The 123,463-nt window shown below is 40.7% G+C and overlaps 10 protein-coding genes and 2 long non-coding RNA genes across 16 annotated transcripts; 4 read left to right on the forward strand and 8 right to left on the reverse strand.

Annotated features, from left to right (window-relative positions):
* Positions 1–275: 275 nt before the first annotated feature.
* On the forward strand, positions 276–15,945 carry LOC117755939 (TOG array regulator of axonemal microtubules protein 1). The gene is made up of 23 exons (XM_034576126.1): positions 276–728; positions 2,657–3,818; positions 5,468–5,534; positions 6,890–7,018; positions 7,172–7,435; positions 7,555–7,835; positions 7,968–8,173; positions 8,479–8,573; positions 8,651–8,809; positions 8,896–8,961; positions 9,218–9,351; positions 9,479–9,650; positions 10,405–10,635; positions 11,061–11,187; positions 11,447–11,552; positions 11,756–11,991; positions 12,122–12,280; positions 12,816–12,942; positions 13,033–13,148; positions 13,882–14,065; positions 14,179–14,398; positions 14,502–14,588; positions 14,684–15,945. Exons 2-23 carry the CDS (start codon positions 2,787–2,789, stop codon positions 14,929–14,931), a joined length of 4,446 nt encoding a protein of 1,481 aa, XP_034432017.1. The 5' UTR covers positions 276–728; positions 2,657–2,786; the 3' UTR covers positions 14,932–15,945.
* A 475-nt stretch (positions 15,946–16,420) lies between these two features.
* On the reverse strand, positions 16,421–17,831 carry LOC117755942. The gene is made up of 2 exons (XR_004612701.1): positions 17,702–17,831; positions 16,421–17,534 (listed from the first exon to the last, which is right to left on the reverse strand). It is a non-coding gene; the product is annotated as an uncharacterized LOC117755942 (long non-coding RNA).
* Positions 17,832–17,899: 68 nt separating this feature from the next.
* Positions 17,900–23,585, reverse strand: ccdc28b (coiled-coil domain containing 28B). 3 transcript variants are annotated; one of them, XM_034576128.1, is made up of 6 exons: positions 23,376–23,581; positions 21,900–22,317; positions 21,109–21,278; positions 20,739–20,893; positions 18,617–18,639; positions 17,900–18,483 (listed from the first exon to the last, which is right to left on the reverse strand). In XM_034576128.1, the coding sequence occupies exons 2-6, from the start codon at positions 22,133–22,135 to the stop codon at positions 18,429–18,431; spliced, it is 639 nt and encodes a 212-aa protein (XP_034432019.1). In that variant the 5' UTR covers positions 22,136–22,317; positions 23,376–23,581; the 3' UTR covers positions 17,900–18,428. The 3 variants fall into 3 exon arrangements, 2 of the variants coding, with proteins under 2 accessions (XP_034432019.1, XP_034432018.1); XM_034576127.1 differs by having other exon boundaries at positions 17,900–18,639; positions 23,376–23,585; XR_004612700.1 differs by lacking the exons at positions 17,900–18,483; positions 18,617–18,639 and adding an exon at positions 20,142–20,369 and having other exon boundaries at positions 20,599–20,893; positions 23,376–23,584.
* A 1,203-nt stretch (positions 23,586–24,788) lies between these two features.
* tmem39b (transmembrane protein 39B) lies at positions 24,789–29,812 on the reverse strand. The gene is made up of 9 exons (XM_034576880.1): positions 29,632–29,812; positions 27,997–28,218; positions 27,661–27,880; positions 27,346–27,429; positions 26,969–27,123; positions 26,153–26,477; positions 25,880–26,067; positions 25,663–25,783; positions 24,789–25,164 (listed from the first exon to the last, which is right to left on the reverse strand). The coding sequence occupies exons 2-9, from the start codon at positions 28,125–28,127 to the stop codon at positions 24,931–24,933; spliced, it is 1,458 nt and encodes a 485-aa protein (XP_034432771.1). The 5' UTR covers positions 28,128–28,218; positions 29,632–29,812; the 3' UTR covers positions 24,789–24,930.
* A 1,529-nt stretch (positions 29,813–31,341) lies between these two features.
* Positions 31,342–36,601, reverse strand: khdrbs1a (KH domain containing, RNA binding, signal transduction associated 1a). Of its 2 annotated transcripts, XR_004612648.1 has the most exons (11): positions 36,190–36,601; positions 35,476–35,603; positions 34,882–34,998; positions 34,629–34,775; positions 34,399–34,523; positions 33,972–34,239; positions 33,799–33,875; positions 33,636–33,697; positions 33,343–33,518; positions 31,508–31,570; positions 31,342–31,427 (listed from the first exon to the last, which is right to left on the reverse strand). XR_004612648.1 is itself a non-coding variant. In XM_034575719.1 (9 exons), the coding sequence occupies exons 1-9, from the start codon at positions 36,353–36,355 to the stop codon at positions 33,409–33,411; spliced, it is 1,200 nt and encodes a 399-aa protein (XP_034431610.1). In that variant the 5' UTR covers positions 36,356–36,583; the 3' UTR covers positions 32,260–33,408. The 2 variants fall into 2 exon arrangements, 1 of the variants encoding a protein (XP_034431610.1); XM_034575719.1 differs by lacking the exons at positions 31,342–31,427; positions 31,508–31,570 and having other exon boundaries at positions 32,260–33,518; positions 36,190–36,583.
* Positions 36,602–36,860: 259 nt separating this feature from the next.
* LOC117755707 lies at positions 36,861–38,697 on the forward strand. Its single transcript, XR_004612649.1, has 2 exons — positions 36,861–37,194; positions 38,338–38,697. It is a non-coding gene; the product is annotated as an uncharacterized LOC117755707 (long non-coding RNA).
* Positions 38,386–41,542, reverse strand: zbtb8os (zinc finger and BTB domain containing 8 opposite strand). The gene is made up of 7 exons (XM_034575720.1): positions 41,357–41,542; positions 41,053–41,077; positions 40,829–40,950; positions 40,637–40,719; positions 39,951–40,003; positions 39,022–39,058; positions 38,386–38,910 (listed from the first exon to the last, which is right to left on the reverse strand). The coding sequence occupies exons 1-7, from the start codon at positions 41,436–41,438 to the stop codon at positions 38,824–38,826; spliced, it is 489 nt and encodes a 162-aa protein (XP_034431611.1). The 5' UTR covers positions 41,439–41,542; the 3' UTR covers positions 38,386–38,823.
* A 13-nt stretch (positions 41,543–41,555) lies between these two features.
* LOC117755704 (histone-binding protein RBBP4) lies at positions 41,556–46,419 on the forward strand. 2 transcript variants are annotated; one of them, XM_034575716.1, is made up of 12 exons: positions 41,556–41,713; positions 42,569–42,716; positions 42,818–42,963; positions 43,092–43,100; positions 43,247–43,420; positions 43,509–43,624; positions 43,715–43,875; positions 43,994–44,120; positions 44,223–44,300; positions 45,441–45,575; positions 45,676–45,786; positions 46,296–46,419. In XM_034575716.1, exons 1-12 carry the CDS (start codon positions 41,698–41,700, stop codon positions 46,356–46,358), a joined length of 1,284 nt encoding a protein of 427 aa, XP_034431607.1. In that variant the 5' UTR covers positions 41,556–41,697; the 3' UTR covers positions 46,359–46,419. The 2 variants fall into 2 exon arrangements, with proteins under 2 accessions (XP_034431607.1, XP_034431608.1); XM_034575717.1 differs by lacking the exon at positions 43,092–43,100 and having other exon boundaries at positions 41,566–41,713.
* Positions 46,420–47,207: 788 nt separating this feature from the next.
* Positions 47,208–51,727, reverse strand: LOC117756000 (syncoilin-like). Its single transcript, XM_034576268.1, has 6 exons — positions 51,592–51,727; positions 49,619–49,693; positions 48,850–49,341; positions 47,809–48,219; positions 47,614–47,738; positions 47,208–47,529 (listed from the first exon to the last, which is right to left on the reverse strand). The coding sequence occupies exons 3-6, from the start codon at positions 49,321–49,323 to the stop codon at positions 47,484–47,486; spliced, it is 1,056 nt and encodes a 351-aa protein (XP_034432159.1). The 5' UTR covers positions 49,324–49,341; positions 49,619–49,693; positions 51,592–51,727; the 3' UTR covers positions 47,208–47,483.
* LOC117755999 (uncharacterized protein KIAA1522 homolog) lies at positions 51,672–82,626 on the forward strand. Its single transcript, XM_034576267.1, has 8 exons — positions 51,672–51,954; positions 60,811–61,131; positions 75,783–75,926; positions 76,112–76,155; positions 76,238–76,373; positions 76,544–76,651; positions 77,057–81,325; positions 81,626–82,626. The coding sequence occupies exons 2-8, from the start codon at positions 60,837–60,839 to the stop codon at positions 81,688–81,690; spliced, it is 5,061 nt and encodes a 1,686-aa protein (XP_034432158.1). The 5' UTR covers positions 51,672–51,954; positions 60,811–60,836; the 3' UTR covers positions 81,691–82,626.
* Positions 82,627–82,995: 369 nt separating this feature from the next.
* On the reverse strand, positions 82,996–86,266 carry si:ch211-67f13.7 (uncharacterized protein LOC565426 homolog). The gene is made up of 9 exons (XM_034576099.1): positions 85,485–86,266; positions 85,290–85,402; positions 85,094–85,200; positions 84,446–84,620; positions 84,238–84,352; positions 84,083–84,162; positions 83,914–84,002; positions 83,271–83,769; positions 82,996–83,240 (listed from the first exon to the last, which is right to left on the reverse strand). Exons 1-9 carry the CDS (start codon positions 85,947–85,949, stop codon positions 83,081–83,083), a joined length of 1,803 nt encoding a protein of 600 aa, XP_034431990.1. The 5' UTR covers positions 85,950–86,266; the 3' UTR covers positions 82,996–83,080.
* Positions 86,267–88,017: 1,751 nt separating this feature from the next.
* LOC117756384 (sodium-dependent lysophosphatidylcholine symporter 1-B-like) lies at positions 88,018–100,828 on the reverse strand. Its single transcript, XM_034576861.1, has 14 exons — positions 100,625–100,828; positions 98,948–99,076; positions 98,169–98,293; positions 94,970–95,093; positions 94,809–94,887; positions 94,570–94,721; positions 94,376–94,466; positions 93,201–93,319; positions 92,841–92,924; positions 91,389–91,472; positions 91,182–91,294; positions 90,464–90,607; positions 89,193–89,369; positions 88,018–88,428 (listed from the first exon to the last, which is right to left on the reverse strand). The coding sequence occupies exons 1-14, from the start codon at positions 100,706–100,708 to the stop codon at positions 88,374–88,376; spliced, it is 1,560 nt and encodes a 519-aa protein (XP_034432752.1). The 5' UTR covers positions 100,709–100,828; the 3' UTR covers positions 88,018–88,373.
* Positions 100,829–123,463: the final 22,635 nt, after the last annotated feature.

Here is a 123,463-nt window from a genome sequence, read left to right on the forward strand (position 1 = left end):
AATGACATTAACTATACAATACATTATATATTTCTTATCTGCAAAACATCCGATGAAAGGGAAGATGACATCCTTTGAGGCAAAAGTAGGACAACACTGTGGAATGCCTCCAAAAGATAAGGGGGGTTCTGAGGCTGGACTGGTACCGGTACCGGCTGGGTTGGGCTCAGAGAAGAGTGCGGGGTCAATTGTACGTCATACTCGCCCGGAAGTATGAAAGGAGCCGTTTCAATTACATATGTCTTGGAATGGACTAAGTGAAAAAGTCCGTGGGCTGACTGTTTTCGTACTTTGAGGGGACCTGCTGACCCCCTTCAAGGAAGTCGCACAAGCCCAGAAAAATGTATTTCACACAACATGGGGCCTTTAATTATTTCACTCTTCTCCCGTAGCTGTGTGGCGGTGATGCCGCCTGGAGGAGCCTGGAGCTCGCGTCACCATGGAAGCGCTCAGTTTGCGACGTGCATTCGCCATTTTGCTGCCTCGGTGTGTGCCTGTGTGTCTATGCGTGTACATGTGTGTGTGTTGTTTGTGTGGGCTCCTCTCGACTTGAAAACCCCCGCAGCTCCCAAACACCCCTCAGTCCGTTCACCAGCTCCAGCAACCGGAGGGGAAACATGTCTGCACCCGGAGAAGAGCCGTAGCTGCCGCAGTACGACATGGGCATTCGGACGACGTAGCGTTTAGTCTCGTCGAGCGTCGCCGGAGAGGACCGAGAGAAATGCGGGGTCTGTGTTCTCTCTGTTTTTCTAACTTTGCTAGCTCAGTCAGTCATCAACACACACTACAACGCAATTAGCGGAGTTAGCTTAGCACCGCTTCAGCGCTGTTGTACTTAGCAAATGTTTCTCGTTGCTAGCTAACTAATGAGGCTGCTTAGCGGTAACGTGTTGTAAAGAAGCTAATTGAAGACATTGTTAGGTGTCGTATATCTGACGACACTCTTTATATTAACTACAACAGCAGGGAGTCATGTAACGTACAGCAGTGATGGTGATCTCCATCGGTGTGCTGATAACTGCCGACAGCCACAAGTGGTTGTGTCCATTCACTGCTGTGGGGGATCGATCAGGATGTCGTGGTGGAGCAACTTCACAATCCCACTTAAAATGGTTAGAATATGCAGTTCCGTGTCTCAGTGCTTATAAGCATTAGTACCTTTGCTGCCCCTCCTGTCTGAGGGCAACTACCGCTGTTTGTGACTCCGTCCCTGAGATTTATACCTAGTTTATGAATGTTTATCAGCGTGTTACTGTTCTGAGCACCACGAATAATTGATCTGTATTTCTCCACTTGTATTGGGAAACATGCTCGTTTATGTGGCTGATTTCTTTGTCATGTTTTTTTTTTTTACCGATTCTGCTTAAATGCTGTTGATGCTTCGCCTGTGTTTTGTGTCATTGAACTGAAGCTTGGAATCACACTGCTGCCAGGCTGCATTAGGGCACCTGCCGCGGCAGCTCCCACCTTTTGTTTGGAGGCAGCTGCCTTTGCTGCCACACTGTCTGAGAGCAACCACCGCTGTTTGTGACTTACTCGGGCAGATTTGGACTAGTTCGTGAACGTTTACTTACTTGTTATTGTTCCGGGGAATGGATGGTTGAGTCGCTGCGTAAAGTTATGTATCATCCCTTCACATCTGTTTTATTCTTTTCTACTTTCTGTGCTCATATGTTCTATATTTTAATACGGCCGAATTCCAAAATAAATATTTCCTCTATATAAATATCCAGATAAATATCCAGATATATTGGATTTCATCTGAAAAAAAATATTTAGGCGTTTAGTTAAACTTTAACAATATTTATTGTGCATTTTATGGGTCCATGCCATGTTAATTCTTGTATTTTTCTAATTTATAAGATGTGCCTGTGCCACACTCCAGACTCTTAACAGTGACATAGAACAAATAACATCATAATATTTTAGCCAATGCCAAAGAAATCCAGTCTCCATGGAAAAAGCAGTTGACTAGTCAGTACATAATGTAGATGAGAGCTTTGGCTCAAATTTAGTGTGGGTAGCCACACTAGGTTTCCCTAAAGATCAAGCAGAACAAGGTAAAGATGTTCTTTTTTTCTCTTGTGTCCTCATTGATTGGTAATTTTTTTTTCAACTGCATTTAAAAATAGTGATATTACTGTTGGATACGTGTAGGGTATATTACATGTTCTGCTGTCAAACAACTTTTGAGGACATTGTCATTACTTTGTCCTTTATCCAGGCATCATTTTTAGATGTTGATAGAGAGTTGAGCTGTTGTTAAAACGATGTACAACAATCTGCTACACACGAATGTGGTAGGACTTGGCAGTGATGTCAATGGAACATGATGCTTAATGCCTGTAACTGGAACACTGCTTTCTTTTCAATGAAATACATAAAAAGACTCAAATTTGCTCTGACTTTACTCCTCTGTCTGAAATGATGATGGTGAGAAGCTGTTATTAATGTATCATTAGCCAATTCATGTTCGTACATTAGGCTCTTCAGACGACTTTGTTGTCAAACTGTTTGGCATCTGCCTCTAAACAGTGTGACAACAATGGCATCTGCCTCTAAACAGTGTGGCAACAAAGGCAGCTGCCTCCAAACAGTATGGCAGTATACCGTTGCCATGATTTCAGCTTTTCCTTACTGTGTTTTACATCCACAGCTTGACAAACAGCAGAGTGGTTTTCCATCACCAACCACTCCGACTAAAGAGGAGGAATATTATTGTCCTCGCAGAGTTGTCTTTCATCTTAGGATTCTCAGTTTTGACCACATCCATCACACCATCAATAATGATCCCTGGATTGATCTCCCAGGAGTTACACAAGCAGCTTCTGGACCCAAAGAATTACCTAAACCGCACAGATGGCGTGGAAGAACTTAAACGCATCCTCACAGAGGTGGACATCAAGTCAGTCCCCTCTGCGAGTGTTGAGGACTTCATCAATTTTCTCCCTCGACTCCTGGATGACAGTAATTTCAAAGTGCTGTATGGCACCTTACAGGTTTTAAACATTCTCATTCAGAAGCTAGGCACGAGTGTAGAGAAATATTTCAAACTGTTACTCTTGGTGGCCTTCAAGGCCCTCGGGGATGCTTGCACTATCACCAGGAGTGAATACATGAATGTGTTTCAAAGGCTGATGAAAACTGTTGCGCCGCAACAAGTGTTAGATCTTCTTGTCAGCAACTTGAAGCACAAGAATTCAAGGGTTAGGGAAGATGTCCTTAACATCATTATGGCAGCTATGCTTACTCATCCTAGGAGAGATTTCAACATCCCTAAGCTTTGTTATGAGGTTGCACCATATCTGGCAGACAGCAAAAAGAAAGTCCGCCATGCTGCCCTAGAGCTGTTTGCTGTTTTTGACTACTGCCTTGACACCGGGAAAAAGCAGCCTCTGATGAAAGCTGTGGACATGGTTGAGCTGAACGAGGATGCAGAGGGTTTAATGGCAGCTGTACAGGCAAGACGAGCAAGGCGTGTCCTCCCTAAACTCTCCTCAGACGGAATAGTGGAGTATGGCTTAGTTGTGCCCAAACCAGGACAGAGGTGCTCACTGCAGTACGTTTCTGGAGCTGATCTGGACTGGGTGATGAACAGAGGGCGCATCAGCAGTGCCAGGAGCCACAGAACCGAACCAGACTGTAACCGATTGTATGGCTACGGCAGCTTAGGCTCCCTCACTGATGACCTTCCATTCCAAAGGAGGATTGTCAGCGCGGGCAAAGGGAAAAACAAACTTCCCTGGGAGATGTCGAGCTTCTCATCCACTGAGAATGACCAGCAATGCAATACACCAGATCGAAAGTGCTCAGAACAGGTGGGGTCCTTCATCCTGTCAACATCCCATATTCTTACTTATCTGTTGTGATAATTAATCCATCTGGGAACCATCCCTGGTTTAGCATATGCTTCTACTAATTTCGTGCTTAGTGTTTGATATTAATGAATCAGCTATTGACACAGGAAGCAGTGTTCACCTCTTTTATTGAATTGACTTCTAAAAATACTCCTTGACATCCAAAGCATTTAGGGTGTAACCTCAGGCATCTCAGTGGCCAGGTAGTTATGTTGATTTGCCCCTGATCTTGTGCAGGGGATGCAGACATTGCAAGGAGCATAGGAGTAGGTATAAGTGGTGCACTAGATTTCTCTGCTTCCATTTTAGAAATTATTCACCGTAAAAAATTTGTTATCCTTCTAATTTCTCCCATGATTTAAGAATGTTGTTTTTCTGCCTTTTACCTTGTTGTTCAAACAAGCTGAGTCACACCCAAAGGCACCGGTCCAAAGAGACTAAAAATATCATAGATGTGGCTGAGAGGGACACAGTTATATCTTACATATCTATGTATACCGTATTGTTTCAACCATCTCTCACTGTATATAACATAATATTATTAAATACACATTTCCATAGGAACATATTCTCCATTATGCTCAATGCTTGGCTTCTTTTCATGTGTTGGCAGGGTCACAGTAGGCTAAACTGTATCACTGAATATCCATTTATTAGCTGTCGCAGGGGGGCTAGAGCCAATCCCAGCCAATGCTGAGCGAGAGATGGGGTATACCTTCAACAGGTGTCGCTGAATATGTGTTTCTTAATTCTTTATAAGCAGAGATGTATACAGAGAGAGGTATAGATAGGTGAACTCAGGGAACACTGATGTTATTTGCAGAAGAAATGCAGTAGGTGACTCAATTCCCTGCACAATGACACTGTCCCTGCAAAGATGAGCATTGTCTTGAAAAATAAGCTAGAGTCAGCCTCCCACTTTGTAGAGTTACTGCGGAACGCATACTGCATCACATGTTATTAGCTTACAAATGCAAATGATTTGTTTATTCTAATAATACACAATCGAGTGGCTTTGTTAGAAGAGCTGTTAATTGACCATATTGGTTCTGGAAGCTATCATCCTGCTCAGAGCCTCCATTTGAAAGACCTTCTGTTTACTGCAGCGTCTCGTTTCCCAGCAACCTCATAATCACACAGTGCAGTTACTGAAAGGAACGTCAAACATAATTGGCAACACCACAGCCTTATGCTTGTAAAACATGCCTTACTTACTGCTCTGGTGTTGATTGCAATCACACCAAGTGGTCTGCAGTGAGTGTTTGTGATTGTAGAGGGAGGGGGCTGGCCTCAGCAGCAACACTCTCTCTCTCAAAAGGCTGTAAAATCTATTATGACCCTCTCTCTGTTTCTGTGTTTCATTAATTTATCTCTGACCACTGTACGATGATAGAAAAACTTAAATGAGAACAGTAAACATAATGTACATTAAGTTAAGATCCACTCAAAGGCCAGTGTCTCATGTCTGAGCTGGCTAAATATCTGTCCCATCCCTTTGTTCAGGCCAGTGGATGGAATTACACTGAAGCTCTTGTTATGGTTAATAGTTGTTGTCTTTATCCTCTATTGTTGCTATTAAAATAAAAAAATGTCTGCCCATGCACGTTCAGGTGGCCAGCAAGGATTTCCTTCCCCTGTCCAGGAGGCTGAGTCCAGAGACCTACATACCCAGTTTTAGTAAGTGCCAACGTTTACAGTTGAATGGATGTCACGGCCAACTTCAGCTGGACTCGAATTAGAGCGGCTGTAAATTGGATTGGCATGCTGAGTCATTGGAGTCACCACGCCACATGTCACCAGATGCCCTGCGTTGAGCACATTTGTAGAGCAGATAAGTGTCACAGCAGTCTCACAAGAAGCCAAGACACTGTTGTGTCAGTGGTTTAGTCATTTAATTATCACTTTGTATGTGTTAAATGAGCAATAGTTTCCACTGTTTAGATGCTTAAATGGATGTTTTTCTAGGATATGAATGTTGTAAAATCCTTTTACTATTAACCAACATTTAATGAGTGTGACAATCTTTTATCATGATTATATTGACCAAATTACCTCGGTTATCAGTATTATTGCAATATTGTTCAAATGTGTTGAAAATGTTCAAAAAGTGCTTTATAGGCAAACTGAAGTAATATTAAGATTTAATATCAATATAAATAATATAGCACCATATAACACCATTTCAAATGTGCAACATTAACATTTAAGAAGAAAGGCTTTAGCTTCCTGAAGAAACTTTTTGTTTTACAATAAGTAAATCAAATGTGCATATAAAAGCATCCATTATGAATAATGTATCAGCGTGTAAGAACAATACAACCATATGTAAATGCATTTGATTTGAGATGTTGACGACATAAAGAAGTACATAAAACAAGAGGAGCTGGAGTAGAGCAGAGAAGATTGACAACTTGTTATGATTAGTGCAGACTTGAACCCTAAATGCCTTAGAGTCAGTGCAAAATATCAGCGTTTGTTAAACGTACATAATTTGGTGACAGTGGATGCTAACAGTTGCTAGCCATAGCCAGAGCACTAGCTCATGCTGTTACAGTATCAAACACGGTAATTGTAGATTGAAGCGGTTCAACATATCGTCAAGAATTTTACCACGATATACTCGGAAACTGATGTCAACTACATGACGACAAAGGGATAAGACTCACTCCCACTGCTCCTACTATATCTTGTGTAATCTGGACACATGCTAGTGCTAATCCTAAAAAGGAGACTACCATTGTAGTATTTGTTTCTAGAATATTTCACTGTAGTGTTGTTTTCTGTACCCTGCGTGTCTGTGCTCACAGGCACAACTGGGCTTAAAACTTATTGAGCTTCTTTGGCTGCAAAGTGTGCCAGAAGTAGTTACCACTACAGTTTAATGCAGTTCAATGTAATAATTAATCTAAACTTATTTACTGTGTCTATAACATCTTACAAAGGACTTTGTTGCTGCCATGTTCATCATGATATAGTATTTTATAAGACTCTTATGTTTGTAATCAAAATGGAAAAATGTACTTTCCATCTAGGTTCTGCAGATCCACAGAAGCAACAATGCTCCAGAAGTATGGGGCCTCCTGCTCGCCTCAGAAGAAGTGGAAGCCTCAACCTGGACCCTGACATCTTTAAAACCACCAACTTCTGTGACCCAGATGTTGGTAAGAAGTTTAAGTTGCACTAAGAGCTACAGTCACAATAAAAAGTTTGAAGGTTTTAAATCTTCAGCCAAGCATCAACCATATCTCTACCATACTGCCCTCCAATACACCCAGTTTTTCATGGTTCCTGATGTGTGTTCACCTGTCTCATAGTGGCACCCAAAGGGCACATGCTCCAGAGGAACCCCAGTGTTGAGCGCACATTTTCCCTTCCCTCTAACCCCACCACATCTGGCTCATTCCTACTGCCCTCCTACCCACTGGCTACACTCCCAGGAGGCATGCTTACCCCAACACTGTCCCGTCGCCATGGAGATCCCTCCCTGTCTATGTCCAACACCTGGCCCAACAAGAGGGAGAGCAGCCCTCACCAGCGAGACACCAGCCCCTGGAGAGACACAGCAGGCACAGCAAAGGGTAAATTAGTAGAAAAGACTTAACTTGATAAGTATTTGATTTTTCTGCTAAATGTGAAAATGTTGTGACCTCTTTCTCGTATAATCTTTTTGTCTTTCTTCCCTGTCCTTCCCCTCCAGGAGACCTCTCCAGCAGATGCTCTCCCAGGCCTCTCCGTGCCACCCTAATGAGTTCCTCTTCCACTTCATCTTTCCGCCGGGCTCTGAGCAGCACCAGGGCAACCCTCTCTATCTCACCAGTAGTCCCTCCAGGAGAGCAGGCCCAGTCTCATAACGGCCAGAGGTACAATGCTCCAGGCAGCCCTCAGAACCAACAGCTAGAAAAGAGCCTTCAACTGGACCCCGATGATTTCAGTCCAGTGCAGGATCCTCAAGAAGATGATCCTCTGGACAAGCAGGAGGTCAGCAAAATGTCTGTTTATGGACCCTTATTCCAGTACGTGAGGACACTTTGCTTGTTCAGGGGTTGAAGCTTGGCTCCAACCATTTTTCCTTTCCATGCTCATATGTGCTGATTTGTGTGTTCCTCACAGATGCGGAACTCTCTGCGCTCATTGCACAATAGTGCGGCCAAGAAGAGGGCCAAAGTGAGCCTTAGCAGTCCAGATCCAGGCAGCCCTGACTCTGCTGTGAGATTAGATCTGGATTCATTATCACACACCTCTCCAAAGCTTACCAGCTCAGCCAGTGAAAGTGGTCTCTCCACTCTGAGCTCAGTGGCTAATGGCTTCAAAACCAGGTAAAAGACCTGCATTTGATGCATTTTGTTAATGTTGGGATCAAGGTCTTGGATAATATATAATCATTTTTAGCTTTGAGTAAGCTCATACTTGACATAGAATAACTTAAGATCATGATACTACTGTAGGTTTCTCCAATAGACTAAATAATTTATTCGATCTTTGTGCACTTTTTGCAGCATTTGAAACACTTTAAACCTCTCACAAGCCTGTTGAATGTTGAAAACACTGATGTAATAAACTGGTACTTATCTGTTGTTGTGTGATGGCAGCATAATTTATCACTTGTCACATCTGTCAACAGTCCTGGAAATTCTACAGGAATTAAACCTCGCTTCGCAAGAGTGCCTTCTGCAAAACTGAAGACCTCTGTGTCCATGGACTTCAGCAGCCTTCAAGGTATAAAAGGGATGAAGAAGTGTTTTCCCCACTCTGTTAAATTGGGTTGAAACAACTTTGTCTTTTGCTTTTTCAAGGATTAAGAAATGAACTGCCATCTGAGGTGGGTGTTGTTGGGCAGAGAGTGACTTATTCCAATGGGAAAATCAAACCTGAGATGGAGACAACAGGAACCTCCCCTCCTTTGGTCAAACCTGACTTTCGTGAAGCAGTTAGGGGTCTGAAGCCTACAAAAGGTCAGCCATCGTTGACAATGGATTTACATGCTAATGTTTAGTGTGCTTGCATAATTAATTCAAAAATGCTCTGCATTAATCTTTAGGGTCACAGAACCATAGCAGCAGGAACTCACCAGGCACAGACATGCCTGAAGGAGTCGTTGGAAAAGGTCAGTGTGTAAAAGCCATAAATCATTGTTCATCTGTCCAGTATTCTGCTTTCTTAATGATTTGGTGTTGTACATTAGTGCTGTTTTACAACAGACTCAAAGGGATGATGTCCAGTTTTTATGGTCCCAATTTTATGACCCAAAAAATATTGTCGATCTTATTACTGATGATTTTATTTAGCATTTAAGTCATGTACATTATTCCGGTCATATATTTCAATTACCTGCACTTATCTCTTATCTGCCTGCCGCCCAGGAGTCGTCTTGTCACTTGAGCAGGGTGAATCTATGGCCAAACCCCCCACTTATCCCTCAGCTGGTGTCTACAACCACACTCTGTATGACAATCAGAGAGATAGTGATGACAGCCTACTTCCTGATGAATTTAAGGTTAGTTATACTTTTGTCCAGTGGTAAATTATAGTACACCATGTAAAGTTTCCTGTTACCAAAGTAGCACCTTGTGTGTGTGTGTATGTGTGATTTATTTTTTATTTTTTAATGGATGTATGTTCAGGAGAGGGTGAAGAACGCAAGGTTCAGCCGGGACAAGATGCAGCTGCAGCGTCTTAATCAGCAGGAGTGGCAGTGTGGTCAGGGGGACAGCACACAAGAGAAGATTCGCCACCGTGTCAGACAGATGTTGTCTGACTCACCAACTGAGGAGAACAGACCATTAATCATCAAAGGTGATAGAAACACTGAAAACATTACCAACAATATGCAATTTGTCAGAAATTGGATTATTGGATAAATTGTGAAACGAAAAAAGGACACAAACAACTGACCCCGCCCCCACTCACTCACACACTGACACACGGACAGTGAAGCAGAGATGAGAGAAGAGGCGGTGAACAAGGCGGTAAATGTTAAACCGTGGGGACAAAAAGTGTGAATACAGTGTTTCCACCATGGACTGCTAACAGGAAATGATTAGCGCAGCTGACTCAGGATCAAAAATGAAAAGATTTGGCGCAACCAATGTAAAAAGTTAGTCTGGTGCCCTGTGGTTCACTTGCCTTCATCACGGTAACTAATCCAGTAGTGAAGATTGAACAAGACACATAAAGGCCTGAGAGGTATCAGGAAATTACATTGTAGGTCATTATCATAATAAATGGTGCAGGTGATTCAAGTGCCTTTCTATATTTGATCAATTGATTTCTGAGTTCCAAAAACGAGTTTAGATTTTCTGATTGGTTGGGTAAAAAGAAGCTTTTCAAAGTAATTTTTAGCTCCTCACATAAGTAATCATTTCTTGGTTGCTTTAAAATGCATGTAAATTTACTTTTATTCACTTTTTAGCTTTTTGTCGGTCTATATATTAAATTGTCAGATAATAGTGTAAACATCTAAATTGTCTTTATTCACATAACACAACCGAGAATATGGTTTTAGTTGTTTGCAGCCAAAAACATGAAATTTTGATCTTCTGTGTTGTAGATCTGCATTTAAACGGCAGCACGCTGTCTTCCTCCAAAGCAGACAACCTCTCTACCCCTCTTAGCCCCAGCAGCCCCGTCAGCCCACTGGGACCCCAAAGCCCCCTCAAGGGCTTCACACTGCCCCTCCAGCCGAGCCCCCCCACAGTGCCCCCCAACCCTAAAAACCTCTCGCGTCTCCGGAGGGCTCCCAGCCTCAGCAGGACACGACCTTCACTGTCACATAGCACAGGTTGGTGGATTTCTAAACCCAACATCTCAGCTTCATGCTGTCTCTAATGTCGAGTTCATCTGCTTTAATAAACCAACTAATGTCCTTGTGTATTTTTGTTTATTATGTAGCTGTGTGTAATCTGTTGGTTATACATGCAATTTAGCTGTACTCCACTGCTTTATAAATAGTTCAGCCAGAGCTTTAACAGGTCTTTGTTTGTAGAAAAAAGCTGGTACATGAATTAATTAAACTGTCAGAGCCATCAGAGCATGGTTGAATAAGATGTTTGCTTTGGTTAATGTGCCACAATGCTTTGTTTTGACAACCTACCGTTAATGCACTGCCACCCACCCACACACAGCATGTTTTCAGACAGATAGAGCTGTAAAATGAAACCTAATCTGTGGCTCTCTGTGTTGTGTGGTGTCTGATGTGCCATTTAGATGAGCTTGATTCCCTTGGCACCACGGACCACAGGAAAAATAGGTCTGAGCCACCGGAGCTGTGTCCGTTTTCCAAACCCAACCTGGCGCTGACCGAAAGCTTTGACCTGCTGAATTCTGTGGAATGGTGAGAAACACTCCGTCCATCATAAGCATAACTCAAAACTAGGGATCTTTCATATGTTCAAGATATGAAGAATAGTTAAAAAATCTGAAACTATGCCACTTTAAATCACCATCATCACAAGTATGTTGATATTTGTTATGCAACAAAATCTTAAAGCTATAGATTTATCTCTCTATATACAGTATCTACATCAAGTTCAACAACAACCAATATCTGTGAATTATGTTGCCAACTTGTGTCCTTTTTTTTTTAAATATAGGGAGAAGAAGATTAAGGGTCTGATGTCCCTGCGCTCGCTTGCCCACTACCACTCAGACACACTCCAGGCCAGGCTTCATGATGTCTGCATTTCTCTCATTCAAGAGGTAGCATAACCTGTTGGATAACACTCCCACATGATTTTTACATGCTTTCATTGTGCTGCTGTAATCACTCCATCTGAACTAGAACAGCCTCTCACCTAATTTGAATGTCAATATAATATTTTGCCCATCAACAGCATCTAATTAATTAAACAGCATATATTCTGTGCTTTGACTGCCTGTATCTTGATGTCCATCATCCTCAGGTGAAGAACTTGCGGTCATGCGTGTCCAGGGTTGCAGTGTGCACACTGGGTAATCTGTACACCAACCTGCAGAAGGGGATGGACCAGGAGCTGGAGGGGACAGTTACAGCTTTACTGCAGAAAGCTGCGGAGTCCAACGCCTTCATCAGGCAAGATATTGATGTAGCCCTGGATTGCATGGTGCAGCACTGCAGCCCCTCTCGTGGCATCCACGCTCTACTCACTGGAGGACTCAGGTTTGCATATTTACACACAGTGCAGACACACTAAATTGTTGTTTCACCAAATGTAACATCCCTGTGGGTACATTAAGTCTACTTCACAATTTCACATATTTGATTGCATTAATTTTACCTCCACCGATAGTCACGTCAATGCAGTGGTGAGAAAATTCACTGCTCAGCATCTGGCCAATCTGGTAGAGAAGGTTGGTGCTGCCCGTCTCCTCTCTGGGAGTAAAGATGTCACTGAGAGGATTTTACCTGCTGTCACAAAACTCACACAAGACACCTCACAGGAAGTCAGGTAAAGTTACAATTTTATTACTCTTTGAAATTTATACACAGAGATGTGATCTTGCATTGCTCAGATTAAGAACTTATTTTGTTTTTAACATTACTACTATAGAAAATACATCAGAGATGACAGTGGGAAAAACACAATATGAATATTTCCACCAGAATTAAACCAGAATAATAGAAACCCCTGCATAATACAATGCTGAACCACTCTCAGTCCACTCTCAGTTTTAGACAGAGCCGACTCAGCTCTGTGAATTTTCATGTCATAGTTTATGGTGGTGGTACTGTATTGTTCTGGTGCTGGGTATATATATATATATATATATATATATATATATATATATATATATATCTCACAACACTGCACTGTGATTGCTCAGGTTGCATGACTTTGGAAAAAGTAGTTAGATCCCAAGTAGGTTTCATGCTTTCTTTTACTGCTTCTTTTTTGCACTGCTGAGGAGCCAGAAGTCATAACTACAGTCTCTTAACATTGGCCGTCAGTGTCCGAGTTGTGATCACACTGGTTCAACACACAGGTACTTTGGGCGTCGAATGTTGCTGTCCCTGTCATCCCATCCTGACTTTGACAATATCCTGAAGAAATGCATCCCCACCAATGACCTGCCAACTGTTAGAGATACCGTCTTCAGTCTCAAGACAAAGGTGCTCCATTTGTTCCTCTGTGTTTATAAGATTGATGTTATTGCTGAAGGCCACGCTGTCATCTTACCTAGAGATTGTGGGTTATTTTAGGGTTGTGGCGAGATGCCCCAAGAAACCCAGTCAGCAAGGTGCAGACGCTCGATCCAAGGCAGTGGCACATTGAGATCCTCGTCTCTCACCAGGAAGCCTCTCAACCAGACCAACAGGTGAGTGTGACTATCAAGCAGTACAGCGGATGTGCCTGTAAACACTGATTTTGCCTTTTAAGCAGAGCTGTAGCTTTCACAATTTGTTTGATTCATATGGAAAATAATTGTTTCTAATTTGATGTTCATTATTACCGTTAACTGACAGATTGATACTATCAGCTAATCTCCTTTGACATTGGCACCATCCAAGCAGGTAGTCTCCTCTGTGGGTCTCACAGTTCACAGACTGACCCCACAGCATGTGGACATGTTGCTATTTCTGAACTGTAGAAAAGTTGTTTGTGGAGGACTGAGTAGGCTTTGCCTGTTATTGAGAGGTGATAATCATGATTGCCCACAAAGAACGCACGCACTCTCATGCGCATCAAAGTGACTGCATGCCCATTGTGGCTGAGGGAACAGTGCACAGCTTGATGCGTGCGTGCGTTTGTGTGAGAGAGAGAAAGCACAACAAGCGCTATAGGTGTGTGATAATGAATGAAACCTTATTTACTCCTGCTTATGCTGATGTTAACAATTAACTCCTTGTAAAACAAACATGTTGCCATTTTTCCAATGTGTCAGACACTCATCCCTTATATACAATTTTAATCCTGTCAGTAAATTGTTAATCGATTAAAGAGTCCCACTTATCATTACAAAGAAAATTCAAAAGGTATGTCCCTTATTTATAATTGACTCACAGGTTTATAAAGGAAAATGTATTTGATGTATTTTGCTTCTTCTACAGGGAGTCTAATAGACATTATAGCTGTAGATCTCAGCCTCAGAGTATTGCAGACAAGACTGAATACATCAAGCAGATCTCAGGTCTGCTGGGTTCAAAAGACTTCAGAGAGAGGATAAAGGGAATCAACCAGCTTGTGGACGACTGCCAGCACAACCCCAACATGGTCATCAATAGTATATTCCCGGTTAGTACAAGCCTTTGTCAAAGATTCCAGTTACTATCATACTATTTTGTTTCATAACATAACTGTGTCTCTTTCACCTTCTTGTTGTTCATCCTTCATTTCCCTACCGTCAGCTGTTTGATGCCTTCAAGGCCCGGCTGCTGGAGTCCAACAGTAAGGTCAACCTGCATGCCCTCGAGTCACTGCAGAAAATCATCCTCATGATGAAGGACAACCTGTCCCAAGTGGTCAACATCCTGGTCCCTGCAATCGTGGACAATCACCTCAACTCCAAAAGCAATGCCATCTACTCTGCTGCTGTTGGAGCCATTGATGCACTTATCTTAAATCTCGGTACACACTTCAAGCCTTCAGATTATTTTATTAAGGGTGAATTTTCATGTTTGATTTAGAGAATTTTTATTTCATATTGTGATTTTCTTTGTTTCCGTGACAGATAATATACTTCTCCTTCAGCCTCTCTGCACCAAGGCTAAATTTTTAAATGGCAAAGCAAAGGTGGATCTTATTGAAAAGGTCGCAGGTATGTCTGTTGTAATCATTCTGTTCACTGTAGTACATTCTGACCTCCACTCTCTTATTGGTTTGTATGTCTTACTTCTTCTTTTTCATTTCTAGACATTGTGACAGAGCTCTATCCTCGCAAACCCCAGATGGTGGAGCAGAAAGTGCTGCCTTTGCTGTGGCACCTCCTGGGCACCCCCACCCACAGCGGCACCATCCGTGGCCGCAGCGTGCGGGCAGCTACCGCCAACCTGTGCCAAGCCCTCTACGCCCAGATGGGGACCAGCCTGAGCGAGTGTGCCGCCTCCCAGCCTGCCAACATTCACATGGATTTAAACGAGTTCCTGAGGGGCTTTTCGTAAAAAGGCCGAATCCAAACACAACGAAATGTTGGAAGAGAAGAACATTGACACTGACCTTACTTGAAGACAGAGATGTTCCGCATTTCTCACAGTGCCTGCACTTTTGTATCGCAACAGGAAAAGTCCTTAAAGAATTCTTATCTCATTGAGATTTCCTCTGGTACAGAAACATGAACAATTGAAACACACACTCAACCTGCTCTCTTTGCACTTTGAAAAGGTAGCTCATCATCATGATAAACGTAGCTCATCATCATGATAAACGTCAATTCATTATTGTCATTGCTTCTTTTTTCCCATAATCTAAACCTGTACTGTAGACAAATCAGAGACACTATCGTAGAATGTACGAATGAAATGCACAAAAAGACGAGGAGAAGACAGGGAATTGAAAGGTGTATATTTTTGCTGTTTCGCCAGATGTGATGTTAATACTTTTTAAATGTCTCATGTAGTTGTTTTAAACGTTTGTGAATTCCGAATAACAACAATAGTACAAAATATTTTTGTACAGCTCTAAAGTGTATTTGCACAGTATTAATCGTTTGCTGTTTGATGGTACAGTTTATAATTTATCTATCATGTAATGGTTTCAAAGTCATAATAATAATGTGATGAGTTGATTGTCTTTTTTTTTTTTTTTTTTGCATGACCAAATCTTACTGGCAAGATCAAATAGTTTCTATTTTTGTTAAGTAGATATATCTCTATATATATCTATATATATATATGTGTGTGTGTGTGTGTGTGTGTGTGTGTGTGTGTACACTGATGCCTAGATCTCACTTGGGTTCTGACTCATGCTTCTGGATGGGGATGGCGTGAAAGGATAAAGGAGTGCAGTGTTACTCCTGCACTTGCCTGAGAAACAGTGATGCCCCCGATCTGATTGTCTCAGAATTGTGCCAGTCTTCATGTAGCCTTTTCATTCATTTATTGTTAAATTATATCAAACTTGTTTGTGAACAAGAGCAAAGATGGACTGATAAATAAATAGTGTTTTATTTATGTACATTTAAACTGCAGGTGTCTCATTCAAATTTTTAAGGGAAAAGACCACAGTTACATTTGAGTTTTTATGCCATTGCAATGGCGTAAGCCAGAAGCTGGAAACACTATGCTTTTGGGTTATCCGTATGTCACTTTTGCGAACATAATATTTCAAGAGCGCCCTGAGGGAATTACTTAAAATGCGGTACAAATTTTCAGTTGGACTCAAGAATGAACTGTTTAGATTTTTGTGGTCAAAGGTCAAGGTCCTCACAAAACACATCTTCTGCCTTGTGAACACATCTCAGGAACACCTTGAGAAAATCCTTTCAAATTTGGTACGAACATTCACTCGGACTCACAAATGAATTGAGAGTTGAAGGTCAAAGGCCACTGTGACCTTAGAAAATCTGTTATTGGCCTTATATGAGTCTGGGGGGAAATTCTAGCCTCAAGAAGAACTTAGAATTTTGCCCTGTCAAAGAAACACACGTCATTCTGTCTTTAACCTGATTCGCCTTTATTCATGGATACAGTTGGTGACACACATGAGAATACACAAGTTTTTGGGTTGTTTTAACTGTGTCCAATTCATATGGCATGATGTGTAAAGCTAAGGGTGAATAAACCCTCTTAAAATGTGAAATAACAGAAAACAGCTCACTTAAAGATCTTTGATGTACAAACCCAACGAGAGGTTTCACATATTCTATGGCCTTGTAAAAGAGGTAGGCTTAGCAAGCAGTGCAAAAGACTTAGATTATGATTTAATTAACAAATGTGCCAATACTTTGACATGCTTTAATGTTTCAGATTAAACACTAAAATCACGCTTCAGCTGTCTTGTCAAGGATTATATATTACGACCAAGGTACGTTGCTGCCAGGTTTGGAATTTAATGAATCTAAGCCCCTAAATCTTAAAACTATGAAAGTAGCTGCCATTTTGAAATAGTACTGCTCAAAGGCTTATGCCAGCTGCATTACTCTGTGGATGTGTTATCCAACACAGTGTCAAACTGCAGATTCTCTTTGTGATCTACAGGTTGCAAGAAGTGGGTTTTACAGCCTCTCAGTAGCAGTGGGGACTAGTTTGTGCTTGCAGGGACGCTGCTACTGGCCGTCATTCACAATAAATAAAACCTAAAGGCAATCCTGAAGAAGCACTGACAAAATCGCCCTACTTCAATTATTTCAAACCGTCAGTGTAAGCAAATACAGTAGCTGAACTGCACATTGGTGAAACATTATCAACTATATTACATACATTTACATATAAGTTAATCAAACATACAGTTTCTACACAGGTCTCCTCACACTGTCCCTTTTAAAATGCACCTTTTTTCAAGAAAGGATCGTCCAGATATTGTTGAAATCCAGTCGGTATTAAACTTTTTAGCAAATATATAAAATGAGAGAGTGCATTCAGAATAATAGCAAAAGGTGAAAACTTCCTGTAACCTTTAGAGTTAACCACAGTGGTTTTGTCAAAAAACGGCCAAATACATTTTCTACTCGATACGAAAGGATGGTTCATATTTCACACCTTTACTGGCAGACATGTTCCATCAAAGGCCCTGTTCAGACCTGGTGTTCACCTCCGTCCTGAGGGATCTGATCGTAGGTGGTGTGACCGTACCCAGATGTGTCCTCAAGACCCCATTCTGAGGCGGTCTGAGCCACTTTCTTTTTGTTGTGTGAATGCAAATCTACATATGATACGAAGGACCACCTACTCAGCTGACGTCTCTGACCCACTACACTCTCACAATAAATCAAACAACTTTTTAGTCTATTCACTGACCATAACTTGATTTGTCTGTGGCCACAATATCAACACTGATTACCCCATCATGATTTCTATGTTTCTCACTCACATATGCAAAGAGACATAGAGCGGGGGAGTGAGATCTGATCACAAGGGGTCACAGGAGACACACTTTAATACCAGGTGTGATCAGACCAACTTGACGCTGTCCACTTGTGATCGGATCTCTCAGGACGGATGTGAATACCAGGTCTGAACCGGCTCTAAAATTGAGCAAAACTCCAGGCATATGATGAAATAAAGAAACACAGTATAAAGTCTTCAACTCTCATAAAATGTGCTTTTTGTAAAGGAAAATAGAGGCAACAACTTCACTCGCTTGGATTCAGTTGTTACCATATGATGTAACTGCTAACTGAAACTAGTTGAAAAATGTTCAAAACTGTACCACAGCATGTTTCGTTCTTCTTCGACTGTGAAGTCCACCCTCTGATCATTTAGCGATTCATGAAGGAGGGGATGATGTTTTGGTTTATTTAATGCTCTGCTGCTTTAAGCTACTGTATCGTTCCCTTGGTTTCACTGACCAAATGGGGCGGGAAATGGCTCCTCCTCCTCCTCCTGTGGGTCTTTCCATTCTGTTACTAAGGCAGCTGGATCAACGCCATGGCAACCTGGCCATGGTTAGATGTTGGGAGACGATGGGTGTGCGGTCGCCGCCCTCCACACCTCTGCTCTTGTCAGGGGCCAGATGTCTTGGGCAGGTCCTGGTTCTCGGCCAAGTGGAGCTTTTGTCTGAACACGGACACGTTAAGGATTCGCAAGGAGGGACTGAAGTGAAAACAGATTATCTAAATCAAGTGTTTGCTCACCTTGGAGTGCTGGCTGACTCCCATAAATAAACACACATTCAATTAGGAAAGGATACATGGAGGTGCTGAGCTCCTCCAGCTGCGGAAACAAATGGAACAAAATGACATGAGAGAAAATATGAACAGCCACAAATAGCAGCGGATGTGACACTACAGGGCACTAATCACTAAACATGATCATATGACATAACAGCCTGTTGGTGGCGCTTCGATATGAATTAACTTCCCATCACCACCACGGTGTTAACGAAGGGTTAAAATGATCAGATTTCCTCATCTACACAGAGAAAAGTCACTTCACAGCCCGTCTGCTCTGAGGCACAGTTATCCACCTGCTGCAAGTTATTCCTGGCAAGTGAAGTCTTATTCTCACCTCCCTCACACACAGCACCGCAGCTTCCCCACAGAGAGCAGAGCAGCCCCAGGCGTGAGTAACCAGGAGCCACACAACGCGCTAACAATAGAAACCCTTTGCACATCAGTGTTTGTGCTGGATACTATTTAACACCGGGACACTCTGGCAGTGCAGTAAAGCATATAACAGTGTTCATTTATGTACTCTAGTGCTCCTCATAACATTAACTATGAGTCAAACAAATTCATTTCACTATACCTGTGATTTTCCTACAGTCACATGTCAAGTGTACACACCTGTTATTAGCATGTGATTTTTGTGATCCGATCTCAAGTGGACAGCTCTAAGTGAACGCACTCAGATCGGATTTTTTCTCTTGATTTGATTATGACCACGGCCACAATATCAACACTGATCACCACAGAATGATTAATACGGTCAAATATTTTTATTCAGACTCTCCTGACTCCCTTCTCTACCTCTCTTGCGCTCGCTTGTGCCGACACACACGCACACACGCACACACACACACACACACACACACACACACACACACACACACACACACACACACACACACACACACACACACACACACACACACACACACACACACACACCATCGGACACAGGACACACTTGTGTGCTCAGACTGGGTAAAAATAGCATAACTCGGTCTCCATGAACAGAAATGACGAACGTGTTTGTTTGTTTAGAGCAGAGAGGTGAGATCCGTTCACAAGATGCATGTGGGGCCACATTTAAATGCCTGATGTGCACTTATGATCGTATTGACTTTTCACTTAGGTTCACAGGTAACAGGGAAAGAAATAAAAAAGAGAATTTATGTGCATTTTATATATTATAAGTTATAGGTTTAACTCATTAACACTGCGTACACACTGTGTAATCAAATACTATTTGTCTCATGATCATTGAAGTACTTGGTGAGTATTGCAGTCTTTCAGCACTGACCTAATCATCACTTACCTGACATAACTGTCCCTCTTTATTCCCTCTTGATTTTAGACTATATTCTTCCAAAGGGGGGAAATAAGTACTTTGGTTTTGAGCAAAGCTGAGGATAAAACCACAAAATGATGAGTAGTAAAAATTGACCTGTGGCTGCATTAAAATATCCCTCCAGATATACTGCTGTACTGTGTCTAACAATGTGATGATAAATATATATATATATAAATATTGTTATTGATATTTAAATCTGTAGTCCAGGTTTCTATTGTGTTACAGTTGAAGCATCAGGGCCCATGTTATCCACATTTTTTGTCAAATTCCAAAATCAATTGCTCTTAAATTTCCCATAATGCAACTTCAAGCTAAGGTAATTTGTTTATGTCCACAACTTCTAAATAGTTATGGAATCCTCCACACCTTCAGTTTTGTAACTAACATATTTAAGTCATACCTGATGACATAATCCTGATGACCTCATCAATCTTATCTTTCCAAACATTTTGTACTCTTCCAGGGCCACAAGTACGAGAACTATTCCTCATAATGGGTAAACTGAACCTCATGTGTAGTGCCCCTTTCAAATGTTTCCCCAGTGTTTGAATGAAGTATATTTTTCATAATAGTCTTTACAGTCAGTAAATCCTACAGTGAAACCTGGCTTGTTCTGTTTTCACATGATGCTGTTTCCGTGGCTTGGAAGACACCGACTTATTTCTTGAAGTGCAGAAAGTTGTTTTTTAGGAGTTTACAGGCACTGTATATTCAGACGTTCATATAGCTTCATGACCAGCTATAAACAGAGATTGTGTACTATAGAGATGAGTCACTGCTGCTGTGGTTGCACTCACGTTACTGAGCAGGTGTTCCAGGTTGTGATCGGAGGCACACTTCCTCTGGTCCTCTGAAAGCTCCTCCACGTGGCTGTCGAGGCTGAAGTGCAATCGCGCCAGCTTCTCCTGCATCTCACGCACATGCTCCAGCTGCTCAAAAGAGCAAACCTTACCTACCAAACAGAGGAGTGAGACCAGACAGGTGGGACCTTGTTATAGCACTTCTACAGCAAAGTCAAAAGTATTACCAGCAGTATTACCATGGCAGCAGATAAAAATAGCACAGGCACTGTTTGACTTCAGTAACAAAGCCACTTTTCAACTGGCTTTGCTTTCAGCCTGTAACAGAATATTCCCTCAGTGGCCAGTCTAATCAAGCTTAGCTTACCGAACGCCTGCAGTTTGCCTGAGTGGAAGTCGTTGAGGAGATTGAGGAGGCCTCCCTCCATCTCTCTGACGTCTGAGACGTCTGTGAGGAAGGAGTGCTGCAAGGGGGAAGACTGGACTACTTTACTGGGCCCTGCTGGCTGTGGGGCCCTGGGCTTCTCTTTGTGGGGCCTGAGGAGAAACAGACAGAAAACATCAATGGCAACCAGCCTCCTGTTTCTGCTATTGTTAAATTTACCAGGGCTTGTGACGACTTTGTAACTTTGGTAGAGCTCATGCACACTGTATGATTTCACATTATTACCTCCACCGAAGGACGTTATGTTTTCATCTGCGTTTGTTAGTTTGTAGGATTAAGCTAAAACTGCTCCAATGATTTACATGACCCAAGGACAAACCTATTAAATTTAGATGTGGAGCCAATCATTTTTTTTACCCTCTCTTTTAACATTAAGATATGTAGTTACTCAACATTTTCTTAAATTTCTCAGACAATAATTCACCGATCTTGATGAAAAAATAGAGGCATGTTCAGGGGACTGATATCTATTAGTGTGTGCAATTGGTGGTGCAGATCCCAAAAAATTCTGGATCTAGTGAATTTGAATGTGGTTTAATAAGGGGACTGTTGGGCCTTGGCTGAGGCATGAACTTAACTGACTGCCATTCCATATTACTCTTTGTGGAGGAAAAAGGATGCTAGGACTGAAAAGCAAAAAAGAGAATTTGCAGCAGATGTTTATAAATGCAGGTGTTTTCTGGAGGATGTCCTTGGTACTCATAGAAACACACCTGGTGGTCTTTGGTGGAGCTACGACGGCTGCGAACACCTCTCTAGGCTGGCCGGGCGCACCTATGGACCTCTTGTACTTGCCTCTGTTCTTGGGGGAGGGAGGCTGCGGCAGGCCGAGGGAGAAGGTGGCACTTTTGCTGGCGGGCAAGACGGACAGTTTGCGGGGGTTGATGGGGGGAGGAGGGGGCTGCGGGAGGGACACCTTTGGGCTGCGCTTCTTGCGTTTGTCTTCCATTATTGTTTATTGTTCCGAGAGAAGTTGAAGTATCACTCACTCACTGGCTGGCAGGTGCACAGGATGCAGTAAAAACAACAAAAGGGTTAGGAAGCTCAAAACCAGCAGCCTGCCCCTCTGTGAGAGAAGGGCTGTGTGGAGGACTGCGCCAGATTTAGTGCTGCAGCTCAGGATTCTCCACACTGCAAAAAGAGAAAAGGTATAGGTGATGCTTTCACTAGCTCATCACCATCCCTGTTTAAGTACAACACTGTATCTGGTATAGAAACATCCAAATCAGAGAGCAGAGGAGAATACTACTCATCTTCCCACCTAAATCTGATTGCATTTGGAGGAAAGTTTAAAATGGAAGCAATTTCCTGCTCTTGTCTCCCTGGTGTGAAAAAGTGGGAGTGACACAGCAGGAGAGAAAAATATTTTTAGAGCAGCCTCGAAGTGGAGCAGCCTTAGAGGATATGTGTGAAGGGAAGGAGGGTGTGATTAGTGAAGGTGAACTCAAACCGAGGAGCTGCAGTCAGCTTCGATGACGAATGACTGAATTACACAAACAGGACCTCTGACATGAGCCCGTACAGTTACACTAATGGGTTTCATGTGCATCACTTACAGATAAATGGCTGAATGATAAAAATCAATATACTATATATATATACTATCTATTTACACTAAGTGACTTGGAAAAATGGGAAATGGAAGCACGTTTATAATGCATATTAATCCAATAAAACTTTCAATATATAGTAATACAAGACTTGCATTGCATTGCACTGGAACAGTTGTGGATCACTTTATTTTGATGGGTGATTGATGCAGGGATTTTAGTGTCATATAACTATCCCAGCAGCAGTTTGGTGGTTTGTTATTATAAAGTTATAATAATATATAAATTATAAAGTGACTACATTCTTTCTGTTATAGTGTCGGTATTGAGCCTAAATAACGCTTTGCACCTAATATCTAATAGAATCCCTGTTTCAGCATCTCATCTGATCGACACTGCACCAGCCTCAGTTCAAAGTAGAAACCAAAGATGGCCACTACAGTCATACACAAAGCCAACTTTACACGCATGTATCCCTCTTTACGTGGATTGTATCACTGCTGTAGCGTGTGTGGTTCAAGGATAGGACGTGGATAAACAGTTTGTTACAATATCCAGTTAAATGTAACAAGGAAACACGTAAAGCACATTTATCGTCTACGAATGTCACAAATAAGAATGACCGGATCAATTACGCACCACAGAGCAAACCGGCTGCGTCCAGCGTCTCATTTCTCCATCCGGGATTTAAAATGTCCACCGACACTTAATGTACATGAACATTTACTGGAAAAGGCGGTAAACAATGGAGAATTGTCGCAGCAGCTGTAGATAGTGAAATATAAAGCGATGCCTCCGCTCGTGCGGAGCTGTCGGCTTTATCCGTCTTAAAGGGACAGTGTCCCTCTGAGAGGAAGCAGAGAGTGCAGTGAACATGATGCTGTGTATAACTGATCACTGATCAGCTTCTGGTAACATGTGTACAGTGAACATGATGCTGTGTATAACTGATCACTTATCAGCTGCTGGTGACTGTGTACAATGAACCTGATGCTGTGTATAACTGATCACTGATCAGCTTCTGGTAACATGTGTACAGTGAACATGATGCTGTGTATCTCTGATCAGTGATCAGCTGCTAGTGACTGTGTACAGTGAACATGATGCTGTGTATAACTGATCAGTGATCAGCTGCTAGTGACTGTGTACACTGAACCTGATGCTGTGTATAACTGATCACTGATCAGCTGCTGGTGACTGTGTACAGTGAACCTGATACTGTGTATAACTGATCACTGATCAGCTGCTGGTGACTGTGTACAGTACAAAAAACATTTATCTGAATTCAGGTGGCTTTATTTTTTCTCTTTGGATTTTTCTGGAGTAACTTCAAGTTTTGCAGTTTAAAAATCTGACTTGGAAAGCTGAAGACTTGCCTCCTCACTTTAGCATTTCATTAGCTCAGAATGACATGGTACAGGGAGTGCTGCATTTTATTTCCATGTTGTATTTGACTGTTTATGTATCATGTTTAACTTAATTTTATTGCCAATTAATTACATTTATTCACTGGTCTTATTGCTTTTGTGTTATCTCATGTTTTACTTACTGAGTTTTGCTTCAAACCTTTATTCCATCAATCAATTTTCAGTTTTTATGTTAATTCAATGTATTTAATGTAAATGTATAGTTATAAAGTACTTTGAGTTGTATTTGATATATATGAAAGGTGCATATAAATAACAAGATGTATTAGTAGTAATAATGATATCAAATTTTAAAAAATTTAAAATTATGTCTCATTTTGGGCTCCAACCAGTCGATATAAATAAAAAAAATTAAAATAAAGAATTTAAACCAAATTCATAACCTGAATTCAGCTGAACGTGTTTAGTATAATACGTAAATACTATAAATTCTGTTAATATTATCAATATTTGAATTTCAACATTTAATACTTCAAAACCAAATCAGCAATAAAAGACATTTGGTGTCAATTGTCACCTGAAACTTGCACCTATTTACCATTTTAAGTTTCTTTTTTGAAAAACAGAGGCATCTTGTGGTGACAATGGAAACAGGTTTAAAACTCAAATAAAACTCAAACAAAGCTTTAAAGTAATACAAAAATATTTCTTTTTATTATGGCAGAACAGAACAATAACGTGACACAAAATGCAGTTTATAAAATACAGAGCTCCGAGGCATGTCTGTCTTGTTCCAAAGCGAATGTGACCAACAATAACTTAAGCGTCTAACTGACTTTCTGGTCTGATGAGCTGTTTGAGTACGAGTAAGCCTTTCCCAGAACTATTCTGTCTCGCAGAAGCTTGAAGAAGGCATAGTAGTTGCTGAAGAGGATCAGAGCCAGCGATATCGTCTGATGCCATTTCTCTGAGCATATCAGCGAGTAGAGCTGGTAGAATATCATAGCCCCTTCCAGGATGATGAGTATGTTGAGTATTCGTAAAGGCTTGTTGAAGAAGAACTAGGGGATGAAAGAAAACAGGATGCAGTCAGTAATATCTACCTCTTTAAAACAGCATAAATATTTTACAAATGGGCTACGTGAATACAGGTACTATAAAATCTCTGGAACTGCTTTCAGACATGCACAGAACTCTGCACTTTTTCCTGAAATTTTCTGGAGGTGGTTATATGTGAAAATGTAAATGTCCTCGTCAGTTTCTGGAGCCTATCCTTCCAGTCCTTGGTAAAATGTCCTGAAAATTTCACAGTGAGCCTGTGTCAATTGTCAAAATGTCAATTTGGAAAGACGACAAAATTTAAGGGTTTTTGATGAGACGGTGGTGTCGATGTTCTTCAAACTAAAAACGCGCATTTTCTGTACCAGAATTATATATGTCAAGTCCAATTTCCGGCTGCGTTCTTCCTACATGAAAGGCAAACTGTAAATGTCCGGACTAAATTTTCCAGAATTCATGTCTGAAAACGGCTTTGGTGCTGTTCAAGTAGGAATACTCACATAGAAGCGATAATGGGACACATCTGATGGAACTGCAACATTGTAGTGGCCCATGGCCTTGTACACATTCTTATTATGTTTGACCAGAACTCCCTGTGGCCACATGTACTCCTCTGTCCAGCTGTATGAAATGAAGAAGAGGAGTGAGATTCAAATTTGACAAAAATTCAACCCAGATAAACCTTTAGTCCAGTAATAACTAACAAGCAGTACGTACATGTGCTGAAGGACGTTGGAGCAGAGTGAGGGATCTACTTTCTGCCAGCAGCCCAGGTGAGCTGCAGCTTTGTGAAGCAGGTCACAGTATCGAGGGGGCAGCAAGTGCCTCATGAGGATTACTGAGGTGCTGACTGACACCAGGATGAACATTTCACAAGACCAGCGCTTGTCCACGTACTGTGTGCTCTGAAGGAAAATATACAGGAAGATGTTAACACTTTGTTGCGCACAACTCAGGCATAGTCAATGATAACGTCGTACAGGTTCTCACCTTGACAAACCAGACGGGTACGAAGGCCACATAGTAAGCGCTGAGCATTGAGCTGACCAGCACCTCCTTCATCCTCCAGTTGAAGTCCATCTTCAGGTACTCCACCTCCTTTCGGATGAGGTCCGGGGAGAGGCAGCAGGCATGTGTCGGCATGGCCTGGACGCCATACAGCTGGCTGGTGTGCTGCTTCCACGTCTCCTTCAGCACGGTCAGGTAGTCCCTTCCCCGGCCCACCTCCTTGGAGCCAATGCTTGCAATGGGCGAGAGCGGCCCTGCTCTCCGGAAATCACAGTTCAGCCGGAAGAACGGAATATACATACCAAATCTGTGGGAAACAATGGCCCAGAAGAACGTTTACTGGACCTGTCACTGTGACACCACAACCACCAGAGTAGTGCTGCCAAAATATAGGTTGACAGTGTACATGGCATAAGAAAATGTGAGCTGAGTCTTTTAGTCTTATCAGTACAGAAATATTACACTTTCATAATAATACTGAATATATCTTAATCATATCATCAAAATGTTGATGCTAGGTGATTTACTGCAGGCCCCCTTTCGGAAACTGTTTACATACCAGCATCCGAACAGCATACACTCCCATGCCATCCAGGAAGTGCATGGCACATCATCCCAGCTCAATTTAAAGCTACTTAATCCATTAATATTTCATAACCCAAATTTCCCAAGGCAGTGTTTCAACTGAAGGCTGCACTCAAATGTTCAAACACCAAACATAACACATAACATCGAAATGATTTTCTTCCATCGTGCAGCTGGTATAAGCTTCTTTGTTTCGTTCCTGAAGTTACTCACGGGTAGCAGAGGAAGAGCAGGCTGAGCACAGAATAGGTTCTGAACAGGTAAATGAGGGAGCGGCACAAGCTCCAGCCCGTCAGCGTTAGCACAGCAAACCGAGCCATCACTAAAAAGATTGAGTGGGGGAAGGAGAGTTTGCCACTCTGTGATGCCTAGAGGAGAGAAGCAGAAGAAGGAAACGTTAGGAGTTACACGTATTACACCGTAATGAATCATACAGAAGAAAACTCTTTCAAAACAAAGGGTACATGTGTTGTGAGAATTTCCATTATTAAAATGTTATTTCCATATGCTAATAACAGAGGTTGAGCTAATATCAGGCTTCAAGAACAAAACTGTGAGGAGTGAAAAATAGCCAAAAATGGAATTCTTACTTCTTTAACAATTGCTGCAATTAACCTCCTTGCCAGGATGATGATTGTGAACACCAGCATGTTATAGTCAATGAGGTGAAAATTCTGTAAATAACAAGAATGATTTAGGATTATTGCTTTCACTGTCCACAATAATTCAAACAGCACTCTCATATGTGGCACTTTACATCATCAACATTGATAATTACTGGCCTGTAACATAACATACAGCAAAACAAACACAGAGATTCTCTGGTAGGCCATATAAAGACTAAAACCACAGATTAATCATAGCTATGATGACTGTCAGTCGACACCTGACCACCGAGCACTCACCAGTGATGTGTGTGAGGGAGGGTGAGAGGGGGGGTACCACCACACAGTCTTGTAGATGTTGACATAGTGGACAAACAGGCCAACGAGGTGGCAGAAGAAAAGATGGAGCTCGAACAGCACGTTACAATCCACAGACAACTCTGGGATCTTGCTGTGCTTCAGAGGAACCACCGTCTGAGCGGCCAGGGGCGGGCTGGACATGCACGTTCCCGACCCATTCCTGCAGACGGGGCGGAGGGCATAGAAAGTCCTGATGAATGCCATTATGAAGTATTATTCTCATGATGCAGCCCAGATGAGTGTGATCAGGGGCAGAGTGTCGGGGGCCTGACTTACCTCGTACGTGATCGCACCCCAGTTACCGGGGAACTGGTGGAGTGGTTCCCGTTGCTGACCGAGCCTGGTTCACCGCTCAGCGGAGGTCTGCAGTACGTGGTGCGGTTTGCCCCTCGCCTTCCACCTGCCATCGCAGACACACCCACGGCTGTCTTCTTTCGGCTGCGTGTCTGAGTTAAGGGATTTCTCTTCTCTTTTCTCTCTCCTCTGATGTCCTCTCCACTAGTTTAGAAGAAGGAAGCAGATCAGACACAAAAAAGGCAGAAAGGAATATATAATATTAAGAAGAGATAGTCCTTTATCAGTCCCACTATGGAGAAATTTAACATATTAAAGCGGCAAAAAGGAAACAGTGAAATTAACCTTCAGTCAAGGTAATAAATACATTTCAGAAATACAATACAAACAAAAGGAACTATAAAAGATGGAAATTTGTACAATGCAAACAAATATAAACAGTATTGCACATATGTGATATTGAAAATGCACAAAGGAAAATTATAATTGCAGTCAAATTAGTTGAAAACCTGGGTGACACATATATATATATATATATATATATATATATATATAAAGTTGCAAGTCTCCTGAGAGCAGCGCTGGTTGTACAGTTTGACAGCAGCAGGAAGTAATGTCCTGCACTACCTCTGCTTCTGACCCTTAGGGTGGATCAGTCTGTCACTGCAGGAGCTGCCCAGTTTGCTGTGATGTTGGGACTGGTTTTCCCATGGAGAAGACAGCTTAGCTCTCATTTCTCCTCTGTCCCAACAACTCCAGTGGGTCAAGGGGGTGTCCCAGGACCGAGCTGGCCCGGCTAATGGGTCAATCCAGTCCTGTCAGGAGCTGAAATGCTGCTGCCCCGGCAAACTGAAGAAGATGGCTGATGCCACCGCAGTCATAACCTCATTCTCCTCAGCATATACAATTTCCTCTGACCATTCTTGTAATGATCAGTCAAGTTTATTGTTCAGGAGAACATCCAGGTACTTGTAAAAAAACTCACTATCACTGAAAACACTAACCATATAATAACTAAAGAGGGATGGGTATGCATGACTTTATTCATCTTGTGGCATGCATCTTGTAAGATAGATGTGATTTGACACAGCATCAGTGCTGAAATGATCATTTGAGCCAGTGGCTGGACTAGACACAGATCCAAGGAGTGGTGCTCAGAGCCAAAACAAACAAGCAGGCAAATGCTTCCTGGAAATCTCAGCCTCCAACAGAAACAAACATCAGCATCACTCGCACAAATCTGCAACACACCCATGTTGCGCCAAATAACTTTGCACCGACTGCGTTGCAACCCCAAAATATGGTGCAAGCTTTGCGGAAGCTGACATTTACAAAGCTAGCTTTCGTGCTACACCATTAGCTCGCTTCCCCGGTGCAAATGTGTCTTTAGGCCGTTTAGCATCCGAGACATGAGGCAGCAGAGGGAGACAGCGTGGGCCTGTCCAATGACTGACGGACCCCAGTGTGTCCGCAGAGACCACGCTCCGATACATACAGAGCACTGAGGCCTAGGCTAACAGCGGGCTAGCAGCATCTCCAGCTAGCTCGTTAGCACTGCAGCTAGCTAGCGTCCAACACAACCGACCAAACAAGCTAGACGAGAATAGGCGAGCTTACCGGTGTCTGTGCTCAGTTAGCTGCTGCTCTGTCGCACAGGTGAGCGTTTAAAGGCGATCAATTTCCGCCATGTTCGTTGAAATAGGAGCGTGTTTTTCAGTGGAATTAGCGAGGACACCCATTGTTGATGTGAAAGTGGCTGCTGCTGCTGCTGCTGGAGGGGGCGCGGGTATGTTCGCAACCTGTGGGAGGAGAGAGTCATTTAAAGGAACAACCCGCCATAACAAGGAGGGGAACAAAGTACGTGTTTATGGTGGGAAATGTATTTACACGTGTTTGTGTTTGGTTTGAATGCAGCTGCGGGATCGTAAAGGTTTATACACACCAGGACTGTTGCACCTCGACATATTGCGTGTGTGCGCACGTGTCTGCTTGTTGTGTGTGGAACCTGCCTGTTGCAACCTGAGCACTGGTTGTCGTTAAAGCCCCATAAAGAAACGTGGAGGGAGGCGCCTCCTGTTTCACTGTTGCACAAGGTTTATCCTGAAGGATCCATTCAGCTGCACATAGTGTAACGGGATCTTTGGACTGAGCTTATCCCAAACATGTCTCATATGCAATATTTTCATACACTGTTGATCCTGTGATGTAGAAAAACACAGTGAAACTAAATCATTTATTGATCCATGGTTGGGAGAAACTTGATGACTATACATAATTTGAATGAATGGGTTAATTCTTTGACAGGCCTGCTGGTGTCAGTACCTGAACCCTGCAGTGTTACAGGATCTCTGGACTGTGCTTATGCCAAAGTCAAATACAATATATGCAATAGACTATATATCTATATCTATATATAATTTGAATTTACGGGTTAATACCTTCACAGACCGGGTGTTAGTACTTACAACAGTCCAAAGATCTTGTAACGCAGCAGGGTTCAGGTACTGACACCAAGCATGTCAAAGTATTAACCCACTCATTGAAATTATATACAATATATATTACTGCCTATCATAAATTATTAAATTGAAATTAATTAACTGTAATGTATAGTATGCAGAATTTTATATTTTTGTGATTTTATTTAAGTTCGGACTAGCATCTCGGGTGTTTTTTCAGCCTGTCATTGTCAAACACACCGACACTGAAGCCCAGGGTTGGGTATGGTATTATATTGTTCTACTGGGAATCAATAGCTACTCTTAATCTGCAATCTCCTGACAAAGTGTATAGAACATAGTGTAAAGATCTATAACTGTAATTAACATAAATGGCCATGTCCTGGATCTTTAAGGAATATTAGTCAAAACACCCCATCTATAGTTTCTTTTGGTGAATCTCACTCCATTACCAAGTGCTGCACATGAAAGGTGATAGAAAAAAATACAATAAAAGACAAAGTCCCAGACAGGACTGAAATCCCATAGGTAGTTATCTTATCCTTTATCCTGAAGAAAACCCATTGCCTGATATTAAGGATCTAAACTTCCTGCTTATCTCTACTTTTGATCTAATCATATGTACAAGTAAATAAAAATGCAATTTTCCATTGAAAAACGTTTATTTTTTCCTCAGACAAAATATTAGATCACCAATTGTCTTCAGTATAAAAATATTGTAAATCTGGAAACCTTCAATAAAAAAAGGGGTAAAATTGCACACCATCATTGTTCATATAAAAAAAAGCATGTTCTTTATTTCAATGCTTAAGAAATTAAAAAAAGCAGAGTATTTTCTCAGTAAAGGAGAAATCTCTCTGCAGACACACCCCTCATGGGATCAGTATTGATAAGCTGTGATCAGCCTCAGAGACGCTTCCAGGCCTCTGCTCTTTCCAGGGAATTTCAATGAACCTGTTGAAAACACAAGATATGAATCAGCTCAAAGGCAAAATCCAGTACTAAAATTCATCTGTAATTTCTTCCCTACTCACCTGAAAGACCTTGGTTAGCTGGAGTCTTTTGTGTCAACTGCACCTACACAGTTAAGTGACAACCTAAGAGGAGAAACAGAAATGAGATCTTGGACCAACCACTGCCGACATGCAGACAATGGACAACACACATGCAAGACTAATTTTATGCTACACAAGTATCATGCAACTCAAGCTGAAGGGTCGATTTTGTCCACCAATGGGATGTTTTTAAATCGCTTTAAGTGCAACTACTAATTTTCATTAATCTACATTCTACAGAAATAATCAAGATGGAAATCATTAAGTATTGAGTGAAATGAAAGGACCATTATTGGTTTTATTAGAGCAAGAGTTGCATCACAACCATTTCTGATTGTTTTTTTACGGCTTATTTTGCTCGGAATAACTACTAATAGCATAATTTTGTAATTCAATGGTTTTGATGTTTTGAATGACTTGCATTACTTGGATGTTTTGCACAGAAAACAATACAAAAATCTAACAAATGAGTGTTGGGGTTAGTTTTACCTTCTTGTGGCGATCTTTAGGCTTTTAGAATCCTCTCCACTGCGATTTTTTTCTTTTTTAAAAACCAGCCAGCATGACTTTGCATCAAAGTCAAGTAAGATCCCTGCAAGCTTGATTTGAAATACTGTTGAAATTCAGTTATTTCAAGTAGCTGAAGATGCACTGCTCTTGAGAGCTTGAAGAGATATACTAACTAAAGGTTAATGACAATACATATTAAAGCACTATATCATTGTCAAGGCAAACATGTATTTGGCAGCACATTACCTCAATGAATGATGAGCTCCAATTTTATTTCTGACATTACAAGTGCCATTTAAGGTATAAGTTTTGAAAAACAGACGAAGAGGATACGTTCATTAGCAAAACACTGCTTTTTTGTTTGTTGTTTTTTTTAAATCAGGCTGACGTGTATACAAACAGCTTATTCAGTTGTTGAGAAACCACTGAAGACCACTTTCACAAACTGAAGGCATTCCTTTGGTACAACAAAGGCAAAATACCATATTTAGATTGATTAAAAAGAAACTAGAAACTTTATTGAAACACGCACTGCAGAAAAACATTTTGGGATATATTTAGGATCCTATTTAGCCAAAGGGTACACAAGCATTATGCATTTTGGAGACGGAACGGCTTAAAGCATACACAGTTGTCTTTAGATTATGTACATAATATTGAGCTGGCTGAAGACTTCCTTACACACAGTAAGGATTGCTAATCCTTCAAGCTTTACAAGAACTTTTGTAACATCAGTGATCATTTTGCAAGTAAAAGCCCGACAGATGTTAATATACCAATTGTAAGAAATGGCAAAAAATCAGAGGCATTTCTCTTGTCAAATGGATTTCAACAGGATAGTTTATAACTTCACACAATAATAGATTTGTATTGTCGTATAAACACCTGTTAAGACTTTTGTTTTTATTCAAAGTGGCTCAGGGCTGTGTTTGAGTTTGCAAATAAATCGTGTCTAGTTAATGTTAAGTTACATTGAGGCATTGTGATCCATTTTTGTCCTGTCATGAAGGACTTTTAACATGCAGCCTATGTGAAAAAGTTTATCGCCACAATCACGGAAACTGAAAATTAACCATCAAATATCACTAAAACGTCACTTCTTCCTTTAAGGTTTATGTCACTAGGACCTTAACTGGCAACTACGCAACTGAAACAAACATTAAATGGAAGCAGATAAACAATGAAAATAACTTGCATTCGTGTTTCTCCCCTGACACTATGTTACAACCACCAAACATCTGAGTTTAAAAACAAAAAACTAAAATAAAGCATAAAAAAGAGGGAACAAACGGGAGGGAAATTACTTTTGAAAAGTTAAGCGATTTACAAATCGGAGACAGCTGCCTTAGCAACTCTCTACCAGTAGGCGTTCAGTATCTTCCATATGGGTGCTCTCTATATGATCCCTTCGACTGCCTGGATTGGGGGACTTTGCCTCCAGCCCCGGAATTGGACCATGAGTTGTCCCAATCTTCTTGAGCTGTGAAGACAAGAAAAAAAAAAATAGAGCAAAAAATGAGTGTGGGGCAGACAAGTATAATAATACCCATGGGAATTTCTTGCAGTGTTTTATTTGATGGCAATTTTAAAATCTTACCATAGGGCTCGTAGGATGATTCCTGGGCCTCCCCGTGTCCATAGTCAAAATATTCAGTGTCGCTGATCACAGATTGCAAAGAAGTGTTAGTACAATACAATTTCAATTAAATATCATTAGAATAAAATGAGGAGTTAGACATTTAAGATCTATTTTGACTTACGCAGGAGCAGACTGTTGATTGTAATAATTATCATATCCTTCATAGGATGGCTCTGCGTAGGAGTCGTCATACTGAGGCTACAAGGGAAAAAAAGGCTATGTTAACCAGACTGCACATTTATTGAGCAACAATTTGAACTAAAAACCACAAAACAGCAGAATGAAGAAACTTACATAGTCCTCATAGCCGTCAGCTTTAGGTTGTGCTCCCGAAGAGGGAACTTGGTGTTGCTGGTGGGACATGCCAGCTGATGGGAGCATTCTTTGTGCCCCAGCTGCAGGTGGCCTAGAGCGGGGAGCTGAGCCTCCTCTGTTAGGAGCAGAAGGTGGACCACCCCTACCAGAAGGTGCACCCCTAGGAGCGTTGCCCCGTCCCAGTCCTCCCCGTGGAGCTCCGCCACGCATTGCTCCTCGAGGGCCCCCACGTGGCATTCCACGGCCCCTGTGAAATGTTTGCCAGGTGTTATGTGGTCAACAGATAACTGAATGGATCAGGTAAGAGCTTCTAAAGCTTCACTCAATTTAACAGACTTATTCAATCTCTATCCATATGTTACGACAACACGCTGTGGCAGATTGTCGTAATGAATCTGGATCCTACCTGGGTCCAGCACCAGGGGGTCCACCTCTGCCCCTTCCAGGATGACCACCTCGTCCCCTGCCTGACCCATCCTGGGATCCATTTAGGAAGTGAGGATCCATATACGGATCATGCTCACCAGGTTCCTACAGAAAAGACAGTCATTTACTCCTGAAATCCCCTGGACAAGTCATAAACGAAACACCTTGTACATCTGGAAAGGAAATAAATAGGTTGTAATGGACACTTACAGGAATAAGGAACTTCTTGACCTCCTCCATGGCATGAGCCATGCGCATATAGGCCTCTGGGATGGGTGCCATCACCTCAATGAACACATGCAGCTCCATGCTAAGGTGGGCATATTTAGCCTCACCGCCCTTCCTCAGCTCCTCCTCCTGACAAACACATTAAATGCAATTTAGAATGAATACACAAAACATCAGTCACAGGATACATATGTGCAAACAGTCCGCACAGTTGTGTAGGGAGTAAAACACATACCTTATTCTTGTCCCTCATGGAGCCTTTACCCAGAACTGATATCTTTGCACCAGTATCCTCCTGGAGTCTCTTGATTGTGCTACCCTGAGGTCCCAAAAGCTTACCAACGAAGTTCACCTGTAGGGGGGAAAACATTTATTAGATGAGATATACCATTACAGGGAGAGGACCAACACTAAATCTATGGGCAGGCTTAGGTACCATCCTTCCCACCAAGAGAGTATGCATTAAACTGGACTACTGCAAAAATATTACAAAAATGTAACTCATGTGGTGCTTTAAATTTGCCCACAACCCCCTCCGAAGTATACTGTTTGTGTAGCCGTACATCAAGTTAAACCTAGAATACTCCCAGGAAGCACTATTTTGGTTGTGTCAACGCAGGTTTTGTTGGAGTACCTGGCTTATGTCACAACAGGAACTGTTGACAGAAAAGCTAATGGCTGAGAGAGCTCATCATACATGTGTAACAAATTAATGTCCGACCAGCTCCAAAAATATACCTGGTCAAAGTTTAATCAGGTGGTGGCATCTGAAAAGCCCCCCTGGCATGACACGAAGAAGACAGACCAATCTAAAAAGGTAAATGCTCACCCTGGGGTACTGCTTGGTGGGAATGAGTACTCGCTCCTTTAGTTTGAGATTCTTGGTTGCAAACAGGTCCAGGTAAGTTTCCTTCTCTGGCTCCTTCTTGGTTTCACCCTTCTGGATCCTCTCAATTTCTGCAGATGAGGAATGGTTTCAATAAGACGTGTGATGTAAAAGTAAAATCAGTTCCTAAACAAAGAAATTGTATCCCCTGTGTTAGACGAAAACAGATGTCAGCAGCAGCTTGCAAATCACCGAATGAAGCCTATTTAAATTGTGTGCATTATAAAACAAATATCGCGCCAAAAGACCAGACACATAGTACCTGTCTTTTGCGCATTTATTGCTTACGGTATATTTACGTAGTAAATGTGCGATTATAAATATCTGAGTCTGAATCACTGAAGCGAACTGAATTCAATAAGCCATTGTGTTAATGTTATGCAGGGGCATTACACAACAAAAGAGACGGTAGCACACGTAAAAACACGTTTAAAAATGTTCTCCAATAAGTCAAAACCCCAGTGAGTAAAACTAGGCATCTTTTAAACGAGAACTGTTGGGCCCACATCACTGATATCCACGTGTTTGAGCGCCATTGTTCAGGCCGTTGTCTGATGCAGGGCCCCGGCTAGCAAGAAGAAACTAGGCCACGAGACGTGCTATCACTAGCTAGCCCGAGTTAGCCCGACTGGAAATGAGCTTTTACAATTACTTTACCTGCAGAAATGAGCTTCATGGCGTGAGTGAACGAGGAATCCAGGCTGTCCTTCTCAGCCAGGAGCTCCGGCAGATACTTGGTGTCTTCCATTTTGGCTTTCTTCGGCGCTGGGTTGGACTCTATGGCGGACTCTGTGTTGCAGTTGTTAGCATCCGCAGGGTTCATAATGCAATGGCGCGGAAAGATCGCGCGAACGAAGCCTAACTATGTGCTTTAGTTCGGAGCTGCAGTCCGGCAGATAACGGAAATGTCGGCGATGAAGGGTCTCGTCGCACAAACCTCCGGTCGCCTCCCGGTCACAAGACGCTCAGCTCCGGTGAATGGACAAAGAAGAGATGGCGCAGCTGCATATGAGCGTGAGGAGAGGAAGTACTGCTGGTGAGGACAGTGACGTCACCGCCGGAGAGCTACACGGCGCCGATACGATCCTTATTTGATTTTATCTTATCTTATTTTATTTGTATTTACCTGATTTCTGTGCATATATGTTTTTCAACAACAACAAAAAAACATGACCCCTGCTTCTAGAACTTCCTTTATTTTATTTTATTTTCCATGCATATATATTTCTGTTTTTGAGGTTTCTATTTATATGTACATTGACCATGAGTTACATGTGCTCTCAACGTTATACCTGATTAAATTGTTTGTTTTTTTTAATAATTTTTTTTATTTATATTCACCTTTATTTTATTATGATTTAGACAAAACCGAGAGAAGATTTCATTAATCTGTTTACTTACTTAGCAATGGGTTACTTTAGTCAACCTAGTGATTGCAGTGAGCGCAAATAGTTCAATACTGATACTGAATAAGAATTAATACAACTCAATCTGCCTCAGTCAGTCAGTGAGGCAAACAGCTGACCTGGAAAAAAAAGAGTAAATAAATATATTGAATAATTGGATTTTATTTCATTCATTCAGAATCATTCAACCTAAACACTTGCTTTTACAGTTGATCAAATGTCACTGGAGTTACCACCGTTTGGTCATTTTGCTGCTGTCTTCGATTAGATATATCCCCCCCCCCCCCCTCAGATCACACTAGATATGTGTACAGTAGCTCCAAAACAAATTCCTATTAAACTTGAGAATGACATGAATAAACTACAAGATATCACTTAAAGCTAAATTGTACTTTCAAAAAGTATAATTTAGGATTTTTCCGATGAATCTTTAACAGAATGTTGCTGTTTTCCCCAGTTGTGAGAAACACATTTGTCTTCAGGTTTATCCCATATCTCTCATTCATTAAGAATACCATTTTTATCTCCTGTCACATCAGCATGGAGCAGTTTTTCTAAGACACAACCTGATAAATGAACCTTCATTAGCAAAGGTATACTCCAGATATCACAAAACTGTGTCATGTTAAAAAAACGAGAGTAAACATATGAAGATGTTCGTCTTCTTTCTTCACGGTAATTCTTGTTGTGCAGGACGTGGGGAATGTATTTCTTCAGTGACAATAAGGATTAGTTAAAAAGATTTCAAAGGGATATTTGTCATCCAGAGCATTGCTTCAGATCACCTTTGGCTTTTTGGTTGATGAGGTTTGATGGGAGACTTGAGGGTAGAACAGCATGTTTACCCAGAGCCAGTCCATGATTCCCACAATGTGGCTGCAAAAAGTAAGACTTCAGAAAGACAAAGCTCTCCGGCTCTGAGATTTACATGTAGTGATGGACTCACATATTATAAAGTCACACACTGACTGACCATGCATCTCTCAACACCATTTATGCACCTCTACAAACCAACCTGTTCGACTTGGATAATAACATATTTCAAAGATGGCTAACGACCATTTGTTGCACTCCAGCGTTCACACTGAGTACAATAAAACCTACTGTCATCTTGACTCAACAGAAACTAAAGTAATTTTTTTCCCCAAAATTCCAAGCCTTTGAACAGATACACTATATTGTGTGCTCTTTTAAGTAAAACCTCACATATTGGCGGTCATGACTGAACAACTTATGTAAACCTTACTATTATTTAAAAAAACATGATATTCTCATTCTTATATTAGATTTTATGCACAGCAGTTGTGCAGGTCCAAATAATTCAAAAGGAATGTGTGAGTTTCCAATGTGTTTTTCAATTATAATATAATTTTTTCCAAACTAGTAACATATATTATAGGTTCTCTTTACGTCTTTGTCCGCAAAATGACTCCACATCCACAAAATGTTAAAAGTGAGATTTTATTTTAAAGCCCCAGCGACCACGTTATCAATCCCACAGGAATAATAAACATTTTATTTATCTACGATGATCAATAAGGCACCCACACAATTTCCAGCATTTCAGAAATTTGAATTTGCAAAAACACGGCAAGTGGGTGGACAAAAAATAAATCTGTTTTTCTTTGGAATAATGACTTCCATTATTCCTCTTTCTTATTTAAAGTTATGTGATAATTAAATAACATATCATATGAGATACATCAGTGTCATATAATTAATCTGTAACCTGTCAGATAAAGTTAATAAGCAGTCCACCCCAGATGTAGAAAAACATTTACAAGTGAATTTAATCAGTGCCTTAGATAAAAAAGCGACTTAAATTGGCGGTGTAGATCTTCCAGTAAAATTAACCAGAAGTGGGATATTTCCTCAGAAGTTCTTCTCAGATATCAATAATGACAAATATCTCTGATTTTTCTTTATCATGGATCTGCATTGCGGAGTATGTGATGGCTTTCACCTCTGTTCCCTGGAATGAAAACATAGGACATAACACATCGATGCACTGAACTTATGGACCTTTCATAAAGTTCACAGAATTCTTTTTTTAAAGAATCATGTGACTGTTTCACTGGCTTACCTGTGGATGCTTTTCCAGAGAGAATTCTTCGCCCCATCTTTCAACAAAAGATAAATCAGGTTGTAAGAGAACAGTTCCACAGGGGAAATTAAAAGTAGATGCATTGTATAAATGTTAGGACTTCCTTCTATACTAATAAATTACTTCTTATTCTATATAGAAATTCATTGAGTTCAGTGAGTCCTGTGTTTGAAACATTAGTGAGTTTTTAAATTTTTTATCAAAGAGACAAGATTTAGCACACGTACGCTTTTATGAACACTAAAAACATTATGGACATGCAGTGTGTATGTGTTTAACTGTTACAATTAAAAACTCTACAAGTCATACATTAAAAGGTTCAGTGTGTAGAATTCAGGGACATCTAGTGGTGAAGTTGCATGTTGCAGCTGAATACCCCTCACCCTCCCCTTCCAAACATGAAAGAGAACCTGTGGTAGCCTTCAGTTGTCATAACAACTTAAAAGGTATTAAGTTTGTCCAGTCTGGGCTACTGTAAAGAAAACATTGGCGGCCTCCATAGAGAGGACCAGCTTCCGATGTAAATAGAAGGTATTCAAATATAAAGGGCCCATTGTAAGGTAAAGAAAACAACAATTCATACAATATAGACACTAGTGTTTATATTATATTTCTGCCAATAGATCCCTTACACCTGAATCTTACACACTGGACCATTAGAAACAAAACTACAGATGATAAACAAAATGGTTTAAACACAAATGTGGTTTCATATCTTAAGATCTTCAGTCACACTTATAAACACTGTTACTTGGCCATATTAAGACTGAATGAAAGTGAATAGCAAATGTGAGCTGTAAAAATCTGACAACCATAAATCTGATGTGCATTTTTTCAAAGTAACATTAGACAACTAACCAATCTCTTAACAGCCTGTATGTTATTTAGGAACCAGAACCCAGACTTACCCAATGGAGCGCATCTTGAAGTTCATTCTGTCTATGTGCAATACTTTGACCTCCTGTTGAGAGAATAACAAGAGATATGAAATGATTACTACAAAATTAAGACATAAATAATGTTTTTTTTTCTAGAGACTGATATGGATTGGGGGGTAATGCTGACACCAGTATGAGGGAATGAAAATATCTGATATAACGGCCAATATATATATTTAAAAAAAACATGTTGTTGTGATCGAACCCTTATGACAAAGAAATGTAATCGAGGTTGTTGTTTTACAGTTGAACCATAAAGTTTTAATGCCAGCTTGTATTGACAAAAATAAACATCTGTGAAAGGCTCATATCAGGAGACACTATCGATATAATTGATATCGGTCGGGCTCAATTTTCACAGTTTATTAATTGACAAACAACCAATTACATGTTTTCAGAAAATTATGCTCTGTAGTGTATAATAACTGGATGCTTGGTTGTATTTTGCACTAGCACAGGTGGCCAGTAGCAAAAGCACACTAAGACAGTCTTTCGCCAGTGTGGGTTAACATTCTCTAATCTGTTTGACATTATACTGTAGGACACACAAGTGAATGCAGGAAGTACACACAAACTCCCCATAGAAAAGACCAGTACACCAAGTTACTAAACTGTTAGTTCTGGTGACCATATGACATGTGGGCCAACATACTCACCCTGGGAACAAAGAAGAGATCGGCACTAAACTTGTATAACCAGTCATCTAGGAAATGGAAGAGAAGAGACTCCATATCTTCACCTTTAGAGTAGAAACAATAAGAGAGAGAGGGGTAAACATACACTTTAATGACAGCAGCACTGATAGAAAACAGTATGACTGAGGCTTGAATCAAACAGAAGACTCTCACCCTCTGACTCCACATCGACTGTATCAATCGGTGCCACCGTCTCTGTGTCTGTCATGTAGCCGAACATGCCCATGGCACACTGCTCGAAGGCTTCTTCCAGAGTGTTTCCCCAGGAGTGAATTCTGGGAAGAGAAAATGTATGTCACGACAACACGGACCACCACAGAAGAACAACGTGAAAGGAAATATGAATATATGATAAAAGAAATCAGAAGCACACTCACTGTACATCTGCTGTATGATCCAAATCTGTGGAATCATACACATGATCACACATTGGAAGTTGATTTCTCACTATTACTATCAGCCAACTCAATGCAATAGGCAACATGTACAATATACCCACAGAATGAAAAAGAGTAGAAACATCAAGACTGTTCTTCACGTTTGTCAAACGGTTAATACAACTAAACACAAACACTACACTAAACACAAACACTACACTAAACACAAACACAAACACAAACACAAACACTACACTAAACACAAACACTACACATGTAGCTCGGCTCCATGAGTCAGACTTACATTCATACTTCCTGGTGATCGGCGGGTATTTAGACTTGGCGGCTATCTGCGCCTCTGTCAGGTCTAACTCGCGCTCGTTCATTGTGGCTGTGAGTTGGTTTAAAGTCTTAACATACGAACATAAAGTCTGATCGTCACCATGTCGACGATACAATCATCGAGCAACTTCCGTGTGTAGCAATGTGTCGCGGTGTCTACTTCCTGTCGGCTCTGCTGAACGCTGATTGGCTGGTAGCGTTCTATGGACTTGGCGCCATCGCGATCCTTCTTGCTGTCTCCGGAGCTCTTTCCTCCCAGAAAACAGGGCTCTCTGGCAACGCCAGCGGCTAGACTGCGGCGTAATGGCAGATAAAGAGGGTAGGAGTGTGGCTGAGATGACTGTACCTGTGTGTTGGTTCAGTACAGCGTGGTACAGAGTCAGAGTCCGGGGCGGAGCGGTTGTTGTCGGCGCGCCGGGCAGCATCTCCCCTCATTGTCAGGGAGCAGCCAGCTAGCTGGCAGCTAGTGTTCACTGCTAGCAGGCTGGGGCTTTAATCTACGAGTGTCGGGTAACTGACTGTTCCACATGGGAAGAAGTGCTGCTCAGGATCCACCTTGATTTTGTGTTTATGTTGCTAACTCCAGCTTCGTGTGCTAACGTTATCTTTTTAATAAAGAAACTAGTGTTGCTTGTTAATTATTTTTTATTTAACAAGGAAAGTACATGAACTTCAGGAAGACGCTTTGTTTTGACAGCTGTTTGTTACTGTTGTGTGTTGCTGTTGTTTTGACTGTTGTGTGTTGCTGTTGTTTTGACAGCTGTGTGATGCTGTTGTTTTGACAGCTGTGTGTGGCTGTTGTTTTGACTGTTGTGTGTTGCTGTTGTTTTGACTGTTTGTGGCTGTTGTTTTGACTGTTGTGTGTTGCTGTTGTTTTGACTGTTGTGTGTTGCTGTTGTTTTGACTGGTGTGTGTTGCTGTTGTTTTGACTGTTGTGTGTTGCTGTTGTTTGGACTGTTGTGTGTTGCTGTTGTTTGGACTGTTGTGTGTTGCTGTTGTTTTGACTGCTGTGTGTTGCTGTTGTTTTGACTGTTGTGTGTTGCTGTGGTTTTGACTGCTGTGTGTTGCTGTTGTTTTGACTGTTGTGTGTTGCTGTTGTTTTGACTGCTGTGTGTTGCTGTTGTTTTGACTGCTGTGTGTTGCTGTTGTTTTGACTGTTGTTTCTGACTTGCAGCTGTGTTTGACGATGCTGTGGAGGAAAGGGTGATCAATGAGGAGTACAAGATCTGGAAGAAGAACACCCCTTTCCTCTATGACCTGGTCATGACTCACGCCCTGGAGTGGCCCAGCCTCACCGCCCAGTGGCTGCCAGATGTCACCAGGTGAGAGTTGGACTCCCTCCATGACCCCCCTGACCTGCACCAAAACATGACAAGAGAAAAGACCTGGGGTGATGTACCCAGTGTTTTGCTCCTCTTCACAGGCCAGAGGGAAAAGACTACAGCGTGCACAGGCTGGTTCTGGGCACACACACCTCTGATGAGCAGAACCACCTTGTGATCGCCAGCGTTCAGCTCCCGAACGACGATGCTCAGTTCGACGCCTCACACTATGACAGCGAGAAAGGAGGTGAGCGGATTGTCTGTTTTTCAGTGTCATCAATTTGGCATAAAGTTCTTACATTAGGATGTTGTGGTTGACAATTCTTCTCAATGAATTAATGAAGTAAAAATTCTCCAAAATCTTTAATGCTTCAGAAAGCATAGGTATGTATTTTTGTTTTTGATATCTTTTTTAAATTGCTGATCACCATACTTCCATACAATATCCCATTTACCATGCATTGTAGAATAGAATCCTTGCAAAAAACCCCTCATGTGTATTATGGTGTGTCATGTATTCTTTATTTCAGAGTTTGGAGGCTTTGGATCTGTAAGTGGCAAGATAGAGATTGAGATCAAGATAAATCACGAGGGAGAGGTGAACAGAGCTCGCTACATGCCTCAGAATCCCTGCATCATTGCCACCAAGACCCCGACAAGTGATGTGCTGGTCTTTGATTACACAAAACACCCCTCCAAGCCCGGTAAGATTACAGCCAGAGAAGAGGGTTCAAAAGTGAATCTTTTCATCAAACAATTTTTGTTAAACTGACGTTATTATTGTTCCTGAAGACCCCTCAGGAGAGTGCACTCCAGATCTGCGCCTCAGAGGCCACCAGAAAGAAGGCTACGGCCTCTCCTGGAACCCAAACCTCAGTGGTTGTCTACTTAGTGCTTCTGATGACCATGTAAGCAACCTGCCATTCTCTTCTCCTCTGTTCTTTAGCTGCTTTTTTGTTTTTATACATTTTCTTACCCATCTCTGTTCTCGCTGAAAGACTATCTGCCTGTGGGACATCAGCACCGTGCCCAAGGAGGGGAAGATTGTGGATGCTAAGACCATCTTCACAGGCCACACTGCTGTGGTGGAAGATGTCTCCTGGCATTTGCTCCACGAGTCACTCTTTGGATCTGTTGCAGATGACCAGAAACTCATGATGTGAGCTGTTCTTATGTTGACAACAAAATTCTCTAACTTCTGCGGTGACTTGAGGAAAACAATGTTGCTGCATGGTTTCAACTCTTTTTTTAAAACTAAAGCGCTTTTGTCTGCACAGCTGGGATACGCGGTCTAACAACACATCCAAGCCCAGCCATGCGGTGGACGCCCACACTGCTGAGGTCAACTGCCTCTCCTTCAATCCTTACAGTGAGTTCATCCTGGCCACTGGCTCTGCAGATAAGGTGGGTCCATGCTCGGTCCAAGCAGCTGTTCATTTATGCATAATCTTATTCTCTCTGTAAAATGAGGCGAATCAGTGACAGCAGCCCTTCTTTTATTTTTAGACCGTGGCTCTCTGGGACCTGAGGAACCTGAAGCTGAAGCTGCACTCGTTTGAGTCTCATAAAGACGAGATCTTCCAGGTAAGAAGTGAACTTCTGATCACTTAACTACAAAGTCATTCATAAAAATAGTTTGTAGATGTCAACCTTTGTTAATCTGTAAAATAAACCCGAAAAAAGTTTATACATGAGCAGAAAGGATTTGCATTTGTTTACATTTAAAAAAAAAAAATCGGAATAAAGTCTGTGAGTAATTGATCTCAGCGATGAGGTTTAACACTGAATAATAAGCGGCTTATGTTCACATCTGTTTACAAATATTTTTAGGATGGCTGACAGAGTGGCCTTGTACAGGTTTCCAAAAACTGATTCACAAAAGAGGTGTGCATCATCACTAGCCCCATGGTTACATTATTGATTTGATGACAATTCAGCAGTCAATGAATTCAAATGCACAACGATTAATTTCAATGTATCACATCCACAATTTTCTTGGCACATGGCTGCTTTTTCATCAGTTAATACAACCAGTCAGACAAATATGAACTCTGTTTTTATTTAGAAAGTATTATAGATTGTAACTGTTATTACAATTATGCTGTAATTTACAAAGTAAGGTTTTCAATTCAAAAATCTGACTAAAACAGTAAGTCTATGACAAACTCTGATTATAGCCTTTACTGTATCAAGGTGGCCCCGCCTGGCCCCCCTTGGCAGCGCCACTGCACTAAGGAGCATTTCTTCACAGGTCAACAAGTGCATCTGATGTTTTCTAATCACTCACGCATAGAACTGATCTTTATAAAAACCTGCTGATATTCATATTTATGTTGCTGGATAAATGGGGCGTCGCTTCTTCTGCAACAATGAAGTTAAAACACTGCATTGCGTCATAATCTGCGGGAAGAAGTTATGTCTGCGGGTGCGTGTGTGTGCGCGTGTGTGTGTGTGTGCGAGTGCTCGTCTTTGTTCCTCTTCACACACAAACTGATAATCACATGGGGCCTATATGCCATTGAATTACCTGTTAGAGATGCGAACATATGACATCAAGCATGTTTCATTATCTGTAATGATATATGAACGTGGCCGTTATAAACAGAGAACAACCAAATGACAACAATCAGCCCACTGTTGCTGAAAACGTTTAGTGTTGTTGCCTGGTTATTTAGAGTATTTAGGTTTAAGGGCAGACATGTAACATCTGCTCCGCCTCAACAGGTGCAGTGGTCTCCTCATAACGAAACCATCCTGGCCTCCAGCGGCACAGACAGAAGGCTCAACGTCTGGGACCTCAGTAAGATCGGAGAGGAGCAGTCTCCAGAGGATGCTGAGGACGGCCCTCCTGAGCTGCTGGTCAGTTTTGTAGTGGTTGTGTGTGCACATGCAAATAAAGTGTCTTTTATAATCTAATTTCAAATGCTGTGTTCACCCCTCCTGCTCTGTTTGCCTTTAGTTCATACATGGAGGACACACAGCTAAGATCTCAGACTTCTCTTGGAACCCCAATGAGCCGTGGGTCATCTGTTCTGTATCGGAGGACAACATCATGCAAGTCTGGCAGATGGTAAGAGCTTTGATACATGGTCAGGGAGTGAGATACTAATTTAACTACACTAGTGCAGTGTCTATTTTAAACGTGTCTATTTGGAATAGGCTGTTTGCTTAGCCTGTGGTAATGCTGGTGCAGCTTTTTTTTCTGAAACTGTAAAAGTGACCTGCAGTAATTGAGTTGCCGCAAGTAAAGACCGGCTGTCGGACTTCTGAAGCTATTTCACCACAGCTGTTCACCTGTTGAGTGAAGCTCGACTCAGTATGTAGAACCACTTACTAGAGAATCAGTTGTCGTTGCTTGTCAGGTTCAACAACATCAATTACGTCGATGAGTCCCACATATCTTGGTTCTCAAGATATGTGAGACACATTTAGACGGACAGAGATATCTGGAATTATTAGTGGGGATCATAAGAACGGTAAATAAAAGACATAATGTGGGGAGAACTTTGATTTAGAAGCACATTTATTACAACACTACGAGTTCTTACAGTGAATCTTTCTAAACTGTTTGTCCAACAGGCTGAAAACATCTACAATGACGAGGACCCAGAGGGCGCTGCAGACTCAGAGGTCCAGGCATGAGTCCAGTCTCCACATCTCTTCGTTCGACCTGGATAATTTTTCCAGTGTTGGGTGCATAAGCTGTAATGTCTTTTTAAAAACACATTTTGGGCAGCAGTGGTTTTGTAGAAAATTTAAAAAAGAATAAAATGCTGCATTGTCATCATGTTGTGAAGTATTTAAAATCCAGTCTGTATCAGTCACATTTTTAGATCTCTTAGTTTTTCAATCTCCCAGTTCTCCACTCTGGCTCGTTGTGATGAATCCATCACACAGGACTTGTGCATTTTAATGCTTTTATTTGATCTTGATTAGCTGTGCTGAAAACATTTCTACAGAGATCCATTTTTAATGAAATTGTACATATTGTAGGTTTTCATCTATTTGCTTGATATTTGTAGTAGCAATTTTCCAGATTTGTGTGTCGTCACTTGTATGTGCTTTTTTTCTATGCATTATTTTTCTTGTGCTACATCTGATCTCTTGTGTACTTAAGTATATTCATAATAAAAATATTTACATTAAATCTGTTTGCCTTGTTTATTAGTACATATCATTAGATGATGTTAGAATAATCAGCTACATTTTTAATAAAATTGAGGGGTACTTAATGACGGAATGGCTTTGACCAGCCACAAAGCCACATTTCTTACAAAAACACAGTGACAAGACAATTTAAGTGCCGTTCTACACCTGCTGTTCATCAGCTATTAATGTCTGGATGCATTTAATGTTTCACTCAGTGTGTGAGTACTGTAAAACCAAACCTGCCCGACAACATATGTATTAACAGACTCATTTTATCTCGATATCGTTATTGTTTTTTATTATACATACATGATTATTGTCACCCAGGTAGTCAGAATTTTCTGCAACTTGATTTTTTGTCTTATTATATTTTTTACATTTTAAAGTGCTTTTGGAAGCTTTAGTAAGTCCATTGGATGTTGTGCATTGTAAAAAATTTTATATTGTGCAAATAAATAAAAAGAAAAGAAGAAATCTGTAAAATTATAGTAAATGAGTCTGAATACATACCAAGATTGAATTATACTGCATATTATCAATGTTTAGCTGTTGAACATTAAAAGCATAGGCAGTGCCATGGTTTGGTCTGGTGTCAGAATATTCACTGGAAATATAAATTTATGGCTCTTCTTCAGCGGTGGTTTTGCTGGCTTCATCACAGCCTCTGTAAAACAGACATTGGTCATTTATTATCCTGATGCTCAGTTTATAGAAGGTTGTATAGTGAATAGGGTGAGAATAAACCTACCTGAGAAATGTCAGCTCTGTTAAAAGTCCATCTTTAAGATCCTCCAAACCTTTTTTAGATTGTCTCTGAACACCAAACTCCACCTCTAGTTCTCTCATAGTCTCTCTAAGTGTCTCCACAGTCTCCTGTAATAAAGTGGAGAAACATCTTAGATTCACATGGTCTTTATATTCATCATCACTCAAGTCACCGTACCTTATATTGAGTGATGCGTTTCTCCCTCTCCCTCTCCATCAGAAAGATCCTCTGCTCCAGACAGGCTCTCTGCAACTCCAGTCTCTGGACGTCCTCTCTCAGGGGCCCCAGGCTGGCCCTCAGGTCCCTCGCCTGCTCCCTGCTCTTTCTCAGGGCATCCTCCCCGACCTGCTTCCTCTTCAGCAGGGCCATGAGCCGGGGCTCATACCGGCCCTCCAGTGCCCTCACACTGCCGCTGAGCCGCCGCTGCAGTCTAGCAGAGGCCTGGCGGCACTGGCTGACATCACTCATGGCCCTGGGCCTGCAGGGCTTAGCGGCCTGGGCCCTCAGGGAGGTGAGCCTGATATTTTGGGCCACGTTGAGCTGGGACAACTCCTGAGACAGAGTTTGGATGTAGGTCTTGAGCTCCTCCTACGGAAAATAATTGATGAATAATTGATAATGTTTTTATAGAAATTTATCTGAGAACTGTTAGTAAATAAACAGTTTGGCAAAGTAGTTCTTCCAAAAAAATAGTACAGAAGGAAACAATAGAACAGCACAAAGATTTCCATACATAATCGTACATTTTTATTTTGTTAAATATTAAAGGTTTAGAGTTTCATACTTCAACTGTTCCCTAATAACCCTCTTTAACTTGTACTACATGTACAAATTCCTCTTAAGTTTATTGTTTCACAATTTTTAGGTCATATTTAAAAAGATCTACCAGTTTTAAAGTCTTTGTGATGATGATGATGATGATGATGATGATGATGATGATGATGAAATTTTGTATTTTTCTTGATTCAAGTTTTGCTTGTGATTATTCTGGGTCTATATCTAAGTATGACAATTATATTAATATTTGTTGACCCATACTTCTGCACTTAAAGTGCAACATAAGGTGTATAATTATGATCCACAGAGCTGCAGTATAGATCATATTGTATGGGGTTCCCAGCCTAATGTATATTATCATCCACAGAAATATGATTTCATCTTCCAACACTTCACAATGACCCACCAAAATAAATGAGTCCCACAGGTGTCGTGTCCTACCTGTGTAACAGCAGACTGAGCCACCTCATACTCATGTGCAGCCAGTGTCACCTGGTTCTGGATGCAGTCTCTGGCTGTGGCGAACAGTTTCCTCTTCACCCTCTGCACCTCCTCAAAAACGTCTGTGTAGTCCAGCTGAGCCAGTGTGAGCAGCCTCTGTGTCTCCGTCACCTTCCCCCTCAGCTGCTCCACCATCCGCAGCATGGGCTCCTGCAGCCGGAGGAGCTCTTGCACCAGCTCGTCCCTCTGCCTCTCCAGACGGGACACCTGCTGGATGCAGTGCTCGAAGAGTCGCCCCAAGTTGTCCATGACCACCTGGTCCAGTTGGGTTGTACATGGTTGTGCACGCTCATCTGAGGGAATTGTCTGCGTTTCAGAGTCAGTGTGGCTGTTTTCTGGGATCTCTCCAACAAATCTAAGCTTGTCAGTTGATGCCATGTCTTTTCCATCCATTAGGAACCTTTCATTGTGCATGAGCTGCTCAAAAGTGATCTAGAAGAAAGGAAGTTGAGTGTTGTCATTAATCAATCAACCAAAAACAACTAATGACTGAGGAGATTGTGGGTTTGAAACCCACCTACAGTATCTGGTCATTCATTACAGGTTAATTTGCATAACAGAGCAATTCAATTTAAATGTAATCAAGTAAACAATGCTGATAGATGCAAGTCTTAAAAACTGGCTCAACAAAAACCACAAGAATACCTTAAAAACCCTCAGATCAATGTTGAAAACTGATCAATTACAGTAACATATATTTTATACTCACTTTGTTCGGAGGTGACAGTCCAGACAGCGATGGTTTGATAACAGCATTGAGGACAGCTCAGGAAAGTGTCTGTCTCTAGGAAAACATAGACACACTTTGTGTTATTAATAACACTTTGGGCACGGGGGGGAGAAACTCTATCTAAGACTCTCTCATACCCCCACCACATGGGACCACTAACTGTGTCAGTGCTGAAGCCCGGCTGGCCTACATGCTCTGGATGCACCAGCTAACACCCGCCCAGCCTGGGTGCCACACACAGAGCTATATTTACACAACTTTACAGCCTGGGTTTATGTGCATCTAAGAAGACTGTGGCATCACGGTCGCAAACAGTATCAGGTCTGTGCAGGTAGTTTCCTCTAATATTGAGCTTGTGATGCACAGACCTCATAGTTCATATACTGTGTTTATTTACATAAACGTAGAAGACCCTCACTGTGTGTGAGTGTCTCCTCTGACAAATGGAAACAAACACAAGCTGAGATGCAGACGAGGAATTATGTGACAATTTCAGTGATGAGAGCATCTTTTAAAGAAGTATGCTAACATTCTAAACAGGTACTGTTTATAACAATAGTGCATCACCTGTGTCCAAGGCAACACTGTGCCACTGTCATCCATTAGTTTATCCAAACTCCTACAATGTCACATGAAATCTTTGAAACCTCAACTGGATTATCAAAAAATATAATAATGCAGAGTCGGAAACAGGACAGTTTTTATTAGGTCAATAAAAGTTGATATTTTGGGGATTGCTGGTGTTCATAGGGCAAACACATGTATGCATATTGTTTGTTTACAGTGTTATGTGCTTTATATTGCTTCGTTTTGCACTGTTTTGTTGTTCTGCAAGAATAAAATGAACATAGGTTCATCACAGTAGTCTGACTGCGAGCAAGATGCAATTATAGTTTCAGTCATAGTAGAGTTTGTTGGATCATTTGAAATTGAATTTAATGTGTACACACCCATTCTATTCACTGTCAATGCAGATTTTTAATATTGTATTTATTTATACATAGAATGATACTTATTATGAACATTATATGTATTTATTATATATTTGTAGACTGTATATTGTACTGTATTACATGATAAACAGAGAGAAAAAAAAATCAACATCCTTTAATCTAATCTAATCTAATCTTATCTTTTATCTCTTTAAACTTTTAAAGATGTTTATTGACATCACATCACTACATACATCTCACCCATTTCACATAACCTAAGATGAGAGAAATGTTTTTACAATATAAATAAATTGTATAAATATGTCACCGAGTGATACATCACAACAATATATATATACATACATTCAAACAAAACAAAAAAAAATACATACATAGACGAAAATATATATTTATATACAATGCCCTACTTTAGGTAAGGTAGTGCTCCCTGAAGTCACTGGCATGGAGCATCACAATCCAGACATTTCATTTTATTATTATAGTAAACCATTTCATAATAGATAGACCACTTAGACCTTCTCTTTTCAAACAGGTTTAGGTTCCCCATCATTTTATGAGTTAGATATTCCACTAGATATATTTGTTGAACCGTGTCTCTCCATTTCTCTGTTTGAGGACATATTTTCTGGAGCCAATTTCTTGTTGTCTGTTTAAGTGCTGATATATCCTAAACAAGTATTTGTCAAGTTCATTTTGTATTTTGTGTTCCATTTTGCCTATAGCAGCACAAGATATGTGTTCAAGTGGATGATGCTTTCTAATCTAATCTAATCTAATCTAATCTAATCTACTATTTATTTTAATAATTATATCGTACCAGTATTGTATTGTGTGAACTTTTCCTGTCTCTGTATATATCTTTGTTTCTGTTTTGATGATCAAGGGAGAAAAAAAAAAAAAAAATCCCTGCTCTTCCGGTCTTTCTCAGTTGTGACCTGCTGTTACTCCATCCCACCGCTAGAGGCCCCCACAACATTGACCGCGGCCCGTGGCTCTCACCTGAGCGCGCGCAGCCTCCTCCTGCAGGTGGGATCTGATCTGAGCCGCAGGTCCACGACTCTTCTCCTCATTTCCCCTCTCGTGGTCCAGAGGAGCGTCCGCGCAGGAGGTGGCGGAGAAGTTCAACTGAGCTGGGCATCAGAAACAAAGCCCAACTATCCGCTGCTGCGGTGCGAACGAACACAGCCTCCCCGGTTTGAAGAGATTTCCTTTTCCTTTTTTTTTGTTGTTCACGGAAATGCCTCACCTGAAGTTTCCCTCCGCACGGTGAAAGTTTGGAGCTGGAGAGGAAGGGCGCAGCAGGGGGACGCTTCAAATGGAGAGAGGCTGAATGTACGCATCTGGATCAGAAAAGTTTCACAAGGTATGATCGATACTTGTTTACTTGTTTGTGACTCTTTTCATTTTAACAGATGAAAGTTCCTAATATGGCTCTGCCCACCAAATTCCTCAGTTTAGCACCTCTCCAAAGCTAAAAAAAGAAAATTGTGGAAATATGGTTTAACATTCTTGCAGAAAGTCAGAAACTGTAGTAAAACAACCTCAAGATCAACAGTGTCAACTTTAACACTTGTGCAGATTCTAGATCAAACTGTTACATCATGTTGTCTGATTAGTCGGCTCCAGCTTCTATCATATGAAAACTGTATAAATCCACCCAGGGTGAAAGAAAATAGTCCCCTCTTGCTGAGAGGGCTGATCAGGCACAGTGGTGGAGGTGGTTGAGTATAGTCATGCATGAAAAACTAGTTGTGGGACATTTGCTCTGCTTTGGCCTTGAGGGATCCTGAGCAGAGGTAATCTAAGACGCGCAGTGCTTCTCTCAGCTTGTGACAATGAAGAGTGTTGTGTTATATTTCCCGTCACTGACCCGGCAGCAGTTGACAGAATGGTGACTCTGTGTTTAATCTGTGCCAGTCAATGACAGCCGATGTGCACTTCATAATGGACCCACTTTGCTTGTTGATTAACCGGAGGCAGATAACACCACCACCTCCAGTTCAGGACCTCTCCGGTGGGGGTCTCTGCCCTCCTCTCTGTTTGCCTGCTCCTGGACTTTGAATCAAAGGCAAGCTCCAAACCCAAACTCTACTGAGGACTGTGATGGGGGTTGTTTTGTTCTTCTCTCTTATGTGGCACCATGGCTTCAAGTTTACCTCATGTACTCTCTGGTAGGTGAGACTCAGACACAGCCATTTGTTTGGAAAGGGTGTGTCGCATACTGGTGCTCCTTCCCTAGCCAGCCTCGCCGTGCCAGGGCTTGTACCCATGGAGATTACAGGTGTGTTATGTCAGCACTATAGGAGACACAGCAGAGCCTGGTACCTGAGATTCACAGAGAAGACGTCGAGGAAGAGACGCAGTGAAAGATGAGGTTTCAGGACGAGGATAAGGAAGTCATTGGAAATTACTTTCTATTTTTGGGAGAAACACATGTGCAGCTATGTCCCAAATATTCAAAGACAAAGTTCAAGTTCCACTTTTGCTCTGCAGAGTTTTTACTGTGTTCACTCGTGACCCATAAGTGATGAAGTGGCACCTCAGTGAAGGGAAGGGGAAACTATCAGTGTTGTAATGGTTAGACACATGATTATGTGTGTGTGTGGGGTGGGGTGGGGTGGGGGTGGGGGGCTGATGAGTGGGACAAAAGCACCTTGTTAATCAAAGGGATTAGCTGATGATTAACTTTGTGGCTCCTCATCAATACTGAATCAGTAGCTGTGAGCTGCAGTATAGGGCATGTAAAAGAAAATAAAAGAATGTGCCAGTGTCTGTTTCTCATCTTCTAAGAGTTCACATGAGTTCTTCTACATCCAAACTTGGGGGGTTTTCTTTTTTTATTCCCAAACAGCAATTTTGTCGACTCTCAGGCCGAGTAGTTATCTTCAGACCGGAAGAAATTGGAGGCAGCTACAGTCAGGGCTTTTTGTTTTGACCGGAGCATGAGCAGAGAGCACCCAAGGGCCAGGATGTATTTTTAAACCTGTGTCCAGCTGTGTTTGTCTTCTGGTCACTGCCCACTCCACAACAACTTCTTTTCCTTGCCCCTGGCTGACCTGTCAGTTCAAGGGTCTTTAAGCTCCTCAGAGGCTGCAGTCCAGTCACAGACCCCTGGCAACCCCTGGAAGAAAAGCAAACATGACACTTTACAGAGGCGAGCCACTGTCTCTGATGCATCTCAGAACACTGACACATTACATTCCACACTATTTCTATGGAAAGAAACAAAAAATAAACATTGGTTACTAAGACCATCATGATTGTAGGAACTGGCCCTTTTAACTTTTGTTGGTTGGTTGGTTTGTTGGTAAGTAGGATTACCAAAAATACCTGAAGGGATTTCCATGAAATTTGGAGGAAGGATGTGGTATGGGTCCGGGAAGAATCCAATAGATTTTGCTGTGGATCTGGATTAGGGTGTGGATCCAGGATCCGTCTAACATTGTGAGATAGTCAGGGTTACCATTGTGGAACATTTGAGACTGTTGGGCCTTAGCAGAGGTGCACTCTTATAGTTCAACATTCTTACTAAAATTGTGCAGTTATATGACACACTAAGAAAGAGTACTTATTAGACATTGTTGACAACTACAGTATATCAGCCACCCAGAATAATATTATCCCTTTGCTGATTAACTGTTCAACAGAAATTACCCAGTTACAGTTTCTTCGTTTTCATTTTTTTCTTTATTCTTCTTCACATCTCTGGAGTTTAAGGGACTTTGACTGAAGGTCACATATAATATGGAATTTGAAGATGCCCCATTGAATTGTGGGAGATTGTTTGCAACTTTTAGCTATTTTCTGACAAGTTAATGAAAAAAAGTATTAATTAATCAAGGAAATAATCAGCAGATCAATCAATTATGGATAAGGTAATTGGATGCAACCCTAGACAAAAATGTAGATGGATGCAAGGCTTTTTAAAAGACACACACACACACACACACACACACACACACACACACACACACACACACACACACACACACACACACACACAGCTTTGAACTTCCATTCATTGTGCAGCCTAACCAAAACCTTATCCCTAACGTTAACCGTGACCTCATAAATAATGTATTTCCTCATTAGGACCAGGCATTGGTCCCCACAAGGTCTACTGGTCCTGTCAAGATCAGTGTTTATGCTGGAAAAGGTCCTACAGAGTTAACAAAAATGAGTACACACACATTAAATTTTTTCGAACATATGCAAAGATATGAAAATCTGTACAGTCTCCATCGCTGTAGAGTATTTGTAACTCCCCCTATGAAAAGCATTCTCTCTGAACAGTAACCTCAGCCAGTGCAGATAACAACATATTACAATGTTAGCTCAAAATGACTGTCATGCACTGTCCATTATCTCCCCTTTTTTCTTTCATGGCTCGGTCAGGGGGGGATGTGTGGCACGGATGGTCGGGGCGGCAGTGAGGGAGGGAGGCAGGGGATGACGGGTAGAGAATGAATGGCGGGGTGGTGTGTGTGTGTGTGTGTGTCGGGGGGTGAAAGCAGATTTGGAGAGAAGAGTTCCTCAGTGGGTAATTATCAATCTCTCAGGAATGTAGCCGCTGCTCTTAGCAGACAAGCCGCTGCATGGCTACAGAGGCCTCGCAGCACGCCAACTCGCATTATCCCATCCACGGATCTCTGCACGGTACCACCTCTCTCTCACACACTCACACACAAACACACACACAGCGTCTGCAACCTCTGTGAGTTCAGTTACACAGCATTTTGGTTTATTTGCATCATTATTGTGTTTATTTTTATCACCGTCATTACCTACCCGGTCTTTTTCTGACACTTTATCCTTCCTGCAACACACAAAGGGACCACATGCTGTCAGTTAGCCCTTCATTCATCACTGTTTGTTTGTGCTCATGTGTTGGTATGAAACCAAACTGTTGGAAACTTGTGGCCATCATGGACGCCTGTGCTTGAAATTCAAATTTCATAACGATTTGTTGCTATTATTTATATATTTTTAAATCCTCTCTATCACTATAAAAGGAACTTCACTTTGATGGAGGAGACACTTCCTTTTATTGATGCCTCACACAGAAAAAGACACCGTCCCTGGTCGTGGACAATTTCTGGTTTTATCACAGCATCGCCTCCACATCCTTCAGAGTGCATTTCTTGTGCACTGAGTATTTGCACATGAGTGTGCAGCGTTCTAGCCCAGACAAGGTTGCTTAAGTCTGCTCTCCTTTGTTTGATAACGCCCAGAGAAGACAGCCAACGCCCTGGTTGATGCCTAAAGGTGCTGTGCAGTAACACCAGTTTTATACGCTGCTAAAGACTTGCAATTTACTTACAAAGTCACTGTAAGTGTAGTTTCAAAACTGTTATTGACCAAAGCCGGCAGTTACTGTAAATCCTCTACCCTGGTGATTTCAGCAGGAGGACTGGAGACGTCTCTTCCTTCCTCCAAAAACAGACCTTCCTAATCTGTTGTTTCCTTATTAGACTAACCACATTCAGCCCGACCTTAACCTCCGCTCGCTGACAGCTGAGTCGCCCGTACCCTGTGAAACCTGGCCACTCAGGCGCAGATATGTACTTCTGGTTAAAACGGAGCCAGTCCTAATTCAAACAAAGGTGGCTGCCTGCATCGCCGCCTGCGCCACTCCCTCTTGGCTTGGCCTTATTCCCCCTGTGAGGCGGCGGCGTCTGCTCCGTCAGCCTCCCGGTGAGTCACTGCCATCAAAGCTGCAGTTCCTGGAGCTCCCACTTCCCCACACCACCCCCTCCACCACTGCCTGTGATATTCACAACGTTCACATCGATAAGGATGTGGTTACACATGAGATTAAAATGAGTATTGTGTGGCTGTGCCGCAAGTTCTGTCACAATTGAGGCCTGCGAAAAGCCTCCAGCTGAATTTTTTGTTTTTTTTAGATCTTAAAATTCTATGAAATACTTTTACCTCTTTACCACATGGTTGCAGCTTGTCACACAAAATATATCAATTTGTTTTAGAAAAACTTCCCAAACGCAGTCAACTGTTAGGAGTGAGTTTAGTTTGAGTTTTAAATCCTGCCCTAAAGGCTGTCAGTTTAAACAAATACTGAAACATTTTTCCAATTCCGCCTCCACACAGATCTGTTCAGGGTGTGTGTTTGTAGTTGTCGCTTGGATTTAAAGTGGTTTTCAAATATAACAACAACTGGTTTTCCCTCTTGCTTCTCTCACCAGTTTGTCACAGTAGTGCACAATATAAAGCCCAGTGTAAGACACAGATCTATGGTGCATTATCTTGGATTTAGGACTCTGGCTCTGTACAGTAACTGACGCTGCCTTGCCTCAGGCCAGACAGGTATCAGTGCTTTGCTTTGACTCTGTTGACCTGCTAAAAGTAGGAGAGGAGTCCCAGATTTTCCCTGGAATTTGTGTCCTGAAGCTGCGCAACGTGCAGCTAGCGGAGGAACATAATCAATAAATGCTGTTCCCCAGATACAATAGTCCTCACAGTCTATTTCCTGACGGTGTATAAACTATTATCAGGCCTTGGTTTGCTTTATGGTGACGTGCACACAAACACACAGTGCTGTCAATGACAGATAATCGCTCTGCGCTGCAGGTATTGACACACTGCGTTGAGGATTGGCCTTGTTAGAGCGGCGCCTCCTGTCCGACGCGATGGCCTCACGTCTTTTGTGAAGGGTAAGTAAACAGCATGTTGGAACACGTCCCCACAGCGGAGTGAGTGAGTTAGTCGAGAGAGTGAGTTAGTGGAGAGAGTGAGTTAGTGGAGTGACTGAGTAAATACACCTAGGAGACATTTTCTTCACATACAACATATTTATGGAGCGGTGAGGATGCTGCATTCTTCACATCATTACATTTGTTTGCAAAACTGAAAATTGCAGGTTGTCTAGTGTAACAAACAGCGGCGTGAGTCAACTCCTTATGGCCACACTACACAGACAGCGCTCTGCTGGGTGGTCCCCCGCCGCATCCCACAGCTCTTTAGCATGACTCTGGACTGGAGCCTCTCTAATGGAAATAATACGAGTAGTTGTTGCACTCCCCCAGGCAGCCTGTGGGCTATAGATGAATGAATCCAACCCGCCCCCAACTTTTTTTTTCCTGAGAGAGGCGTCTGATTATTGGTGAGCGTAACCAATACAGATGCACGGATCTTAGTCATGGCCAAATGACTGTAATTTGGAGCAGGAGAAACACAGGGCTTAGAGGAGGGAGAGGTCTCGTACTTTTCTCCATGAGGAGATGGATGCTCTTTCTTGTTATTGGCCTTTCACTGCAGCTCACGTCTCAGAGGACGACAGCTCCACGTCAGATGTACTGCAGTGAATAACAACTTAAGCTGGTTTCGATAAGAAAAGAACCAGATACAGTATGAATAAAGTTTCAAAAAGCATCCAGGTCCTCAGCTAAAGCCTCTCATAATGGACTGCATTCTTCTGACATGAGTTAGGATACAAACAGACCAGAGCCAGATTTATAGTAACTCCAGTTTTTTATTTGAGCCAAACCAGCAGTGTGGCTCGAGGGATGGTATTGTCATGGCAAATATTCATCCTGCCCAGAAAGTAAATACTAACAAGTCGCTCCCTCCTTTCCTTCTGGGAGTGTAACCATAAAGTCTCCGTTTATGAAGCCTATTATGTTCATGTTTTTGGCAGTGAAGACATAGTCATTATGTTGTACTGGACTGTGTGAAACACCTCATACAATTTTATCCACTGCAACACCACCTTGAATTATAACCTCTATGATAAACCTATAATGTAATTGACACATTTCTGACACTGTCAACAAAAACAAAAGACAAATTTAAAAAATAAACACAATGAGTATCTTAAACATATTAGCTATTAGCTATTGCAACATATTAGCTGTTGTATTTGAGTGCATTATACTGTGTGTGTGTATATGAATGTGTGTATATATATATATATATATATACACACACACTCATAAATATCAGTCCCCTAAACATGTCTGATTGTTTAGTTTTTTTTATCAAGACCCATGAACTATTGTCTGAGAAATCAATGGAAATGGAAAATCTTGCGATATTAAATAAATTGAAGAAAGAGAGTTCATTGTTGGGTCATGCCCCAACCCCCCACAAAATGTAATGGAAATTGGTTGTGTAGTTTTTGTCTTATCCTGCTGAATAACAAACAAACTCAGAGGAAAACATCAGTTCTGGTGGATGTCATATAAAGGGGTCAGATCGTTGCAAGGTTTTTACAAACTGATGAAAGGTGAATTTATGATCAGTATTTAGTATGTAAGACATCTGGCTTCATATTGTCCACATCTGCTTGAACATTTTTCCACATGTTGCATCCAAACCATAGTCCTCTATCTTCTCATCACACACAGAAACACATACACACTCCACTCGCCTCTCTTTGATGGTGAGAGGCAGTTTGGGAAAGAAAAAATGTGTAATCCTCCGAGAACATGACGAAACATAGTTTTGTGTGGTTTCTGTTCCTGTCTCGTCACGGGGGGGGAGGTTTTCCCACCGATCGTGCTGCACAAACATCTAAAAGAAGGCAAAGCATTGTGTACACTTTTTTTGTACATGCATGATCCTGAAACAGTATAACAGCCAAAAACTTTTCGTGAACTTTGTCAACAGCACATCATCTAGGGATTTATAATTCTCTCACCCAGACTCCACTCCCACCCTCCCTCTGTCTTTCAACTTTTTTTACAAGCTCTGACTTCTGTCAGATCAAGAGCTCTCTCTAACTTTTAGCCTGTGATTTGCAGATAAGTATGTAATAAAGTGCGCGGCTGGAGGAAGCCCAGTGTGAGCTACAGAAGAGTTAGGCTGGGAGATCTGCCTCAGAGTAAAGAAGCGTAGCAAGGTGAAGGGTGGAGGGAGACACAGAGAAGGCGATGAGATCACTGTGCTGAGAATGAAAAAAAAAAGATGAAGGATGACGATGAAACATAACAAGAAACAGGAACCACATTGATACATGTGTGTAGACGGTTGGTTGAAACTGCCTAGTTGCACACTGGCGACTGTTTATTTTTCTGTTCTTCAGCTCTTCCTAGTCGTGCCGTTGTGCATGTGTAAGAGTGCATGAGCCTACGGGTGCGGCTTTGTGAATTATGACTCCATGTTATGGAATGAAGGGAGCGGTGCCAGTTCTTTCTTTGCAGAACTGTGAAGTTTGGTTTAAAGACAGTAGGGGGTCTGTGTGTAGGCCGAGCGTGCGGGCTGAATGAGCATCGCCCAAGGAGACGCACAAACACAAATACAAACCAGTGTGTGCTCACACATACCAGTGGTGTTCCTCTAAAGAATACATCTGTGCAACTGTGGACACATGTTCTTTTCAAAACAACTGGATTCATCAGCTTTTAATAAATCCTGTTGTTAGTAGTTAACATCACTACCACACATTCCTTAAAGTATAGTACGTGCTTTAGTTTGATTTTAAACTTTTATAACCTCTCTTTTTCAAGATGAAATCCACCCTGCTGAGACTTGAAACCTGTTTGACATAATCCATCCCTGTGAACTTTGTTGCTTCTGTGGTGTATTTACGGAGGAACCAGTATCTACTACATCAGTCACACATTGGCGAATGTAGCTGTGGCGAACCTTCATCTCCTGTTCAATTCCAATCTGTGCGTGTGAGGAAGTGAATAAAACCTTTGCTTCCTGTGGCAAAGCAAGTCGCAGTGTGGCTTCGCGAGGAGGTGAACTTTGGTAACCTTTGACTCGCCATATTCGCTCTGCATTGTCGTATGTGTGACTGTGCCCTAATGACCTTGGTTAATGGGAAATCAAAGCTGGAAGGTAGACACTAATCAGATATACTCCTATTTGAATTTGAGCAGTTTGTGCCAACTCTCAAATATCGGAGGTTGTGATTTCCATGAACGTTTTCATAATCGCTCCAGCCTAAGGTTGTATGGTGAATGATATTAAAATAAAGTCGACTTTAAGTGTATTTCTCAGTTGTTATTGTTTATGTTCACTCAAATGGATAACCAAGAGTAAATCTCAGTCTCTGTAAGTTGATTTTAATTCTCTAGTGACATTAATAAAATCCAAGTGGTAGCAAGAAAAGGTTGTAAATCGATTGGAAAAAAATATAACTGCTACGGTACTTTAATACTTACCTCTCTTTGAGTGCCAGCACATGTGGTGCTTGAAATTTGAATTTCTATCTTAACCTTTGTTCTCTTTTCCTTCTTTGCTTTTTTTTTCTCTTTCAGGGCACAGCTCCAGTGTGAGGTGGTATGTCTAACCGTGACTCGCTGGGGTTCGGGGAACTGCTCCCCCAGGACGTGGTTCAGATTTTTGCACAGGAGAAGCACGGCAAAAAGGGCCACAAGAAGCGCAGTCACTCCCTCGGCCGGGCTCTGGGTTGGCTGAAGGGCAAGAAGAGGAAGGATCTGGGCCCTAATGGGCGGAATCTGGGTTTGGGTCCTGCACTCGACTTGGCCTTGGATGGGCACCATGCTGGGCAACAGGGTGGACACAAGGGAGTGCAGAGGTCAGGACGACAGACACATCCACATGGAAACAGTCACGGTGAGAGCACACAGATTTGCTGCACTGCATTTGTTTAATCTCACCTTTTATAAGTGAGCTGCTCTGTGGTATAGTTGACAGTATTCTACGTGTGCCATAATATCCACAGCAAAGCCTTTTCAGACATTAACATTAAATTAGCAGAATATTGGGTCTGGACATTTTCTGGAGTTTGACTTTCATATACTGTATGAAGAACGCAGCAGGAGATTGTCAGATGTTTAAGCCCCTTCTCTACAATTTGCCATTATTTTACAGTTTAAAGAATCTGTTTCTGTAGCTCACCATTGTGAATTCCCCAAAAAACAAAAAATATGACAAGACTCTTATGAAATAACACATTAACCTGCAGGGGGAAAAGGAACAGAGGCAAATATGTGTGAATGTGGCTTTATTTAGACCCTCATCTACTAACTGAATTGATCATGAGTTGAGTCGCTTCAAGATGTGTCTGAATTAATGCCTCGTCTAAACTGTATTCTGGGGGAAATCCTGAGTCTTATATAAGACTTGAATCCTGCTCTGGAAGCTCGTCCATTACGGTGCATGTGTGCACTCGCGCTGTGACGCAGTTGCAAACACCATCGTTGTGTTTACAACCACGTCTACATTGTCCTCTCTATACAATAAGTTACTAATGAATAAGATAATATTAAAACACTATATATGTTATATTGAGCAAAACACTGGCTTGTTTTAGCTTCACACACACACACACACACACACACACACACACACACACACACACACACACACACACACACTTACTACAAGGAACAATCAAGGCCATTCCAGTTCCTGCTATGAGGTCACAGTACTTATAGTATAGTAAAAACACATATTCTATAATAATATGTGTATTAATGTCAAGTGAAGCAAATTATTGCAGCATGGTCTTGTTATTATTTAAGCACACAACTGTAAGTACAAGTATTTCTGCAGAGGGCAGTTTAATCACAGGACATTTTTGACGAGCAGGTAAAAGTTGCTGGGAACTGGTGGAATATCCCACTCCTTGCCTACCAGGCATGTGTGTTTGTTCACTGCAGAGGTGTTTGCTCAGACTGACTTCCAACTCGCCTCCTGACCCTCAGCTCACTTTGTTTGCTGTGAAAAAATCTCTGTCTGTCCTGTTTTACTGTGATACCATCGCTTACTTACCTGGTCATCGGGTTTACACGCAGGGTGAAGTGCTGTGCTGTGGCAGCCATCTACACGGGACATGCATTTAAGGGGAAGGTGTCTTTCATCTTGGCTTTGCCTACATACACCCACACAGTCAATAGGTGACACGCACGCGCACAGTGAGCACGTAAAAACTTATTCACACACTCCCAAGAAAATAAGCAGCGACACTCTTGACTTTTCCCAGAGCTGCGCTCGGCAGATCTTGTTGGAGCTTGCACATGTGGGCTCATATGTCAGCATGTTTCACTATAGCAGTCCTCCCTTTGTTAACCCAGTTTTTTTTTGTGTAAAGTGTAAGTAGGAACTTTAGTTTTCTGCCCTCATTAATCACACACCTTGATGCAGTCGGACAAAAACATCAGACACACAGACATGCAAAACCTTGATTTTGCTGAGTTGGTTTATGTAAAAACACAAACGTACCAGCAGAGTTTGGTTAGGTCCGTGTTATATGTGTTTGTCTGACAGTGCTTGTGCAGTCTTGGCTAATCAATCTACAGACAGAGGCGGCTCCGCCCGTTTCTTTTGCTCTTCGTGGTGGAGGCGCACAGCTCGTAGGATGTTGGGCGGGGATTTCCATGGGAATCAAATTCATTCAGTCACACAGTCAAACTATACCCACAACAGAAGACGAGTATGTATAAACACACTTTGGTAGAAGAGGACTACGCAGACAAAAGTGCCAGTGTACTTTCTTGCACTGTATTGTGCTACGGCAGCAGTGCGAAGTTGAGGGTTATGTAAGAGAAAGTAAACTGTGACGAGAGATTAGGAGTTTCTCCTCTGCCAAGGTCAACTTAGAGAGGCTGCCTCCCACATCGAGCCGAGGCCCTACTGAAATTCTTAATTAGTTAAAAAAAAAATGGGCCTCCCTGTATATCAGGTCAGGTTAAGTTAACCACAAAGTGTTTGCTTCTAACTTACTTTAACTTGACTTCTAACTTCTAACCATTCATTTTCAGACATTTTGATTATCAGCCATAATATTGTAACCTTCCAACGTAGACTTACCACAAGCTACGTGATTGTGAAATGATGTTAGATGCTCCTGTAGGAACCACTAGTTCACAACATAAATTCCTGATGTCGAGATAGAATCTACCCACAATTCTCAGGTGTAATAGTGCCGTCTGTGATTGGTGGAGCTCAATGTTACATTGTTCAGCTCTGATCGTTTCATATGGTGTTACTACAACAAGGTTAAATTCAAAAGGAGATCTGCTGGAAGTCTTTAGAAAGGGATAATTTGCAATGGTTTATGGGATGCGTAGTTCCTTCACTTTTACCTTTTTTCCGTTTTCCAATACTTTTCCCCTGATTCTAGTAGCTGGTTGGCCTGGTTCCAGACTTTTTTTAACAAGAATTTTATGAACATCAGTGGAGAAAATGAATGGGAAATTGACTTCTGGAACCAGAGCTGTCTGTTATTATGCTCTATAAATGTATTGTGTTGGCGCTGAAAACAGCCACAGTAAACTCCTCATCAGACGCTTCCTCTGATTAGACAAGAAGCTCTGCAATTCCCAAAATGCATCCAGGGGAGGTTTACTGCAGGAGCAATGTAACGCACTCGCTCATTAAAGTGCCTACCTCCAGGCTGAGCCCCTGATGATGATCTGTAGTGATGCCCGAGGGGCCTCCTGCCCACTAAATGCCTGGCATGGCGGGCACGGTGCCAGTTAATTAAAAGCCATGCCAGGACCGTTACAGTGAGGGAGGAACAAGGGGTTCTCTTTTTTTTCCTGACCCCTCTGCTCACATTGTTCCTCATCACACTGAGACACTGGAACCCACAGAGGATCAAATGGAGTGTGAGTGTGTATGAGAACCTTGTATCAGGGCCGGACTACGGGAACACAGCGAGGTGCAGATCAGCGTGAGCTTCAGTACAAGTCTGTTAAAATTAAAGCATGCCACACAACTCTCTTCCAGTTCGCCACGCTTTATTCACCAGATGTTTTCAGCTCTGCCTCACATTTATCCCTGTGCTGTTTCGGTCGCGTACAAAGAGATGCAGACAAAGAGATAAACATGCAGTATTACAATCAACTTTTCAAAATGCTCTTTGCAAAAAGCTGTATTTTGTCCTTCAGTAGTTCTTCCAAAGATTAAACATGCTTTTTATACAAGGCCTATTATCGTGCAGTGTCTGTTCTAAACATGCCTGTTCGGAATGGGCTGTATGCTTGACCTGGTAATGCTGGTTGCAGCCTGTCTTTCTGAAACTCTAAAGAGTGACCTGCAGTAATCAAGCCGTGACAAGTAAAGAACGACTGCTGGACTCAGTCCACAGAACCCTGACGCTGCACCACCGCTGCTGCACAAAGAGCTGTTCACCTGAAGTTGTTGTTGCCATTGTCGTGCACGTGCTCTGAACACGCTGTTGTCGTGATCGACAACGTCACTTACATTGATGAGTTCAAGCCGTTTGCTGCTCCAGAGTGCTGGTCAGCTGTTTATTCAAAGTTTATTAATGTAGAAAAAATCGAACCAAATTCGACACTACATGCATTCATTCATAACAATATTGACAAATTATATATAAACAGCCCTCTAGCTGCGTTTGTATCATCTTGTATGTCTTCTGTGGAATAATAAATTAAACAAACCTTCTATTAACACATCAGAGAAGGGAATTTCCCAACGTGTTTGCTCTTCATTGGGGATGACAGTGCAGGTTGAGCTGAATTTCCTGTCAGGAAGAGCATTCAAACTTGAGTGTGGCTTGGGCCGCAGTTTTTCTGTCCGAACCTGAACAACCCAAGAGATAACTAAACAAGCCCGACCCGAACCAGACACATATTCTGTTTTTTTGTGTCCCCAGACCCAATCCAAATATTTCCCCCGATTACAGGCACGTACATAGCACAGTCCATGTGACCAAACCCAACCCAAGTATCATTTCAGAATCTTTGTCTGAACCTGGCTTGACTCGGTCTCAGCTTTGGTCTCCACACACAAATCCAAACTCTTTACTGGGTTACTTTACCCTTTGCTCTTACAGGAATGTATTTTTGTAAACAAGTCTTGTGGAGTTTGACCAGAGAGGGAAGTGCATAGCAGCAGGTTTTTGGAGAGATAAACTCTGGCCTCCTGAACCTTCAGTGTGATCAACCCAACTCCTCATTATGTTCTCTGACAGTGTTTCATCCTGAGCCAGAAGCCAGAGCTTATCTGTCTTGACAAATTAATTAACTTCTATTTGTCTAATTCCTCTCCCTGTCAATGTGGATCCTGTCACACCTGATGGTCTGACAGAGATTTATCTCCCTGCTGTACAGTCAGTTTACCCAATCTTATGTCAAAGAAGACAACAGGCTCCTCTTGTGCAACTTTTCGCCTCTCAGATCCTGTGGGCTTTAAGAATAATCCCCCAGTTTATTTAAATTGAAAATAAGGTGAAGGGAAGACAGATAAGGTCATACAGTCGTAGAGTGGCGTTCTCGGAAGGTCACCTGTTCACTGTGAACACTCCCTGAGAGATTCCTCACATTCCTGTAAGTTATAAACATATTTCTGTGGAGAAGCTAAGAGGGAGCCCTTTGTGTGCGAGAGCATATGTTTGGCTTGCCTGCCAAGTTCAGATCATATGAGGCATTTTTATTTAGCTTCCTTTGTTGAATATTTGGTCAGAGACTCAGCTCAAATGAAACTGGATTGTTAGGCTTGTGTCGTTCTGTAGCTTTACTGTCCTGTGCCATGCTTTGTGGCACACCTGCTTTAATACAGCTGAATAAAATAATTGCAGCTTAAACGGGTTCATCATGATGTTCGACGTTACATTTTTTTATGAACTAGCAGTGGTAGCATTATAGAATAAACCTGGAGTGTGTTTTTAGCTTTGGGATGACAGACAAAGAAGCAAAAGACAGAAGGAAAAACTTGCAACACACACTTCCCTCGTTAAGGGAAATGAAAGTAAAACAATCACGCGACCATGGAGGCAACAAAGCACAAGTTACACGCTACTTAATATAGGCCAAAGACGATTTTTAGAAATGAATATGTCACTGCTAAAAGTAGGCTTTAATATTGTTTTTGACCCTAGTTTAGTGTGTTTGTGGGGCGTAGGGTGTCTTATTGTGTTGTGATGATGACACAGCAACAATGAAGGGCAGAAGAAAAGGTGTGAGAAGATAGAATTTCACTTTCTTCCTCTCATAGCAGGAAGTAATTAATGGCCTTTTTACCTCAGGAGGAGGAGAGAGATCTCTCTGAAAGATGCTGCCATTATTTAGCTTTTGAGTGAAAAGCACTTGTTGATGAATTACAAGAACTGGAGGAGAGAGGTTGAGGTCAATTTAAATGGTACTTTACAGACTTTTAAACATACAGTAATATTTCTTTTTGAAGTCAGGTTGAAATCAAGTCTCATATGCATGTACACAACACACACACACACACACACACACACACACACACACACACACACACACACACACACACACACACACACACACACACACACACACAAACACCCCTTCCATCTCCATGTGTGATTCAACTGTGTGCTACAACAACAGGATGGACCAGATTACAACCTAAAATTCTTCTTCTTTTAATCATTATTATTATTATTATCATCAACTTTTCATGACAATAGAAGTAGTATGTCTCTTAAATTCAGGGCCTGTCATGTCTCCAGATTTTTTCATCCTGCCTGTACATCACCTTTCAGGATTCCGATTATATTAACATATTTGATCATGTATCAAAGGTGTAAAAGTATCCGATGTACATTATAGAGAGTAGATAAATATAAAAAAAATACACTTCTATGGTAATCTTTTAAATATTTGCCCTTAGCTTTCAGTGACAAACGCAGAATCCAACAATATGCCGTCGCAAACTTCTCACACTTACAGCAGATCTTGCAAAGAGAACCAGGCTCTCTGTAGATGAGAAAATTACACACCAGCACATTTGTCTCTGCACCTATAGTCACCCACATAGACTGTTGAAAGATGGACGACACGTCTCTACTTCCCCCATTGTTCAAAAATGAAGCCCAAATATCCTGAATACGGGTGCTGCCATCTTGCATTTTTGACAATGTAATAGCCAGAGTCTGCGCAGTAGTGATTGTAGGGTGAAGCTGCAGTATTGAGGTCCACTGACCAGTCTCATTAATGGTAATAAGGTCCAAAGAAAATATCTTTGAGAAAAAAATATTTTCATGTGCATTTTGAGTTTCTTGTCAGGTCCGTGTCCAATCTGTGGACACGAAGGAGGTGGGATATATGACCTATACTACAACCAGCCACCAGGGGGAAATCCAGATGACTTGGCTTCACTTTTGCGGTGCTGTTATGTCATCCATCATTAAATACAGTTTGGTCAACCGTCCTTTAGGATTATCCACAATGCACACGTCAACATTCAGGAAGATGAGAGAAATGATAAATGCGATGACAAAGTAGCCTCAAGAGCCAATAGCCTACTGCGGCCACAAGAGAACAATAAATAAAAATGGGGCAACATCAGATCCTTAAAGATCTGATGTTGTTCTGATGCTGTTCTGAGATTTAAGAAGAGATATCACTTCCTCTTTTGTGTTGTTCTAACTGATGTCTATTTTTAACTTTAACCAGTCAAGCACGGCTTACATTGCTTGTCCTGACAGCATGCCACTGATATATAGTTGTTTATGTGTGGGTACGAATCAAGTTGATACTGACGTCATGGGAATTTCTGTGTTTATGACTTGACTCTGTATACTAAACAGTCACACAAATGCTTATTTATAATTACAGGGTTTTACGGACATTTACCAGGATTATATTTCAATAGGTGAAGAGTCACCACACCCAAATGTCAGAGGATCATATTTAGGTCATTCAGATGTTGAGACAGGTTCACAAAAAGTGCCAGTTTGCCCTCTAGTGCCATCTCCACATTGTACTCAAGTTTCATTTCATCTAGTTGCTTTTATTCTCTGCAATCCTTCCCATTTATATGTCGGTGAACAGACCTGACAGGACAAGCCAACAGCAACAGTTTTAAATTCATGAAATCATACATTGTTTCATGGTCCAGATATGCAGATCCACCGCTGTGGCTTTTCAACAACTGCACACGCTGTTGTCACGAAAGGAAAATGTGTGCTGACACACTGTGGTGAGAGACTGATAAATACTGTATGTGCCTGGAAAGTTTTGTGAGTCACCATTCGTGACTTTTGCAGTTAAAGAAGACAGTTTGGAGCGATGATGCTTATTGTAAAAGAGTAGATATTCACGGTGCAGTTAGTGAAGATAACTTTGTTGGTTTTAGCCTCCCACTGCGGCAGAGTAGAGTAAAGTTGGTAAACTGTTGGTTGGTGGAGTTTCCCTCTCTTAAGAACATGCAGACCTGTTGTCGGACTGGAGCTGTGATAAGGTTGAACTCTGCTTGTGTATATTAGATTTGTCCAGTGTACGTCAGCTTAACCTGGTGTTTTAGTTGTCCAGAGGTGTTTGAATGCATCATTTAAATTTAATTTGAATATTTTGAATTAATAGAAAGCTATTTCCGCTGTTTCACTTTTTTTTTTCATTGTGGGTAGAAGTAGCTCAGGACGGGTTGTCCACTAAACACAGGGTCGGTGGTTAGATCCCTTACTCCTCCATTACATAAGAGTCCTTGTGGCAGTAGTGTCTTTTGGCAGTGTGTGATTGCTGTGTGCTGCACATAGTGTGATAACGGTGATGTAGTGGTTAGCACTTGGCCTCACAGCAGGGCCGTTCCTGGTTCGAATCCCAGTTCTGTTCACCCACGTGTTTTCTCTGGGTACTTCAGCTTCCACAGTTCAAAAACATACAGATTGGGGCGAGATTAATTGACACTTTAAATAGATCGTACAGAGACAAATGGTTGTTTGTCTGTGTCGGCCCTGTGATGCGCTGGCGACCTGTCCTGTGTACCCCGCCTCTCAACCAATGTCTGAGCTGGGATTGGTTCCGCTCAAAAAGAATAAGTAGTATAGATAATGGATGAATGGAAACGAACTTTCATGGCAGATCATTCAGTCGTGGTCCGAATAACAAATGGAGAATTTTGGCTTCTGCATTTTTTTGTCTTTCTCTTCCATGTTGACCCACAATCATCAGCTGGCTCTGAATTTCACCTCAGCCATACCCAGCCTATTATTAGCATCTGCTACTCACACTTCATCTGCTACCAAGAATGTTGACCTCTTTTCTTACTGTTTTATTGTCTGTAATCACATGTTGTAGTAGGAGCCTGTAGCAAAGTTGTGCTTACATTAAACAGGCACGAACAGGTCTGAATATTTAACTTTACCCTGCACTGTTTTTAATGGGATTGGATTTTCTGCTTAAAGTTAAAGCTATTGAGAAATACCTCGTCTCTATATGACATTTAAAGGGATAGTTCACCCAAAATGAAAATTCACCCATTATCTACTCACCACTATGCTGATGGAGGGTTGGTTTGAGTCCACAAAACACTTTCAGGGGTAAACAGCATTGCAGCCAAATCTCATACAATAAAGTAAATGGGGACCCCTTCTTCAGACGTAATAAAACAGAAAAAAACGTCCAAAGGGTCGTTAGTTCGATCCCCGGCTCCTCCAGTCTGCATTTGGAACCCCAACCGACGATGTATGAATGTGGTGATACACTGCGTATAAAAGTGCTTTATGAATATATGTGTGAATGTGATTATACTGATAAATGGTTGATGAGACCATAAAAACTCTATACAAGTACATGCATGTGTGTGCTTTGAGGGTCTGGAGGTATCTGATACGTGCTGATTTGCTGGCGTACAGATTGTATGGTCTGACAGTGAATTGGAGTGTATCCCTGCGTGCCAGATGATGTTACCTGGGTTGCTGTCATTGTCACACCACACCTCTTCCTTTTCCTTCTCTCTCGGCTGTGATGTTTATATTTAATTCATGGGAAATCAAGAGCGTGAAGTGCACACACCTCTGCCCACAATGCGTTTGTCCAATGTATCCTGAGTGTACACGTATTACACTGAGCCCCTCGACCCTTCTCCCTGCTGTTATCCCAGTGTATTCAGCCAGGTTGGTGACGATTGTAGAGGCTTAAGCACCTGGCAGCACCGTCGAAGCTGAGAGAATGTGTCTGCATGGCAATGCAAAAACAAGACAGAGGGGCAAGTTGGGGCAGGGAAGAGAGGTGTGTGTGTGGGGGTATTTGCATCCGTTTGATTCCCATGGAGCGGTTCAAGGAGGAGTTAGATCACATGAACATCAGTTTGTTTGTGTTGATGTGTTTTGTGTCTGGTTCTCAAACCGATGATTTTCCCAATAAGTTTGAACTGAGCGACTTATCTTTGTCTCTCCTCCCCCTCCTTCCTATCAAACTGAGGCAGATTGTGCTCAGGACAGTGAAGTCACATCGTCAATATTTTTCCTCAGAGGTTGGGGTTTTTCCTTGTAAACACTTGTTTATTGTGTATATATCATAGTGTTTTACAGGCTGACACCAGTATTTTTAGAAGGACCAAAGTGAAGTAAAAGCCCAAATACATTTTATTGCTTCACTGCCACATTTTTATACTTTTTTTTATTTAAAGATATTTTGGGGCTTTTTATGTCTTTATTATAAGACCGGACAGTTTTTTGTGTGAAAGAGAGAGAAACCGCGGGGAAGGCTTCCAGCAAAGGGTCGAATCTGTGGCCAAACTTTGATCCTGACAGTGCAGAGAGGTCATAAAAACCTGACGTAATAAGAACTTGACGTAAATAACATTTTCATAACTTCTAATTAAACTGATTAAAAAAGAGAAAGGAAAATCCAAATAGAACATTTGAGAGACAAGTGACCTCAGTGTTACTAATCGTGTTGGGTGTGTTATGGAAAGTTACACTGGAGATGGTCAGAGATAAAGTGTTGTGGAGTCGCAGCTTGTTAAATGTTAAATGACAAAGCAGAAAAATTATTATGAATAATTATTATCTGATTATGTAGCCTTGTTAAAAATTTAATGATCAAAAGATAAATAGATAATTTGTGGATTAATTTTCAATGTGCCCCTGATCTACTATCTCCACTGTTACAGGTTTATTTACAATTCTATGTATTTCATCATTAGCAGGTTTATAAAATAAAAGCTTAAATTATAGCTCTTTGAGATTACTCAAAGATTGACAGTGTGGTTCATCTAAAACCAGTAGTTACAGGTACAACTTAATAAGTATCACCATGGTTACACATGATAAATACTTGGTCTGTTTCACTGGTTGTAATTTGTTTACTTTAGCTGCTGATGCAAAATATTTCCCGAATGCTCCTCTCGCTCTGTTTCCAGAGCCTCCATATTTTACCAAAACAACAGATGTTTGCTTGTTTAAAATAGTCTACTTGAAATTCAGTTTTTTTTACATATTAAAAAATGAATCATTATTCCTCCTCAAGCTAATTTCCTTTTTTACATATTGTTTTTTCAGATGTCGAAAACTTGAATACACTGGTCATGCAGCATTGCATCCATTAGATTTAGTGTCTTTGTCCAAATCTGGGATGTAAACATCCGTTTGGGGCTCATACGTAATCACTACCAGCGCGTTAATATCACCAGCTTCCGCACAATCCGGCCGTGACAGATGGCGTCTTTTTAATATATCACAATTACAATGTGGTCACAGGAGCAGCGATAATGTGAGGCCCTCATTAACTTGCAGTCATGCCCCACCCATCACTCCGGGCCTCTGCAGTCAAGTGTGTGTGCATGTGTGTGTGTGTGTGTGTACTGTCATGGCAACTAGATTATGTGTTGTCCCAGACTGACTCTACACTACACATGCATATCAACTTTCTGTTTACATCTGCAGGCTGAACCACTGCAGCAGCGACCTCTGTGTAAGCAATAATCTCTTCCTTCTTGTTACTATGTACTGGCAACACATGCGACTAATTTTTTCTTCTCTTATTTGTCAACGTTGCTGTTGTCTGACTCAGTCGGCAGGATCACGACCATGGGAATGTTTCCCATTTGTTCAGATGTCATACATTCCGTATCGTGTCTGCTCGGCACACCAGGAAGTGACTGAACCACTCAGCCGCTGATTAGTTTGAGGTGTCTTAAATGGCGATTAAAAAGGAAATTCGTCTCAAAAACAAGTTTGGAAGAAACCTTTTTCAAATTTCAGGTCGGGATAATATCAGGTCTTGGTTAACTGAGGAATTTAAGACCTGCCAACCTCTACTCTCACTGTAATAATTTTAATGTCGCATTGCTGCAAACAACAAGGAACATTTTGCACATGTGTGACCATGTGCGGTTGAGCTGCAGGCCTCTTCTTAAAAAAATTTTTGGAATCTTGTTTTGGGAATTAGATCATTTCAATTCACTCACTCCCCCTTGTGGCACGGCAATAAAGTTCTGTCTCTTTATGAAGTCAAGTTTCTTTATAAGCAGTTTTAAAAACAACCGCAGTGACTAAACCGCTGCACAATGAAAGGAGACGGAATGTGTAATGCTAGAAAGAGTCAAATAAAACCAAAATAAAATAGAAATGTTATGATTTACTGTACAATAAAATGAGACAGAATACAAAATGCTAGAAAGAGTTACATAAGATAAAATTAAATTAAAATTATTTGATGTACAATAAAAGAAGACGCAATGCAAAGTACAAGAAACTGTAAAATAAAATAATAATGTTATGATGTGACACTCAAAAGAGAAAAAAAGAGTCTTTAGTTCTGCCTTGAGTGTGTTGACAAGCAGGGAGCCCTTAATGGTAAAAGGTTGACTTTGGGGCACACTTACACTTTACCCTTGAGCCTCGACAAAGGAAAAGCCAGGAGCGGCTGATCAGAGGATCTGAGCGATAAAGTAGGCAGAGAAGCTCAGAGTTTTATTTAGAGGCCAGGCCGTTTAGTGTTTAAAAAAACAAAATAAAAGAACCTATTCTGATATATTGATTTGCTGTGTTGCTTGGGCTCTGTAACTGGCGTGTGGTCAAAAGCAGTGTAGTGCGTGTGTTAGTGTTGTTTATTTACAATGCTAAAGCTGTGGGGGAGCCACCCGTGACACCGTCATAGACCTCAAATCCCTGACAACAGCTTTCCCTTCGCTCCTAATGTTTACATGTGTGACCTGCGTCCCTGCTGACCAATCCAGGGGGAGCGTGCCTGCAGATGGGGAGCAACAGTGGGGATGCTGGGTATCTCATTGAGCAGTGACGAGGGGGAGTGAGAGAGGGATGGCAGGAATTAGGCTGCTGCGGATTAGTGTCTGAGCTCTGATTGGCCATTGGCCGTGGAGACCTTTGCTGTTCTGCATAGCGCTGAACTGACAATAACAACAACTTCATAAAAAACAAGCGAGATTATCATCCCCGGCTTCATCTGATCCCCCCAGGATGTTTATTTAACTCACACACTGCGGACTGCACCTTCTTAGATCACATGTTTTGTTCTTCTTTCTTGAACACAACTCGGATTTAGTTTAGATGCACTTCTACATGATACAAGAAAGAACATGGTGGTGCTTCTGACGAATAACTCGGCTAAAATCAACTGCTTTCCAACTGTCTTCAGGAGGAAAGGTGAGTGACGGCAGCGCATGGCACTTGTAGTTTGTAATTTTGAGACAATAGATCTGATTGGTTCATGACTTGAACCGATTGCTCATGCTCTGATTGTTGACATTTCTGTTTCAGACATTCAGGTATTACCAGCTCTGGGTGGATCAACAGGCAATAAACTAATTAATCTGGGCATTCATTGTGGATCATAAAAACCCTTTGTGTGTTATATTTACTGTGCTTATAAAATGTGCTGTGAATCTTGGTCCCACTTGAGGTATTGAATACCTGCATTTTTGCCTTATTATAGATAATTGATTATTTAACGCCAGAGCACATGTAATGAATGCTGTTACAGAAGAGACAAGTCGTAACAATTGGTAGTGATCACTGAGCATGTGGGTGTCGAGGCTAATGTCAGTGCGGTCTTACAGCAGCAGTGCGGACAGTAGAGTACGGTCGGTGGCTAAATGTAGAGCAGCTGTCCCCATTACATAAAAGTGTCTTAGCAGGTTGTTAGCCCAGTGATCCCAGACGGTGCCCTGGAGCCGTGAGGGCACCACATGTATTAAAGAGTTCCATCAAATGCCAGGTGCCCTTGAAATGCAAAGCAACATTTTCATTCAGATAAATTTGATCTTAATATACCTTCTAATTCTGCAAGTGTTTGTCTGTCTGTGGAATGATTCAATCTCTGTTCATCTCTTCCCCCCCTTTATTGTTAGTGGTCAAGGGAAGTGCAGGGTCGAATTTGGCGTGATTTGCAGACACGATACATTCAGTATTAATAAAATGTGAATAAACAAGCAACCAGTGCTCTGTAGCCGTCATTAGGGGTGGACCAAGTTGAATGTGTCTTCTTCTCCTCAGATAAACTATTAATCTGATCATTTTTACTTTAGTATACTGGACTGAGACAGACATTCTTGGGAGTTGTGGGTGCTGATCTCTTTCATGGCAACAACATTCATAGAATCACTTCATCCTTTACAAGTTGTCTTCAAAGTAAAAGCACAACATTCGTTTTACTGCTGCAAGGCTTTATACCGTGCTCAACTCCACAGCTTTTACTTTGAAAAGTTGTGAACTTGGTTCTGAAGATGGTGTCTATTACTTAAAAGACAGCAGGTCAGTAAATCATTCAAACCTATATATAAACCACATATGTAAACAATAAAACAAATTGGCTTTAACATCTACATTGCAAATAAACCAGGTAGGATGAACACAAACTTTTCTAACTTTAATCTGCACCCCAGACTAAAATGCTCTGAACACAAAGTCCAGCACACAAACAATGAAAAAGTGCCAGTATATTGTAGAACTGTTTGAGGAGGACTCACTAATGACAAAGAATCATTCTGAAATACAGTAGCTCTGGGGCATTAACACAGGAAACGAGAACAGTCTGAGTAAAGTCATAACAATATAACCAGCAATTCAACTTGATTTTGACATGTCAGTTGATAGAAGAGATTTTTCAGGTTTTGCCGTTCCTATGAATTTCATCATCGTCTACTTGGATGGTGCCCTCGGTTCATGACCTGGTATCTCAGGTATTTTATAATTAGTCAATAAAAGCTTTGACTGATGTAGTCGGCAGTCAACGAGATGTTACAGCAATTTCATTAGCGTCCTTTTCACTATCTTATTAAATGGTACTTAGGCTAGAAAAAAACTTGCAGAGGGTAGATTTTTGACTTGATAATCCCTTCTTAAGTCATTGTCAGAGTCCCTGGAGGCTAATCCTGCATGAGTGGAACTGGACTTCAGCCTTTTTAATTTGTGCTCGCACCCTTAAAACTTATTTACTGTTCAAGAGCTTAAATCACCCTGGCAGACACCTGAATGTTCTTGTCCTGTCCATATGGACGGACCCCCCTTATCTGCTGTTACACTAACACAGAGATTTGACTTGATCCATGCTGATCCCCTCTCCCCCTCTCTTTACTTAAAGCTTTACCAAAGCGAGATGACGATGACAAGACCCAGGCGCCGCTGCTGCTCCAGGAGAATGTATTCATCGAGGCCAGCAGGCCCAAGCACCTGGAGGATCTTCACACTGAGGCCCTGGAGGGGTTGAAAATGATGCAGCAGGAGGGTACAAAAACACTATTATTATAGTCTTTACATCTCTGCACTAAATCAGAGCTGTCCCATGCCAACATGTTGATAACGATCTGCATATTGCTCAAGAGCATCTGCACGACATGATACAGGATACAAAGTATGTTAAGTATTTGAAATGTCATTTTAAATCCGAGTTTAATGGGCCTCTCCTTGCAGAAACCAATAACGGAGTGGAGTTCCAGGATAATGAAAGCACAATTGTAAGTGACACCAAAAATTTGCTGTTTTCTTGCTTTAATAATGAAAATGTACGTGAAAATAATTTTTCTCCCCTTTTGCCAGTCGAGAAGGACGGTCCAAACAGATGGGGAGGGTGGAGGCTTTATGACAGACAGCACCATTGCAGACACATCCTCCATCGTCTCAGTACAATCATCTGTGTCCACGAGATCGTCCCGCTCTGGACTCACCAGACAAGGTAACTTCACCACCAGAACTCCTGCTTTTGGTTACTGTACAACATATAGTGATGCACATACAAACAATTAACGGGTGACATGTACAGATTGGATTGAGTTTAAATCTGATTTGTGTTAAGGACCAAGGAATCAACTTTTATCTCTTTTCTCTCATGTGCTGTCGACCCAGGATCAACATTCAGACCATTGAACTCTGGGAAAAAGTCAGAAAAGACGAGAAGGAGACGACACAGGAAGACTGTTGCGGGTATACCGCAGCATGTCCAGAGAGAGTGGGGTATGCAGCTCGTTTTTAAAATGTATTACAAAAAATCTGACAGTCTTTGACTAACTCTGTCAGTTGTATGTGCTATGTTTACACAGCATATGTATATCTTATACTTAGAAAATGAAAGAATGAATTTTGCATGGCCATAGATCATATTTACACGGTGGCCATTTTTTTAAAATTCGAAAATATCAATGCACCTCTGGGGGCAAAACTATTTACACCTGGAAGTAAGATGGTAATCTAATGCTAAATGCTCAATCCAATGCTAAGGTGCTTAAAACAAACCGTCAGTACAATGTGAGCTTCCCACCCTGAGCAGGACTCAGAGGAAAATGGCCGCCATGTGACTATTGTCTCTTCCTGTAATTATAATATGAACTTGTGCTAATTACTGCTGCTTTCTTCTGTCAGGGTTGGACAGACAGGGCTGGACACTGGCTCATAAGTTAGATGAAGAACAGCTTTATAATGGTGAGACTGATGAGAGCCCCACCACTGATGGCCCACAGCTAGCAGCTCAGTCACAAAAGGGAGCCAGTGCCGGCCTTCAAGACAAAAAGATCATCCATCCCCTAAACAAGGCCCAAATCAAGAAACTCAATGCCACCCATGCTGGACATAGGGATGACCTGGCCCTGTTGTACCACCTGGGTCCTGACTTTTCAGATGGACAGAGGCCTCGGTCCCTGGCTGTTCCCTGGATGACCACTGCCAACAGCCTCCAGCAGGAGCCGCCTAGCCCTGTCATGTCCATGTCACCCCAGGCTCCTTACATGTCCAAAATCATTCCCAATGCTGTGTTGCCACCGTCCATCGAGGTGGTAGAAATCAGCCGTAAACAGAGTCGCAACAGCCTTCGCACTGTCAGCAAGAGCAGCCTGCTTCTCTCCAGCCCAGCCCCCTCCCGTGCTTCCTCTAGAGCGTCTTCGTCCAGAACCACTTCCTCCAGAAGTTCTACCATCACCTCCGCCTCCCGCCAAAACTCCCACAATCTGTCTGACAGCTCTTGTTGGAGTAACTCTGAGTCCTCAGAGACCTTGGTGTCTGACTCCTCAACCATCTCCAGCAGCAGCACCCCCCGCCAGATGTTGCAGGACGGGGATGCTTCTGCTAAAGAGGACAATGTCAGCAAGTCTTCCAATTACAACTCTAATGGCGTGCTCATTGGTAAAGCGCAAGCACCTAAGAAAGAGGGACCGTTTGTGCGTAGCATGTCCGTCATGAAGTCCAAGAAGGCTCCTCCTCCTCCAAGCCGCTCCTATTCCCTCCACAATAAGATGAAGCGGCGATCACGTGATCTGGCCGAGGTTAGGGTCTTTCCAGGCGAATCTTCCCTCCACAGAATCTCCACTACAGTTGAGGAAAATGAAAAAAACCACTCAGAACCTTCATCTATGTCCTCAAGAATCATAGACAGCCCTGGCTACAATGCTGACACCAGTTCTCTTGAGGAATCCACAGGGTCATTCAGTCCCATTAGAGCCCAGGCACTAAAGGCAGAGGAAGCTGTAAAGGTGGATTATTCACAAGGGAAGCAGGAACCACCTCAGGAGAATAAGCCTAGCAAAATAATCTCACCGTCCAGTGGTTACTCCAGCCAAGATGCAACATCCCCACAGCTTTCTAAACAGCCTCAAAGTACATCTCCAAGACACAAGATCATCTTGGCAAAGCTTCAAAAGTTCTTTCCTGGGTCCACATCTACTGGTTCAGCTCCGTCCCCTCTCACACAGTCAGAGGCTCCTGAAAACAGTAAACACTCTGGGGACAATAACATGGACTCAGTTGACACAGTCGGCATCAGTGCCTCTGTAAGGACATTGAGAGAACTCTTTAACATCCCTCCGCCACCTAAAGTCCACGCACCTCCACCCCCTCCACCAGAGGTATGGGCTCACAGCAAGCGAAGCTTTGAGCTGCTGCTTGGACCCCCGGCACCTGACAACCTTGATGCCATCATAAAGAAGAATCCAAAGGACAGGAGACAACAGAGGCAGTCGCCATCTGCCTCTACAGATGGATCTGTGAAGAGCTCGGTGGTAGAAAGAAAACAGAAGAATCCAGCTGTAACAGTGGAGTCCATTAATGGATCCTTACATGTGATTGAGAGAAGGAAAGTTCAAGAAAGTGTGATTTCGAGTGCAGAGATTCATAAAGAGAAGAATGAAAGACTGGCTCAGAATGTTGATTTGAAAGGAAACGGCAAGGTGACAGAAAAAGCTAAAGTAAGTGACATAATAAATGAGATGTTAGTGAAGGCTGTAGAGAAACGTGAAGAAAGAGTGACAGCAGCACTGAAAGAAGACCCAAATAAGACATCCACAGAAACAACAGAGGTAAAGACCAACATGGATATCTCATTAGCACACATTTCTCCATCACCCTCGCCTGCAGTGTCGCACCATTCTCCTCAACCCCACGCTAAACAGACCACAGAAGTTACCTCTGTCACATTAGTACGAGCTGTTGTATCCCCTGAGTCATCCTGGCCCCCTCCACCTCCACCTCCACCAATAGCACAAGTAGGAGTTGCTGGGCCTGATGTGACAGATTTTCCCCCGCCTCCCCCATTGTTTGGTGAGGTAGGGTTTGTCATACCTGTTCAGGTGCCACCAGAGAGGTCCACTCCTGGTGGCGACTCTTCTGCAACTACATCTGTTGTATCAGTAGTGATAACAGAGGCAGAACCACAGAATTCAAGTTCATCCCAAGGGATTACCCCTCCACCACTGAATATCCCTCCTCCACCACCCTACACAGCCCCCCCTCCACCAATTAATGCGGTCTCCCCTCCTACAATTAAAAAGGCCCATCTGCCGCCAAGAGAGATCTTTCCACCACCACCTAAAGAATTCTCTCCTCCACCACCTGAAGAGTTCTCTCCACCACAAACTAAAGAAGTCTCTCCTTTGCCACCTAAAGAAATTCCTCCCCCACCACCTAAAGAAGTCTCTCCCCCACCACCACCACCTAAAGAAGTTTCTCCTCCAGCCCCTAAAGAAGTCTCTCCCCCACCACCTAAAGAAGTCTCTCCGCCACCACCTAAGGAAGTCTCTCTGCCACCACCTAAAGAAGTCTCTCCTCCAGCCCCTAAGGAAGTCTCTCCGCCACCACCTAAAGAAGTCTCTCCGCCACCACCTAAGGAAGTCTCTCCGCCACCACTTAAGGAAGTCTCTCCTCCAGCCCCTAAGGAAGTCTCTCCTCCAGCACCTAAGGAAGTCTCTCCTCCACCACCTAAGGAAGTCTCTCCTCCACCACCTAAGGAAGTCTCTCCTCCAGACCCAAAGGAAATCTCTCCTGCAGCACCTAAAGAAGTCCCCCCCCTACCACCCAATGAAGTCTCTCTGCCACCACCTGAACAGGTTTCTCCACCCAAACAGTCCTCCCCTCCACTGGCTATCAAGGTGCCCCCTTCGACAGAGATACTCGCTCCATCTACTGAAGAGGTTGTTCTTTTGTCTTCGCAAAAATGTGTCTCTCAATCATCTGTAGAAGAAACACTTGTTTGCAAGCTCAACCCACCACAAAGTATTCCACCTCCACCACCCCTACAATCAAAGCCCTATTTGTCAGAGCGGGATATTGATCTCCCAAAAGAAGACATCCTAGCTGAACCTGAAACGAATCAAGTTTCACCGAGCAGTATTCTCCTTCCCCCACAGAGTATCCCACCTCCGCCTCCGGTAGAGCAACCTCAGGCTGTACCTGGTCCAACAACCCATGAGGTCCCACCATCGCAACCATCTGAAGTGTCAATCCAGAAAGGTCCTGAAACCTCTCCTTCACCAGAAAAGCCCCAAGAACCAGCTCCTTCTCCATCTGTAAACATTCCTTTGCCTCCACCTTTACCTGTGCAGGGTCTTACCAGCATTAAGCTTCAGTCTAGTACTGTAAGCACAGAAAACCAAAGCCAAGAGCTGACCTCTGCTCATGTTGTACAGGAGGAACCCACTCCTATTGTAACCCCCTCCCTCCTACAGAAGGTCAAACTGCGGTCTGTCAACAGCAGTCCAGAGCCCCCTAAAACTCAAGAGGAACTAAAGACTGAGGTCACAATGAGAAAACAGCAGGCCAGTGATCAGGTTCCAACCTCATCTGCCAACGGAGAAGCTCCTCAAAAACCTATCAGAAGGTCTCTGATAGTGACCTCTCCTACATCCACTTCTCTGCCTGTCATCGTCACTTCACAACCAGCTTTACCCAAGTCCCAGTCTCTTGTGGCTCCACCTGCATCCACAGTACCCTCCCCTATGAAAAAGTCTCCTCCTGCTACGACTGCCTCTCCTTCGATGAAACTACAGGAGGCCATCCGGTTGAGGACAGCAGCCAGATCAAAAGAGAGCCCTGCATCTCGACTCAGCGTGCCATCACCTACATCACCAATAGATCTCCAAAGGTCCCCCAAGTCTCCCACTAACACAGCAAGTTTTATCTTCTCCAAGAGCAACAGGAAGGTGGTGATTGAGACCAAGCCAGTGACAGAGGCCAAGACAAGAGTGCAGAATAAGCTGGAGGTTTCCCCTGTAACAAAGGTGGTGAGTGAATCAGAGTCTTTGAAGAAAGGGAGCAAGGTGCCACCACCTGTAGCAAAGAAACCCAAATCGAAGGCCAAAGAGAATGAGACCAGTGAAGGGACGGAGCAAACTGCAGGACAGGAAGCACAGCAAGAGAGTATCCATGGTAAGAGTTAGTATCCAGAATGATGACGTGATGACTTTTTTGGTTTGCAAACAGAGTTAGATTTGGGTTAAAATGCAGCACTCCTAGGGTCACAGGCACAGTGGGGCGGTGTGTGTTAAAAACACCTGAGATGTAGGCTAGTTGTTGAGTTAGTTCACTCTGTGTCAGAGAGTTGGACCAACCGAACAATATTCGGCCTTAGAGCCATGCTGCTAGCATGGCTAAAATTCCAATCAGTTGTTATATTATATCACCTCTTCACTCAATTAACCTACTTCTGCTTTTATTCTCCAACCTCAGATGGTGCAGAGAAGACAAATGGGACAGCAGGTGCGGCGGAAGGAGGAGAAACACTATCGACATGATTGTAAAGACTGAAGGAGACCGGGAAGGACTTACTAATAATAACACTGCAAGTTGATCTTTGTGAGTGAGAGACATGAAACTGGATGTGGATATATGCTTATTTCAATAACTGGATTTTGAAACATGCTGGATTTAATAGAAAATCATTTGAATGTCTTGTTAATGGTGTGGGTCTTAAAGTACACAGTTTGCATTTTACTAAGAATCATCTATTTTCTTTTGCTATAGGGGGCATTCTGAGTTTTACTGTTGCAAGAAATGGGAATATACTGCCCTCTAGTGCCAAACAATGATTGTACCACTTATGTCCTGCTGAATCAGAGCTTGTGGTTAGAACTTGCAACGATGGGACTTTTGGGCACTCATCTGTAAATATAGCAACGTGTTGTACATTTAAATTATCCAGTACTGATGGATCTGTGCTATACTGTTTTTTTCTGTATTTCCCCCCAAAGACTTTCCACACAAATTATATTTGTTAAAAAGAAAAATATTAATTATCTTAAGTTATTTTTCCTGTAATGTTCAGGAGGAGGGTCTCTACAGAATGTCTACTTTGCAATGTTGTGTTAAACCCTTATATCATTATATAAATCAGTTTGTGTCGATCTTAATCCTATCCAAATTAGTTTTCTCAAAATAAATCCCACTTAATTTTTTTATGATTCAAAGCTATCGATGTGCATGAACACTGCTATCACAAAAAGAAAGAAGTGGACATGGCAAGTTATACTGGAATCACTTTATATTTGGAGCATGTTTTCCGCTGCTTTTAGTTACTGATAATGGAGGCTTTGCCTTTCTTACAGTTGTTATGGCTCTAACAGTGGGATATTTCTGTGTTGGACTATAATATATTTCAAAGTGTTTTCAGACATCGTAATGTCAAATGATCATTTATTATGGAAAGAATAAAGATTTATGGACAAATTAAATTCTTGCAGTGACTGAGGTCATATTTATTTGTCTCCACGCTGGCGACAGCAAGTGACCATAGGCATTCTGTTTTCAGTTTGTCCGTCCGTCCAATACCTTAACACTTCATTTTTCAGATTTGGCACAAACGTTCAGTTGGACACAAGGATGATTTTGGTGGTCAATGATCAAAGGTCAAGGTCGCTGTGATCTCAAAGCACACTTTTGACTTAATGGAATTTCTTTAAATTTGGTACAAATGTTCACTTGGAATTAAAGAGGACCAAAATCTAATTGGTTCATCCTGTTGTTTTAGTCCAACATGTCATGCTTTTGAAACTCACAATTTTAGAAAAATAGCATCTTAGTAAGTTAGGACAAAAAAGTAATTTGCATTTTCAAGTTTGTTTTTATTGAATTTAAATGTATGAAGAACTAGAACAGTCTTTAAGTGGAGAATCCATTGAACTAATACTACCTCCATGTGAAATACCACGTCATATCATCTACATCTGCCAGACCATCATCGTTCTTCCTCTCTTCATCATAGGCCCTTGTCCTGTCATGCTCTTCATCTCTACCCGTGTACGTCCTCTTTTCTTCCTCACCTTCAGACTCCGGCAGCTGCACCTCTCTCTGCAGGCCGACTCTTAGCTGCTCCAACTGCGCCCAGTGACGGAGCACTTCACCTTCCCTCTGATTCGAATGGATCGTCTGCTGAGCATCAGAGGTCTCATCTTCTCTTCCCTCAGATATTTCATGCTCTGCTTCACCCTCGAAAACATCCTCCATGTCATACGCTGAGCCGTCATCTTCAGGCTCATCTACATTCTTCACTTCAGCCTCGCTCCTCTCCTCCACTAAAACACCATGCCTGAAAATGAATTTCTCTGACTCGGGTTCTGTCGTATCGCCGAAGATTATCCTGCTTTCCACTTCACCGAGCTCCTCTTCTGTGTACTCTTCTTCATCATAATCATCATATTCTACTACATCTGCACTTTCCCACACATACTCAGGACTGTGCTGCTCATCAATTTGTCGACTGACTGGGGTCTTGTCCTCTCTGCTCACGCTGACCAGGGAAGGACTGATTGGTAGAAAACCCTCCTCTGCTGCGTACGGCTGATCGGAGACGAGCAGCGACTCACTGCTGGCAGAACCTTGGAAGAAAATATGTCAAATACCATTTTTGATTGATTGAGTTGAGTACTCACACTTACAGCAGGTAAAATATCTTCGATATAACCCAGTAGGAAAAGGTGATTGAATATCCTGTAATTAATTCGGAGGAAACTGTCACAGACCTTCTGTCATGGCCTTCCAGGGGTCAGAGGTCACACACTCTGAATCACAGCATTCACATAAAGAGTCGTCACCAGTGAGGGCCTTCCACCTATCATCGCAAAGGAGAAAAATATGCTTAGTCCACATGAAAACACTGAAAAATTTGTACTACAGTAGGGGAATAGTCACCTGTTTCCTATGTAGGTGCAGGATTTGTGTGTAGGACTTGGATCCTCTGATGTGACTGAAAATTCACAGTGAATGCTGACCTAAAGCAGAGAAGGGGGTTATACCACTATTGCAACAGTGTGAATGTGGAGAATCCGTAGCTTCTACACTCTCACCTCTGTGTCAGGGTCAGGGGTAAAGTGGAAGGCCTTCAGGGAGAACTGCAGGGTTTTGTCCGTGCGATAAATGAACTGAGAGGCCCCCGGGTCTTTCTTGCTGTCCAGCATACAGCTATGGATGAGAACATCATCACACCGATCCAGGTTAATCGCAAATCAGGTCGAGAGCAAAGCCAAGAAATACCCCCCAAAAAATCGTACATACCCAAAATTGTCGATGATGGTGTATTTGAGATATGATTTGGAGCCACTGGATGGTGTTGCATAGCAGCTGCTGATGTACAGTTTTCCTCCAGAGGGGAGATGCAGGGCAGAGACCTGGACATTTACCGTCTGGCCAAGCTGGTACACGTGGGGCCTGGCTGGTGCGCTCCAGGAATCTCAGAATGAAATAAAAGGTTATTTTTTCAGTTTCAGAGTTGGAGGTGCTGGACAAATGTCTATATAATGCCATCTTATTAACTGCAGGGCAGATGCGCACAATTTGTGATTTTACAATTCATTTGAATGATTAACATTTACACCGGTTTTAGAACATGTTACCCAACAAAAATGTCAAAGCAACCAAGTACCATATTCAGCTATGGACAGTTCACACAGAATGCACATCAGAAAGGCTAAATGGAAAATTAATCAAATACTATAAAAAATGCTTCTATCTTGCTCTTTAGGAAATTAAATGAAATAAAAGTTTCAAAGTCAACTTTTTTGCCTTGCAGTTACATCCCTTGTCTGTAGAGGGTGCTGTGGCCCACCCGGGACCCCTACTTCCAGCGTCCTTGTCACATGAAGCAACTCAAATGAGATTTATCGAAGTTTAAACATGGATCAAGTCACAGGGTTTAACGCATACCATCCATCAACTCGATCTTGAAGTCACTGGGGCGCCCTTTCAGCTTTTTACGCATCACAGCAGTTTGCCAGGTGGGTTTCACAGCCAGCAGGTACACGTGATGGTTCCTGAACAGGTGTGGGAGGATGTTAGTGGTGACCCCACACACACACACACACACACGAGATGTTAAAATCAACGAAGCTACAGGTCCAACCTCTGATAACGGCATTCAATGTCGACATCGATCCTGTGCGCTGTGCTTGGGAACCGTTTTGGCGATGGCTCGTAATGGAGCACGAATTTGTAGACCAGGTAACCCCCAGGCGCCTGTCATGAGGGGCCACAGCTGTGACTCCTAGACTCAAGACACAGAGGTTGAAATAGTGTGGAAACAAGTGGCACATCTTACCTCACGCACGGCATCACACGCTGTCAGCGGATACGTGAAGAGGAGGTCACCGTACGGTCTGAGAACCCCGTTGCTCCTGCAGCTGTGGCCTAATCTCAGCTCCTCGGCCTCCGCGCCCAGACCGTAGAAAGCTGGTTTGACCCGCACGACCAAGTCAGACGTGGAGCAGGTCACAGAGACGTCTGGGACAGCGGCAAAGTCCGACTGGATCTTAGCAGGGCGCATGGCTCGAGGGTCCAGAGGAGGGGGACGCCTTGGTGGACTGAGTTTAGACAATGGAGAAGTGCTGGCAGGTAACTTCAGGGAGAATTCTGTTGCTGACACTTGGACTGGTTTGGATCTTGGATTACCCAGGTTAGAAACACCCCTTTTCCTTCTTGTAAATGCAGATGTGTCGGCTGCACAGCAGAGGAGGCCAAGTGATAAAACACTCCACAAAATATAGACATGCCACTTTGTTTTCATCGCAGCAGATTGCTCTGTTTGCACCTCTCCCTTCAACCTGCGCCTAAAAGCAAAGCTCAGCCGCGGCTGCAGGTAATTAGCGGAGGGTAAATTGACACCCTGGTGCCAAACAGACCAAGTTTGTTTTCTTGTGTCCTGAAGGAACCAATGACTCTTTTTCCCAGGTTACGCATGAACACGTCTTTATTCAAATCACAATGGGCCCCGTGCAAGAACATGTTCGTGTTCTTATCCTAAATTTCTCGTACATTTGTTCGCACGGTGAGTTCGTACGAACATGTCGCGTCAGATTCAACGAACGCTTGTCATTAGAAAAGTGCGTAAATGACGTGCGTAAACATGATGAATGCCACCTGTGCGTATTAGAGTGAGCCAGGGGCTATTTCATCTTACTGTTGAGGGGACAATAAACAGACATTTCTCAAGTGCAGTTCCTTAAGGACATACACACTGCTGAAAACAGTAAATATTCCATTGATAAAAATGTTTTTTAAGGACACTGCAATTAAACCAACGCTTTTTTTTTTGTCAAACTTTATTAACTGACTTAAAATAAAAAAATTTACAGCACATCTTTTTCTCTGATTTCACACTGCATATTGCTCATTGCAGTCATACTTAGAAAAAGTATTTACACACATACAGCAGAATATATAAACACAGGACAGAAGTCATGTGCAGCCTTCAATCCATTTAGTGCAATTTCAAAGGCCTAAAACCAGGAGACTGTGCTGGAATAGAATATTTGGATTTGAAATCTTTATGACCTAATCATTTCAGGTAAGGTTAGAAGATGATTTTAGGTTAAATCACATGTGGACAAATGTCTCCTGTATACCTTTACAGTAGAATACCTGGTCTCATTCTGCAGTATGAGTCTTAATGCTGTAAATGCAGCTTGTTTAATCACATCCTGGCAACCCGTGATACATTTTTTTTCTCAGAAAAAAGAAAAAACAAAACATCATTTTGATGTTGTGATACACAGGACTTGAAAATAACATTTGTGTCAATAACCATCCACTGTTGATAAATTATAATACAAGTGTGCTTTCATAGTTAAAATTAAAATCCCTTAGATACTTTAAATAAATAGATAAATAAAGCATTCAATCTTCCCCTGGGAAGTGAGAATATGCTCGATGAAATGACTTCATTTTCTGGAGATGACTTCGATGCAAAAGCACATTTAGAAACGTCTATTAAACCTAATGGAGATCAGCTGCACTTTTAAAGCACAAACAGTGTGTGGTGGGAAACCCCTTAGCAAGCAGCACAAAAACAAACCAAACAATCTGAGGCGAGCAATCATACAAGATGTGTGTGTGTGTGTGTAAGGCAGTGATTCACATCATCTTCACACAGGACTTCATGTCACGAGGAGCCGTTTCCCCCGTCAGAAGATTCAATTGCAATTAAATAATCTATAGGAAATTACAACAAATTAAAGTAGAAATAGTAATGTATTCAAACAACTCATATCAGGGGAATGGTGCTTGTACCCCCTGAATAATAAAATGATGATACTGTACGCTTCTTTCAGAGCCCTCTCTCTTAGTGCCAACCTCAGTAAACTCAAGTCTGCACAAGCGAAGGTCCGATCTTGTAAACCAGCAATAAATACTTAATAAACGACATCACAAATCACGAGCGGTGTGCCAATTCACAGAGGTGCGACAAAAGGTCGAGGAGGAGTGCAACTGTCCCATAATGCAATGTCCATAAGAAATGAAGGAGCTGCTTACAACTGGTCGAGGTCAGTAACATAGCTACAGGAACATCTCATTAAACAATAAAGTGATCATCTTTGGGAAAAGAACTTGTTGAGGCGAATGCGACCGAGCTAAAACATGACAGCTCCCATGAGCCTCTGCTTTTCATTTATAGGAGCTATAGTTAGAGGATGCAGACAGAAAATGTGATGAAGTGGTAACATTTGTCTGTCCAGTTCAGTGGTAAACCCTTTTATGTGTTAAATATGGACCGATCCCAGTGTCGTGTTTCAGCTAAACAAGGAAAGAAAACCTCCAAAAAAAACAAAAAAAAAAGTATATTGAGAAGTGAAATCAACAAAAGCATAAATTAATCTGAGACTTTGGCTCTACACTAACTAAAACACACACTGTGGATTATTGTGTATGTTTTTTAGTTTAAGTGAAAGCACTGTAATTGAGGTGGATTTGAACACAAAATACTTGATTCACACATAAAATGACACTGCACTGGTTGGCCACTAGAGGGCCACATGACCCTGTGTGGCCCACTCGAGGGGACTATGGATGCTGATGATGTTTGGGCAGCAGTGGTGTCTGCGGTCACTTGTCTGTTAGTCTGGTGGTCATGTCCCTGGACAGTCTGTGCAAACATGTAAACCAGTGATGGCGGTGGTGGTGGTTGTTATTGTTGTTGGCTCGGCTTCTACTGCTACACGCTCCTCCCAAGTCCTGAAGATTCAGACTCTGAGTCGGCTTCAGCATCTCTGTTTAAAGAGCGAGAGAGCAGCCAAGAGTCACACACAAAGGATTTGGCTCGTGCAGACAGGGTGCGTGATACATGCAAACGACAGGTTTTATTCCTTTGAACTGAGTTCAGCAATACAGCCAGGGGTACGGTGGCCCAGACGTCTCACAAGCACACACACGAAAGCAAAAGCCACGAACAGGGGCGGATACTTCATGTCATTGTTGGGGATAAACAATAAACAGATATTTTGTCAAGTGCAATTTTTGAGGAGGACAGAAATATATACATATTAGAGTAAAAATAAATATAATAGTACCCTGCTGTTACCAGTGTTCTTTATAAGTCCAGTAGTCTATGTAAAATTACATACTCGTCTTTGCAATAATCTATATCTGTTACTGCGTAATCTGCCCCTTGCCAAAACACAAATACAAGCCACGGATAAAATGAGACTCTTGTCTCTTTGAGGTGTTATGGTCCAGGTGCTTGGAGCATCCAAAAAGGAAGAACACCTTTATCATAACACCTCAAATAGAAAGCATCTCATTCTGACTGACTTGTCCAGGTTCAGTGTGGCTTTTGCGGTTGTGTTGTAACTTTTGCATTCATGTCGTGGCTTTTGCATTTGTGTTTTCCATTGATGCGCTTGTGTGAGACAGGTCGGCCACCGTACAGGAGCTTGCAGTCCTGCAGCACAACATTTAGCAGCCTACTTGTTTAGTTATCCTGGATTAAGTATGAATTTGTGTGTTGGGTGCGTGTATTTCACTCCTCACTCACAGGATTTTCTGCAGTAGTTTGTGGTTGCCTTGCCTCCTCTCCTCATCAATAGGGTAGGTCCTCAATATGAGCAGTCCCACAACAATAAGACCCACAGGCACAGGAGAGACCAGCACCTTCAGGGTTAGACTGACCGCCTCTGGTTGTGAGCAGCTGCCGGTTACATAGCCGGCAAATCTGTAAAAAATGCAGAGAGAGAACTGATGAGAGAGCAGTTTAATGAGATGGTTTGTTAGAGGGTGAAGTAGTTTGGTGACCACATGATCACTGGACTGATGAGCTGTAACGTAGAACCTATGTCACACTGTGTTAGACCACATCTGTGCAGATGTAAGCTGTTTGAGAATGCAGTTTTTTTGTGTCTGATTCCCTATGCTTCTCTTTTCTGATGCTGAGCCTGTTGGTGTGTGTTTGGCAGGGTGTGGTCTCCCGCCAACTCCTCCGCTCATCTTTCTACCCGTCCACCTATATTTCTAGTAGTCAGGACCACCACCCTCATTACGTTGTCGATCACAACAACAGCAACGACATCTTCACTGTACTTTGAATAGACAGGTGACCAGCTCTTTGTGCAGCAGCGGTGGTGCAGCTTCTGCAGTCAGTCTTTACTTGCCGCGGCTCGATTACTGCAGCTCACTTGTTCAGTTTCAGAAAGAAAAGCTGCAACCAGCATTACCACAAACCAGCAAAACGCCCATTCCAAACAGACATGTTTTGAAAGGACACTGCACAAATTGTAGTAACATAAATAAGTTAGTTTGTACTCCTCCTGTCTCTGTTGTCTGTGTCTTCCAGCCTTTTGGTAAAACCAAACATTAGCTGAGTGCTGATAACATTTTAAGGATGACAGTGAGGCTGAAAACAGAAACGAACGTGACAATAGTTACCCCCGCCAAGGAGGTTATGTTTCACCCCTGTCCGTTTGTTAGTTTGCAAGCAGGATTATGCAAAAACTACAAAATGGATTTCCACAAAACTTTGAGGAAGGATGACGCATGGTCCATGAAATAACCCATTACCTTTTAGTGCAGATCCAGATCCATATTGTGAGGTATGGTTTTGTTTTGGTAATTTTCATCAACTTCACAGGGAATAATTAATGGATCTTGATTTTAAAAATCAGACAAATTTAGGTGAATGATATCTATGGGTGTGTGCAGTGTGGTGCAGCTTGATTTGAAATTAAGGGGACTGTTGGGTCTTGGCGGAGGTATCTGCTCTACTGAGTAGCATTACAGAGGGTATAATTAAGATTGGATCAATATACTTACTTCAAACTGAGGGTAGAGATGCCCAGGGATATCCCTGAGGCAAACTTAATGAAGAAAACATAGAAGGAGTAGAAAAGGGCTTCATGGCCATGAACATGTGGGTTCTTAACCTTGAAGTCATCCACTACATCAGGAAGCATCGACCTGAACAGACAAACAACATTTAAAGGGAACCTTAAGACAAAATCGACAAATGTCTACTAGCACTACTTTTTACTTTACTAGCACTACTTTTTACTTTATACTACTGTATATAAAGATGGAAGAAGCATCTCCACTTTCTGCCTCTATCCAGAAATGAAGCCAAAATATAAGAACACTGCCATCTTGGGCTAATGACACCTTTTGGAGCCAGTGCTTTACCAATTGTGAGTCAGTCTCAGCTGTCAATCATGACGTTTCACCTTTTTATAACAGACTAACGGACTAAAACCAAATGTACCAGAAAAATTAACACTTGAACAAACATCAGTGTGATAAGAACTGCCTAAAGTGAGGGAAATCATCTTTAAGAAAAAAATGATTTTTCTTTTTTCTTTACAATATATTTAATATACAGTTTGGTCCATGTGGGGTTTAGACCCTATACTGCAGCCAGCCACCAGGTGGCGATTGAGACACTTTGGCTTTACTTTTTGGGAGCAGTCATGTCATCCGTCTTTATATACAGTCTATGGTCAGGATCTAAGGAAGAACACAGTGAACGAATCGTTCTTACCAAGGCATGAGGAAAGCAGCTGCTACACTCACACCTGCCGCCAATGAGATCAGGTAAGATGTGATGAGGCTGCTCTGGATGCAGACGATCAGGATCATGAAGGGCACTGCCCACTGTAGAAAGAGATAGAAAGGTGTGTCATTCCATAACATCTTGTTCTCTTTTGATAAAGACCTTTTATTGTACCAAGCAAGTATTTTTACTTACTGTGATGCCAAAGTAAACTGCTTTCTTCTTCCCAAAACGGGTCAAAAACCACTGCCACCATGGAATGCTCAGAGTCCCTGATACCTGGAGAAAAAATGTGACAATGAATTATTAGCATAGTTGCGCTGTTAAATACTGTTACATGCACACAGGCCGTGTCCTTAATGTAACCATGTACTTTAATGGATGATTTTAAGCAGCACAAAGACACAGCCTTTGTATTAAAAACAGCCTTAGGGTAGATTATTTGCGTGATATGGATAATGTTGGTTTTTGAACCAACTTCGTTTGAGACAATAAGTGTGTACTCCCAAACTGTTGCTAGTAGTATGTCATACAAACATTTTCTATCTGATGGAAATCAGGGAAAAAAGTATATCATCAGGATTTAAAATAAACTTAGTTTGAAATTAAGGTCTTGGCTCAAGTCATGTCATATCCTGTGGTATATATGGTCTTATATTACCCTGCTTTTTATGTGGTTGCATGAAAATAGTCAGAGGCGACACATGATTTGCCACATCCTAGCTAACCATTTATCTGTTATAATTAACAATCAAATGAAGGGTCAACCAACCGACCAATCAGCAATCCAACTTTAAATAGCCCATATTCACAAATCACAATTTGCGTCATATTTTTTTATATTTTGTACAAGGCTTGTGTGAAATTATCTGTAAAAGTAAATTGTTCTTCACTAAGATCTATTAAAACTCTACCTGTGCTTCATTAAGGATTGTGGGAAATGTAGAAATCTGAAAGAATGAAGTGCCCACTGGAGGAGGAGGAGGAGGTAAAGGGACACAATATGTTTTGTTGGAGTCCTGACTCAACCGTGACAGGGGGCAGACAACCTTTGACCTCGTGGCCACACTTGGTCAACTAATGTGAAATGACCACACAAGAACAAGACTGTCCGCGAAAACTCAACAGCATCAACGGATGAAATATTTCCATCCTGCCCCCTCCACTCTCACCTCTCCAAATATGAAACATGGTGCCAGAAAATGTTTCCACTCCTAATCAGTGGCAGAGACCAGAGCAGAAAGCAGCAGCAGTAGGATGGAACTCGTGACCCAAAAGGTTGCAGTTCCCATGGAGGCGATGACGGATCACCAGGGCAACAAAAGCTATGCTGTGTGCGCGTCTCTCCCCTGATCTCCTGCTAACCGCGAGCCAGTGTGTGACTGGGAGAGAGGTTCCCAGGGGCCTGAACAACACCTCCTCTCACCCTGAAAATCTGCCCATTCAGCTGCCGTGTCATGGAGCTCCACATGCGAGGAGCGGCCTCAGAGTAAAGGCTGAAAACCCCACAAACACTGGGGGCTTGATTTGTGCCACAAGGACTGTCAGATAGGGTTTTCTGCTGCAGATTGTACTGACAACCTCCACATCTCTCATACTGAATAAGGCTTTTTACATGGCAGAGAGTGGAGGAACTGAGACACTCACCATGATGACCAGCAGAATATTCTGGAAGTCTTTCCTGTGTCCAAGAGCGTAGGTGAGGAAAAGGGCAAAGTTTCCCTCCAGCAGCTGAGAAATAAAGAAGCATCATCTTTAAATAAACCACAGCAAAGGTTACAGGGATGGTTCAACATCCTTGTTTGCTTTTCTGCTTGACCAGCAGTTTGCCTGATTCTTCTCTTTCAGAGTCATATTTACTCTACAGACATGAGTGGAATGAACATACTCCGCTAACTGCACGAAGAATATGCAAATAAAAGGTTTCCTAAAATGTTGAATTATTCCTTGACATTCAATAATAATCTCTACATCCAATAAGAGCCAGATAATGGAACACAACATTACCATGAAGGCCAGAGAGGTGAAGAGGAAGCCGATGACCAGTTTGACGTACGGTCCGTGGCTCATCACCATCCACAGGCCATGGCGGAAGGTCAGGAGGTTTGATTTTTGAGGACCGCTCTCTAGAACACAACAAAGGGGAGCAGATAAGCCACCTAAAAGTCCATGCTGTAATAGATGTAATGCACAGTAACAGCCATTGTGATGAAAGATAATCTTCTGTTATATGTTTTTAAACAGTGGGAATGTTGGCTTAAGTCTCAAATCCAAACCATTAAATCCTGTAGGAAATATTTATATTTTGCATTTTATGCAGAGGTGGGGCGTTATCTATAACAAAATGTATAACTCAACACAGGGCCTGAAAGAGCCATGCACTAGTTGGGATCTATGGAAAAAAATTAAGGGGAGAATGTGCACACTTGATCGTAAACTTTGACTCAACATTTTGAGATGGTGAGGTTGTTAATTGAATCCAGATTGTAGAAATTAAAGCAAGGCTTGGTAATTCTTGAAAAGCTCGCAAGAGCAGGCTACAATTTGAAAATATGCAAGCGATACATCCCACCCCCTCCCATCAGCCCTCTGGTCAAAGCTACACCCACAAAACACATGAACGCAGACTGTCTGACAACTGCTAAAGGAGGACTTTTACGTCTCTCGCTCGCTAAGCTCTGGCTATTGGGTCTCTCTCGCTGATGACTCGGGTCGTGTGTGTTGAGAGCACGGGCAGAGTGTGCGCAGGCAGGCAGGTCGGTTAGTGACGGACAGGTACGCCAGCCAATTGTGTCATTACGTCAGAATAAAATGATTGGTCGTGTTTATTACAGTCCTGCGAGGGACATTGAAATCTGCTTGTATTTTCAAACAACTTTATTTATTAATGCATATTAAGACGTTAAGAGGATCTCACCAAATAAGATAAAATTTGTTTCAGAAACAAATGACCAACCCCTGCCTTTTAGTGCGAGATGCATCATTTAAAATTTCATGATGCTTCTTCACACTTTTAAATTCAATCAATTCGAAGTTGTGCTGTCATGTTTTTCTTTTTGCGGAGGTTCTGAGTCATTTAGTTTATGTCATAAGTTCTGAGTCCACACATCGGTTGTAAATACTGTATCTCACACTGGCATCGAACACATGACAACTTCTTTTGTCATCTCTTGGATTCGTACCTTTTTTCTCCTTCACACCCAGAAACAAGACGACAGCACAGAGGACATATATTATGGCGATGACTCCTGAGGCCACCATGTAAGAATTTTTCTGAGGACAGAAAAGACAACGTTAGCTTGAACACTCGTGCAGACGCTGTAACAAATAGCTATATATATAATCATTTATCGGATGTCATGAAGGGGAACCATACCTTGTTGTCCAGTAAAACAGTGGTCAGGTTGTATCTGGATGAGTTTCTGCTCTCAGTGACATTAAACTCAGTGGGACAATCTGAGCCGCCACCCACGATCTGCCCCTGGATCGCGGTGCCCAGCACTGTACCCAGCACCTCCACCATCATACCTGAGGGCAACACAGGGATGTAGCATCAGAGCATGAATGGCAAGATATATGTGAAACTCATTAGATCGCACAGGAAGTCCGACGTACGATAAGCAGTGGCAGAATCCCTCTCTTTCTGGTTGTTGCTGATGAACATGGTCAGGGCTGAGTATGGCACATGGAAGCACTGTGAACAAACGCACAGTTAGATATGCAGGCAGCAGAGATGAGGAACAAAGCATTGTTGGGTGTCAACAGGAAGTACTGACCGTCTGCATTGACTGGAAGAGACAGTAAAAGATCAGGAACCAGAAGAACTTCCCCTGCTCAAATGGAGGCACGTACCAGATCAGGAAGTACGTCAACACTGCAAACGGTGTAGAGAAAACGATCCTAAGAACAAAGAGGTGATCTTTAGAGGACAAAACAAAGCGAAGATAGTGCTTCTAATTTGAGTGTTATTCCGTACTGCTTGGCTAATAAAAATGTAAAGCCTTCTGCCAACTGTTACTGTACTTTAACCCCCACTTTCATTTTTTCTCCCATGCAGTTGCTTCTGTTCTTCACTACTCTGTGAATAATCCCCCTTATCCACCCTCCTGGAGCTCAATGTGGATAAAGGGCTCCGTTTGTACTCCAGGTTAAGTTGAGGCTGACCCAACACCAAAATCATTCTGGCCCACCTCATTCTCCCCCCTACTCATTCCCAGTGGCGTTTTTTTTTTCCCCTCCGGGCTTTGTATGCCCCCTAGCTGAGCTCCACTCCACACCAGGGGTCATTCAAACAAGCTAATGCCACTTCTGCAACATGGTTTTAAACAGACCACAATCGGGATAAATGTCAGGCGATCAAACTGTTAGGACTTAGGCATGGCTGCAGGGAGGTAACAAAAACACAACAAAAATACTTTAGTATCGACGGGAAACCACACGTCCCTTTTTGGCATCGATACAAACTAACACGTTAAGAAGAACTGAAACAGTAAGTCCATTACTCAGGAAGTCTGTTAACGGAAAATACCTAGAAACTGTTTTAACAAGAAGTATAATTTAAAGTCATTTTTCAAGCAAATGTGTCAATTTCTTCTATCGTATTATAGGTCCAGCCGCCCCAATCATTCAGCCCTAGAAAATTGTTGTTTTAAATCAAAATCCCTTAATTATGGATTTCAGCAGTCCCACGTCCAAATCCACTCTTTTGTTTTTGAGCCATCATACAGAAGAGATACATGCTTATAGAGACATATCATTAAACACGGAGAGAGGCTTCTTGGGCACTTTTGCACTCACACTTAGTCATAGGAACCCCCCCCCCCCGCCCCCGTCTGGTTCGGCACATGGAGAATAAAAAGGAAAGCCCTTCCTGATTTCCTCTAATGTCTGAGCTGGTTAGATTAACGAGAGCTAATTTAATGTGGAAATACAGGTCAACCGGCGGCTGCTTCCTACACTGACACGGCTGCCTGAACACAGGCCTCTGTACACAGGTCTTTAACACACAGGAAATGACCTTGAGGTTCATCCACTAAACACACGCTCACGAATGATGCTCAATAAACTTGCATCTTAATGAAGGATGTACTTTCAGCACACGTTCAAGGGTAAAGTGTGGACATAAGAAGATATTTGTGTGTTCTCATGTGTCGTTTCATTTCAAAACGCTACACAGGCCGCATGCGATTTTTTGACAAACCCCCTCCCAAACAGGCAAGGAAACCACACACACACACACAAAGATGGACACACCCCTCATTCGTTTGAGGCTCATGGTGTGTTGTGGGCTGGACCAATCGCAGCAGGAGCCGGTAGACTCCCCTCCCCCTACCGGAAACATGCAGCTCACATGCACAGCTGGCAATTTTGACTCAAGTACCCACAGTGCTCCAGATATCACTGTGACACCATGTGGGAGAAAAATGCCTGAGTATTGAACCAGACACTCTCATGACACTGTCACCGCCAAGTCTTTACGCCCCTCTTCCCTTTCTTCATGTGTGTCAACGAAGCTGCAGCAATTTTCCTTTAAGAGCGGGATGTCAAGGTCGTCCTTCTTTACAAACCCACCTCCACAGTGAGCTCAGCTGTCAGCGTTGGTATCTAGATTGTATTAATTTGTTTGCCGAAGCCGTTTTCGTCTCTAAAGCAGATTTGAATTTTATAACCTGCCTTTTCCTCAATCAATTTTATATCTAGGCTGTTCAAGGAGCTGAGGCCGGCCCCCACAGGCATATGGCAAGAGGACAGGCATCCCTTGACAAGGTTGTGAGCGGTATCACAAGGTCAGCACGTGTGCATTATACATTCACAGATTCATAGAGCTGTATAGATACAGAACAAATATGATTTGTGTACAGAAAGAAACTGTGCTGAGATACTGTACATCTTAAACATCTTGTTTCTTTGTAGATAAATAAAACCAATAATCAGGATTTCTTAATGGCAGTAATTAAGATAAGAAAGATAAGATAATCCTCCATAATTTACAGTATTGTGACTAAATACTTTCATCTATATATTTATCCGGTATTTATTTTACTTAATTTAACAATACCAGAAATTTGTCCTTATTCCCTATTTATATAAACATAAATAGATAATCTATACATTATCTCTATTGTTAGTGTCTACATTGAGATTAAAGGAATCATGTTGTATTTTTGACCACTAGCAGCGCTAAGGAGCAACACTTTAATGAGTGTGTCTCTGTTTAGTTTTTGCACAATATGCATGCTTTATGAGGTTAGACATGCAGCAGCATGCAGGGGACATGATATACATGAATACATTTGATAACTTGGAATTTTAACAAGACAATAATTTAAATGATTTAAGGGGGAAGCAGACATGTTTTTCTGGACTAAAGGATTCAACTTTGATGAGTAGCACTGAATGTTTTCTCAGCTAACGAGAAATCGCCACAGGGCACCTTTAAAAGGTGCTGTATGGAAATGTTCTCTGCTGCCAAACATGTTTTCTGGTGGTTGATCGGGAGCTTCATCCATTGTGGCTTTAACATGACGTGAGGTTATAATATGTGGTCTAAACACTGAGACATCTTCAAAGCAGCCTTGGTGCTACAATGACTTTCCAATAGGTTAGTTTTTCTTGTGCCGATATAGCCATGCATTGAGAAGTACATCGGAAAACGTATTCCTAATATGCTCTATGCTATACGCTCTAATATGCTTCATGAGGACTGGTGATGCCCACATTATAAGCACTGTTTTATACAGACTTCATTCTTGCACTTGTTCTTTCTCGGTAGCCACTTCAACCTTGTTGCCATGGTTACTGCTAGAGGCCTGTGAGCTGCTTTTTGTCAGTACAGTTGCCTCGCACTCTCGCCCCAACTCAACATGCCACTTCCACATTATTTATTATTATTTCCTTATATTATACTTTAATTTCCTCTTTGCTTTTTGCACCTGTGCTGAAACACACGTGCTGCTGTGAGATTCAGACACTCACCAGGGCATCATGTGGCCGATGCGGGTCCATTTACTCCGGCTCACCAGGAAACCCACAGTTGGGTCTGTGACGGCGTCCCAGGCCCGGCCCACAAACAGGATGATGGAGGCATAGAAGGGATCCAGCTGGAGGGAGGAAATGGAGAAGGAGTGAAGCGTGAAACTAAAACAAAGAGAACGCTACATTCTACCTCATGTGGACAGTTCAAAAGAGCCACAACACCAACGGGCCTATGGGGACATTTTGAGGCTGTGTAACTGATTAGAATAGGGCAGCTTGTGTAGGAACAAAGTAGCATTCAAAGTCACTGTAATGATCTCATCCCTTGAGCTGAACGGTCTTTATTAAGTTCCTATTGTGTTCAGTGTAAAAGTCAAATGTTCTAATTGAGTGACAAAAGCAAACCAGCAGGGGTCCCATTTAAGGCGCTTGACCGACCACTGCAGGATTGAGACTGTTAAACTGATACGAGGCTGAGAAGAGCAGACATGAGATACGCCCGTACATCTTAAGTGTGTTAGGCTACTGGAACTATGCAAAGATAAGGGAGTTTCCCACTCGTATCCAGCAGAGTTAAAAAATGCATCAACATTAAAATTTCTATTTTAAGTACTCCTACATCTTTTATTCCTTATCCCTTACTCCCATAACTACAAAAGTCATCTTTTTCTAAAACTATTAAGTGTTATAGAAAGAAAATTGTGTTTTTCTTGTGCCACAAATGAGGCCTACATTTGTGATATGTTGTTTGGTAGTGTGTGTAACTCTTGTCAAATTACCTGAGCCACATCCAGCAGGTAGATCTGGAGAAAGAAGCCCAGAACACTGGCTGTGATCTGGTATGGAGCCCCACCGATGGCGTAGCATATTTTGCTGCGCACGGAGAGACGATTCCTCTGCTCCTTTGGCTGGAAGAGGAGAAGAGGGGAGGGCAGAGGAGATATGTGATCAGGATAGATTTAATTTATCATATTCTCAGAGGAGCTGTAATTTGTGGTGTGGTGATGGGGCGTTGGTGGGCTGTATACCCTCAACCAACCCTCGGTCCACAAAACGAATGCTGTGTTAAACAACCGGTGACTGTGAGGGACTGAGATTACGTCGCCCCACTGCTCAGAATGTTAGATTATAGACAGATTAGTGTAACGATGTGGTGTTGGTTGATACACTGCAGTCAGAAAGTGGTGTGAAACTATGAGGTTACTCTAGTTCACACACTCTCTCTCTGCATCATGAGGACTCCAGCGCAGCCATTGGCTCTGGCGATAGGATGTTGGAGGTAGTGGGATTTCATGCTGTGTAGTCAACAGTCAGCAGCCACAGCCAATCACCTGTAATAGTCGGATGATGTCGGCGAGAGGGGTTTTGCAGACTCTAAATTCACATTCGCCACACAGACACAAAAGCAGCATCACCTCATGTCGGGAGCAAACTGCTGCCTCCTCCCAACAAACAGGAGTGAGTAATGTTACTCTTCTACCAAGACCAGACTATTACTACCACAAGCTGCTGATAATAAAAGGAATGCAACCTGAAGCTTTAAAGAATAATAACATGTCTAAGTAAACCAAAGATTCTCGATTCACGGAAAATAAAATATAATGTAATGAGAGATATTTAGGGCTGCTACTTATCTATAATTTCACTATTAAGCAGTTGGCTTATTAAATACCAGGGAACTGTTAAAATGCCCATTATAGTTAAGAGTTTTCTGCTCATAAATGTGATATCGGCTGATTTGAACGTTCTTATCTTGACATAATTTTCTGGCCATATTGTTTAGCCTTGTAGCTGCGGAATTAGAATTAAAGCTGAGGTAAAATTCTAGACTGTATACGGATAAACTACACCTTACCATAGAAAACACCCACCTTTGGGAATAATCTGGGAGCCATTAAACATATAACCAGATACATTAAGATTCATAGACTGGTTTAATATGCATGTAAATCTGAGTGTAATCCCTCAAAGATCTTGGTTTTTTCAATATTTTTGGCATACAAGTTGATAAATATAAAGTTGATTTCAGTCTCTAATTAGTCCAAACGGCTCGTGCATCAATAATCACGCCGCTCTGAAGCAGCAGCACCACGTCACGCTTTTGCAGAACATCTGTCTCCATGAAACACCGCTGTATTTAACGTAGTTTGAAGGGAATGTTTTAAATTGTCTCTTAAGAAGCCGGTAGGTAAAGCTCAGATTCATCAGCTGCCCCGAGGACAAACAGATTGCCAGAGGAAGCGGGTGGAATTCAAACCCCGAGGACCAAGTCAGGGGAGTGTTGGACAAACCGAAAGGAAGTAACGAACACATTTATACAACGTCTAGTTTATATAGGCGCGTTTTTACGCACATGGATAAAGAGCGCAACACAGAAGCCTCGCTTAATTTCAATCCCACCACATATATCATATATAATTGAGAATATGTGTATCTATATATCTCTTGGCACTTACCATTGTCGTCTTGATTTCTGTATTAATAGGTTTGACTGTTAATAAACGCGCTGCGCACTGTTCCGCGCCCTCCCCTCGTGCCATCGTGGCTCCAAGATTTTTGAAGAAATGTCTTGTCTTTATTTGTGTCTTTGATATGCTCAAACCTCCGATTCTCAGTAACACGTTGTATCCGCTGCTCTCTCTCTCTCTCTCTCTCTCTCTCTCTCTCTCTCTCTCTCTCTGACTGTGTGTGTGTGTGTGTGTGTGTGTGTGTGTGTGTGTGTGTGTGTGTGTGTGTGTGTGTGTGTGTCTCTCTGACGCAACTCTCCGTGTCGTGTCCCTGATCATTCAATTCTACTACGCCGCCTACGTCACGGTCTGCTATGACGTGACTATCGCATGTTCCGTGTCCTTCAGGTGCTGCGGGAAATTACAGCCCCAGCAGTTTGTCCGTGTATTTACACTGACCTGCAGGCTGCATTCAAAGTCACTTCATCCCCACTGTGTCATATATATATATATATATATATAACTCACTGCTATACATTTTATCACATACAAATCATCAACCAACGATGTTTAACTGGGTAAGTCTCAATGGTTGTTTATATATTTATAATATTATATAAATGTCCGTTTAAGAATTGTGTTTAACTAGTTTAAAGAAAGGCTTTAGTATGATAAGTTTGACCCTTTAAAGGATCAGAGTGTAGAATCTAGTGCCATGTTGCATCTGAATACCCCTCACATCACCCTCCCCTTCCAAACATGAAAGAGAACCTGTGGTAGACTTCAGTTGCCATAAAAACTGACAATGTGTTTAGTTGGTCCAGTTTGGGGTTCTGGAAAAAACATGGCATCAAAATAAATACGTCAAAACATGCAGCTCGTCGGAAATGGTGTGATCAGTCTATTTTAAGACATTAGCCAAATTGCTCGCTCATAAATTGCAAAAGACAGCGAAAAATTATTGAACGAGTCAAAGATGGTCATAGATCAAAGGAATCTTTGATGTGTTAGACAGTTACAAAGGTGAAAGATTTCACCTTTTTTTCTCTCTCTCTCTATTTTTAATGTCATAAAAAGGAAAACGCTGATAAAAATAAGTTCCTGGATCCGCTCCCTGGTCTGGATCCACACCAAAATGTTATGGGTTCATACCACATCCTTCCACAAGGTTGCGTGGAAATCCTTCACTAGTATTTGTGTAGTCTTGCCAACAAAAAAAATAAATACAAGAAAATACACAAACTGACATGACTCACAGCAAAATAACATGTTGGAAAGCTTCAACCAGTCCATCTTGATTTGCAGAAGTTTAGTATATTGCAGAGTTCATGGTGGACAGACATGTGGAGGGTGACCTATCCTGTTTTCTTAGGAATCCTGACCCCAACCTTAATCTCAACAAATATCTATGTGTCCTAAACCATGGGATCTTAATCAGTGTCAAAGTGGCTGCAGGTAAAGCAAGTTTTATATTGAACATTTAAACAGGAAGGCAAAGCAAGATAAGGCACAGTGAGTAATAGTTAAATGCAATATAAGACAACATAAGACAACCTACAACAGACAATCAAAAATACCCCACACATATAGGGTATCACTATGCACAACAATTTAATATTTAATCATCATCCATTATTCGTCACCCAAAAGAATAATATTACTTAAACCGACCATAAAGTGCTGGAAATGAGTCACTTCACTCTGATGCCTACATGGTCGTCTTAATGCAACTACAAAATAAATTTTTAAAATCTATCTTTTCAGGAACCGTGGCTGAGAGCCTCCTCAATATCCTTATTTATTTTAAAGGCCACTCATGTGGAGAAAGATTGCTGCTCTATTCTTGGACTTGGCCTCTATCCTTGGACAGTTAATAAGTCCAAACTGATGATAGATAGAAGATAGATAGAAGATAGATAGAAGATAGATGATAGATGATAGATAATAGATAGAAGATAGAAGATAGATAGAAGATAGATGATAGATAGAAGATAGAAGATAGATGATAGATAGAAGATAGATGATAGATGATAGATAGAAGATAGATGATAGATAGATGATAGATAGAAGATAGATGATAGATATAAAATAGAAGATAGATCATAGATTATAGATCATAGATCATAGATAGATAGAAGATAGATGATAGATAGAAGATAGATGATAGATAAAAGATAGATGATAGACAATAGATGATAGATAGAAGATAGATGATAGATAGAAGATAGATGATAGATAGAAGATAGATCACAGATCATAGATCATAGATCATAGATAGATAGAAGATAGATAATAGATGATAGAAGATAGAAGATGGATGATAGATGATAGATAGAAGATAGATGATAGATAATAGATGATAGATGATAGATGATAGATAGAAGATAGATGATAGATAGAAGATAGAAGATAGATGATAGATGATAGATAATAGATGATAGATAGAAGATAGATGATAGATAAAAGATGATAGACAGAAGATAGATGATAGATCGAAGATAGATGATAGATGATAGATGATAGATAGAAGATAGATGATAGATAGCAGATAGCAGATAGATGATAGATAATAGATGATAGATAGAAGATAGATGATAGATGATAGATGATAGATAGATGATAGATAATAGATGATAGATAGAAGATAGATGATAGATAATAGATAATAGATGATAGATAGAAGATAGAAGATAGATGATAGATAGCAGATAGCAGATAGATGATAGATAACAGATGATAGATAGAAGATAGAAGATAGATGATAGATAGAAGATAGAAGATAGATGATAGATAGAAGATAGATGATAGATAGAAGATAGAAGATAGATGATAGATGATAGATAGAAAATAGATGATAGATAGAAGATAGAAGATAGAAGATAGATGATAGATAGAAGATAGAAGATCGATGATAGATAATAGATGATAGATAGAAGATAGATGATAGATAGAAGATAGATGATAGATAGAAGATAGATAATAGATGATAGATAGAAGATAGATGATAGATAGATGATAGATAGAAGATAGATGATAGATAGAAGATAGAAGATAGATCATAGATCATAGATCATAGATAGATAGAAGATAGATGATAGATAGAAGATAGATGATAGACAATAGATGATAGATAGAAGATAGATGATAGATAGAAGATAGATCACAGATCATAGATCATAGATAGATAGAAGATAGATGATAGATAATAGATAATAGATGATAGATAGAAGATAGAAGATAGATGATAGATGATAGATAGAAGATAGATGATAGATAATAGATGATAGATAGATGATAGATGATAGATAGAAGATAGAAGATAGATGATAGATGATAGATAGAAGATAGATGATAGATAAAAGATGATAGACAGAAGATAGATGATAGATAGAAGATAGATGATAGATGATAGATAGATGATAGATAATAGATGATAGATGATAGATAGAAGATAGATGATAGATAATAGATGATAGATAGATGATAGATGATAGAAGATAGATAGAAGATAGAAGATAGAAGATAGATGATAGATGATAGATAGATGATATAAGATAGATAGAAGATAGAAGATAGATGATAGAAAATAGAAGATAGATGATAGATAGAAGATAGATGATAGATGATAGATGATAGATAGAAGATAGAAGATAGATGATAGATAATAGATAATAGATGATAGATGATAGATGATAGATAGATGATAGATAGATGATAGATAATAGATAATAGATAATAGATGATAGATAGAAGATAGATGATAGATAAAAGATGATAGACAGAAGATAGATGATAGATAGAAGATAGAAGATAGATGATAGATGATAGATGATAGATAGATGATAGATAGCAGATAGCAGATAGAAGATAGATGATAGATAATAGATAGAAGATAGATGATAGATGAAAGATGATAGATAGATGATAGATAATAGATGATAGATAGAAGATAGATGATAGATAATAGATGATAGATAGATGATAGAAGATAGATAGAAGATAGATGATAGATGATAGATAATAGATGATAGATAGATGATAGATAGAAGATAGATGATAGATGATAGATGATAGATAATAGATAATAGATGATAGATAGATGATAGATAGAAGATAGAAGATAGATGATAGATAATAGATGATAGACAGAAGATAGATGATAGATAGATGATAGATGATAGATGATAGATAGAAGATAGATGATAGATGATAGATGATAGATAGATGATAGATAGCAGATAGCAGATAGATGATAGATGATAGATGATAGATAATAGATGATTGATAGAAGATAGATAGAAGATAGATAGATAGAAGATAGATGAGAGAAGATCGAAGATAGAAGATAGAAGATAGAAGATAGATAATAGATAATAGATGATAGATGATAGATGATAGATAGATGATAGATAGAAGATAGATAGAAGATAGATGATAGATAGAACATAGATGATAGATAGAAGATAGATAGAAGATAGATAGAAGATAGATAGAAGATAGATGATAGATGATAGATAATAGATGATAGATAGAAGATAGATGATAGATAGAAGATAGATAGAAGATAGAAGATAGATGATAGATGATAGACAACAGATGATAGATAGAACATAGATGATAGATAGAAGATAGATAGAAGATAGATAGAAGATAGATGATAGATGATAGATAATAGATGATAGATAGAAGATAGATGATAGATAGAAGATAGATAGAAGATAGAAGATAGAAGATAGATGATAGATGATAGACAACAGATGATAGATAGAAGATAGATAGAAGATAGATAGAAGATAGATAATAGATGATAGATAGAAGATAGATAATAGATGATAGATAGAAGATAGATAGAAGATAGATAGATAGAAGATAGATGAGAGAAGATCGAAGATAGAAGATAGAAGATAGAAGATAGATAATAGATAATAGATAATAGATGATAGATGATAGATGATAGATAGATGATAGATAGAAGATAGATAGAAGATAGATGATAGATAGAACATAGATGATAGATAGAAGATAGATAGAAGATAGAAGATAGATGATAGATGATAGACAACAGATGATAGATAGAACATAGATGATAGATAGAAGATAGATAGAAGATAGATAGAAGATAGATGATAGATGATAGATAATAGATGATAGATAGAAGATAGATGATAGATAGAAGATAGATAGAAGATAGAAGATAGAAGATAGATGATAGATGATAGACAACAGATGATAGATAGAAGATAGATAGAAGATAGATAGAAGATAGATAATAGATGATAGATAGAAGATAGATAATAGATGATAGATAGAAGAAAGATAATAGATAATAGATGATAGATAGAAGATAGATAATAGATGATAGACAGAAGATAGATAGAAGATAGAAGATAGATAATAGATGATAGATAGAAGATAGATAATAGATGATAGATAGATAATAGATGATAGATAGAAGATAGATGATAGATAGAAGATAGATAATAGATGATAGATAGAAGATAGATAATAGATGATAGATAGATAATAGATGATAGATAGAAGATAGATAAAAGATAGATGATAGATAATAGATGATAGATAGAAGATAGATAATAGATGATAGATAGATAATAGATGATAGATGATAGATAGAAGATAGATGATAGATAGAAGATAGATCATAGATAGAAGATAGATCATAGATCATAGATAGAAGATAGAAGATAGATGATAGATGATAGATAATAGATGATAGATAGAAGATAGATCATAGATAGAAGATAGATCATAGATCATAGATCATAGATAGAAGATAGATGATAGATGATAGATGATAGATAGATGATAGATAGAAGATAGATGATAGATAATAGATGATAGATAGAAGATAGATAATAGATAATAGATAGAAGATAGATAATAGATGATAGATAGATAATAGATGATAGATAGAAGATAGATGATAGATAGAAGATAGATCATAGATAGAAGATAGATCATAGATCATAGATCATAGATAGAAGATAGATGATAGATAATAGATGATAGATAGAAGATAGATGATAGATAATAGATAATAGATGATAGATGATAGATGATAGATAGATGATAGATAGAAGATAGATGATAGATGATAGATGATAGATAATAGATGATAGATAGAAGAGAGATAATAGTTGATAGAGAGAAGATAGATAGAAGATAGATGATAGATAATAGATGATAGATAGAAGATAGATAATAGATGATAGATAGAAGATAGATAATAGAAGATAGATAGAAGATAGATAATAGATGATAGATAGAAGATAGATAATAGATAATAGATAATAGATAATAGATAGATGATAGATAGTAGATGATAGATAGATGATAGATAATAGATGATAGATAGAAGAGAGATACTAGATGATAGAGAGAAGATAGATAGAAGATAGATAGAAGATAGATAATAGATAATAGATGATAGATGATAGATGATAGATGATAGATAGATGATAGATAATAGATGATAGATGATAGATAGAAGATAGATAATAGATGATAGATAGAAGATAGATAGAAGATAGATGATAGATAATAGATAATAGATGATAGATGATAGATGATAGAGAGAAGATAGATAGAAGATAGATGATAGATAATAGATGATAGATAGAAGATAGATAATAGATGATAGATAGATAATAGATGATAGATAGAAGATAGATGATAGATAGAAGATAGATGATAGATAATAGATAATAGATGATAGATGATAGATGATAGATAGAAGATAGATAGAAGATAGATGATATCTTATAGATGATACGTAGAAGATAGATGATAGATAATAGATGATAGATAGATGATAGATAGAAGATAGATGATAGATAGAAGATAGATGATAGATGATAGATGATAGATAGAAGAGAGATAATAGATGATAGAGAGAAGATAGATAGAAGATAGATGATAGATAATAGATGATAGATGATAGATAGAAGATAGATAATAGATGATAGATAGAAGATAGATATTAGAAGATAGATAGAAGATAGATAATAGATGATAGATAGAAGATAGATGATAGATAATAGATAATAGATGATAGATAGAAGACAGATGATAGATAATAGATGATAGATGATAGATGATAGATGATAGATAGATGATAGATATAAGATAGATAATAGATGATAGATAGACAATAGATGATAGATAGAAGATAGATGATAGATAGAAGATAGATCATAGATAGAAGATAGATCATAGATCATAGATAGAAGATAGATCATAGATAGAAGATAGATAGAAGATAGATGATAGATAATAGATAATAGATGATAGATAGATAATAGATGATAGATAGAAGATAGATGATAGATAGAAGATAGATCATAGATAGAAGATAGATCATAGATGATAGATAGATAATAGATGATAGATAGAAGATAGATGATAGATAGAAGATAGATCATAGATAGAAGATAGATCATAGATAGAAGATAGATCATAGATAGAAGATAGATAGAAGATAGATGATAGATAATAGATAATAGATAATAGATGATAGATAGATGATAGATAATAGATGATAGATGATAGATGATAGATAGATGATAGATAGATGATAGATAGATGATAGATGATAGATGATAGATAGAAGAGAGATAATAGATGATAGAGAGAAGATAGATAGAAGATAGATGATAGATAATAGATGATAGATAGAAGATAGATAATAGATGATAGATAGAAGATAGATAATAGAAGATAGATAGAAGATAGATAATAGATGATAGATAGAAGATAGATGATAGATAATAGATAATAGATAGAAGATAGATGATAGATGATAGATAATAGATGATAGATAGATGATAGATAGATGATAGATGATAGATGATAGATAATAGATGATAGATAGAAGAGAGATGATAGATAATAGATAATAGATAATAGATAGATGATAGATGATAGATGATAGATAATAGATGATAGATGATAGATAGAAGATAGATAATAGATGATAGATAGAAGATAGATAGAAGATAGATGATAGATAATAGATGATAGATGATAGATGATAGAGAGAAGATAGATAGAAGATAGATGATAGATAATAGATGATAGATAGAAGATAGATAATAGATAATAGATGATAGATAGAAGATAGATAATAGATGATAGATAGATAATAGATGATAGATAGAAGATAGATGATAGATAGAAGATAGATGATAGATAATAGATGATAGATGATAGATGATAGATAGAAGATAGATAGAAGATAGATGATATCTTATAGATGATACATAGAAGATAGATGATAGATAATAGATGATAGATAGATGATAGATAGAAGATAGATGATATCTTATAGATGATACATAGAAGATAGATGATAGATAATAGATGATAGATAGATGATAGATAGAAGATAATAGATAATAGATGATAGATAGAAGACAGATGATAGATGATAGATGATAGATGATAGATAGATGATAGATATAAGATAGATAATAGATGATAGATAGACAATAGAAGATAGATAGAAGATAGATAATAGATGATAGATAGAAGATAGATGATAGATAATAGATAATAGATGATAGATAGAAGACAGATGATAGATAATAGATGATAGATGATAGATGATAGATAGACAATAGATGATAGATAGAAGATAGATGATAGATAGAATATAGATCATAGATAGAAGATAGATCATAGATCATAGATAGAAGATAGATCATAGATAGAAGATAGATAGAAGATAGATAATAGATAATAGATAATAGATGATAGATAGATAATAGATGATAGATAGAAGATAGATGATAGATAGAAGATAGATCATAGATAGAAGATAGATCATAGATGATAGATAGATAATAGATGATAGATAGAAGATAGATGATAGATAGAAGATAGATCATAGATAGAAGATAGATGATAGATAATAGATGATAGATAGATGATAGATAATAGATGATAGATAGAAGATAGATGATAGATAATAGATGATAGATGATAGATGATAGATAGAAGATAGATGATAGATGATAGATGATAGATAATAGATGATAGATAGAAGAGAGATAATAGATGATAGAGAGAAGATAGATAGAAGATAGATGATAGATAATAGATGATAGATAGAAGATAGATAATAGATGATAGATAGAAGATAGATAATAGAAGATAGATAGAAGATAGATAATAGATGATAGATAGAAGATAGATAATAGATAATAGATAATAGATAATAGATAATAGATAATAGATAGATGATAGATAATAGATGATAGATAGATGATAGATAATAGATGATAGATAGAAGAGAGATACTAGATGATAGAGAGAAGATAGATAATAGATGATAGAGAGAAGATAGATAGAAGATAGATGATAGATAATAGATGATAGATAGAAGATAGATAATAGATGATAGATAGAAGATAGATAATAGAAGATAGATAGAAGATAGATAATAGATGATAGATAGAAGATAGATGATAGATAATAGATAATAGATAATAGATGATAGATAGAAGATAGATGATAGATGATAGATGATAGATGATAGATAATAGATGATAGATAGATGATAGATAGATGATAGATAGATGATAGATGATAGATAATAGATGATAGATAGAAGAGAGATGATAGATAATAGATAATAGATAATAGATAGATGATAGATGATAGATAATAGATGATAGATGATAGATAGAAGATAGATAATAGATGATAGATAGAAGATAGATAGAAGATAGATGATAGATAATAGATGATAGATGATAGATGATAGAGAGAAGATAGATAGAAGATAGATGATAGATAATAGATGATAGATAGAAGATAGATAATAGATAATAGATAATAGATGATAGATAGATAATAGATGATAGATAGAAGAGAGATAATAGATGATAGAGAGAAGATAGATAGAAGATAGATGATAGATAATAGATGATAGATGATAGATAGAAGATAGATAATAGATGATAGATAGAAGATAGATAATAGAAGATAGATAGAAGATAGATAATAGATGATAGATAGAAGATAGATGTTAGATAATAGATAATAGATAATAGATGATAGATAGAAGACAGATGATAGATAATAGATGATAGATGATAGATAGATGATAGATATAAGATAGATAATAGATGATAGATAGATAATAGATGATAGATAGAAGATAGATGATAGATAGAAGATAGATCATAGATAGAAGATAGATCATAGATCATAGATAGAAGATAGATCATAGATCATAGATAGAAGATAGATAGAAGATAGATGATAGATAATAGATGATAGATAGAAGATAGATGATAGATAATACATGATAGATGATAGATGATAGATGATAGATAGATGATAGATAGATGATAGATAGATGATAGATGATAGATAATAGATAATAGATGATAGATAGAAGAGAGATAATAGATGATAGAGAGAAGATAGATAGAAGATAGATGATAGATAATAGATGATAGATAGAAGATAGATAATAGATAATAGATGGAAGATAGATAATAGATAATAGATGATAGATGATAGATGATAGATGATAGATAGAAGACAGATGATAGATGATAGATAATAGATGATAGATGATAGATAGATGATAGATATAAGATAGATAATAGATGATAGATAGATAATAGATGATAGATAGAAGATAGATGATAGATAGAAGATAGATCATAGATAGAAGATAGAACATAGATCATAGATAGAAGATAGATCATAGATCATAGATAGAAGATAGATAGAAGATAGATAATAGATGATAGATAGAAGATAGATGATAGATAATAGATGATAGATGATAGATGATAGATAGATGATAGATAGATGATAGATGATAGATAATAGATAATAGATGATAGATAGAAGAGAGATAATAGATGATAGAGAGAAGATAGATAGAAGATAGATGATAGATAATAGATGATAGATAGAAGATAGATAATAGATGATAGATAGAAGATAGATAATAGAAGATAGATAGAAGATAGATAATAGATGATAGATAGAAGATAGATAATAGATAATAGATGATAGATAGAAGATAGATGATAGATGATAGATGATAGATGATAGATGATAGATGATAGATAGATGATAGATAGATGATAGATGATAGATAATAGATGATAGATAGAAGAGGGATGATAGATAATAGATAATAGATAGATGATAGATGATAGATGATAGATAATAGATGATAGATGATAGATAGAAGATAGATAATAGATGATAGATAGAAGATAGATAGAAGATAGATGAAAGATAATAGAAGATAGAAGATAGATGATAGATAATAGATGATAGATGATAGATGATAGATGATAGATAGATAGAAGATAGATGATATCTTATAGATGATACATAGAAGATAGATGATAGATGATAGATAGAAGATAGATGATAGATAGAACATAGATGATAGATAATAGATAGATAGAAGATAGATAGAAGATAGATAGAAGATAGATGATAGATAATAGATGATAGATAGAAGATAGATAGAAGATGGATGATAGATAATAGATGATAGATAGAAGATAGATGATAGATGATAGATAGACGATAGATAATAGATGATAGATAGAAGATAGATAGAAGATAGAAGATAGATAATAGATAATAGATAATAGATGATAGATAGAAGATAGAAGATAGATAATAGATGATAGATAGAAGATAGATAATAGATGATAGATAGAAGATAGATGATAGATAGAAGATAGAAGATAGATGATAGATGATAGATGATAGATAGAAGATAGATGAACTGGTGTTATTTCTTCATACATTACATGTGGCTATTACAGAGATCCGTTAAGCAATCAACCCAAACTTCTAGAAGATAGAAGATAGATGATAGATGATAGACAGATGATAGATAGAAGATAGATGATAGATAGAAGATAGATGATAAATAGAAGATAGATGATAGATAGAAGACAGATGATAGATGATAGATAATAGATGATAGATGATAGATGATACATGTTTCTCTCAAGTGCTGAAGATTTCAACTGAGAATCTGCTTCATAATCTCTGAGAAAGGCCAAGAGTCACACTCAAAGGGTTTGACTTGTGCGGACAGGGTGCATGAAACATTTGAACAAGTGAACTGCCTGACTGGAGTGGACTGTTCTCTTTGCTTACAGAAATGCTCCAGATTCTACTTCAGGATTATTCCTTGTCATTAGTGAGTCCTCCCCAAACAGTTCAGTCCAAACAATATACTGTCACTTTTTATTGTTCGCGTTCTGGACATTGTGTAGAGCTTTTTATAAACACTTTATTGTGAAGTTAGAAAACTTTGTGTTTACCCACCTGGTTTATCAGCAGTGAAGACTTTTTAATCTGTGTTTTTCATACAATTTTGGTTAATTTACTGAACTGGTGTTATTTTTTCATACATTACATGTGGCTATTACAGAGATCCGTTAAGCAATCAACCCAAACTTTAGACCTGGGCTCACAACGTTTTAAAATAAAGCTCTGTAATCAAAAAAATTGAATATCTGTCAGTCCGATGTAGTGAAATAAAGAAAATCCAATCATCAAACTGATCTGGTGGCAGTTCATGTGGTATGACCCAGTTGCCGCCCGCTGCTGTAGTTTATCAGAGCTTGTAGAAGAAGACATGTTCAACTGGATTGACAGACTGAAGGCACACTGCCCCATCCCCACTGACTGCTACAGAACACGGGTCGCCTGCTTATTCACTTTTTACGGTTAAGTAGCTGGCAAATCTGTAAAAAATGCAGAGAGAGAGAGAGAGAGACAGAGAGATAACTGATGTGAGGACAGTTTGATGAGATGGTTTGTTAAAGGATGAAGTAGATAGTCCACATGATCTCTAGACTGATGAGCTGTAACGGGGAACTGATGTCACACTGTGTTAGATCAAATAATAAACTTACTTCAAACTGAGGGTCGAGATACCCAGGGATATCCCGGAGGCAAACTTGATGAAGAACACAAAGAAGGAGTAGAAGAGGGCTTAATGGCCATGAACATCGGGGTACGCATATGAGGTATATTTATGATTGGATCAGAGAAGGAACTTTCTGTCACAATTTACGATGAAAACTGGGAAGATATTTGGAGGTATACCAAATCAATTTCAATTTCGCACCAAAGCAATGTAATTTAGGATTATACATAGATTGCACATTTCTCCCAATGACAGACATTATTTTTATCTGGCTCTTTCGCCCATGTGCCTTTAATGCAAAACAGACACTGGTACATTAACTCACTGTCTTTGGTAATGCTGTAAACTACAAAGGTATTGGTCTGATGTTTTATCTGAAATCAGAAAAATACTGGGTTTAGAGCTGGACATAGACCCAGTGTCCCTCATGGGCCTCCCAAGTAGATCTGTAACATCAAAAATCAATAAGACATTATATTGCATCCTTACCTATGTTGCAAGGAAGAACATTTTACTACACTGGATTAATGAAAAGGTGCCGAATGTTAAGGGCCTGGCAGAGAGTGCTTCTGGACTTGGTGCCATTAGAGTACCTTACATGTACATTGAATATGAAAACAGACCAATTCTACAAAATCTGGGAACCCTATTTGAACTATGAAGATCCCGGGGGCTCTGAAATCATGTTGCAGGGTTTTTCCTGATTTTATCTACTTATTTACTTATGTTCTTTATTGTTTGCCCTCTTTATCTTGGTCTTCCACATTATCATTATCAACTTCCGACACTGTATGTGCGAATCTGAGCCACTGTTCTGTGTTTGTTTGTTTGTTTGTTTGTTTGTTTTAAAGGTTCAGTTTGTAGAATTTAGTGATAGTGGTGAATTTGTATGTTGCAGCTGAAAAACCCTCACCTCACCCTCCCCTTCCAAACATGAAGGAGAACCTGTGGTAGTCTTCAAACTCAAAAGATGTTTAGTTTGTCCAGTCTTGGCTACTGTTAAAAACATGGCAGCCTCCGTATAGAGAGGACCCGCTCGCTATGTTAATATAAAATGTTTAAATATAAAGGGCCCATTCCAGGGTAAAGAAAACAATAATTTGTACAATTTAGATTAAACACACTAGTGAAAACATCACTAGGATTATTTTATATTAAATTTCTGCCAATAGATACCTTTAACCTAAATCTTACACACTGGACCTTTAATTTTTTTTTATTTTGTCCTTTTTCATGTTATTTAATGTATCCAGCTTTTATTTGTTAAAAATGTGGGGGGGGGGGGCAGTACATATATTGATCAAATGGCCTGCACATGGTCAAATCTGTACAAAGTTGTACATGTCTGATAAAGGTCTCATTCTGAACACATCTATCTGACAATATTAAGTTGCAGTGCCATCCAGTGGCAACAGGAAATTACTGCTTACTGCAAGTTGACCATATCCACTTCAAATTTTTAAAAGCTTTAATACCTAGATAGTTCTGATCAAAAATGAGATATTTTTTTGCCAATATAATGATCGGGGGGGGGGGGGGGGGGGCAGAAAACCTTTGACCTCTTGGCCACACTTGGTCAACCAGTGTGAAATGACCACACAAGAACAAGACTGTCCATGAAAACTCAGCAGCATCAAGGGATGAAATATTTCCCTCCTGACCCCTCCACTCTCACCTCTCCAATTATGAAACAGACAACAAATGTTTCCACTCCTAATCAGTGGCAGAGAGACCAGAGCAGAAAGCAGCCGCAGCAGGAGGAGGATGGAGAGGAAGATGCAGATTGCACTGATGTCCTCCACGTCTCATCTCAAGACTTGAACAGGGAGGTAAAGAGTCATTTAGTGGAAAATGAAGACACTCACTAGTATGACCAGGAGAATATTCTGGAAGTCGTTCTTTTGCTGAAGTGCATAGATGATGAAAATAACTAAATTTCCCTCTGTTAGCCTCAGAAAGGAATGAAGAAGAGTCATCTTTATACAAACTACAGCTAGAGTCAAAGGGATAGTCAACATTTGGAATAGATCCTTATCTGCTTAATACCCAGCATCAGCATTGAACACATGACGTTCTCTTGTCTTGTCATCTCGTGGATTTATACCTTTTTGCTCCTTCAGACTAAAAACAAGATTGTGGTACAGAGGACAAATGTGATTGAAATGACCCCTGAAGCAACCAAGTAATCAGTCACCTGAGCCACATCCAGCAGGTAGAGCTGGAGGATGTAGTCTAGATTATTGGTTGTGATCTTGACATCTTGAAGTGCACCAATGGCGTAGCATAGTTTGCTGCACAGGGAAGAACCATTCCTCTGGTCCTGTGGTGAGAAGAGGAGAAGAGGGTAGAGGAGATAAGTGATCTAGTTAGTTTAGACTTATAACTTCATATTAGGAGCTGTACATTTTGGTGTGCGTTATTATTATCATTATCTGCATCTTTATTCTGTACTCTGGAGTTTATACTCTCATCCGACCCTCTGTCCAAAGCTCTGGCAAAGACTTATGTTGTGTGAAAGAACTTGATACTGTGAGGGCCTGAGATTTGTTTATTCACGTCACCCCACGGCTCAGAAAGTCCAATTAGAGACAGATTAGTGTGGTGTTGGTCAATACACTGCAGTCAGTGTGGTGACACACAAACTCATTCACTCCATTGCAGCCATTGGCTCTGACATTTGGATGTTGGAGGTAGTATGATATTTCACGCTCAGTCGACAACAGTCAGCAGCCACAGCCAATCTCCTTTAATGGACAGATGATGTCAGCAAGCAGAGTGTGTGAAATATAGCTGTAGGATAGAGGTTGGCCTCCTGACAATCTACAGTACATGGCCTACAGAAAGGGGGACCCTCAACTCCTTCAGAAGATCAGCAGTGAGTCACTGGTTGCCTCCACCAAGGAGGTAATGTTTTAACCCCTGTTAGTTTGACTGTTTGAATTACCCAAAAACTACTGAATGGATTTCAACAAAAACTTTTTGGAAGATGGGACATAATTATCAAACCCTCATGTCAAGGAAATGTATTTGAGGGTTATAACAATAGATAAAAAGAAAATACAAAAACAACCAAATACATAGAACTTGAATAAAGAGAATACACATATTTTTAAATGCACATGTTTTCTGTGTTGTTTATTTTGTAAAATAAAAGTTTTCGTATCGGCAAACACAAACGCAGATATATGTCTATGAAAGTTTATTTTTCAACCGATAATATTGACCACCCGATTAATGGTTTAGGCTCAGGTTATAGATGGTTGTATACAGATGTGTCTAAGGAGGATTGGGTCCACTGGATTCCAGAGAGGCCTGATACATGAGATCAGTGCAGTGCAGGGTGGATAAAGCAAAGGGTGGGAGGTGTGACACTGTGACGACCCTGGGTCTTTTGTTTACTGGTGCGACAGAGAAGGAAAACACCGAGGGGGAACAAACATTGGACTACTGCTACACCCCAATCAGGGACTGTTATAAACCCCTCCCCAGCCCTGCTTTTGGCCGAGCAGATCACTGCTGCATTCTGCTGCTGCCCGCATATAAACAGACACTTAGACAGGAAAAAACAGTTTCCAGGGTCATCCACAAATGGAACAAAGAGGCTGATGAGACTCTGCAGGACTGCTTTGGGACAACTGACTGGCAGATGTTTGAGGATGCAGCTTGTGGAAATATCAGCGAATACACAGACTCTGTCATGGGTTACATTAGTAAGTGCATTGACGATTTTGGCACGGACCACAGCCTTCAACTCAGGAGACCCTGAAGCCTACAAAGCAGCCAGATACAACCTCAGCAAGTTCATCAGGTTTCCAAGAGGGACTACAGGGACAGAGTGGAGTCCAACTACCGCAGCTCTGATCCCAGGCGTATGTGGTCTCGATTACGCTGCATCATGGACTACAAAGGGAGGACCAGGGACATAGTTCAGTACACTGCATCACTCCCGGACGAGCCCAACACCTTCTACGCTCGGTTCGAACAACCCAGTGCCTACCACTCGCCCACGTGTGGACGGGGAGGCTGCCACATTGACCCCAGAAGCTGCCGACGTAAGACGGTTCTTCAAAAGGGTCAACCCCCCGCAAAGCCCCCGGGCTGGATGGCATCCCAGGCCGTGCACTCAGGGTGTGCGCTGATCAACTGACAGAGGTGTTCACCAACATCTTCAACCTCTCCCTTAGTCAGTCCGTGGTCCCCACCCCCTTCAAGGCATCCATCATTGTTCCAGTCCCCAAGAAACCAGAGGCCCCCTACATGACTACCGCCCTGTCGCACTGACATCATTCATCATGAAGTGTTTCGAGCGACTAGTCAAAACCCACATCTGCTCCTCCCTTCCTGACACCTTGGACCCTCTTCAGTTTGAAAAAGGACCATAAAGGACCACAGCCTGTTACCATCTGGCAGAAGGTACAGGAGCCCACCAGACAGTTTGTACCATCAGGCCATCAGGTTCCTGAACTTGTACTAAACTATAACTTACAACCCTCTGCACAACTTTTTTTTTGCCTGTTTGCACTTTATTTGGAAATGTGAACTGACACACACACGTTGCAACAACTGCACATACACATGTGCAATAACTATTCACACACACTCCAGTTAAAAGTTCAAGCACCTTTAGTTTTGTAATGTATTGCATTTAACCTTTTGATAGTAAGCTCTTCTTACCTTGCTTTTATTTTAATTTTAATTTTAATTTAATTATTGCACTGCTGAGCTGACCGGTTTCTTCTTGTCCATCACCTTTCATTGTACTGTTGACCCTGTGTTAACTGCATATGACAAATAAAACTAGTATTTGTTCTTTCTTTCCTTTTGGCCTGGATGAAATATTACCAGCGTAGCAGATTGAGGGCTGGCCCACTGTGTAACTGTGGGATGGGAAGTTATAGGATACAAAGGCTGTGCTAACTGCCTGTCCAAGAACACCAACAGTGAAATCAGTATCTTGTCATCATATGATCCCTAACCAAAATGTAAATCTTACAAACAACTGCCCAATGACAGACAGACTGAAGCAGTGGGTGAAATAAAAAGCTCAAGGACTCAGGCAGTGTTTGAGTAAAACATTTTTAACGCATCTGAATAAATTGGAGCAACACAGAAACCCCACTTCATTTAAATGAGACCACACATCATACATACGTCTGGCACTTACCTTTGCCGTCTTGATTTCTGTATCTTTAGGTTTGACTACTTCTAACATTTCCACGTCCTGCTCAGACCCCTCTCGTGCCATTGCGATTCCGAAATATGGAACGTAATAATTTTTCTTTGACAGTATATTGTTCAGGTTCAGAGAAACAAAGAAGGACGCTTCACAGAAATGTTGTGTTGGTCAGTGCTCTGTAGGTCTGTAAAGCCTCACCTGATCTAGAGCAACATACACCACACCTACCTGTAAGTGAAACACCAAACGGTTTACAAAGGGTCTTGTTTACAAAGGTGTTTATTAAGTCCTGCACTAACACTATATTGAATAACCACCTCCAGGCGTTGTTAACATGCCACCGGGCATTGTTTGAGTGCTGCTAGACATGTCATCCCAGTCATGAGATGCAATGTTCTACAGTCAGAGTGACCGGCCCACAGGGAGGAATCCCAGTGGGCCCGTCAGCCTGTGGGAGCACCATGCAGCAGCCCACTGATGCAGCCCACAGCCTGTACAGTGACGCTTCTCAATTCCCTGTGAACGGGCTGATGTCATATGGGGCTGAATTATCATTATCCAACCTTTTTACTTGGGCTTTTAATTTAAGTTATTGTAACAATGCATCTGTCTATTTATACATCTTGAACTGTTTTATATATTTTTATTCCATTTTTTTTAATCATTCAATAATTTACTAATTTGTTTACTTTTTGGAACGTTTTACACTTTAATACCCTTTTTTATATATCTGGTTTACTCCTCTCCTTTCCTTTTAGATTGGCATTTTTTTCTCATCTCCAATTTCCCCCGGGGAAAAGAAAAGTATTTCTGATTCAGATTTTTATTGGCTAATCTTCATCCTTTTTTTCTTTCTTTGTTTTTTGTTTCTTTGTACTTTGGTTTTGACTCTTGTAACATTTAGTGGGATTTTTAATAGCGTGTCCTCCGTTCACATATTGTTTTGCAGTAAAATTGCTATACAAATAAAATAAATAAAGTCTGATTAATGGATTTTATTTCTATTTTTATTGTAAAGAAAGACAGTTCCACAGTATCACGAGAGTAAAGAGATCAGATAGTTATTTACACAGATCGAACACCAGGTGTCAGCATAACGCAGTGTACATATGCTGCACTGAACAGTGGCTGCACCAGGTCTCAGTCAGTCAGTTCAGGTTTTTGTGTCTGTGATTCAAATGTTCAGGATCTGAATTTATTCTTGTTTATCAGTAAAATCTAGCGTCCAGCCCTGCTTCTTTGTGATGGCTTTGGACGGAGGAAGATCTTGTGGTGTGATCAATAGCTCCAAAACAGCTACTGAATGGACTCTGTGCTGATACATTCATGCTTCGTCAAATTTGATCCAAAACGAGTTTGCATTTCTTAGTGTGAGTTGCCAAATAAATGCCACAGCTTCCCCTGCAGGTGCCAAAAATTCACACAGCGTCAGGAAGATTTACTCTCTGATAGTGTGTCCCACATACCTGGAATACACGCATAAATACCACAAGGTTTAATTTCTTAATTGCTGATTTTATCCATTGTAACACACCACTCGCTTTTAATCCTTTGATTTTCCTCATTGTTTTATTTATTAATTGGTCTCATTGTCAATTCCTACACCTTGAACAGATTTACAGTGTTTATTCCTCCTTTATTGTTGCTTGGTTTAAGTTGGATTCACATTCCTCGGACCACAATGAGGGATCTTCCTCATCCCCCTCCTCCTTTTCTGAGGTTTTAAATGAATAAGTAGATAAATAGATAAATAAACTAGAATGTCATAGAATTACAAAGACCAAAAGTCCCCATAAAACACATTTCTTTTTTTAAATCAAGATTTATCAATTGTTCTTCTGAAAATGTTGTAAAACGCCCTATCTCACAATGTTAAAGAAAGTGAGAAAAGAATTCCTGGATCCGCCCCCTGATCTGGATCCAAATTGAATGGGTTCTTTCTTGACCCAAACCACATCCTTCCACCAAGTTTTGTTGTAATCCGTCCAGTAATTATTGCGTAATCCTGCGAACTAACAGACAAATGCAGACGAAAACATAACCACCTTGGCGGAGGTGATAAATGTCTCAATTAGGACTCACTCACACTTAAATGTATAAACTATGTCCCTAATGGGCTTTCCTCAGTTTGTAAACTTCACACTTTTACCGGCAAAAACATTGCGGCAGTGAGAGGAAACAATATATTTGTGAGTTGAACATAGATTTAGATGTCATTTCAACATCCAAACCAATTATCTCTCATTTAATGCTGACTTCAGGTCAGGAACTGAGACTGATCGTATCTATCCATCTTCTCAGTGGTGCAGCACTTTGCTGAGAAGGAAGTGAACAGACGAGTGATGACATCAGCAGTAAAAGCCTAATGTGATGCATGCTTCGACAGATATAGATCTCTGGTGTATGTCACAGGTAAAGCTTGCACCCTGCTGATCCCCCTCCTGGTATTTCTGCTGGGGGGGCTGAATACAGTGTTTTATATCCCTGGGGAGCAATAACACTTGTGTGAATTATTTATGTCGTCCCTCTCATCTGCATGGCTTTTCTCCAAGTGCCGGTTGACTGGTCCCATTTTCAAACCTGCTACAGATTGTGTTTTTATACAGGAGGAGAGGTCAGAGGTCAGTGTGAGGGGGGGGTCCTGTGTCAGGGAGGTCGTGGGGAAAGGGAGGACACTGCGTTGTTTAAGACGTTCTACAGGCAGTTCCCCCGAAAACCATCCAAATACCTCCACTGCATTGTGTCTGATGTTCTTCAGGCGGCTGAGTGGGCGTCGTAGACAACATGAGGACTCTGCTGATGGGGACCCGACCCCCAACCCCCCTCTGCCCCGCCCTCTTCACCATCCACACATATGCTAGCAGGACAATAAAGGACAATGGCGGGTACTTGAAGTTAAGTTGGGAGATGACTTGGGGAACTGGCTATTGTTAGTGTTAAGCATTGTTACCCTAACAATGTCCCTGCAGAGGAAAAGAGCTCCAGGTTTTAATGAAGGAACAGAGGAGAGGAGAAGAGGAGGGGGACCTCATCTGAATTTTATGGGACCAGTATTTGTTCTTTCTTTCCTTTTGGCCTGGATGAAATATTACCAGCGTAGCAGATTGAGGGCTGGTCCACTGTGTAACTATGGGATGTGAAGTTATAGGATACAAAGGCTGTGCTAACTGCCTGTGAAAGAACACCAACGTGTTATTTTCGATTCAGAACATAAACTGAGATCACAAGGTTTTACAGACGTGATCATTTTCTTTTCCTCCTTTATTTAAGCTGGTAAAAGTCACCGAATTAAAATCTGTCTCTGGCCGAGAAGATGCTGCACTATAAAGCATCGTTAATGCATTAAACCTGAACAACATAAACAGTCTTAGTCTGTCTGAATTACAGGTGATCAGTAGACTTGTGACAATAACAATGACTCTTGCTGCAGCATAATGTGGATATGTGACATCAAAATGAAGAATTGGGACAATAGTTTGTGATGGATGTCACAGGTATAATGTTTAAGTCTGAGCCAAGTCAAATCCAATATTTGCTACAATATGGAAACACTGCAAACTCCATCGACTAAAGAATTTCCTGTATTTAGACCAAAAGCTCCAAACAGCTACTGAATCTGTTTTCAGAGCTCGGGAAAACACAATTGGGTTCGGACCTTCTCCAGACTTTGCCGTTCACATATGACAAACACAGCAGGAGATTGTGAGGGTCAGATGCATCATAACAACAGGAAGATCTTCAGCGCTTTCAGGTGAGAGGTGGCGCCTGTGTCGATCACGCAGGAGGCCGGACATGACGTATAAATTCTGATGCAGAGATCACATGTTTAGAGTATCGACCCGGGTGTCGGCCCTTATCACCAAAAGCTCTCAACTCTCGTTGAGAGTCTAGTTGACATCCTTGTCTGCATCTTGCACATGTACGTCTCCTCTTTTTCATCCTGAGATATTGGCCTTGTCTTTCAGTTGTAGGTCTGTCACGTGCTCGAAATGTCATCAACACTTCCAAAACTACACTTTTCCAGATATTTTACGACTATTTTACTCGTCAATTTTCCAGACCCTGCATAAAAGGGGGGCTGGCAAAAAGAAACTGACATTTGTGTTGTCACATATAGTCCATCCGGAAATATTCCGAGTTCAGTGCATGTTTGAACGCAGCTATAATGGTTCTTGTAGTGAGAATAATATGTCATCACATAGGGGCAAAGAAGAGATTTTTAACCCAACATGGATTAGTTCTCATAAAAATGGAAAATGAGCAACCACAGTTTCTTGGCAATTGCATACACCTGACGAAGATCTTGTGATATGATCGAAAACTCCAGATCAGCTACTGAATGGAGCCTGTGGGGAAACAGCTTTGTCAAATTTGTTAATTAATTTCTTAATTTGAAAAAGCGTGTTGTCTCCTGCTCGGACAACGTGATTGGCTGCAGTTGATTGGCAGCCAATCATTCCTCTTGTCAGGAATATGGAGACTTGATCCATGGACACTTTTTATAAAAACATACTGTTCCTCAAACCCGAAGTGTAGGGGGCATTGTGCAGCTAGGGGCGTGTGTTTGACCTCAGGCCTGTTACTGACAACAGATGTCCAACACTAATCAGTGTCATTAACTCGGCCTAAATATGACTGAGACTGATGCTGCAGGTTTTGTCTCGCCCACCGAGATGCTTAATTAAGGAGAGGGAAGGCACGCTGTGGAACCAAACTGATCAATTTGTCA

This window comes from Hippoglossus hippoglossus, chromosome 22 (assembly GCF_009819705.1).
Source record: "Hippoglossus hippoglossus isolate fHipHip1 chromosome 22, fHipHip1.pri, whole genome shotgun sequence".
In the NCBI taxonomy this organism is placed as follows: domain Eukaryota; kingdom Metazoa; phylum Chordata; class Actinopteri; order Pleuronectiformes; family Pleuronectidae; genus Hippoglossus; species Hippoglossus hippoglossus.

Coding starts and splice junctions, on each gene's coding strand:
- LOC117755939 (XM_034576126.1), top strand. CDS start 2,787: ATGATCCCTGGATTGATCTCCCAGGAGTTACACAAGCAGCTTCTGGAC. Junction 7,019..7,171: donor CTTCTGTGACCCAGATGTTG/GTAAGAAGTTTA, acceptor CCTGTCTCATAG/TGGCACCCAAAGGGCACATG. Junction 11,188..11,446: donor CTGCTGAATTCTGTGGAATG/GTGAGAAACACT, acceptor TTTTAAATATAG/GGAGAAGAAGATTAAGGGTC.
- LOC117756000 (XM_034576268.1), bottom strand. CDS start 49,323: ATGCACAATGAAAGGTTCCTAATGGATGGAAAAGACATGGCATCAACT. Junction 47,739..47,808: donor AACGCATCACTCAATATAAG/GTACGGTGACTT, acceptor ACTTTATTACAG/GAGACTGTGGAGACACTTAG. Junction 47,530..47,613: donor ACAGAGCTGACATTTCTCAG/GTAGGTTTATTC, acceptor TCTGTTTTACAG/AGGCTGTGATGAAGCCAGCA.
- tmem39b (XM_034576880.1), bottom strand. CDS start 28,127: ATGGCAGGTGGAAGGCGAGGGGCAAACCGCACCACGTACTGCAGACCT. Junction 27,124..27,345: donor TTGCAGCAATTGTTAAAGAA/GTAAGAATTCCA, acceptor TCTCTCCTCTAG/GCATCACAGAGTGGCAAACT. Junction 26,478..26,968: donor CTGCTCTTCCTCTGCTACCC/GTGAGTAACTTC, acceptor TGTTTCCCACAG/ATTTGGTATGTATATTCCGT.
- ccdc28b (XM_034576127.1), bottom strand. CDS start 22,135: ATGGAAGACAAACGCAAGAAGCGCAGCCCAAAGGTGTCCCTCCCGCAG. Junction 21,279..21,899: donor GCTCCACCAAAGACCACCAG/GTGTGTTTCTAT, acceptor GTTTCTCCTCAG/GCCCCACAAAGAGAAGCCCA. Junction 20,894..21,108: donor AGGCAAACTGCAGGCGTTCG/GTAAGCTAAGCT, acceptor TCTGTTTGGTAG/GTAAGGTTTGCTCTTTTGAG.
- khdrbs1a (XM_034575719.1), bottom strand. CDS start 36,355: ATGAACCCTGCGGATGCTAACAACTGCAACACAGAGTCCGCCATAGAG. Junction 35,604..36,189: donor CATGAAGCTCATTTCTGCAG/GTAAAGTAATTG, acceptor CCTCATCTGCAG/AAATTGAGAGGATCCAGAAG. Junction 34,776..34,881: donor CCATGAGGGACAAGAATAAG/GTATGTGTTTTA, acceptor TGTGTTTGTCAG/GAGGAGGAGCTGAGGAAGGG.
- LOC117755704 (XM_034575716.1), top strand. Junction 43,625..43,714: donor TTAGTGCTTCTGATGACCAT/GTAAGCAACCTG, acceptor TCTCGCTGAAAG/ACTATCTGCCTGTGGGACAT. Junction 44,301..45,440: donor ATAAAGACGAGATCTTCCAG/GTAAGAAGTGAA, acceptor CCGCCTCAACAG/GTGCAGTGGTCTCCTCATAA.
- si:ch211-67f13.7 (XM_034576099.1), bottom strand. CDS start 85,949: ATGAAAACAAAGTGGCATGTCTATATTTTGTGGAGTGTTTTATCACTT. Junction 84,621..85,093: donor CAAGATCGAGTTGATGGATG/GTATGCGTTAAA, acceptor TTTCATTCTGAG/ATTCCTGGAGCGCACCAGCC. Junction 84,353..84,445: donor ACCATCATCGACAATTTTGG/GTATGTACGATT, acceptor TCTCATCCATAG/CTGTATGCTGGACAGCAAGA.
- LOC117755999 (XM_034576267.1), top strand. CDS start 60,837: ATGTCTAACCGTGACTCGCTGGGGTTCGGGGAACTGCTCCCCCAGGAC. Junction 75,927..76,111: donor GAAAATGATGCAGCAGGAGG/GTACAAAAACAC, acceptor CTCTCCTTGCAG/AAACCAATAACGGAGTGGAG. Junction 76,156..76,237: donor AGGATAATGAAAGCACAATT/GTAAGTGACACC, acceptor CCCTTTTGCCAG/TCGAGAAGGACGGTCCAAAC.
- LOC117756384 (XM_034576861.1), bottom strand. CDS start 100,708: ATGGCACGAGGGGAGGGCGCGGAACAGTGCGCAGCGCGTTTATTAACA. Junction 95,094..98,168: donor ATCGGCCACATGATGCCCTG/GTGAGTGTCTGA, acceptor CTTTGTTCTTAG/GATCGTTTTCTCTACACCGT. Junction 92,925..93,200: donor TCACCTCTCTGGCCTTCATG/GTAATGTTGTGT, acceptor TTTATTTCTCAG/CTGCTGGAGGGAAACTTTGC.
- zbtb8os (XM_034575720.1), bottom strand. CDS start 41,438: ATGAACGAGCGCGAGTTAGACCTGACAGAGGCGCAGATAGCCGCCAAG. Junction 39,059..39,950: donor TTCAAGATGCGCTCCATTGG/GTAAGTCTGGGT, acceptor TTTTGTTGAAAG/ATGGGGCGAAGAATTCTCTC. Junction 38,911..39,021: donor CTCTGGAAAAGCATCCACAG/GTAAGCCAGTGA, acceptor TTTTCATTCCAG/GGAACAGAGGTGAAAGCCAT.